Here is a 144,179-nt window from a genome sequence, read left to right on the forward strand (position 1 = left end):
CGTGGTCAATACCAAGGGAACGTTGAAGACCATCGAGAAAGTCGGGTCCAACGAAGATCAAGGAGAATCCCAAGATTCTCGGAATTTTAGTTATTATCGTTGTGTATTTTTCTCTCGACACTTGAGCACAAATACTTTCTCTCTAAGACCAACAATTACTTGTAACTATTTTTTGTAACGATGAAATTTTCAAAACAAAATTTTGATTTTTCAACAACCAAATGTTTCATATATAAAACATTCTCAAAAGTATTCCACAATAGTTATCAAATCAAAACAATTCCCAAGATCACAAATCAAATCTTCTCTCTGTGTGTACGAGTCACGCTGGCGCCTTACCACGGTCCTCCCTAGTACCTGAAACACATAACACAACAACTATAAGCATAAATGCTTAGTGAGTCCCCCAAATACCACTTACACACATATGCCTTTCCAGGCCATACTCTACACGACCTTCCGGTTCATGTGTCTCAGGGGACTTCCGTCCCAGTCCCGGTAGACCTTCCGGTCCTACTCATACCGACCTTCCGTGTAACAGCCCGGAATCCAGGTAAGCTTTATGATCCTTCTATTTTGGAGAATTGTCAGTTTTGGCCCTTTAAGTTGTATCCGAGATTGGTGAGTACGTTGGGCGTACTGAGATGTACGTCGTGCGTACTCGCGCGCTTAATTTGAACGTGGACTCGCCCAGGTACGCTGGGCGTAGTGAGCCCAGATGCAAACCCTAAATTTCGGGCTTGTGCACTATAAAAGGAACATGTAGTCCTTTGTCCTAGCCATCATACCCCCTTGAGTGAGTCCTTAGAGAGCTAAGATCCGTGCTTTAGCTTGTGAGTGTGTTTTTGAGCTTGAAGTTACCTTTTCAAGGTAAAGAAGGAGAAGAAGGAGCCATTGGAGCTAGAAGTTGAAGAACAAGTGTAGATCCGAGTTCTACAGTGGTTGGAGATCACTTCTGAGGTAAAAAGCTCAAAGCTTTCCTTGTTCTTCATGAGTTTTGATTTTTGGACCATTTTTAGGGTTTTTGGTTCAAAGCTGGAGACTTTATGTGCAAAGAATCTCCATGAGTTCAGATCTGACCTTTTCTAGTATATATTGTGTTAAGGATTCATAAAAATCCAGTCTTGGACGTAGATCTTGTGTCATGCATGAGTTATAGTCTCATTATGGAAAGATGAAAGGTGTTTTGAGGTCAAAGTGACCTCTACAGCCATGCAAAGGCTTAAAGGATTCAACTTTATGGATTAAGTCATGTTAGAAGGGTCAGATCTGAAATTTGGATGAAAGTCTTAACCGTTTAAGACCTAAATGAGTTGGATGAGGAAGCTGGGTATTACGTTGGGCGTAATCCCAGTACGCACGGCGTAAGGGGCCGCGTACCCCGATTCTATGAAGGCTCCGGGTATGCCCAGCGTACACGTTTGGTACGCGCAACGTAACCCGGAGGCTTGACTTTTGTTGACTTTTAGGGTTTGGTCAACTTTAGTGTATTTGAGCTAAGTAAGGGGTAAAATGGTCTTTTACCTCTCCTGAGAGTGATTAGAGGAAATGGTCTAGCCTTGGGAATTATGTTGATGACAAGTGATTATTTCATATGATTAGGCGGAGGCTAGATCTTATTTCTCTGAGTTCGAGATTTCCGAGTTACCGAGTTACACGAGGTGAGTCTTCTCACTATATGTTACCTAGAGTGGTATTATATGTTGACCAGAGGGTCTTATGTGTTATGTATGAGATTATGTGCTATGTGTTATATGTATGTTGTATGATGTTATAGACCGGACCGGAAGGTCCAACGATACAGACCGGGTCGGAGGGTCCAACGAGCTATGACTGGACAAGAGGGTCCAACGAGCCACGAGATTGGAGGGTCCCGCTGAGACACATCGACTGGAGGGTAGTATTATAGCCTCGAGTGGCGTGTGAGTTGTATGCGGTATTTTGGGGAACTCACTAAGCATTTATGCTTATAGTTGTTGCGTTATGTGTTTTAGGTACTAGCGAGGACCGTGGAAAGGCCCCGGCGTGACCCATACACACTAGAGAGAGAGGATTTGATTTGGTGATCTTGGGATATACTATGATTTGATAATTATTGTTGGATACTTTTGAGAATATTTTTATATGAATTTGGTTGTTGAAAAATGAAAATTTTGTTTTGAAAATTACGTTGTTACATTCCGGTCCGCGACTCCCTGACCTTCCGGTCCATGTCATAATGCCTTCCGGCCCATATCATACATAGCATACATATCACATACATAACGCATATAGATCATGCAACGCATAGCATACAATACATGCATCTCATAGCATACAAGACCTTCCAGTCACACATAGGTACCTTTCCGGGTACATTATAGTGAGAAGACTCACCTCGGGTAACTCGGTAACTCGGAAATCTTGGACTCTGTGAGATAAGATCTAGCCTCCGCCTAATCATAACAAACACTTCTCATTATTACATTTCCCCAAGGCTAGACTCTTTCCTTTCCTATCATTCTCAGAAGGGGAAAAGACCATTTTACCCCTCTCATGGCTCAAATACCCTAAAGTTGACCAAACCCTAAAAGTCAACAAAAGTCAACCCTCAGGGTTACTGTAACGCCGAAAATTTTAAAATTTATTTTTCACAATTTATAAAAGCATTTCTCATTTAATTTCATAAAAACATTAAGTTTCAAATTCCAATCTGTATCATAAAAATCCCAAGATCACATAAATATATCAAAGTCCCCTGCGTGTGTACAGATCAAGCCGGCGCCTTCCCACGGTCATCGCTAGTACCTGAAACAACAACACTAACACTGTAAGCACGAAGCTTAGTGAGTTCCCCAAAATACCACACATAAAACACGTATTAGCCACTCGAGGCTATGACTCTATGGGTCCGTGCACCCAACTCTGGGAACCCTCAGGTTCTAACTCTAGGAACCTTCCGGTTCCAACTCTGAAATCATGCACAACATAAATCACATAGAAATAATGCGGTACAACACATGGCATACACATAACATACATACACTAACACATAGCTCTGTTTACCTGCTCAAGGTAAAGTATAGTGAGAAGACTCACCTCGCGTGTCTCGGTATCTCACGATCCCTGGAAATCCCTCGTGCTTGATCCTCCGAGCTCTAATCCTCCTATAACATCACAAGACTCTAATTAATACTTTTATCTCTAAGGTTGACTATCCCTAAGAAGTCAACACAGGTCAACGGTCAACGGTCAACGGTCAACTTTGACCGGACTCGGCGAGTGCACACGGCAACTCGGCGAGTCTAGACGTTCTCACCAACTCTCTAGGATTCCCTTTCTACACGTCGAGTACTCCCCCTGACTCGACGAGTTCCACCTGGAAGAATCGCGGGACCACCCCGACTCAACTCGCCGAGTCTCAAGAACGACTCGGCGAGTCCCAGCTCGACTCAGACCACATGACAACCCTCTCTAACTCGCCCTGACTCACTGGGTCAACTCCTGACTCGACTGGGCCACTCACTGGCCGGTCCAAGGCAATCTTCAAGCTACTCGCCGAGTCTGCTCATCGGACTCGGCGAGTCCATTCCATGCAATCACTCAAACTTGCTTCTAAGGTCAGATCTACTCCAACAATTCATAGATCTGCCCCTCCTAGACTGATTCATCACGTAAAGTCCTAGTCTTGATGCATTAACAACCTCTATATGACTAATTATGAAGAATCTTCAACAAATCTCACTACACAAGGTCATGACCTCCATTGTTCTCTATAAAGCTTGAAGAATGAGGCTCTCTGGACCTCTATGGATCCAGATCCGGAGTCTCATCACTAGCATGGGACTATTTGGCCATCAATCAACTCAACAAGGCCACAAGAAACCCTAAAATCGATTATACTTCATAAAACAAGAGATGAGTCGAAATTATACCTTTAGATTGAAGGGTCAAGCTTCAAATCCACCAAATAGCAGTCCCCTTTGCCTCCTCTTGGCTAGAGCCTCCTTCTTCTTTGCTAAACAACACACAATTGTCAAGAAATGCCTCCTTTCACTCTCAAATCGCTAAAGCACTTTTAGGGTTTCTCTCTATGGACTGATGGATGCAAATGACGGCCATAAGGCCATTTAAATAGGTCCCAAACCCGAGAGATTAGGGTTTCATTAAACAGCGTGGACTCGCCGAGTCCATATCCTGGACTCGCCGAGTCCGAACGAATCCCGCGTCCAGAATCGCGACCCTACTCGGCGAGTCTGAGCTCCAACTCGCCGAGTCCCTTCTCAAAACTCAAAATATTAAAACAATAAAATACTTGGAGATCCGGGCTGTTACAATTCTCCTCCACTAGGATTAGACTTCGCCCTCGATGTCTTGCTCTAAAATAGCTCCGGATGCTGAGCCCGCATCTCGCGCTCCGGCTCCCAGGTCATCTCTGATCCCTTCCGGTGTTGCCACTGAACCAACACCAAAGGTACCTCCTTGTTCCTCAGAACCTTGATCTTCCGATCTCTGATGGCTACTGGTCTCTCGGCATAATTCAGGCTCGCATCCACCTGAATATCCTCTAATGGAACTACTGCCGACTCATCGGCAATACATTTCCTCAATTGCGACACATGAAAAGTGTCGTGGATTTGCCCCAACTCTGCTGGCAATTTTAAACGATAGGCTACCCGGCCTACCCTCGCAATCACACGAAATGGCCCAATATACCGGGGCCCCAACTTGCCCCTCTTCCTGAATCGAATCACTCCTTTCCAAGGAGAGACCTTCAGGAGAACGAAGTCGCCGACCTGAAACTCAAGCTCGGACTGGCGTCTGTCTGCATAACTCTTCTGTCGACTCTGGGCGGTCAATAACCTCTGTCTGACCTGCTGAATCTGCTTTGTCGTCTGAAGCACGATCTCGGTACTGCCCATCACTCTCTGCCCAACCTCTCCCCAACAAATGGGGGTCCGACACCTCCTGCCATACAACAGCTCAAAGGGTGGCATACCAATGCTCGAATGATGGCTGTTGTTGTAGGAAAACTCTGCCAAGGGTAGATACGCATCCCAGCTACCCCCGAAATCCAACACACATGCTCGAAGCATGTCCTCAAGCGTCTGAATCGTCCGCTCACTCTGACTGTCTGTCTGGGGATGATATGTTGTACTAAAATGCAATCTAGTACCCAATTCCTCATGAAATTTCTTCCAGAATCTGGAAGTAAAGCGCACATCACGGTCTGAAACAATCGAGATCGGCACCCCATGCCGAGATACCACTTCTCTCACATATAACTCTGCCAACTTCTCTGCTGAAGAACTCTCACTGATGGCAAGGAAGTGAGCGCTTTTCGTCAACCTATCCACAATCACCCAAATTGCATCAACTCCTCGGGCAGTTCTCGGCAATTTGGTGATGAAATCCATAGTGATCTGTTCCCATTTCCATTCGGGAACCTCCAATGGCTGCAACTTGCCATGCGGTCTCTGGTGCTCGGCCTTAACCCTACGGCAGGTCAAGCACCTCTCAACGAACCATGTGACGTCCCTCTTCATACAGGGCCACCAATACTCTCTCCTCAAATCCAAATACATCTTCGTAGCCCCCGGATGGATCGAAAATTTTGACCGATGAGCCTCCTCCATCAAGGAAGTGCGCGTACCACCCACAAACGGTACCCAAATCCGACCCTGAAAAGTCATAAGCCCTCGCCCATCCGTAACGAATTCTGAAACCAAACCAACGACCCGTTCCCTCTTCTACATCTCCGGCTGCACAGCCTCGGCCTGTGCCCCACGGATGGCATCCAATACCGGAGCTATCATGGTCAATCTCAAACATACATCTCGCAATGGAGTGCTCTCCGCCCTGCGGCTCAACGCATCGGCCACCACGTTGGCCTTGCTCGGGTGGTACAGGATCTCACAATCATAATCCTTGACCACATCTAACCACCTCCTCTGACGCATGTTTAGATTGGGCTGATCCATCAAGTACTTCAAGCTCTTATGGTCCGTGTATATTGTACATCGAACCCCATATAAGTAGTGGCGCCAAATCTTGAGGGCGAACACTACTGCCCCCAACTTTAGATCATGCGTGGGATATCTCGTCTCATGAGGCTTCAGCTGCCTCGATGCATATGCTATCACATGACCCCTCTGCATCAACACCGCACCCAACCCCAAAATCGATGCATCACAATATACTACAAAATCCTCCATCCCTTCCGGGAGAGCTAATACCGGGGCTTCGCACAACCTCTGGCGAAGGGTCTCAAAGGAGGTCTGCTGCTCGGGACCCCATGAGAATGCAACACCCTTCCGGGTCAACCTGGTGAGCGGCACTGCGATCTTGGAGAAATCCTTGATAAATCTCCGATAATACCCTGCTAATCCAAGGAAGCTCCTGATCTCAGAGGGTGACTTTGGCACCTCCCAACCCATCACCGCCTCAACCTTGGCCGGATCGACCAGAATCCCTTCCTGGTTAACGAGATGCCCTAGGAACTGGACCTCCCGTAACCAGAAATCACACTTGGAGAACTTTGCATAAAGCTTCTCCGATCTCAGTACCCCAAGGACCTCCCTCAAATGCTCCTCATGTTGCTCTCTAGATCTCGAATACACTAGAATATCATCGATAAATACAATCACCGACCGATCCAACATCGGCCTGCATACCCTGTTCATGAGATCCATGAACACCGCCGGGGCATTAGTGAGCCCAAAAGGCATCACCACAAACTCATAATGCCCATATCGCGTCCTGAAAGCTGTCTTCTGGACGTCCTCATCTCGCACTCTCACCTGATGATATCCCGACCTCAAATCGATCTTGGAAAACCAAGATGCTCTCTGCAACTGATCAAATAAATCGTCGATCCTCGGCAACGGGTAACGGTTCTTGATCGTCAGCTTGTTCAACTCCCGATAATCAATACACATCCGGTGTGAACCATCCTTCTTCTTGACGAACAGAATAGGTGCTCCCCACGGCGAGCTGCTCGGCCGAATAAATCCCTTCCCCAGCAACTCCTGAAGCTGCGAGGATAACTCTTGCATCTCTGGAGGTGCAAGACGATAAGGCACCTTAGCTATAGGCGCAGCCCCCGGAACCAAATCGATACCAAACTCCACTTGCCTCACAGGAGGTACTCCCGGCAGCTCCTCGGGAAAGACATCTGGAAACTCACACACCACCGGTACCTCCCCAACTGAACTCGGTCTCTCGGAAGTCGCTCGCGTATCCCTCACATACGCCACAAAACCCTTACAGCCCTGCTGTAGACACTGCCTCGCCCTAGCGGCCGAACAAAAGGCTGATCCCGAACGTGTACCCTCACCGTACACCGAAAGAACTCCCCCACTAGGGTCTCGTATAGTCACCAGCTGACGCTCACAGTCGATAATCGCGCCGAAACGGCTCAACCAGTCCATGCCCACAATGACACAAACATCGCCCATCGCAATAGGAATCAGATCAATCGGAAACTCAATCCCGAAGATCTCTAACACACATCCCCGGAAAACCTTTGCGGCACAAATCACTCTATCATCAGCTATGGAGACTCTTAGAGGCCGACTCAGTGCCTCACGACTAGCACTGATATGCTGGCTAAAGGCCAAAGATACAAAAGACCGACTCGCACCCGAGTCAAATAACACTAACGCAGGTACGGAATTCACAAGAAAGGTACCTACACATAACATAATATAAGCATAACACCATATATCAAAATAAATACACGAAAGGAAACATACCAGCCACAACATCGGGCGCAGCGCGGACCTCCTCCGCAGTCAGCTGGAAGGCTCTCCCTCGAGCTCTCGGCGCCTCGGCCTTCACAGGCCGACTCTCTGTAACTCTGGTGGCGGCAGGAGCAGACCCCTGAGATGCTCCGCGCAACTGCGGACACTCGGCCTTCCGGTGTCTGGTCTGGTTGCAGTGAAAGCACACTGCAAACCCCTTGGGGCAGTCCTTGGCCATGTGCCCCTCCTTGCCACATTTGTAGCAAGACCCTGCTCGGCAGACTCCGTCATGACCCTTGCCGCACTTTCCGCAAGTGTGGCCCTTCTGGCTCCCTGGTCTGGGATCAGCAGGCTTGGCCCGCTTGGCGGCCGGCTGCGACAGCGCCGGTCGCCGATCCCTCCCCTGAGACTCTGCCTCCTCCCTGGCCTGGGTCTCAAGCTCAATCTCCCTCTTCCGGGCATTTGCCTGAAGCTCGACAAATGTCCGGTATGAGGAGTTCGCAGCGAACTCCCGAATATCCCTCCTTAAGATGCTCAAGTAGCGGCTCATACGTGCCTGCTCAGTGGACACGTGCTCAGGGCAGAACATCGCCCTCTCGTGGAACATCCTCGTGATCGCTGTAACAGACTCAGTACCCTGCTTGAGGGTCAGAAACTCCTGTGCTAAACGCTCCCTCTCCACCTGGGGAACGTACTCATCCCGAAACATAGTGGTGAACCTCTCCCAGGTCACCGCAGAAAGCTCAGCAGGCGAATAATGCGCCGTCACAAACTTCCACCAGTCCTTCGCTCCCAAGCGAAGCTGGTTCAGCGCGAACCGTACCTTCAAATGCTCAGGAGACGAGCAAGTGAAGAAACACCCCTCAATATCAGATATCCACCTCATAGCTGCCACCGGATCCTGAGTACCATCAAACTCTGGTGGTTTTGTGTTGCTGAACTCACGGAACAGCAACGCATCCCCACCCTGCGGCCTCGCAGCAGCAATCGCTGCGGTAGCCGCTGCAGCAGCAGCCTCAGAAAGAGCGGCATAACGCTCATCAAACGTCTCAATCAATGTGGTCTTTATAGACCCAAACATCTCTGGTATCTCTGCCCTGATGGCCGCAGCCACCTCCTCCTGAATGATCCGGCGGATCTCCTCCTCACTGGTACCACTGCTCTCGGGCATCAAACGTGTCCTCACCATGATCTACCTCTGAAACACAACATACGATAAATTAGAATCCACACGAGTATGCTCACACTCGTCAACTCTTTCCTCCTTGATTCTTGGCATTCCAAAGATTCTGACTTGGGCTGCACACCACTCCGGTGCTTCCAGTAGTACGGGCCCAATACTACTGTCCGCACCGCACCAGAATACACTCCAAGTCTTTCTCTTTGGATCCCAGGTCTCAAGTACTTTATCATGCATAGGCTACTCTCTAATAGATCTCTCATAAGCCCCTCGCTGCTACCTACTCACTCTCAAGCATCTCCTAGCAGCTCACCTCTCCCTAGGCTAAGGCATCACAAATCAGGCCACTCTAGTCCTAATAGCAATACCTAGCCTACTCTAGCATGCGGATACATCATATCAATATCACATAACATATAAAGGTATTTTGGGAAATCACCGTTCGGGCGCTGACTGATCGTACACACATCTCTTGCTCTGCGTTTTGCAAAAAAAATCTTTTACTCTTTTTGAAAATACATCTCAAATCCTCAGTTTGAGTTCAAATACGCCCGAAGGTGTACTCGAATCCCTCAAACCAAGGCTCTGATACCAACTTGTAACGCCGAAAATTTTAAAATTTATTTTTCACAATTTATAAAAGCATTTCTCATTTAATTTCATAAAAACATTAAGTTTCAAATTCCAATCTGTATCATAAAAATCCCAAGATCACATAAATATATCAAAGTCCCCTGCGTGTGTACAGATCAAGCCGGCGCCTTCCCACGGTCATCGCTAGTACCTGAAACAACAACACTAACACTGTAAGCACGAAGCTTAGTGAGTTCCCCAAAATACCACACATAAAACACGTATTAGCCACTCGAGGCTATGACTCTATGGGTCCGTGCACCCAACTCTGGGAACCCTCAGGTTCTAACTCTAGGAACCTTCCGGTTCCAACTCTGAAATCATGCACAACATAAATCACATAGAAATAATGCGGTACAACACATGGCATACACATAACATACATACACTAACACATAGCTCTGTTTACCTGCTCAAGGTAAAGTATAGTGAGAAGACTCACCTCGCGTGTCTCGGTATCTCACGATCCCTGGAAATCCCTCGTGCTTGATCCTCCGAGCTCTAATCCTCCTATAACATCACAAGACTCTAATTAATACTTTTATCTCTAAGGTTGACTATCCCTAAGAAGTCAACACAGGTCAACGGTCAACGGTCAACGGTCAACGGTCAACGGTCAACTTTGACCGGACTCGGCGAGTGCACACGGCAACTCGGCGAGTCTAGACGTTCTCACCAACTCTCTAGGATTCCCTTTCTACACGTCGAGTACTCCCCCTGACTCGACGAGTTCCACCTGGAAGAATCGCGGGACCACCCCGACTCAACTCGCCGAGTCTCAAGAACGACTCGGCGAGTCCCAGCTCGACTCAGACCACATGACAACCCTCTCTAACTCGCCCTGACTCACTGGGTCAACTCCTGACTCGACTGGGCCACTCACTGGCCGGTCCAAGGCAATCTTCAAGCTACTCGCCGAGTCTGCTCATCGGACTCGGCGAGTCCATTCCATGCAATCACTCAAACTTGCTTCTAAGGTCAGATCTACTCCAACAATTCATAGATCTGCCCCTCCTAGACTGATTCATCACGTAAAGTCCTAGTCTTGATGCATTAACAACCTCTATATGACTAATTATGAAGAATCTTCAACAAATCTCACTACACAAGGTCATGACCTCCATTGTTCTCTATAAAGCTTGAAGAATGAGGCTCTCTGGACCTCTATGGATCCAGATCCGGAGTCTCATCACTAGCATGGGACTATTTGGCCATCAAATCAACTCAACAAGGCCACAAGAAACCCTAAAATCGATTATACTTCATAAAACAAGAGATGAGTCGAAATTATACCTTTAGATTGAAGGGTCAAGCTTCAAATCCACCAAATAGCAGTCCCCTTTGCCTCCTCTTGGCTAGAGCCTCCTTCTTCTTTGCTAAACAACACACAATTGTCAAGAAATGCCTCCTTTCACTCTCAAATCGCTAAAGCACTTTTAGGGTTTCTCTCTATGGACTGATGGATGCAAATGACGGCCATAAGGCCATTTAAATAGGTCCCAAACCCGAGAGATTAGGGTTTCATTAAACAGCGTGGACTCGCCGAGTCCATATCCTGGACTCGCCGAGTCCGAACGAATCCCGCGTCCAGAATCGCGACCCTACTCGGCGAGTCTGAGCTCCAACTCGCCGAGTCCCTTCTCAAAACTCAAAATATTAAAACAATAAAATACCTGGAGATCCGGGCTGTTACAGTTACGCTGCGTGTACCAAACATGTACGCTGGGCGTACCTGGTGCCTTCACAGAATCGGGGTGCACCACCCCTACGCTACGCGTACTGGAATTACGCCCAACGTAAATCCCAGTTCATCCATATTGAGTATTATGGTCTTAAACGGTTAAGACAAGAACTCAAATTACAGATCTGACTTCCCTAAGGGTCCTTACTCCATAAAGCCGAAGCCTTTAAGCCTTGCATGGCTGTAAAGATCATCTATCACTCAAAACACCTTTCCTCTTTCCACATTAAGACCCCAACTCATGCATGACTCAATATCCACGACCAAGATTGGATTTTTATGAATCCTCAACACATATTACACTGGGAAAGGCCATATCTAAGCTCATGGAGACTCTTTGCACACAAAGTCTCCACCTTTGAACCAAAAACCCTAAAAATGGGTCCATAAAGCAAAGCTCATGAAATGCAAGGAAAGCTTTGAGCTTTTTACCTCAAAAAGGAGCTCCAACCTCTATAGAACTCGGATCTACTCTTGCTCTCCAACTTCTAGCTCCAACAATGGTTTCCTCTTCTCCTTCTTCACCTTAAAAAGGCTCCTTCAAGCTTAAGAACACACACAAGCTCAAAACGGGTTTTCTGCTCTCTTAGGGTTCACTCACCGAGGTATGGTGGCTGGGGTAAAGGACTTAACGTCCCTTTTATTGTGCACAAGCCAAAATTTAGGGTTTGCATCTGGGCACATTACGCCCAGCGTAACCCTGGGTACGCGCGGCGTACGCTTCATTACACCCAACGTACTCACAAATCCAACATACAACTTTAAGGACTCATCTTGCCAACTCTCAAAATAGAAGGGCCATAAAGCTTACCTGAATTTCGAGTTGTTACATTTTTATTGATTTAATATAAGCTTGAAGGTATGTGAGTTTATCACCTCTCGAGGTTTTATGTCGAATATCCAGAAAGATTAAGGGATTTCCTCGTATATCGTAGTGTTCTTATCTTGATTTTACTTGTTTATAATTGTTTCACCGATCTTAACACTTTTTGCACACTTATTTGATTATCATTATATTTACACATTGAAATATCATGATATCTTGTGGTATCTTGATATCCTTTTGAGTACTTAATAAACTTTTGACGTATAACTCATTCGAAAATTATCTAAGCATTATTTTCGTCCCAATTACTTGAAATACGCTTGTTTACACTTCAAAACGAATAAATTCTATTCGATGGTTTCCTGAATACCATTTTCTTTCCTAGGATCTTGGACACTACCAAGATCTTTGACTTATTTTTAGACCTTTAGCATTCTAATTTTCAACATCATAAAATTAACATCACCATACTTGTTACTTTAGTTACAAAATTAGGTTGTTAATTTTTGACCAACAAACATATATGAAAGATTGTGAATATTTATTTTTTTAGTAGATTTTAGTTTAATGTGGAAAATATAAGTTGGTTTATCTTATAATCAAGTTAGAAATGACCATAAAACCATGAACACATACACATTAAAATTATATATAAATGATCAATAATAGAAAATGACCATTAATTGAAATTACCAAAAAAAAAAAACAAAACAAAAACATAAGAATATAAAGACATTCCAGACTAAACTCCAGAATGCCTAGTTCCGGACAAGTTGGTAGATTTGCCAAAAATTAAAAAAAAAAAAATGGTTAGTTTTGTCGATATAATTTTTTTTGTATTGATTAGTCTAGTTAATTTCCCTATAATTAATTGTTATATAATAATTTAAACCTGTTAATATTAATATTTATTAAGAAAACACAATAACAGATTTCATACCAAAGTTAAATTCTAAACAATACACTTTTATGTATGAAAATATATAAATGAAACGTCGAAGCTGTCCCTGTTGTCTAGATAAAATATTAGTAAATGGAAAAACCATAAAACATAAAATACACTTAAATCTGAAGAATACAAATATTGGGCACTCACGAGAGCTCGTTCCTCACCTATCCTACTGTTGTGAGCGAACCAATTAAAGTTTATCTCTCTTTCTCTCTGTCTGTCTGTCTGTCTATACCTTCCTTGAGAGTTAAGCCTTAAGCAGTAGCAGCCTGGTCCTTATTATGATCACCAAATATCCGCTGCCTAAAATCCGACACCATCATCGGCAATCCTTTCCGAAGTGCCACTTTTGGCTCCCATCCCAAAAGATCTTTCGCCTTCGTGATGTCTGGCTTCCTCTTGTGTGGGTCGTCCTCCGTGTTTGGCCTGAACTCTATTTTTGCATCAGGGTCAATCGTCTCCTGGACCACCTGTCATCCCATATTTAAAATTTAAACAAAACATATTCATCAACATATCTTACTAAATTCATTTTTGCAAACGGTAATTAATTGTTACCTGAGCAAGTTCAAGCATGGTGAATTCACCGGGATTTCCAAGATTAAACGGGCCTACATGTTCACCTTCCATCAAACGCATTAGACCCTCCACCTAAAAACAATAAATTAATTCGTCAATATGTATAAAGACTAAACAGGGGTGGTGATGGGTGGTCACACAATACCCAGAATTACAGGAAAAGATATCCGACACTAACTGGATCTGCAAGTACAATAATTCATATGTATGACTCCATGGCAATGGCACGAGGCACAAGGCCACCACACCTTCGAAAACAACCCACATGCAGACACTTCAAAGCGTACGTCCAAATTACAAAAGGTGATTTTTTTTTTTTAACTACTTGTCTTTTAATTGATAAGGGGTCTGGTTTTGCCATGACTACCGACAGAAGGGGAAAAGGTAATTTTACAGTAATCTGTCATTAGTGGTGATCAAGCTTTTTATGTAATAGTAATTTCATAAAGAACGAAAAGATACTACTAACCAAATCGGAAACGAATTGAAAACTTCTTGTTTGCTTTCCATCTCCATAAACAGTCATCGGTTCTTTCCTAAGCGCCTGCATCACGTCACTTCACGTGTTATTATTTATATAAATCAAATCAAGTCCGATATATGATTTGTAAATGATAACTCACCTGAGCAACGAAGTTACTCACAACTCGGCCATCGTCAATGCACATTCGAGGACCATATGTGTTGAATATTCTCGCAATCCTAACCTATAATATGTATGTAAATTGATATAGATTGAATTCTGTGACGAAAAGATATGAATCATGAATGATACAGATAAAAAAAAAAAAAAAAACAAACCTCGACGCCAGCACCTCTGTGATAATCCATGGTCAGTGTTTCGGCAGTACGCTTTCCCTCATCATAGCAGCTTCTGACACCTGTTATTGATTGTTACACACATGGTTAGATCTTAGTCCATTTTCGCCTAATAAAGTATATATAATAATCCACTTTCGTCTAGATTTCCCCCTTCAATCTCCATAAAAATTCACAAGACACACGCAACAACTTCAACCAACATTGATGAACAGTCCCGTAAGTAATCCACGAATTCCCCCGGGAAAAAAGAGAGAAAAACTCACCGATTGGATTGACGTTGCCCCAGTAGGTTTCCACTTGAGGGTGTTGCAGAGGATCTCCGTACACCTCACTGGTGCTCGTTAGCAAGAACCGTGCACCAACTCTCTTCGCCAGTCCAAGCATATTCAATGTCCCCACTACATTCGTCTTGTGACAACCAAAATCAAAATCAAGGATTCACAAATACAGAATCTGGATTTGTATACTCAAAATCAATAAGAAAAACAGAGCAAATAAAACTAATTAAGGAAGGATATGATTGTTTTCACGGGGTTGTATTTGTAATGAACAGGGGAAGCAGGGCAAGCAAGGTGATAGATCTGGTCGACTTCCAGTAGTAACGGCTCTACGACGTCGTGTCGGATGAGCTCAAACCTAGGGTTTCCAAAATGATGCATCACGTTCTCTTTATTTCCAGTGAAGAAATTATCAACGACTATGACACTGTCTCCTCGTTCAATCAATCGGTCAACGAGATGACTTCCGACGAATCCTGCACCGCCGGTCACCACAATCCTTAACCCCTTCCGTTTCAAACCCAAAGGGATCTTCCCACCTGAATTAAACCGATAAGCTGGTCTTCCAGGGTTCATTAACTGAGCCGATCCGGAAACTGCGTAGGAGGTGTAGGCGGAGATGGTGGGGGAAGAGAAGGTGGTGGATGAAGGAATAAGGGTAAAGAAGAAGGTAGATATGGCAATGCCGATGAGCACGAAGACGAGACGTTGTTCACGAAGCATGTAACGAATCGGCGGAATCACGGCGGACCATGGTTTATTAGGCTTTGGAGAGTATAGATCTGAAGTGGGATGGGGTTCGTGGCCTCTGTAAATCAGTTCAGATCCCATTTTCCTTCTTGTGTTTGTGAAATTTAGATCGATGAAGGCTGTGGTGGTGGGAGAGAAGTGGTGGAGTATATATAGAACAAAAGTGTCAGACGGTGGTGGCTTAAACTCTCCGGCACGTGGAATTTGTCTCACGCTCCTCTACGGTCTGCGGCGCGTGTTTTTGGAGGAAGTAGAGAGGTGTTTATATACCACACTCCCTTGTCAATTACGAGAATGTCCTTTATAAAGTTAGTCAGGTAAAAAACGGTAAATTTGTCCTATGACAAAATTGCAAAAATGGTCCTGTAAGTATTATTTTGTGGGTTTAGTCTAAACTTTGGTGTTTTGAACCGGTGTTCCTTTTGAATTAGTTTACATGCTGTCTTGATTTCTGTTCAAACTAAAAAGATTATTATATCCTTAATGAATTTAATTTTCATTTTTTTTCATTTTTTAAAATTATTATTATTAAATATAAAGTCGGGCCTACCTACCTACCTCTCTCTCTCTCTCTCTCTCTCACATACACACACACACACAATTCGTCTTCCACTTCTACAGCCAAAAGAAATCTGGCCTTTAATCAGAAATACATTCCTCTCATCCCTCCTCTCGCCGGAAACCCCTACACATAAAAATCTAGCAATATTCAATGCCTCTTCACTCCGCCACCATCACCTTCGTTTATACAACCGGAGATGGAGGGGATTCTGCATCTGATTCAACTTAGTGATGACAAATCCACCAGTGACTTGTGCTTCTCCATCGATGGAGTTGAAGTTTGGTTTGGCTGAATGAGAGTAGATAGAAGATGAATGTAACGACGTAAAAATTTAAAACAATTTTTCTTTCATTTTTCAACCATAACATATCTCATATAAATCATTTCAAAACACAATTGTATCGAATGTAATCACGATAAAACATATCCCAGAATCTCAAATACAAAAATCCTCTGTCAGTGTGTACTAATCATGTCGGTGTCTTCCCGCGATCATCGCTAGTACCTGAAACACATATCACATAACACTATAAGCATAAATGCTTAGTGAGTTCCCCAAAATACTACATACAACACATAAGCCACACGAGGCTATAGCTCTACGAGACCTTCCGATCAATGTGTCACAGAGGCCTTCCGGTCCCACAATCTGAGTAGACCTTCTGGTCCTACTCCGTCGACCTTTCGGTCCATACCATATTGACCTTCCGGTCCATACCCTGTTAACCTTCCGGTCCATACCATACTACTCATAACATACATAACATATACATATCACATGGAAACATATATCACATACTCGTCATAGCACATAAGACCTTCCGGTCACACATAATTACCATTCAAGGTAAGGTATAGTGAGAAGACTCACCTCATATGATGTCTAGTATACTCTCGTTCTCAACATCCCTGATCTAACATCCTCCTATCAAAATGATAATATCTCTAATCAATACTCTCTTTATGTTCTCCTCTCTTAAGAATGGGTAGAAGACCGTTCTACCCTTCCATGACCTCTCTTGAATCAGTTTGACCAAAACCCTAAGGTCAACGAAAGTCAACTCCAGTCAACGGTCCAACTTTGACCAGAATCGTCAAGTGCACTCGGGTGACTCGGCGAGTCCATGCGTGTTCTCTAAATCCTCCTAAGGCCTCACTCGACTCGTCGAGTTAACCTTTTACTCGACAGGTTACCACTGATCACGAATCGCGGGGCAACCCGATCCGACTCGTCGAGTCCTCTCATGAACTCAACGAGTTTCCTCCATGGCAATACTCAATTGACCTTCTGAGGTCAGATATGTTTCTCTAACTTATAGATCTGACCTTCTAGCACCCAAAAGTCACGTAAAGGTTCAATCTTTATGTCCATGCACCACACATCTAGCTCTATTTGATAAAATAACCCTTATAATGGTGTCTTAGGCTCAATACTCTTATGTGAATGCATAAAGCTAGGTTGTTGGGACTCTCTGGACCTCTCAAGGTCCAAATCTAATGTCTATGCCACAAAAGGACTCCACATATTCCATAACTCAACTAAAAAGGAGCAAGGAAACCCTAGATTCATGAGATCCACTATATACACGAAAATAGGCATGGATTCATACCTTAAACAACAACCTTTGATGAAGTGATAGTAGATCTTAGCTCCCCAATTAGCCTAGCTTGAATCCCTTCCTTCCTTCTTGCAAGAATGCACCAAAGGTGATGAAATTAGCTCCTTCCCTCACTCTCTATGCTCTCTGGTTCGTTTAGAGTTTCTCAAGGGTGTGTGACCGCAAATGAAGGCCATAAGGACCCTTAAATAGGGCGTAGGCCCAAAGATTTAGGGTTTCTATCCACAGTGCGGACTCGTCGAGTCGACTTTCCGACTCGTCAAGTCCATTCATTAATCTGAGTCATCATTCGCGATCCTACTCGACGAGTTTAGGCGTCAACTCGTTGAGTCCCTCTTCTTAACTAAAAAATAAATACTTAAATTATGATACCTGGAAATCCGGATGTTACAATGAAGGATGATCGATTGATGTTTCAATCAATGGATGGTTATACTACTTCGATTTTTGTGATGCTTCGTTCGTGATTTGTTTTGATCCAAAAATCACAAGATCCAAAATCACACCTGCCACCAGCACCGTCATCCACCTCTATCTCCATACACACGAAATCAGAAAGCCCGATATAACCCATCTACCACTGAACTCAATGCAACCCATATGAAATTAATGAAAATCTAGGTGAAATTGGACATAGAAATCGACCAAATCGAACATAGAAATCGACAAACTAGAGTCATCTTGACAGAAACCCTTACCCTCTTCAGTTTGTTGGTGGTGGAGGTGAGGATTCAGGTCTTTGAACGTTTGAGAAGAAAGTCTTGGATGCCCTTTCTAGTGGGTTGGAATTTAAATCAACATATGGGATTATTGACGAGGATTGTAGTTGGAAGATTGAACCAGAGTACCATTGCTCACATTCCAATCCATCGCACCCTAAAAGTCCTCCGCCAGCCAAACATCTCTAAAAATCATTCCCGACAGTTTTATTTAAAGGAGATTTTTGTCAGGGAGATCAGGAGTTAAACTCTTAAATTGGGTTTTGATTTTTAGCTTTAAATTTTTCCTTTAAGTTAAGATGCTGAAATTGATTTTGGAGAAGGAGGAGGTTCACCAGCAGAGGGAAGGGAGAGGGACTTCTTGATAGTCACTGAAATGGGTCTTCTTCACCTCGATTTAGTGTGTGTGTGTGTGTTCATAATGAAAGTGGGTGAAGATCTTTAAGTTTTTTTGTAGGTTAATCCAAGTTGTTGGAATCTGATGTTGAAATGGATTATGAATGATGTTTTGATCGTTAGTTGCACAGGAGAGAGAGAGAGAGAGAGAGAGAGAGTGTTTATTAATAATAAAACATTAAATTAAATACAAAAATATAAAAAAATGTATCAGAATGACATTTTAGTTTTTTTAGTTTACTTAGGGACCAAAACCACAATCAAACCAGGCCAAAAGGACCATCAATCCACAAAAGTCGTGGTTTAGACTAAAACCCAAAAAATGCATATGATAGGGACCATTTTTGCAATTTTGTCTTTGCATATTAACGAAAACATAAATACGGTTCTTTGTTTTCTTTGTTTTTTAAAACTTGGAACTTTTGTATTTTGTGGATCATATCTCAATACAAGATTTAAACTAAACGTCTTCAAATTTAAATAAAAGATTTATTTGTTTTTTAAGGTATGCATGCAATGAAATAAATTGAAATAACCATACAATAATTAAAAATAATTTTAAATTAAAATTTATTTAGTTTTAATAATATGGAAATCAAATATAAAAGTCATTGTGATAATATGATTTTTAAAGACGTTTATATAAAATAATTAAAACATAATAACTGCTAAATAACAATAAATAAAATTATTAATTTAACTTTTTTTATGTACAAAGAATAATGTCATTAAAATTATAATGGTTTATACGTAAACAAAATATTATTTTATTGTTAACGTGAAACATAGTTATATATTTTTATAAATATTTTTAATTAGATAACTCTAGCCTAAACGTCATAAATTTTTTTTGACTTCAACATCCTTCATAATATTATTTAAACAATAAAGATGTTGAAAAAATTAAAACAAATTCATGTTGAATCATATAACATAAAGTCTTAATGATGGAAAGTGGTTTGAAGAGAAGAGTCCAAAGTTGCGTTGCTCGGCACACACACAACAGTTTTTAAGTCCGAAGTTTTTTAAATATGCAAAAGGTAAAATGTTACATATGTTCTGCACGACGTATCCAAAAGTGGTTATTTTAAAAATACAAACAACCCATGAGCCTATGAGGTATAAAGTGTAAACATTTCATTATATTATAAATAACTCTATCTTTGTAAAAGATGACGATAACTTCATTACATATTTTTAAATAAATAAAAGAAATAGTATACTATCATGTTGGGGAGATAGTCATAACCTTTTAGCTAAAAGATGGAAATCGGATTCCTTTTTTCAGGGTTCGCATAGCTTCCCAAGCGCCCGACTTCTTTTCCTGGGTTCCGAAAAAAGATTTTAGGTTTGTATTCTGTCTCTGTAACAAATGGTTCATTTATTGATGGGCGAACAACGAGGATTAGACTTGCTATAATTTATTTCTTTAGGCAAGATAAATCAATTGTTTTAATCTTTCTTACAATTCAAAACTCCTCGTATGGAAAGTAAAAGGCCCATAAGAGAAACCCATGAACCAAGAGAACCTAAAAATATCATAAAAACCTAAAGAAAAGTGGTCAAAATATGATCTCATCCCAACACAATAACTTGAAGAACGCAAAGAACAAATACGGAAACCATAACCACAAAGATAAGTGAAGAGGCGAAGCCTTCAAGGAAGGTGCTCGGTGATGATATCTTCATCATATGTAAGGATTCAAATGACTTTCGCTTTATATATATATATATATATATATATATATATATATATATATATATATATATATATATATATATATATATATATATATATTTGGGGGGGAGGGGGGGGGGGGTCTTGAGAGTCAAGCTTATGAGTCTCGGATGAACATAACCAATAATAGTCTTGCCTATAATTTCGCAGGTTTTATTATTTTTGAAGATCTTGTAGTTTCTTTCGATCTACACATGGTAAATAATACATGCAAGCACTAATCTATAAATGATAAATCAGTTTGGTCTTACCTTTTGAGGATTACTTGAATGTATTGATGATGTCAATCCATTTTTAGGAGCATTGTTGAGATTCATCTTGTCTTTCACAATGTGTCGAACCTTGGAGGGGTAGGTATAGTCGGAAGAAGAGGTGGTTTAGCAAATCAACGCAAATTTTATAGAAGTTGCATAAGAGATTTTGATGTGGTTCCTATATACGTATTTTATCATGCACTTTGAGATGGTCTTTAAGGGTCACCCATAAAATGAACGCACGACGGAGGAATATTTTGAAAGAACCACACAAGATTATGTCAAATCAACAATTGATTCTTTGGGATAAATACTTAGCCGGGCCATCCTAACTGAGAAAGGAAAGGAAACACCGACCTTATTCCTCCAGTATAGTTTATTGTAGCATATAGAATCAAAAAACAATGAGATTGTAAGCACTAAGAGAAACGTATGTGTCACACCTAAGGGCCTATTTGTTGGATTAGTGTCTAAGTCCATAACTGTTTTGGTATGTACTTGACCCGATTATGAGCATGGTCCTTTTGGGTTGCCTTCACCATAACAATATGTAGGATGATTTAAGGAGAGAAAGGTTTAAATATGATTTATTAATATATTATGAGAATAATATATTAAAGGAGAAATCATATTGTTTAATTAATATTAGTCAAGAATTAATTGTTAATTAATTTTGTGGCTAAAAGAGATTAATTAAACTTAGGGGACTGAAGTTGTAATTATAAGATAATTATAATTGGGCTATGGATCACCTAATAATATATAGGTTGGACGAATTCTATGGGAAGCCCATTAGAAATCGTCCAAGGGATATGTTTAAGGAGTCCATGGGCTGCTTAGGGCCTAAGCAGTCAAATTAGGGTTTCCTAGTTGTAAACCCTAATAGCCTACATGTATATAAAGGGCCCCTATGCCCCAAAAACGTGAACAAGTCTTCCATTAGGGTTTCCAGCCGTTTTTGGTGCCTCCCTTTCTTCTCCTCTTCATCCAAGTTGCATATGGTGTTTGTGACTCCATTAGAGGTACTACACTTGTGGTACTTGCTTTCAAGAGCTAAGGAAATTCAAGGAACTAGTTGTTATTGCTATATAACAACAAAAGGTATGTATTCTAGCTTTATATATGAATTTCGAAAATTATAGTAGCATGCCAGGTTTCTTTTTGTGTTCATAAAGCTGTATATCTAATAGTGAAAACATAGATCCAATACTAGGGTTGCATGCACACATAGGATTGTTTGTATTAAACCCATCAGTGGTATCAGAGCCATTGGTTTTTGTTTTCAATTAGCTTTTATTCAAATTTATGAACTTGACATATTAGGGTTTATGGCTAATGAACCCTAAAGGCTAGGTATTTTTCGCAATTAGGGTTGCTAAACCTTAGATGGCGATTTTTGCTAGGGTTTCCCAAATCCTTTCCTTAGCCTCCAAGATTTTGAAATCTAGGGTTTTCCAACCCTTGGATTTCGAAATTACCTCCTTCCCCAAGGTTAGATCCTAAATTTTAGGGATTTGGATAATCCCATATCTTGTAATTATCTTTTAATTGTTAAATATGGTAATTAAAGATCTTGAATTATCCCATCCCTTATTTTCGAGATTTAGAGAGGGATTCAAGGGATTTGGATATCTTAGATGTATAATTGGTAATTATCCTCATGATCTAGATAATCCCTTGTGATTTAATAATTTAAATTAATTGTTTAATTTATGGTAATTATTAAATCAACAGTTTTAATATTTAAAATTTTAATTTAAATGTCTCAAATTCAAAATTTTAAGTGAGATTAAAACCTAATTGTTTTGAAGAGTTTCAAAACTTGCCCTCAAGTTTTGGAATTTAAATTGTTGATTAAAAGTTAATTTTGAAAGTCTAAAATCCAAAACCCTAATTTTGAAAAGTTCAAATTAAACCCTTATGGTTTTATTAAGTTAATTAAGTGTATAATTAAAAGAGATTTAATAAATCCATAATGATTTTGGTTAATTAAAAGTATAATTTAAACCACCTAGTATTTTAAAAGTGTAAAATACACCCTTATACTATATATAACATTAAAAGTTTAATATTATATATATATATATAAAAAAAAAAATTCAGTCTTACCGTTAGTAGGCCTCATTCACGAAGCTAGTCTATAAGGGGTGTTTAAGGAAATTGCCTATAAAATGGCGATTGAATGGGTATCCACTCTTACCCACCGCACTCTTGACTAGTGGAGGGTCGTTAGCCGAACGGGTAGGATAGGACAGAAACCTTCCATTATAAGTATAATGAAGTACAAAGTAACTAAATGTTTTTTTTTTTCAAATTCCCAAATCATAGTTACTTTAGGCAAAAGGTGAAATTGTATGCTAACCCATGGAATTACACTTCGTACCCTTGTCAAACGTTAGTGGAGCGTGTGTGGTTAACCGGCACACTAATTTGGGGATGACATTGGTAGCGAAGGGTGACTCGATGTTTGTCATAGATCAATGGAGCGTGTGTGGCTAACCGGCACATTGATTAGGTGATAGTAACATTGGGTGCACCACGTGATTCACATGGTTATTCACACCTTGTTTGTGATCCTCGGCATCCCAGTCACAAATAGTAGGGCATAATCGAGATTAAACATGCCATTGAAGAGTTCAATGAGTCTCAAAAGATCTAGGAGTTTCAATTCATTTAAAACTTAAACTTCTTTTTCGTTTTTCATGGTGGAAATTGGTAAATCGTCATTTACCTACCTTCAAATATTCTGCAACTAGATTACGGCATCCCTCTTCTAGGTTGTAGAGTATTGTGTTGGATCCTAGCTTGATGTTTCTTTTGGGTGTTGCATCAAGAATTCTAATCAACTTAACTTGAATTTTCTCCCGTTTTGTAGATGTCTGAATCTTACAATAGTCTTCCCAAATCCTTTGGAACAAGCTTTCCAAATGAAGATGACGTTCCGAGATACGATCAAGGAAATGAGAGTCATGCTTCACTTCCTCCACCTCCTCCAATTATTCTCCCTGACCCACAAGTTCAAAGGCTTGAAAAGTTCAAGCTTACTCAAGCCCTTTTGGCAAGTAAACACGAAGATGGGAAACCTGTGTGTGCGCACGTCTTAGAGATGAAGTCATACATTGATAGGTTAAACATGTTGGGTGTCGAGATTTCAAGTGGGTTGGATATTGACTGGGTTCTTCAGTCACTTCCTGAATCATATAGTGAGTTCGTTAGAGAGTACTATATGATTGACCACGACGTGACCCTAATTGATCTCACCTACTTGCTTATAGCTGCTGAATCAACAATGATTTGGCGTGCTGGTCAAGCAAATTTGTCTAGTGAATCAAACTCCCAAACTTCAATGGATACTGGCAACATTGGAAGTCCAGAAAGAACTAAGTCTGTGATTGTCCGATGTGTTGTGCCAAAGGAATCTATTTGCTTTTATTGCCAAGAGAAGGGGCATTGGAAACGAAGCTGCCCTAATTATCTGAGAGATCTAAGAGATGGGAGAGTCAAGACGTATGACTCTGCTTCAGGTAAAATCCATTAACTAACTCTTTTAAGTTCCTATTCTAGATTCTTAATACATGATGTGATAAGATTACATTTTGATGTTTTGTAGGATCGAAGAAAAGAGAGGAAGCTTGAAAAAAGAAGTGAGCTGAATCTGATCATGAAGAAATGGATTTCGATCGCATTACTTGAAGAATGGATTCTTGAGCTACTACTTGGAGTTAGAATAAATTGTTAAGAAATATGTAATAACATAGTTTTTCAATTGAGTTGAATTGTAAGGACAAAAATTTTTCCGCAATAAAATGAATTTTGACTTTATCTTATTTATTTATCCTTGCAATGGCATGTATGAAAGAATTGATGTTTGAATGTTTCTATTATTAGCAATAATGGATTTGATTCTTAATTGTGTTATTTGTGGAAATGTCAAAATTTTACCAAATAGGGAGAGTTTCTCATCACCCAAGTTTCAATTGGAAAGAAACTTGGAATCATGCAATGTGCATTGTATGATGAATGAAAAACTTTCACATTTGGGAACCTTAGACTAATTCTTTGGCAAAGTGTCAATTGAAGGACTAGGAGATCGAGTACACTAGGTCGTACGTTGATCAAGTCTACCACAAGAGTGACAAAGATATTCGTCATGATTTACTAAAGTTTAGTAAATATGGTTATACTTATAAGATTAAGTATAATTCTAAGTTGATTGAAAGAGTTTTAATGAATAGTAGAACGAATAAAGAAGAATCAAGTAGGCAGAAAGATAAAAGTTTCTCTATTCTAAGAAGAAGGGAGAGTACCTTTTATTGTGTTTTATGATAAGTCTTTATGATTAAGAACCATGTCTCAATTGATCCTCTAAGTGAGTCTTAGTGCGATTGCATGTCTAAGAAGAGGAATTGAGAATTGTAGAAATGGTTAAATCAAAGAGTCAATCATACTTCGTTCCAATATCAAGTCTTAGAGTCAAGATTGTGACATTGAGTGAAAAGTCTTAAGTAGGTTTATAACACTCATCAAATGTGGAATTTGGAAAAGTTTTCTTATTCTTGCACATTTGAAATTGGTAAGTTGTGCTGTCTTGGATAAGACAAAGACCAACTAGGACCAATTATGTGAAGTGTTTTGTCTTGATAAATGCTTCACTAACTATTGAATATTTGTTTGTCAAGAAATGTTTCTTGACAAGAGAATCTTATATGTCAAGAAGTCAGTGGGAGTCTTAATGGTCTTGAAAAGGTTTCAAGAACAAATCAAGAATAAACCTTATCGATCATCACTAGCACACGACTTGAGGTTTACAACCTATCGTGCTGACATTGTTTTGTTTCTGTGCCATTCCAATTGAGTTAATTGTGTATATGAGTTCTATGAGCTCTCATTTGAATACACACTAAAGCCTTAGTCGATGGAAAGTAAATTGATATGTAAGGACAAGTTACTAAACTACTTGGAAGGCATGGTGGGCACTCGTGTTACCATAGGGCAAGAAATCAAGATTAAGAAAGTTCAGTCCATATGAGTTTGGATTTGTCGCAAACCTTGTTTTTGGAAAATTCACATGGATAGGAACTCATACACCATAAAATCTAAGTGTCATAAGATTCCCTCCTTCATGAAAATGACTGTGAGGAAATGCTTTCACTAAGAGAGATTTTAAGAAGATAGCAATTGTGAAAATTGTATTCTCAAATTCGATTATGGTTACGGCATCCCTTTCCATAGTTCGAATTGTGAGATTTGGCAATTAGTTTCAACATTTGGAACTTAGTAACATAAGTTATGAATTGTTTAAACACACATATGAGCTATCTAAGGCAAAAGTGTATAAGGTTAAGAAGCTTAGATAAAGGCTTATCGAAGCATCTGGTATTAGAAATATGAATTTCAGAGATTCAATAGGCATTGTTTTCTGAAAGTTCATTTGTTTTCTGAATACATGTCAAAGCTAGTGGGAGCATAAATGTTATGCTTATATGATAATCATCATGATAGTGGGAGCATAAGTGTTATGCTTGTATGATTGTTATGGCGAGTATTGCAAGTTAGCAATATTAATTATAGAAAAACAAAGATTCCATTTGCAAAGTTGCATGGGTTGAAAAGTTGTTTTGCTATAATTAAGGGAGAGAATATTATACTTCGTTTCAAAATCTAAAGCTTAGATTAAGAAATTTTAATATCTTCAGTCAAAGGATACATTGTGTGTTCTCAAATTTCGATTATGATTACGGCATCCCTCTTCATAGTTCGAATTGTGAGAACATGACACATAAAATATTATGGCAAAAGATTGGTAAAGTATCATATCTTTATGTAAGACATTATGCATCGTGTCCCATACGCTTCGGGTATAGGATCGATTGTAAATGCTATAGTATTTTACCATTCTAAAATTTTCCAAATGTCTAGCGCATTAAGAGGGAAAAAGGAATAGAATTGGTTTTGACTGAAAGAATTTAACAACTATCAAAGGATGATCCAAAGTTCGCTAAGGATTGATCGCTTGTAAGTAGTTGAAAGTATGGTATTGGATGGACCATATCGACATTATTACGAATAGATAAGATTCTATTAAGAATGAGTTGTCATATGGCAAATGTGGAAATGTTTCCATATTGGGAGTTGGATATTGAGAGTCTATGCCTAGATTAGAAACTTTTATGCAAGAAGGATGTTCAAAGGAATGTACTTTGAATGTGAGACTTCACATCTATGGAATTGTCTTGTAACAATTTCTAAGAAAGCACTTTGTAATTTCATTAGCCAAGTCTTGGTGACTTTTGTGCTATGACTTTACGAAAGGATCGTTGCGTAAAATGTTAGAATCTAGCATATTCTAGTAGTGGCAAGAACCTTGTGTTCCTACACTAATAATTAGGATTAAGGAATTGTGAAATGAGCATCATTGGAAAAGTTTTCAGGTGATCTATTTCACAAAGCATAGACCATAGGAAACAAAGTGTGCATGTTTAGAGCATGGGACAGTTGTTGGTATAATTCAAGTAATTAGTTGATTATCCGAAACATTAAATGATAAATAATGAGTAATCAATATGGTGGATAAATAGAAGGGTTTTATTTACTCTCACAAGTTTGGGGCCATATAGGATTAAGTATTGTTGTCATGTTTAAATTTGCATGTTTTGACTTCCAGAATAACTAGGTTATTCAAACATCCACAGTTGGTCATACGTTGGGAGTAGGTATGAATAAAGACTGTCATGAATCTGTCTGTAGATTGTCTGAAGTGTTTAGACATGGCACAAGTTTGCTGCAGAGTTCGTGAGTGCTTTGATAAGATTAAAGTATTGGATTAAACCCACGCTCACTTGGATCACTTCACGGTTTTATCACGAGTGATTAGTGAGACGATAATATTGTATATTCTTGAAACCGAGACGTGTGAGTTGTTATTTGCTGGTCGGTTGCACATTGATAATAAGTAAACGCACCAGTAACTTGGTGTTATAAAACTTATTGTTGTGTGTGATTCGATCAGTAAATGCAAGCGAGCATTTGAGTCGAAGTTTATCCATTCCTTTTATCCAAAGTGGGATAAAAGCGATATCTGTGGGCCTCTCGATGATTTAGTGATGACATCTAAGCGCTTGGCCAAGCCGGGACTAAGTTGATGTGTTCAATTGTAGTCTGTTATCAGTCGTCATGAATCGGAAGTCGGGAAAAAGTATAGAGAGAATGATTGAAATTCATGTCTTTTGTCTATACGATATCTTGAGAATGGAGGAATATATAATCCCTTATCTAGAGGACACGCTATCTGATAAGATCAGAGTTGACAGCGACTTTTGAAAGCTACGATTGCTGATCAGGTTTTGAAGTCATACGGAAAATAGTTATTAGACTTATCCAAGTGGGAGACTGTTGGATTAGTGTCTAAGTCCATAACTGTTTTGGTATGTACTTGACCCGATTATGAGCATGGTCCTTTTGGGTTGCCTTCACCATAGCAATATGTAGGATGATTTAAGGAGAGAAAGGTTTAAATATGATTTATTAATATATTATGAGAATAATATATTAAAGGAGAAATCATATTGTTTAATTAATATTAGTCAAGAATTAATTGTTAATTAATTTTGTGGCTAAAAGAGATTAATTAAACTTAGGGGACTGAAGTTGTAATTATAAGATAATTATAATTGGGCTATGGATCACCTAATAATATATAGGTTGGACGAATTCTATGGGAAGCCCATTAGAAATCGTCCAAGGGATATGTTTAAGGAGTCCATGGGCTGCTTAGGGCCTAAGCAGTCAAATTAGGGTTTCCTAGTTGTAAACCCTAATAGCCTACATGTATATAAAGGGCCCCTATGCCCCAAAAACGTGAACAAGTCTTCCATTAGGGTTTCCAGCCGTTTTTGGTGCCTCCCTTTCTTCTCCTCTTCATCCAAGTTGCATATGGTGTTTGTGACTCCATTAGAGGTACTACACTTGTGGTACTTGCTTTCAAGAGCTAAGGAAATTCAAGGAACTAGTTGTTATTGCTATATAACAACAAAAGGTATGTATTCTAGCTTTATATATGAATTTCGAAAATTATAGTAGCATGCCAGGTTTCTTTTTGTGTTCATAAAGTTGTATATCTAATAGTGAAAACATAGATCCAATACTAGGGTTGCATGCACACATAGGATTGTTTGTATTAAACCCATCACTATTTTCATCTCATCAGAGCACCAGAGGAACCTCTTATGTGAAACGTCCCAAAATACGAAGGTAAAAATTTCATTTTTAAAATAACCAAAACATCCATTTATCATTTACTCAACACTTAAAAGTTTTTTATAATAAAAACAGTTATCAGAGTACAATCCCAAAATCACATAATTGCGGAAAAACGTGGGTGTATGCGTTGCGATCAAGCCGGACCCTTCCCTTTCGAACTGGAAATACCTGAAACCATAAACAACAACTGTAAGCACAAAGCTTAGTGAGTTCCCCAAATATCACATACCATACATAACATACGAGCCAATATAACATACATATCCAACATTCAATAGGATGTGCTATATGCTAACCATAGTCTTGTCATTATGCCACGAGCCGTATCATGGTCTTTCCTTGCCAAGCCGGGGACCAAAACCCTAGGTCTTACAGACAAATGCCAGGAGCCACCTCATAGTCTTCCATGCAAGCATCACAAAGACAACTAGCATATAATCTACAACTACTTATCTACTTAACTGTCAGAGTCCAAACTCTGATCTTGCATTTAGATCTGTCAGGAGCCACCTCCTGGTCCTTCATACAACTGCCAAGGGCCACCCCCTGGTCTTCTTATAATACATAAACCAAATGGGTCGACAGTGAGGAGACTCACCTTGACTGTTGAACCCATAAATAAAGCTTTGACTACAGATCCGCTAGAATCCCCGCTCTAGTAAACATGAATAGCATTTCATTAACATTGGGGTTCCAATTCAAATCCAATAATCCATATATGGGGGGTAAAAATACCATTTTACCCTTCACCTAGTTTGGTCCAAGACTATGGCCCAAACCCCCAATCAAAAGGCCTACAAACCAAAAAAATATCCAAAGCCCACTTATGGCCCAATTTTCCAAATTCGGCCAAAACCCTTACATGGGCCTTACACTAAAGCCCATTAACATTTCCCTAATCTAACACACTTGTTCTCAGATGGCCCAACAACACCCCCAAGCAACCAAGCCCAAAAGATAGCCCAACCCCGAAATGACACCACAAGGCCCATTAAGGCCCACATATCGCAATTGGACCCAAACCCATTATGGGCCTAACCCGAGAAAGCCCAATATCATAAAAGGCTCAAAATAACCAATTGTCAACCCTGGTCAAACTACTGGTCAACGATCCATGGACAACAAGTCAACAAAACAAGAAAAGTCCAACAGGCTGAGTATGCCCGTGTACTCAGCTGGTACGCCCAACGTACACCCTTTGGGGCCAGTACGCGCAGCGTACCAAATGGGTACGCCCAACGTACTCCCCTGAATTCCATTCTTCTCCATTAAGCACTTAAGTCCTTGTTCTAAATTCTCAAATCTGATTCCCATGGATGAGTTATCACGTAAAGTTGGCAACATTACTTGCATGCATGGCTTAATGGGGCTCTAGAGCTCAAAATATCCTAATGAGGGGTCTTAACACATGCATGAGTTCAAATAAACCATAAAGATCACATTTTTATGCATTTGGGACACCTAAAACATCCAGATCTACAAGATCAGGCCTCTGAAACAACCTTAACTCACAAGGACCACCAAAAGAGGCTAAAATGACCATAAACAACCCCAAAAAAGATATATGAAATGAGTAGACAAGATTAAAGCTTTTTACCTTCAATAGATTGCAAAAGATGAGAAACTTTTGGATCTACAAGCTCCTTTCCAAGTGATGATTTTTCAACAAGCTCCAAACTCTCCAAAGTGCACAAGAATACTCCAAGATTCTTCACAATGGCTTAAAAGCTCCAAGACAAAGGCTAAGGGTCAACTATTAGGGTTTAAGTGCCTTAGAGGCTGATAAAAGACAAGGTTCATGAAGGAAATAAGGTTTAAATAGGGTCAAGGACCAAAAATCAGGGTTTCATGGCTGAAGGGAGTACGCCCGCGTACCCCTTAGTACGCTCGGCATACTCAAAGACCACCTGCGACCATCTTACTCAGTACGCCCCACGTACTAAATGGCCCTTCAAAACTCTAAAACTTCATTCGGCCTTGACTCCTTCGACCTAAGTTTGTTACCAACGAACTTTATATCCACAAAAAGGTGACGAGAAGCCCTACGCTTCTATCAAATCGTCATTGCCTTAAAACTTCCCGAACAAGAACCCAAAATTCGTAAAGGTACGGACTAACAAATTACGTTTATACCCTTGGGCTCCGTAGCACCATCGAACACTCAGATCACTTAAATTATAACACCCACATCCAAAAAGGGCCAAATCCCATCTTCCCCAAGGCCAAAAGCCTTAAGATAACTGATGATTGGGCCATAGCCCCGAATAATGAAGCAATCTGAACCCGAGTGTTATGTTATGTAGTAAACATATCAACATAATCCCAAACAATGTAATTGTCGTGTCATAGATATAGGGTGTAATTGAGTTGAGTCGAGTACAATCAAGCTCAAAACTTCGTTCAACTAAAAAGTTGTAACTTGAAACTAGGCTTTAGCTCAATTTAAGCCTTAATTGTCACGCTCGAGCTTGATCTTGATAAATTAATCAAGACTTTCTTGCTTAGCTTGCAAGGGCAGACGTAGGAATACATAGTAGGCGTTGCCGAGGTTGAAATAACGTGTTGTCGATATAGGAAAAATAGATAAAAAAATCGAAAAATCAAAATTTTTTCCACTGTGGACAGAAAAAGTAAATGTTGTCGGTGCCACACCGATACACCTACTAAAACCACCCCTATTAGCTTGACTCGACTCAAATAGCTATTAAAAAATAAAATCACATTTAGTTGCAATAAAAATACGATTAAGCTTGTGATCTTGACTCAACTCAACTCTATAATATGTAAATATGAACAAAAAAAGAGTAAAAATGTAACTATAACTATGTTTGATTAAACTCGCGGGTTTCACAAGACGGATATTCTAATACTCGGGCTCAGCTTGATAATATATACCTGAATAGCTTGAACTCAAACTCAACTCGACTTGAATCGAGTCAATTTCGTTGGCTCAACTCAGTTGTCATAGCTTTGATGCTTAATAAAATCAGAAATAAATAAATAACCCTACATGTTTTGAGTTATATTCACTTTTGACCATTTGTATCGCCCATCCCTTTCCTAAAAAAGAGAACCAACAGATCTATAAGCAAAAAGGAAATTTTGAACACTCACTTTCACTTTATTGACATTTCCTGCCTAATCCATCACTTTCTAGTTTCTATAGTCTAACAATAGCATGATTTAGCTCATTTTACAAAGCAATCGACCACCAGATCATCTTTCCACATGCCTAAAAAAATTATTCATTATTCCATGAGAAAACATTATCAAGACACTTTTGAACTTACACCCATGACATCTGTTGGTTATTGTCGTATTTACCTTTTTTTTTTCTTTAAAAAAAAAAAAAAAATCTTGGTTGACGTTATGACTTACGCCTGTTATGATTCATGGTGGCTGTATCATACAAATATGTTATTTTATATGAAAATATATACACCAAAAGACACAAAATACTGATACCACGATATATATATAAAAGGAACAAAGGTGAAGTCATTTACACAAGTGTTTCATTCATGTTACCATGAGTTTGAAATCTTCTCCATATATTTCAATCATGGGAACCAACAATTTATTTGCTTATGCTAAAGATGGTAAATATAAAAAGAAGGGTAAGTTTGCCTAAAGGGCATAATGGTGAAATGGGTGTTGTCGTAATTCCTATGGCCCAGTGGAAGCAAGTTTAGCAACAAGAGCAAGAGCATTACTAGTAAAATAACTCACTCTTTTAACTCTACTTTCCAACAACTTGATTTGTTTCCCTTTTTGCCCTTCAAACCCATCTAAACAAGTTTCTTCATCAGTAAGTGCACTGCTAACCCAAGTAGTGACATCCTCCATCTGTGTCTCAAATGTTACAGCACTTATTTGTCTAAGCACCCCTAACGATTTGTGAAGGTTATCCAATGTGTCTTGAAACACATCCACACAATCATAAACCGCAACCCGATTTCTTCCCTTGAATCGATTCTTCTTCTTTAGTCCTAATAAATACCGAGTCGCATTCTTCGTTTCACCTATGGTGACCGAGACACCCGCCCGGGCCCACTTACTCGGGTCCCGTTTTGCAATGTTTGAATAGGAAGCAAGAGAGTGGATACAAAGATCTTGATATGTTGTAACACTACAAGCATCTACAACATAACCACTATCTCCAGATGCCCATGAGTACCATGGGGCTAGTAGTAGCAACATGGATGTTACTAAAATAGCCATTGAAGAGGTTGAAAAAACTTGGAATTATTTAAAGACTTTGAAGGGTATTCCTATTCTTAGTTCAAAAGATGGAACAACGGAAACATATTATATATAAAAGAGAAAAAGGGTTTTTGGTGAGGTGGAAAGTAGTGTTGAGAAACTCCTTTTTTGTGTTTGTTAGCTATAAAAACAAGAAGAGGATGAGGGCAATAAAGAGTGGTAAGTTGAAAGAGATGGGGTTTAGAGAATCATGTGAAATGAGGTGGGGCATGTCATGAATTTTGAAAGAAGTTAGAGAGGATTCTTCTATCATATTCCTTTCCCCTGTGATCATTAGCACACCATCAAAATCACTACAGTAGATCTTTTCACAAGAAAGCAGATACAAAGCATTAAATAATGATCGAGTCCAAGGAAAAGTAGAAAGAAGGTAAGAGTTTATATGAAGACAAAATCTCATAATTATGATGAATTACATAATCAAAAATATATATATGAGCTCTCAGTATAATTAGGGAAAATAGATCAACAATTAATTGCTAGCTTTTGTAGTTATTCATCAGACAGAATTTTTAAGAATTTCTTCAGAAGGGACTTCGAGTGTTGCTCCTGCATGATCCTTGCTTGGCTTCACTTCTGCAGTTATAAATAAATAAGGAAATTATTTATCAAGTCAAAGTGGATTAGTTAATACCCATAACTATAATAATCTCATACCAAGTACAAAAGGGTTCCCCTAAAGCAATATTTAAAAAAAAAATCAGCTAATTTAAAAAGAAGCTGCAGTTGTAAATCTTGAATAAGTTTTCAAGTCACATTTACAGGGTGAAATAATTTTCAAGTATAGCAACTTTTATATGCAACTTTTATAATCATCACACTTGACACATGGCTTCATAACCATCGTGCTTGCAAAACTCATAAAAAGAACATTTCTTCAACAATAAAATTATCTACTTTTCCCTTTTTTTTTTCGATATTGATATTTCAAATCAACTGTAATGAATCAAGCAAAGAAATAACAATGGTTCCCATGTAGAAAAGGGCTGCCTCCAAAACAAAAATTAAAAGGGGATGACACTGATCTACTTATTGCAGCAGAGTCGGTATGACTCGAATCTTGAAACCCTAATTCAACTAAACCTGGATACCTAGTTTTGAATAGTGGCTTATGAACATGCACTAAGATGCTTATAATTCTATAGCTTCCTTCCGAAAGAGAAATGTCTATTTCAAATAATTGTTTTTAAAGGCGTGGGCAGGGTAACACTGGACTCACCACAGCAATAGCACCTGAAGAATCCATTTCAAAGAAAATGAGATTCTTTGCGGATATGACTGGTTAAACCTAGCAAACCAGAATTTTTCAATTGCAATTGGATCATGAACTGATTGCTTAATTAAATCATTCGAATCCATTTCACATATCTAATTCTATAATGAACTATTTAGGGCAAATATCATAATGTAGCAAGCACCGAAATAATCAGGAAAACCTATCATAAAGAGCTCTTAACAATGCAATCTAAGATCGTAATCATAGCACGTCTAAATCAATCATCGAGCTTCTAGTAAAGCGAACACATGAATAGCGACCAAAAGCATAAACTAGATAGCGTGCAAAACGGTAATTCATTGTATACTCACACGGGAAAAAAAAAGTGAGGAAAAAATAGTGTAATGGTACCGTAGCCGCCGCGGGAATTGAGTTTGGCCTGAACAATCATGTTAGATATGAAATCAGAGGCTTCGCGTGCCTCGTCGAGGAGTTTCCGAATCTCCGGTTCAGAGGTCACGTGACGGTTCTCCTCAAATTTCTTCCTCACCTCGGCCGCAGACCCCTCGAGCATCACGGTATCTCCGGCGAATGATTTCCGAGTCGCTCTCAGCAGCCCTCTGTAAGCTGTCAGGGCTTCCGCTGCTAATCCTCTTGCTGCCATTTTTGCTCTCTATTGAGTTGTTATTCTGCTGTAGATCACGACGCCGACCAGCGGACTCGAAGAATACATGAAGCGACGACGCCGATTAGCTTTTGGCAATTATCTTACAAACCCTACCCTCGTATTCAATCATATTTACAATTCAGACCATTCAGGTTCTCATAATTGAAACTATCTCCTTAAAATAGTAAGATAAATAAAAACAAAACAATGACTTCTATACTTTGTTTTACTTTGCATAGTTGTTGCACAATATTTACAAAGTACATAATTATCTTTTTATCAGTGACATCATATATCATTATTCTGGTTCAATGTAAATTTCAAGGTTCTAAAAAGTTCATCATGATTTCACCATGACTCCAAGGTTTGTACTTGTTGCCAAACTTTGACAAAATGTTGCCTAAGTCATATATATATATATATATATATATATATATATATATATATATATATATATATATATAGAGAGAGAGAGAGAGAGAGAGAGTTAGGTTCAAATGTTTTCACTATCTATTGTGTGCTTGTATGATTGATTATGGACCAATCATTTTAGTTATTTTAAGAAAGTAATTAATGCTTATTAAATGTTGAAAATGTAATTAATACCTATTATATCTTCAACATGTAATATGCATTAATTACTTTCTTAAAATAACTAAAATGATTGGTCCAGAATCAGTCATACAGGCACACAATAGATAGTGAAAACAAAATAACCTAACCCTATATATATATATATATATATATATATATATATATATATATATATATATATAATTGTCACCTTAAGTCACGCTTTACAAATGACTTGGCTCGCTACAATTTGAAAAAACTTGAAGTTTAACATTGTCACCAAGTCACGCCATAACCTTGATAAATTTACTATTATAGTCAAGTTAAAAAGACTTTGAAAAAGAAAATGATTATGCAAGATATTTTCCACTTTGCAAAATAGTTTGCATGATAGTGATGATGAGATTAACAAAACAAAATAGTTATGTTTAAAATATGAAAAGGTGCATCTACATCTATCTGCTCACAGGTTATAAAAATTAAAATCTCAAGGTAGAAAACCACAGTAAATTAGACTTTGAAGTTTTTAAGAACCAAATTTTGCAGTGGCACCAAGGCATAAAGCCATAAAGCAAAAACTATACGGTATTATATACTTCATAGTTTATAGTGGCTTAAGAAAAAAAAACACAGTAATCAAGTGTAGGACTTACAATTGCAGAAAACCAAAAAAAAAAAAAAAAAAAAAAAAAAAAAAAAAAAAACAAAACAAAACAAAACAAAACGATTTCAAGATTAATGAACAAAAAGGTGCGAGGCGACGTGGAGCCTCGAATGATCTGCAATGTTTGATTCCAAACTGAATGGACTAATTTTTAAAGCTAGATTTCAAGCCAAATGAAGAAACATTTTAGGCTCTACGTTGGACTTTTGATCTGATATAAGGTTGATTTTCTAATCTTACGATTCTACACAGGATACTATATAATACATAATATTTGTTTTAATTCACTTTATAGATATCTTTACTTTATTTCTCACTAGATTATAACCCGTTGACACCACGGGTGATAAATTGACAAAATCTTAAACAAATTATTGAAATGGTCTCTATGATTTGCAAAATATTCATGTTTGATCCCTAACATTTCTTATGCACTCGGAACATTCTTACTGTTTGATTTCGTTGTGTTTTTGGTCCTTCTTAAACATAAAAAGACTATAATACCCTTTGTATTTTCTTTTTCATTTTTGTGAGTAATATGATAATTATATAATTATTGGTTGAAATTGCAAAAAGATAATGGTTTGAATATCTAAGTGACATTTTGTTTGTATAGATATGTTAAAAAAATATAATTTTGTAGAATGCAATATAAATTAAAATAAAACATATATTGAAATTTATATAAATAATAAAATTATACAAAGTTTTAATAAATTTCTAAAATCTTCTTTATACACAACAGTAGATGTTTTATTTGTTAATCTATCATCCTTATCCAAAATCAACAATTTTGATCATTATCTATTTTGAACTCTGGAAATAACAACATACACTTGGTCATGTTATGCATATATAACTGTTTTTTTCTTCCCTCTCTAGCGTCCATAGCATACATGTTCTTGTTTGATATATAATAAAAATAATAAAGTAAAGTTAAAAAGAAAATTAATAATTTGATAATAATTGCTACAGACGATTGGTAACTTATGTAATCCGTATAAACCTCAATTAAGGAATTGAAGAATAATAAAATAGCAAACAAATAATAATTTTATCATAATGAGTAATCAATTATTTTTGAAACAATTATTAAATCATATATATATATATATATGTATATATATATATATATATAGCGAAAAATGAATATGTGGCTGTCATGTATATAATATTAGGTATAGAACCATCTATATTGACTTCATTTTGATTAAAAAAACATAATTTTCTTTCACACTTAGCCTCTTCCTATTGCTTTTGAACTCATATGATTGTTTATTTTGTAATTCATCTCCAACATCTATGTATTTCGAATATGTTTTTTATTAAACCTCTAGTAGAAACTTAATAACTTCCTTCGACACCGAGCTTGTGTATACTTGCATTGTTTGTTTGTTTTTTTTTTTTTTGATGGATTATACGAAGCGATTTATCGAGTTTCTAATGAACAATTACAATCTTTAATTATAGTTTTCTGTAATAAATTTCAATATACTTAACTACATGTAGTTGATAAAATATTCTTATATACGGTTTGTGGTGCAAAAATTAAACTTATAAAACTCCATGAAAAATATATACAAAGCCAATTATAAGGTCTAATAGAGGATACAAGAAATATGATAAAGATATTTGATTGAATTTTGTTAAAATTATGTAGTTTTTGATGGTTCTATACCTAATATTAGGTGCATAACAGTCATGTATTCCCTAAGCCCATATATATATATATATATATATATATATATATATATATATATATATATATATATATATATATATATATATATATATATATATATATATATATATATATATATATATATATATATATATGATTTGTCTCTAATTTTATAAAATGTGATTTTAATTAATATTTAAAATGTTTTATTGATATTTAAGACCTTGTATAAATTAATATGTATAAATTAATAAAAATAGTTAATATTGTATAATGCTATATAAATGAAAAAAATTAATAAATACAACATATAATTTTTTATTTATAGGTTATTAGTTAATTTATATTTCTTTTAATATTTATTGGGGAAATATAATAATGAAAATTATGTAAATATATTTATTAGAAAAAATGAGAAACAAATAAAAAACATCATATTAATCATTTTAATGCTTATTCCGAATTTTTTATTTATCAAAAAACCCACTCAACATCTATCGGTAATCCCAAAACTTCCCCTTTCTCCTTTTGTTTGTAATACAAATGCTGTAACACAAACCCAGACTTAGAATTACAATTACATACATATTTTTGCACCCACTGATAATATCCATCCCGTATCGATTTCTGAAAGGGTGTTAATGTTTCTCCATCTCTATCGATGAAGGAAGATAGAAATGTGAAGTGAAGAGAAACTTACATTGATTAATAGCCGATTTCGAACTCAGAGACTAAATAAACGCAACTTTGGGGGTTGAAAGAAGCAAGATTGAAGGTAAGAGTCTAAGAGATGATCAAGTTATTTTTAATCTTAGTTTTTTTTTAACATAAAATACATTATGTTAAAAAAAATTTACCTGATTTTTTTTTTTTGCTGAAATATTGTATCTGAAGATATTAGCGAAAACTGAAGTTCAAAAGATTACCCTGAAATTCTTTAAGAGTGGAATTTGGTTCGAATTTTGAAATTCGAGTACTTGTTTAAATATTTGAATTTCGAATTTGCTAAAATCTAGACATAATTCCGTGCAAAATTATTCACTGAATAATATGAATAAATAAAATATTTAGTTTGGTAATCTGTGTTTGATGTAGTTGGTGTTTTCACTTTTGCTACCGTGTTTGATATTCTTTCAACTTGAACAAGCCATGACCTTTGAAAATATTCACGAATGCTAAATTTATCATTTATAATTTGTTTAATTATATGTCAAACAAATATAAGATTATCACAATTGTAAATTTATGTTTTACAGGTGATTTATTCCTTTTAATGTGATTTTGGCTACCATATCTGGTTCACTTATCAGGTTAATTGTTGCATGCATTGTTTGTATGCCATATCCATACTTAATAATTACCCTTATTCACTTTGGCATAGGTAAAAACTTACAACTTTCTCTCTTTCTCTTTAATTACTAATTACACCAATAATAAAACATTATCGTAATATTAGTATTGGAAAACAGGAAATATTGGTAATGTGCAACTTGTTCTAACTGCAGCTTTATGTCACGATAAATCAAACCCTTTTGGAGATTCTGTTATATGCACTTGTGATGGAAATGCCTACATCTCCTTTGGACAATAGGTGTGTCCCATTTTTTCTGAAAAGAACGAAAATAAGTGTGATCTTGGTGATAAACTGTTTAAAAACGGACATTGGAACAATTACATTCACCAAAAAGTAGAATGTTGTTAGATGCATAAACAAAAATTGAAAATACATACATTTATGATAACAGAGGGCAAAGTACTCTTTAAATTAAATAAATAATTATCATTAGTGAAATGAATTATTTAATTCTGAAACAAATCATTCCAACAAACAATGATCGTCAACAAATGTTTCAACCTTACAAACCACAATGTCAAACTACCAGCATGAAAAATATAAATCCGAAATTGTTTACAAACCACAAAGGGCATAATTGGAATTGTAATTTATGACATTCGGATAAACAAAAAACAGACCACTTAATAATCCAAAACAAAATCACAATTCTATTTCATGAAAGTAGAATGTCATTTCATGAAAACAACCCCCATATGACAGTATATACATGAAATAGAAGAATACAAAAGAAACATAATGGAAAATAAAAAAAACATAAACAACATAAACAAAAGAAAATGAAAATAGTCAACAAATAAAGTATGAATTAGTTTGCATTTGTTTTTCTATTATATGTTTAGCATAATATATGAAATATATCATTACAATATAGTACGTTTTCATAAAATTAGTTAGATTTTTACAGTATATACATGAAATAGAATAACACAAAAGAAATATAATGCAAAAGAAATATAATGCAAAAGAAACAAATGCAAGCGTAACATAACTGAAAAAGAAAACGTATAATAATCAACAAATAAAGGATGAATTTTAAGATGCTTATACACTAACCTGATGTTTTGATATTCTATGACTGAAAGGCTGTGAATAAGGAGGTGCTCTATAGAAAGCAGGAATCAACAGATAAAGACGAATCAATAGACAAAGACGCAACAGGTATTTGCAATGCAAACGTAAAAAATAGGTACTTTGGAAAAGGCTTTTATAACTGCAAATTAGGAATAAACAGGAATAAGGAAATAAAGAAATCAATGATTTGAAACGTATGATCTTTAGCCTATAATTCCGAAATTTCAAATTTATTCAAAATTTAAATTGAAATGTCAAACAGCAAAGGATAATTGTATCGAGCTATTTTTGCCAGTTATATGCGTTTGATATAAGATTATTATATGATAATATTAATATTAATTTTTGTAGATTATCAGTCCTTTTTTATAGGGATTCGAATTGAATATAGGTAAATAAGGATATTAGATGCTTTCTAATATTATATAATAATGATAATGAAATGATATTAATGTTAATGATTTCTGAATAATAAGTCTCTAACTGAAATGCTAAAATGTAGGAATTGATTTGTCGATGGAAGAAGGAAATCACTCAGCGGGAAAATGAGAGAGCATAATGATTGAGAGATGACACGTGGCAGAAGGCAGTGGTTAAAAGTTGACACGTGACTGATCTAGTACTCTTTTATTAAGAATAGATTATAAATATAAATTAACCAATCATTTATTTGTTCCGAGACAGTATAAGTAACATCCACATCCCACAGAAAGAAAATGTTAAATTCTATAAATGATGGGGGCTATAGTCTTTTACTCATAAAAACAAGAAAATCATGAAATTAATTAGCTGAATATACAAGTAAATAGAAACAGAGTCATATAAAGTCCCTCCTTTACAAAATCACCAGGCTTATGTTTTCAACCAATCAGTCTCAATCTTCTATTGTCATCAATAAGGTTACATTACATTAACATACATACACAAAAAATGGACGAATGTGAATGAGTACTTGGAAGATATCAGTAAATCCTTCACAGCTCACGCTTCCCATCATAATAAGAGTTAAATTAGGCATCAATAATACTAATAATCACCTGTTCCTGTTTTGTGGTGATTTATACTAATCCTTTTAATATAAAAGCTTGTGTCTTTAAGCAGCATCAACCATTCTAAGCTCATGTTTCTTGCGTCGACACCTGTGATGAGCTTTTTGCAATGTATTCTCACCAATTATCTCCATACTTTGTGCATCTGATGCAAAAAAAAAAAAGGATAGACATTACAAGACCATCAGAAAGAAACTAGTGTGAAAAATAATTCTGCATTTGCAGCATAAAATAAAAAGGAGCAAATTTAAGATTGATGATAGCGTTGAGAATATTTGTGATGTTAAAAAATCAGCTTATGAGTCATTATATTTAAGCAAATGAGCCACCAAAAAAACGTAGCTAGCCTAATATGTTAAACATTATGGACTAAGCATGTAGTTTTTTGACATTGAATAAGCCCCTGTTGATTTTCAAATGATATACATGGAATGAGTTACCATATGCTATTGCTAATGTCCTAAATCCGTTCAAGAATGGTGAATGGTCATTCATGTGGATAAAGTTCATATCTTGATAGTTAAATCTGTAGATGAAATAGAGATAGCCCTTTAAATAATTGGTATTGGATAACCACGGCTGGCTGATGAGATGACTCTATTCTTCTGTTTCTCATCATAATGACATGTTTTTGGTCTCAATAGGTTCACGCTGAATATTGAAACAAAGGTCACGGACTCAAATTTGTATATAAGTAAACAAAGGTCCTTAACATCACATGCATCCTGAACACTGATTGTGCTAACAACAACTGTAAAGATAGGAAACGAACAATGTACCTCCAAATCTATTGCCCCAGAACAACAACCTTGTATCATCCTCTTCTTCGTCCAACTCATCACCATATCCGAACTCAGCATCCCCTCTATAACCAGGTTCACTTCCGTACCCTGATTCATTACCCTGATTATCCAAATTCCCATGATGATGATGTAATCCCATATAACTGTTTGATATCTCTCTATCTCCACCACCAGTACTCTCTCTGCGCAAATTCCTAGCAGTTGCCTCACTTGCATCCGAAGTCCAATTAACATCCCCTCCGCCTCCACCATTCACAAACAACTCCCCACTGGAATCCGTCCCGGCATTATTCGCCATCATAAAATCTGAACAGGTACCATACGCATTCGAAGCACCAACTGAACAACACCTCCGCCGTGTCCCACTCCTATCACTACTCCTACCAGAAACAGACCTTGATCCACGTCTTCGCCTCTTCTTAGCCATCCAATGGATCCTCTCGCGCTTCGATTTCACAGACGATCGGGAACCATCGTCGTCAAATAATGACAGCTTAGACATATCGAGGTTTTCAATAGCGAACGAGGTTGCCCGATCGGAGAGGCAAGGCCGTTTGTGAGGTTTAGCAGAAGATGTCGGGTTATTATTGTTGATGTTATCGGATTTTTCTAGGGTTTTGTTGAGTGTGGTGGGGAGATGAAAAGGTCTCCAGCTATGAAGCTGGAACGTGCAGGTATCTATGGCATGACGCGAACTTCCTATGGTTCTTGGTGACATTGACGTAGACGACGATAGTTGGAGATCAAAATTAGGGTTTGGGAATTGGGGGAATTCAACGGTGAAATGGTGAGAGGAACACAAGTAGGATTTCTCTCACCTTCTGGATAAAATGAGCACTTTAGGCGGAGAAAGTCTCTCCAACCAGACGCACACATAATAACGAAAGGGCGTGTTAGTTAAGGAAAAGTTACGAGAACTTCTAGCTTTTAGTATTTGATAAAACGTTCATCAGAAAGTCTCATTTGATATTACAAGCTTCTAGCGTTTAGTTTAATCAAAACGTTCCAAATCCAAATGTTATTTCATGTAGCTTTTAACAAAACGTTACCCGCTACCAGCTAGTTTTGCCGAACATGCCCTAAGTTGATAAACGCCCCTCAACTTTGAAACAATGTGTTGAAATGCTCCAAAAGTTTACAACAATGAGCTAAAAAGCTTTTATTTGCAAGAATAAAAGGGTTGTTTAGGTAACCTTGAATGAGTGTCTTTAAATGAAAACATCGTGTTTATGAATGGTTGTTATAACCTTGAATGAGTATGTTTTTAAATAAAAAACATGTTGTTTGATCGGGTCTATAAATGATTGTGATATCAGATAATAATAACTATTTGGAATTCTAAACTATTTTATAATGAATGAAATGATCATATTTGTTACGATATCTTAACAAACTTGTGTGTAAAAATTACAAATAATCATATAAATTTTAAATTAAACATAAATTCTTTAAAATCCATGGAAATGTCTACTGAATTTTTGCAAAGAAAACATAGAGATAATAGTAGTAGTCGAGATAATCTTATCATCACAACAAAAATATCTTTCCTAGTATCCTGGGATATTAGCTAGTGAAGATATTGTACTATCCTATACCGAAAATAGTGTATCGCACCTTGTACATATACTTGTATTATCAATGAAATACACACGTATTCAACATAATTGTTAGCATGGTATCAAAGCCCATAATCCTTTGAAAACCTTTCTCAGCCGTCGATCTTCTCATCTCTCTTTCTTTTATCGGATCTTCTTCTTCAATGGATCCCAAAAATCATCCTGTAATCATTGTTACGAACATCAGAAACTTCATCCCATTCACTCTGGAAACGGAAAACGGCCAATACACTTCATGGGCTGAGTTATTCAAAATTCATTGACATGCCTTCCAAGTTGGAAATTACATCGACCCCCAAGTCAAACCACCGCCATCTGCCCCCTCTTCCTCAACAGCTATCGAAGAAGAGAAGGCCAAAGTAACTTATGAATATGAAATCTGGTCTCGTCTAGATGTCATTGTTCTTCAATGGATCTATAATACAATCTCCAATGATCTTCTTCACATTTTCCTAAAACCTAACACTACCGCCTCACATGCTTGGCAAGCTCTCTAAAACATCTTTCAAGATAATCAAAGTTCAAGGGTTGTCTATCTTGACAGCAAGTTCGTCTCTACCCATCTTGATCATCATCCCAACATATACTCCTGCTGCCAAGCTAAAAAGATGTTGGTGGATCAACTTTCCAACGTGGGAATGGGAAAGTCGACATCAAATCAAAGACTTGTTTTACAATTGATTGATGGTCTCAATGAAAGTTACGAAGGCATCACCATGCCCATACAACAAACCACTCCACTTCTTTATTTATATGATGTCCGATCAAAATTAATCATGAAAGAATCTCGTAAAGCTCATAAAGTTTCTGCGACCGCAACATCACCTAACATTGGTGCCAATGTCATCGGTTTAACAACCTCCACGACACCTATGATGTAACAATGTAAATTTTCAAAACAAATTTTCATTTTTAAATCATATTTTCAATCATCAAAACAATATCAAACAAACTGTATCCAATGTCATCATAACAAACAAATCCCATAATCTCAAAAGATCTCAAATACATAAATCCTCTCAGTGTGTACGGATCATGCCGGCGCCTTCCCACGGTCCTCACTAGTACCTGAAACACACAACACAACAACTTTAAGCATAAATGCTTAGTGAGTTCCCCAAAATACCACACACAACACATACGTCTTTCCAGGCCATAACTATGTGGGGCCTTCCGGTCCAAATGTGTCTCAAGGGACTTCTGTCCCGAATCCCGGTAGACCTTCCGGTCCTACCCGTATTGACCTTCCGGTCTGTAACCTCCTGACCTTCTGGTCCATATCATCTTGACCTTCCGGTCCTTATCATACATAACATGCATAACGCATACATATCACATATCAGCACATAACACATACATCTCATAGCATATAAGACCTTCCGGTCACACATAGGCACCCTTCCAGGTACAGTATAGTGAGAAGACTCACCTCGGGTATCTCGGATAATCTCTCACACGAGAACACTGATCTAGCCCCCGCCTAATCACATAAACAATATTAATAAATAATGGCTCTCAAAGGTTAGCTTAAATCCATTCCTACAATCCCACATAAGGGTAAAAGACCTTTTTACCCCTCCCTGACCCAAAAGTCCAAATGTTGACCAAAACCCTAAAAGTCAACGAAAGTCAACCCTCCGGATTACACAGCGCATACCAAATCAGTACGTTGGGCGTACCCGGCGACTTCAAAGAATCGGGGAACGCGACCCCTTACGTTGCGCGTACTGGGATTACGCCCCGCGTAACTCCCAGTTTCAGATTCCTTTTGATTTTGGGTCTTAAACGGTAAAGACACATGTCAAACTTTCATATCTGACTGTCCCTAAGCCTCTTAATCCATAAAGTCGGTGACTTTAAGCCTTTGCATGGCTGTAAAAGTCACCAACACCCATGTCATTCCATTTCCAACACTTAAAAGCCCATAACTCAAGTATGACTCCATAATAACGACCAAGTTGGGATTTTTATGGATCTACAACACATATATCACTAAAATGGGACATATCTAGGTCCATGGAGTCCCTTATGTTCATAAAGTCTCCACCTTTGGGGCTTTAACCCTAAAAATGGACCATGCAACACCAAACCAAAATAAAGAGGAAAGTTCTGAGCTTTTTACCTCTAAGTGAAGCCCCTCCCTCTGAAGAACTCAGATCCAAGCTTGAACTTCAATCCCTAGCCTCCACAAGCACCTCCCCTTCTTCTTCACTAACACACAAAGGCACTTGTAGCTAAAAACACTCACACACAAGCTTTAGGACGAAGGAAATGCTCTCTTAGGGTTTCACTCTCTGATATGGTGGCTGAGGATAAGGCCTTAGCATTGCTTATATAGTGCACAAGCCACAAATTAGGGTTTGCATCTGGGCCCGCTACACCCAGCGTAACCCTGGGTACGCCCAACGTACCTAGACGAGTCTGCGTCCAACTTAAGCGCATGAGTACGCGCAGCGTACTCATTTGCAACATTTTCCACTTAAGGGCTAAATTTGACAAGTTGACAAAAGAGAAGAGTTAAATAGTTATACTTGAATTTCGGGATGTTACAATACTCCCCCACTAAAAACAGACTTCGCCCTCGAAGTCTCATGCTGAAAACAACTCTGGATGCTGCTCCCACATCTCTAACTCCGGCTCCCAAGTCAGCTCGGACCCTCTCCGATGTTGCAACTAGACCTGAACCAGGGGCACCTCCTTGTTCCTCAGAACCTTGATCTTCCGATCCAAGATCGTGATCGGTTTCTCAACATATTTCAGGCTCGTATCCACCTGAATATCCTCCAACGGCACCAACGCCAACTCGTCGGCAATACACTTCCTCAGCTGAGACACGTGGAAGGTATCATATATCTGACTCAACTCCGCAGGTAGCTCCAACCGACATGCTACCCTGCCCACCCTCGCGGTCACCCTAAATAGCCCAATATATTGGGGCCCCAGCTTGCCCCTATTCCCGAATCGAATCACTCCTTTCCAAGGAGACACTTTCGGGAGTACAAAGTCTCCCACCTGGAACTCAAGCTCGGATTGTCGCATATCCGCATAACTCTTCTAGCGACTATAAGCCGTCAACAACCTCTGTCTAACCTGATGTATCTGCTCTGTCGTCTGAAGCACTATCTCAGTGCTACCCATCACTCGCTGCCCTACCTCTCCCCAACAGATGGGATTCCGACACCTCCTCCCATACAACAATTCGAAGGGAGGCATACCAATGCTTGAATGGTGACTGTTGTTATAGGAAAACTCATCTAACGGCAAATACGTGTCCCAACTCCCTCTGAAGTCCAACACACATACCCGAAGCATGTCCTCGAGCGTCTGAATCGTCCGCTCACTCTGTCCATCCGTCTGTAGGTAGTAAGCGGTACTGAAATGCAGCCTCGTGCCCAACTCCTCGTGGAACTTCTTCCAGAACCTGGAAGTGAAACGTACATCCTGATCTGACACAATCGAGATCGGCACTCCATGTCGCGATACCACCTCCCTCACATACATCTCTGCCAGCCTCTCTACAGAAGAGCTCTCACTGATAGCAAGAAAGTGAGCACTCTTTGTCAGCCGGTCGACGATCACCCAAATTGCATCGACACCCCTCGCGGTCCTCGACAATTTGGTGATGAAATCCATAGAAATCTGTTCTCACTTCCATTGGGGAACCTCAAGTGGCTGCAACTTGCCATGCAGACACTGGTGCTCGGCCTTAACCCTGCGATAGGTCAAGCACCTCTCAACAAACCATGCTACATCCCTCTTCATACAGGGCTACCAATAATCTTTCTTTAGATCCAAATACATCTTAGTGCCCCCGGGATGGATCAAGAACCTCGATCGATGCGCCTCCTCCATCAAAGTGGTGTGTGCCCCGCCTGCATACGACACCCAAATCTGACCCTGAAAGGTCATAATCCCGCGACTATCGGTAACGAACTCAGGTACCTGACCAATCACCCGCTCTCTCTTACGGTTCTCCGGTCTCACGGCCTCTGCCTGGGCTTCCCGAATGGTGTCCAACACCGGAGTCATCACTGTCAGTCACTTACAAATGTCTCGAATCGGGGCAATCTCTGCCCTACAGCTGAGGGCATCAACTACAACATTAGCTTTTCCTGGGTGGTACAGGATCTCACAATCGTAATCCTTAACCACGTCTAACCATCTCATCTGGCGCATATTCAGATTGGGCTGATCCATCAAATACTTCAAGCACTTGTGGTCTGTCTATATGGTACACCAAACCCCATACAAATAGTGACGTCAGATCTTGAGGGCGAACACCATTGCCCTCAACTCCAAATTATGGGTGGGATACCTCGTCTCATGAGGCTTCAGCTACCTCAATGCATACGCTATCACATTCCCCTCTACATAGGTACTACACCCAACCCCGATATCGATGCGTCACAATACACCACAAAATCCTCCATCCCTTCCGGGAGGGCTAACACCGGGGCTTCGTATAATCTCTGGCGAAGTGTCTCTAACGAGGTCTGCTGCTCCGGACCCCATGAAAAAGCAACACCCTTCCGGGTCAACTTGGTGAGAGGCACGACGATCTTGGAGAAATCCCTGATAAATCTCCGATAATAGTCGACCAATCCTAGAAAACTCCTGATCTCGGGGGGTGATCTCGGCACCTCCCACCTCATAACCACCTCAATCTTGGCCGGATCGACCAATAACCCTTCCAAACAACACAATTCCTGAAATCCAACTAGCACATCTTGTGTCCCAAACAATGCCAATGACTCTAGCTGTTCACACTGATACCACACTCAGATCTCGGAGTCCAAAGGTCAGATGCTCCCACAATACTTCAGTGACCACTTATCTTTCCCTCCCTCGGCAACTCCGAGAGGCTTTCCTAGTTACTGAACCCAATCAAAATCCCCTCGTACGAACCCTTGAACCAACCCCGACCATATTCATAATGACACTCGAATGCTGGAAAAAAAATCTGTGATATATGAGGAGATGACCCCGTACTACTCCACCCAAATTCACGGTTTGCAGATGGCATATAACTCTTCTTGAAGATGCATGTAACTCAACCACCACCTGAGATAACAACCAACGATATACCTTCCCATGCTGATGAAAATATCCGCTACTAAATACAAGCAACGCTGGTGGGGAGGCAAAAGGGTACATACCTTGTACCCTTTCCTGCAGGAGTTCCGATCCCCCTTGTCTGACCCTGCAAAGTGGTGCCCCTCCCTGCTGGGCTCCAACTCTACTCTCTCGTCCAATGGTGATCCTCAAACTAGCCGGAGCGGATGCACTCATCGCTCCTCTCCTATTCTCAAACGGTCGACCTCATTGTCACCCTTCTGATCGCAACAAATATAATGGCCTTTCCCCCTGTGGGCATTCTCTGGAAATGTGACCAACCCTGATACACCATAGCAACCTAGATCACTGAACAAATCCCGACAACGACTCGGAGCAATTTCGGTATATGTAGATTCCGCTCCGCGAGGTACATCCGTCTGAAGACCTCTTAAAGATTCCTCGACATGCTGAATGACATCTGACAACCCTTGATAACCTATACATTAGCATAATACCGACCCGAGATCCAACTTATCAAGATACCCAAGCGATACAATTACCCAATATCTACCAGACATGGCCAAAGTTAGCATATCCACAAACATCTGAAGGATTACTGACCACCTCCTCTTGTGATACCTCGACCACCCTGAGACCATGATGTAACACCTCATTCCGATCCCAATGACAGTCCAAACCCTTGGAACGAAACTCCATCGCCCAGTTTCTGCAAACGTTGCACTGGATCCGACCCTGCTGGCCTCTCAAGTGCTGATCCAAACTCTTGGGTCTCCGCCCGAGACCCTCCAATGAATTCACCTGACCTGAACCTCTCTTATTGAGGTACCCCTAATCAATCTTCCATCCTCAGCTGTGTGATCCATATCATTCAAGGTCTCACACCCTGATCTACTTACTAGTTCAATCGTTGCGGATACACAGCAACAACTGAAGCAATCTATGCTCTAAACCGGGCTACAAACTATCCCTGAGACTTGGTCTCCAATCCCGAATGTGCAATAGATCGCACAATCCTTTCCGCCTGATCCATGATGAATTCAAATTTCTAGCAGTCCTTCCACTAACTGGATCACCACCGGAGTCGGGACCAAACCCTGGTCCTACCCATGTGCGCTCATCCTCATTCTGCGAAGCAACTATCCCCTATATCCAATCATAACCAAGAATCCTCCTCCCCATGATTCTTAGATTCTCCAAGACTTTTCCCGATTCGAGTATGGACCTTGTGCTTTCAGTAGTACGGGCCCAATACTACCTTCCACACCTATCCATACTTTCCTCCGGAATCATCCTGAATACTCTAAGTCACCTATTCCCATGATGTACTGAATGTCTGCTAAACAACAATACAACATCCACCGAAGCACCTCCTAGGCTCCCCCTAGGTTTCCAACCTACCCAGTCCCCAGCTGCTGAAAGATTCCCAATATTGTCAACCAGCTACCTTATGAATATAGCCACATGCAACAGAGATCAGATAATCCTTTGAGTAACAGGAGTAATCCTAGAACGGTTAGACTCGGATGAGAGTTGCGCAATAGGGCCAAATCCATCACTCTGAGATTATCCGGCCTGTGCCACATGTGACCTAACATATTCACTTATTAGCTAGCTCACATTGCTAGAAGTCCTACAAAGCACAAAGAAAGTAACATTCGGACAACGTAAAAAATAATCAACATGTTCCAATCAAATAATTCTATCTATACATACAATTCACAATCAGGTGAATCCTGTTACTAATCTCATCCTAGGCTCACCCTGGGGTAATCTCCGAACCACAAACTATCATAGAACATTTGGCCCACATACCACAACCCATGTTTTCCACATCTACCCTCGCTATCGGCTGTCTTATGCATGCAAATTATACACAGAACAAGACCTAATAGACTGTCGAATAATAGACTCTACCCTAGGACCACAACTAGACGAGGAACATGAAATAAGGCCAAGTCAATTATTCAAAGGCTATAAGATCCTAACCATATACAATTTTGAAAGCATACACATAATAATTACAAATACTAATTATCATTCTCATTCCAGCATGGCATCCAATATTCTCACGCCTACAAGCACCATATATCATGCCAACCTATTGATGATTACTCAGCACTAGCATGCAAGTCTACCAGCTCATACAACATATACAAACATCTCCCCTAGCCCTAACTAGCATGCGATTCATAGGTTCCTAATCGAATCATAGCAGATAACAAGTGTAGGTATTTTGGGGAAACATACTTGAGCTCGACTGATTGCATGCACCACACCCTTTATTGTCTTAGAAATTCTTTACATAAAACATTTTCTTTTGAAAGCTTTTGAAAACTTTACAGATCTTCAGTTTGAGTTCAGACACAACTGAAGGTATCTCCGAATCCCTCAAACCAAGGCTCTGATACCAACTTGTAATGACCCAAAAACCAAGGGTAAAAAATTCATTTGTAATATAACTAAAACATAGATGCCATTTATTTCAAACATTCTAGATCATCGTTAAGTAAATCATTTATTAGAGTTTATCCCAAAATCATTCATTGCGGAAATCATAGGTGTGTGCACCGCAATCAATCCAAGCTCTTCTTTTCCAAATTGATGATACCTGAAACCAAAGATATATACCATAAGCACAAAGCTTAGTGAGTCCCGCAGAGCATACCCACACACAATCCACATAACACAAAACATATTAGCTATAAAAGCTATCTCTACCGCATACCACATAACAATTAGCTATAAATGCTACCTCTACCTCATATCACATATCAATTAGCTATCAAGCTATCTCTACCATTAGCCACAAGGGCTATCTCTACCGTTAGCCGCAAGGCTATCTCTACCATTAGCCAGAAGGCTACCTCTACCATTAGCCACACAGGCTATCTCTACCGCATATCATGCATACATACATATCACACACCTCTACATAACAAGCATACCAATTATCATAAAATGGGCGGGCCTTAGTGCCTTAGACCCATTGGTATGGTGAGAAGACTCACCTCTTGACTGTTGAACTGATAAGCTAAAATCAGATATATCCCATACGTTGCTCCTTCCCAACTACCCATAATCATCAGGTAAGTAACTTGACACAAACCCATAAATACCCTCAGGTCAACCCTGGTCAAAGTCTATGTTTGTAGTCAAGGTCAACAGTCCATATTGACCTTTACTCGTCAAGTACAATTAGCCACTCGTCGGGTTCCTTGCTTGACTCGTCAACTCGCCGATTCACCCGAGAGACTCGTCGAGTTCTTTGATGTTCACAGCCGTAAACTTCCAACCGAACATCCTTGACCGTGAACCCTTGGCTGTGAACGAGAAAACCCTTCCGACTCGCCGAGTCACAAGAGCGACTCGACGAGTTCCCACATATTCGGCCCTTTCCAGTGGGAATTAAGGTACCAAACTTCAGATCTATATTCTCATAGTGATAATACCATGTAAAGTTGCCAACTTTACGTTCATACTAAGTATCATAATGCCAAAACCACATCAACAAGCTTCGTACAAGTCCCTAATGCATGAATAAGAATTAGGGTGCACAAAGGAGACAACTTTATGACATTTGGGACCTAAGAAGGTCCATATCTGGAACCATATCCTTGTGATAGGTCCAGATCCAAACTTGGTTCCATTTCCTCAAGGATGGCCATAATTTTCCAAAAGAAATCTAAGAGCTTAAAGCTTTAAGGTAATTAATAGATTAATACCTCAATAAGGTGCCCAACACGAAATAGATACTCGATTTAGTGCTCTTCCCTTGATACTTCCTCTTCAAGCTTGAAATCCTCCCCAAAATCCCAAAGACAAGCTCCCAAATGCTCTCTCTCTTCACACGCAAAAGGTTTGCGGCTGAGAACAACTTATAGGGTGTAAAATGGAAGGCTATAAGGCAGCTAATGATGTTTATATAAGGGGCAAACCATAAAATTAGGGTTTTCTCCCTACAACACTGACTCGCCGAGTCGATCCCGATCCGTGACCACGATTAAATGCCTCCACTCGACGATTTGGACTGCCAACTCGCTGAGTCCATGCACCGTAACCCTAAAAATTTAACCAAACCGAATAATACCTGGATCAGATGTTACATATTGAATGCTTCCATTGCCTTAATCTAGTATATAGTTGCATAAAAAACCCAACAATATCTACATTAAAGCATATACAGTCTGGAACAATATACTGCATAGATTCTTCGATACATTACTATTTCCTTCCACTAGAAACTTCACTTGAAAAAATATGTGTACATACTCATTTTTTTAGATAACGATAACCATCAAAGAACACTACTTGTGGACGAATTGGGGAACAAAGACACAAAAATGCTGCATGTAGCTTGTGGATGAACAAAGAACACAAATACCCTATTTTAACCACTCCGGAATGGTTGTACATTCAGAAATACACTTTTCAGTCTGGAAAATACAGACGTCAGATTCCAGTTCCGAATCCTACTAACCATCACCAACTCTGTAATGAACATAAATACTCTGGAGTATCGTATTCTGGAAAACATAATCCGAAATCCATTTTGTTAGTCCGGAACGTATGATTATCAGATTCCGGACCTGATACCTACCAACCACCCTAACTCCGGAATGAATGTAACTATTATGGAATGCGATATTCCGGAGGAAGTAGTCATTTAAAAGAAAAATTATAAGGTGGTTATTACTATTAAAATACTCGTTTGTATGGGTTAAATGAGTTAATTCCCCTTTTTATGGTACACATTAAGTTAGTTATGTTTTTTACTTTGTACACGTATGACCATTAAATGTAATAGTCATATCTTTACAAAATAAAAAATATAAATAACTAAATATATAAAAAATAAACATAAATGACTAAGGTGTTGTTTGTTTTTCTTAAAAAACCTCTTCAAAACTCTTATTGCTGCGCGACGCAGTACACGCGCAACACTTTTTGTCCCGCAACAGTTTGTTTTTCGGAAGTATTCGGGGCTTAAAACCTCTGACCATGTGCTTCTTGGGGAAGCACTTGTTGTGCCTCTTCCCACCCCTTCAAACCTAAACATAAAAAATCCAATCCAAAAAAACAACCCCCCCCCCCCCCCCCCCCCCCTTTTTTTTTTTTCCAAAAATCTAACAACATTGTTGTGTTGTTTTTAAATAAGTGTCCATGAAGTATATTTAATATTACGTTTATGGTCCTTTACTTATATACTATATTTTATTTTCATCCCTTTAACATTTAATACATTAAATTTATATCTCTTTAACTGTTTTCTCCCATTTGATTTACATAAGTTAATTCATTTTAATATTTTTTTTAATTAGTTTATTTTAAACTTTTAATGTCTGTAGCAGTCTGCAAATATTAATAAAATCAAACATGCTTCTTATTACAGTCTGCAACAGTTTGATCCATCTCTTCTACTAAAGAGGTTTGCAGAGGTGGTCCGCAGAGTTTTTGAATTTTTGCTTCGAAAAAACAAACAACACCTAAATATATACACGATCTAAATTATATTACCCATCTATACTCTTTGGTTTCAGTATATTTAAAGTGTAACTTTTATCAATATTTATATGAAGGTATTTGGGAGTGCTTTTTAATCTCAAAAGTGTTTTTGGGAAAAGTCCTTATTGATTTATAGAATTTTGGAAAATGAGTTTTTAAAAATACTTGGATTAACTTTTATGGTGGAAAAAACTAAAAAATTAATAAGTTGATTTTAAAAAATAAAAGTGTTTGACTTAGGTCAAATGAACAAAAAAACCACTAAGTCACCAAAAAACCCAAAATTTACCACCTTTTGAAACTATCATTTTTTGTCTAGTCAAAAAATCATTTCAAACAAGCGAAACATTTTTTAGCTTATTGTTTTTTTTAAAAAACCAATAAACTAACAAGTAAGCACTCCCAAACACCCTATAAAAGACATACAAAGGATAAAACAAAATATCAAGAAAAATTTCATTATTTTGGAAAAATTTATTAAAAAATCCAAAAAACTTTTATTTTTCTAATAGATTAGCCCAAAAAAGGATAATCAAACCCACGACACCCACGACCTCCCTCTCTGAAAACACACCGATTACCAATTAGGCCACAACAAATCTCTATACTAATAAAAGAGTAGCTCTTTTGCCATGTGTCACCATATTAGACATTTTAATTAATGTGTTGCCACTTGTCAATCTATTAGTTTTTCATTTTAAATTTATTAGACCTCCTCATTAATGTGATTCTATTTTAAATTTTAAATTATTGTTTTCATTAATTCACAAATAAAAAATATCTAATATATATTAAAAATTAATTTTATATATTTATTTGAATCAATGATTATAATTTCACATAACTAATAAAAAATATCTCTTAAATTAATGATTTATTTAAAATAATTTATTAATAATTTTGAGTTTTTATTATAAAAGTTTGATTAATTTTATAACCGTGATTTCCACGGGTTATAAACTAGTTAATGATACAATACGTTAACTATTGAATATAGTCAAACGTTAGAAAAAGTTTTCTTTGCAAGTCCATTTTTCTAACCCTAGTGGAAGCTGATGTGACATGCCCACATCAACATGGACATATTACCTGTTTAGATTATCAAAAAGGGACCAAAGTAAAAAAGTTTCCCGTTTTCTTAGCTTTTTCTAATAAAAAAAATATTGAGACGTTTTTGTATTTAAAAAAAAATGAGATTTTTTTAAAGATTTTCCAAAAAAAAAAAAATACAAACAATATTTCCTTTCCTAATCTGAACGAATAATTTTAAGGAAAATACAAAAAGGTCTTTCTCCCTTCCCTCCCTTTCTAGAACACTGTTTGACTGATCGTCCTTGTATGTGCGAGAATAGTCGATTCATAGCAGAAGCCATGTCGATTTCTGTCCATCTTATTGTTCTTTCTCTTCTTCTGGTGATCGGAAGCTATGATGATGATGTACAGTTCTTCGTATACGGCGTGGTTGATGAATATCGAAGAGATGATTTTCCGGCTGAATTCGTTTTTGGTTCCGGCACTTCCGCTTATCAGGTATGTGCTCTTAATTTCTTCGTTGAAGTGTCTGTAGAGCCGAATTGGAGCTAACTATGTGTGATAAGGTTGAAGGAGCAGTGCTGGAAGATGGTAGGAGTTTCAGCATTTGGGACACCTTCGCTCATTCAGGTAATATAAGAAGGAATTTAGCTCGGATAACGCATGATTTTCGATCGATACCAAAATTGAGTTGAATGGTTTTGTGTTTTCCTCCATCTTATTCTGTGAACCGACTGAATTTTGGGGTTGTTTGGATGTCACTTTTCAAAATGGTTACTGTACATAAAAACTAGAATACGATAATCATCTTATCGAAGCAGTCTCGCAACTTAGGGATTTTCTTTAAATCTGATTATATTGTCCCCCCAAACCATATAAAATCAGGACCAGTCCAAACAGTCCCTTATATGTGCTTTGTGTTTGACAAAGAATTTGTCCGCTCAATACTGCTGCTCTCGAGTTACACTATGTAATTTCTTATGTAATATCATAAAGGGTTCCCCTGGTTATTCATTTATATAATATCAAATGCCTTGCTTACTTGCAAAAATGAATGCATGATTCAGTCTAAAGCATTTAATGAATTAGCTAGTTTCTATGACAAGAGACATCGATTTTGTTTGATCTGCCTTGATATTTATAATCCTGATAGTTGGTTTTGATGGAAGTGACATCAACAATGGCTGGTTTGGGAAATTCAAGGCTTTACCATCTTGGATATGTTTCTGAACCAAGTGTCCTGTATTTAGGTTGTCTCACATTAAAATCTTTATGTTGAGTGCACTTAGGATGCCATTGCTGGTGTGCAGTTTTACCCAAATGCAAGATAATATGTTGTTAGGGAGTTGAAGGTTTCTTGAAAATTCATTTCAGAGCGTACGCTTTCCATGTGATAATTCAATGTTTGCTAAGGAGGGTGTTATTTTTATATTTTATTTGACTCCAAAATCTCAGGCTACTACAATGGAGCAAATGGAGACGTAGCATGTGATGGGTACCATAAATACAAGGTAACCATACATGATACATACCACAATCCACGACTCGTCTTTTTAATTAGCATAAGGCTTCAATTAAGAAGCGTTTATTACAACATGTTCAAGCAGATGCTGTCTTCATACATAATGTTTTACATTAGTAGCAAGAATAGTTTAATACTATGAATTTGAGTTCGATTAGGTAGTCATCCTGCATGTGGATGTTGCAGGAAGACATTCAACTTATGGTAGACACAGGTTTGGAAGCATATAGATTTTCCATCTCTTGGTCCAGACTCATCCCAAGTATGTATATATGTTGTCTACTCAATAGTATAATGATAAACACTTGAGTGCTTGTAGCCTTGCTTATAATGCATAGTCTTATTTTAAGCAGATGGAAGAGGATCCGTGAATGCAAAGGGCTTACAGTTCTACAACGATTTCATCAACAGGCTCATCGCCCATGGTTAAATATAACTGAGTTATTTGGTCACCTGTTGTTTGTGTTTATTAAAATGTCAGTGCTTTGGCATCAAGAAATACAAGTTGAATCATATCTAACTAACTAAACAATGCCTAAAAAGGTTGATTTACTCGTTCTTCACCCAATAAGATGTGACCTCTGATTTTTGGTAATGCTGATTATATTATGCAGGAATACAGCCACATGTCACATTACATCATACGGATCTACCACAGATACTTGAAGACGAATATGGAGGATGGCTTAGTAGAAAATCAGTGTAGGTTAATTTCTAACAAAAACTAAAACTAAAACTAGTGCTGCATGTGTTGCTAAGGTTCATGATATTTGTAAATGCATGCAGGAAAGACTTTGTGGCATATGCTGATGTTTGCTTCAGAGAATTTGGTGATAGGGTTTTGCACTGGACTAGTTTTAATGAAGCCAATGTGTTTGCTTTAGGTGGTTATGATATGGGGTTTTCACCTCCTGGACGTTGTTCTTCCCCATTTGGGTTTTTCATTAATTGCAGCAGAGGTGACTCCACCTCTGAGCCATACCTTGCAGCTCACCATTTGCTTCTTGCACATGCATCAGCTGTCAGACTATACCGGGAAAAATACAAGGTAATTAAAACTCTGATTTTTCCGATTGAAGCTTTCTGCTCATCTTCAATGGAACTTGATTGAAGATCCTAACATTAACTTTCTAATATATATATGTATGTATGTATGGGTGATGATGATGATGCAGGCCATACAGCATGGTTTTGTTGGAATAAATGTGTTGTCGTATTGGTTTGAACCTTATACAAACACAACGGAAGATGTGGAAGCTACACAAAGAGCTAATGACTTCTATTTGGGCTGGTGAGTGATGAGAAAATCCCTACTAGTATTTGAATCGAAGTAATTTCCGTTTGATTTTTGTTTTCAGGTTTTTGAATCCTTTGGTGAATGGGGACTACCCAGAAATAGTGAAGAAGAATGCAGGCAACCGAATTCCAACTTTTACCAAACTTGAATCAGAGAGAATCAAGGGTTCGTTTGATTTCTTTGGCATAAACCATTATAACAATTTCTATGTGAAGGACAACCCTAGCAGTCTTGAAACCAACATCAGGGATGTTAACGGAGACATGGCAGCAACCCTTATATGTACGTATATATTCACTTACCCCCCGATAAATATGAACATAAAATAGATAATACTGACATGAATATGAATATGAATATGATGATGTGGTTTTTTTTTTTTAAATTTTATTTTCAGTTTCAGACGGTGTAAGTGAACCCCTGCCAACTCAGGTTTGAATGCTTAAACCATCTGTTTTGCTTATTATCCATCCTCCTCTAGTGGTGATTTTTTTTTTTAAATCTCAGTTCCCGGTGACTCCATCAGGTCTCCAGAACCTCCTTAACTATCTCAAGGAAGAATATGGAAATCCTCCAATCTACATCCATGAAAATGGTATAATAATGTATATGTATATCCAGAAATCAAACAATATGACTGTATGATATCAACATATTAATCATGTTTTGTGACAGGCCAAGTACAAGCACGTAATGGGACATTGATGGACACTGCAAGGGTAGAATACTTGCATGCATATATTGGTGCTTTGTTGGATGCAGTAAGGTAGGTTAGGGCTAGCCACACAATCTTCTTTTAAGATACATATACATAATGATGAATTCCCATTTGTTATGAGTGATTCTTTTTCTCGTGTATGATATGACATGGCACATGGGAACAGGAATGGATCAAACACAAGGGGATATTTTGCTTGGTCCTTGTTGGATCTGTTTGAGTTGTTGGGTGGGTATGACATTGGATATGGTCTGTATTATGTTGACCTTGATGACAAGGAGTTGACACGATATCCCAAGCTCTCTGCACATTGGTACGCCAATTTCTTGAAAGGAAACAACATAATCCCAAACTTGAACCTAATAAAACACTCTTTTGTTTCTTCACATTAGCTTTTTCAGTCTGTTATGTGTGTACTGTCCACTCTTCATCTTCACAAACAATTACTTATAAATTAGTATAACTTCTAAGTAACGTTTTATCTTTGATACAACATTTTTCAAAAGATGCATTGCTACCTACATCATGTCTAGTGCTTGAGTCCTTCTTCCTAAAATTAGCTAGTACAAGGAAGCGGATATATGCTTAGTTGTTTCAATCTTGAAACTGATCTTATACGTCTGTGATTCAAAATCTTGGATATGTTACCTAATCTCTCTATTATATATTTTGCCACTAGCTTTCCATTCTTTATTTAATTTGCTAGTTTCTTGGTTGTCATGTTCACCAATTACCAATCGTTTATTTTTTGTTCAACAAATCTTGACCTTTTTGAGGTTTGTATGCCTCATTGCGGAGGTTTATCTTTTGAAACAATTATGGAATGTTTATATATATATATATATATATATATATATATATATATATATATATATATATATATATATATATATATATATATATATATATATATTGATGGCCTATTTGATGTTTTTTATTTTGTTTGAAAAATTGGTTGTCTTCTCTTTTCAAACAAAAGTTCTCTTGTTGGTATTGTTGGTGTTATTTTTTTTTTCTGAATGTAGGATTTGGAATTCTTTATTCAATAGTAAATTTTAATGGCCTTTTCTGAATGTTATTTTTTTTTTTATTTTTTTATTTTTTTTCGATTGTAGGATTTTTCTATCATCTTGTTTGTAAAATTTCATCATACTCCATTCAGTAGTTGGTTTGTTTGTTGTAGAATATTATGATTTTATTCAGTATACAAGTTTTGGTTCAGGTTATGTATTATTGTTATATATTTCATGTTTGCTAATAAAGTTAAGATAATTGTTTGATTTTTGGTCGTTTTGCTTATATTTCATATAATTGGGCTTTTGTAATATGTATTAAAAGAAAAATAGGTTGGAGATGTCTCCTAGAGTTATAAAATCTGGGTTTTTAACAAATTGTAAGTCTGTTTATAGATTTGGCCTTTGTGGTTTGTTTTTTATATGAGTGTTCACAGTGGGTTTGCATTTTCAAAGCTTATAAATACTATGGTTTAAAGGATTTCATGACTTCAAGTCATGGTTATCCAAAAATAGTCCGAAAAAAAAATCCATTACAAAAGAAGCTATATTAACCAGTTCAAGATTACAAGATCAAAACATAAGCTTTACATTTTCCATCTATCTACTTCCAAAAAGCACTTCAGACATAAGTCTTTATAGCTTTTTTTTTTTAACAAAATAATAATATCTTCATTTCATAATTAAATAGTTTTGTAAATTTTATTACGTTTAGTAACGTTGTTTATTTGTTATTTTTTCTATTTATTTAAGATTTTATTGTATGACATACCTTTAATGGTAAGGAAAATAAAGAATTTCTTTTATTAATGATTATAATTATAATTAGACAAAAAAGGAATTTTTTTTTGCTTATAATCTGACAAAATAGGAAAAAAAAAGATACTATACCTAATTGTTTGGTGTAGTGGGTGATCCTGTGTGAGTGGTGAGTGTGTGCTTTGATTTTTCATATGAGACCCATTTTTTTTTTCTTTTTCATCTCCTAGACTCCTACCATACCATAGTACAATGTATCTCCAAAATAAATCTCGATCGCAGTGTTAGCTAAGATTATCGATTCATCACTTGCGGTGGTAGAAACCATGTCGAATCATGTCTATCTTCATGTTGTTTCTATTCTTTTGGTGGTGGTCGGAAACTATAATTATGTCAGAGTTTTCGTCTATGGTGTGGTTGATGAATACGGAAGAGATGATTTTCCCGCTGAATTCGTTTTTGGTTCCGGAACTTCTGCTTATCAGGTATTTGCTTGCTCGTAATTCATATCTTCGTCTGAAGTCTGGAAAGTTGATTTGGAGGTAACTTTAACTGTGTCTGTGTGTGATAAGGTTGAAGGAGCAGTGCTGGAAGATGGAAGAAGTTTCAGCATTTGGGACACCTTCGCCCACTCAGGTACGTAATACAAGTAGAAATTTCAGTGGCCATTCACCTGACTCGTTGGATTTTGGGGTCAGTGTCAAAACTGAAAATTTTGGGTGTTTCGATGTAAGTTTTCATTGTGAATTTTCAAACTAGAATAAGATAATGATCCGATTAAAGTTAGGTCGTTAGCTCCTGTTACAACTCAGCACCTGATATGGATCAGTTTTTCAAGCTCCAAAATTCTTTAAACCAGAATTTGATTCTTCCTTTGGAGGTGAGTTCCAAACACAATATATATATATATATATATATATATATATATATATATATATATATATATATATATATATATATATATATATATATATATATATATATATATATTTTTTTATCGACGCTCTAGTTTATTCGAGAGTTATTGGTAAATTTTGCTATAAAAGTATTGAGTTTGTTACCATTCGGTATTAAAAGTTTAAATTTGATTATTAAAATGCAATAATAATTTGATTATTAAAATTCATCTTTCAAACTGTGCAAGGCTTTCAAAGCCTTAAGTGGGTCCACATGTATACACACAATTATTATTGCATTATAATAATCAAATTACAAAATCATTGAAAAGGTTAAATGCCTACTATTTCTTGATTGTTCTATATTATAATATTTACTTCTATGTTAAATTAAACGTAGTCTTCCACGGATAGTATTGCAGTGATATGGATAGTTATTGCAAAAGCTTATGTGACAAATTTGAAAGACAAATAGTCTTCCACGGATTAGGATGACCTTAGCCATTGAAACAAACCATAGCATGTTATGGGTCTACGTGGCATGCTCAATAGGCTAATTTTAACTACACCCGTTCATGTGGTGCTGATAAGGAATTCACATAATTTTTTCTAAAAAAAACGTTTTATTATTATTATTATTATTAATAATTTGAATTGAGAAATGAACAATGGACTTCTGGGTTTAAGATTTTGGCAACAACATTTTTATATAGGTTTTGTCCTTATAGTTTTTGGGTTTCATATTTTGACCACATAACAATTTTGTATATTTGCAGATTTTGTCCCTAAAATTTTTAAGTTTAAAACATTGGCCACGAGGCATTTGTATGTTGGCAGATTTAGTCCCTATGTAAAAAATAAATTACAAAAATTATCCCCGTAATTTATAGAAAATGTCCATTTGCAGTTTTTTTTTCATTAACGGTCCATATGTTTAAAATTTTTGTATGTTGGCAGGTTTGGCCCTGTGTAGAAAATAAATTACAAAAACTGTCCCTGTAATTTACAAAAAATGTCCCTATGTTGTTTTTTTTACAGAAACGCTACATGTGCTTAAAAAATTACAAAATTGGTCCCTATCTGGTAACTAGTAACTGAATGTGGACATTTTGTCAGAAATCAAAATCACAAAAGTCCTTGGACTATAACTGTAATGTATCCGAAAAAAAAGAATACACCATGACTAGGGTTTGGTTTATTAAGATAGTTTAGGAGATGGCATGCAGCATGAAAATGAGGAATTCTTGGCTTAGACATAAATTGGGACAACCTTTGAACAACAAAAGAAATGTCTAGCCTAGTAATCTTTAAGTATAGCATTCGTCCAACAAGTCTTTGATACTGATATGTATCACTAAACTCTTCTCCATTATATGTACTTAATGAAGAATATGGATCCATAGGAGTGGCTGTTGACTTTGCAGCTAGAAGACCAACATCTTCGATTAGTTGTAAGTCATAAGTCCCTTCCATAGGAGTCCCAAGTTCAAATCCTAGGAGCTACTGATCAGGGGTTAGCATATATAAATTTATCACTCACCTTTAGATATTTAGGGTCTTACCGCTTTACGCTCCTATATATTGATTAGCGAGAAGGATATCGATTCATGGGAAATTATCACAATAACAATGATCTATTTCACATATCTTGTACCTATTACTCTAAATAAAATCTCTTGAACTTCAAGTACCATTGCCATGGTACTAGCTTTAATCCATACAGACTTTTATCTAAAATACCATAAAGGCCGAGCCCAAAAGTCATTATAGTGACGATCATGTCCATTTAGCAATCATCAAACTCCACAACTCAAATTTTAGGTTGGGTATCACATTGTTGATGTTGTTAGGGAGTTGAAGATCAGAAATCTATTTCAAAGTGTACACTTTATATGGGGTTATGAAGGACTAATTTTGGATATGATTCTTGCTCCAAAATTTCAGGTTTCTATAGCGGTGCAAATGGAGACATAGCATGTGATGGGTATCATAAATACAAGGTACACACCCTAGCTAGGATTTCAATCAAGAACAGTTGAATACAACATGTTTAAGTGCAACTTTAATAGTTTCCTAGAGTCTGACTGCATGTGGATGTTGCAGGAAGACATTCAACTTATGGCAGACACAGGTTTGGAAGCATATAGATTTTCCATCTCTTGGTCCAGACTCGTCCCAAGTATGTATATATGTTGTCTACTCAATAGTATAATGATAAAAACTTCAGTGTAACTCCACTTGTAGTCTTTATTATTCATGGTCTTAATTTTTGTAGATGGAAGAGGATCTGTCAATGTAAAGGGCTTACAATTCTACAACGATTTCATCAATAGGCTTATCACCCATGGTTAGATACATATATTACTACCGCATATATAATACAAGTTAAATAGCTAACTAACCAAACAATGTGTAAAAATTAAGGTTGATAATTAATTTGTTCTTCGCCCAACAAAATGTAATCTCTAATTTTCGACAATTCTGATTATGCAGGAATACAGCCACATGTTACATTACATCATGATGATCTACCACAGATACTTGAAGATGAATATGGAGGATGGATTAGTAGAAAATCAGTGTACATTTCTTTCTAGCTAAAACTGTGGTTCCATAACCCCCTATGAATATGATGTTTATGGAACTAGTTCTCCTTGTAGGATATGATTTAACATGCTTTACCATTTGTAAATGCAGGAAAGACTACGTTGCGTATGCTGATGTTTGCTTCAGAGAATTTGGTGATAGGGTTTTGCATTGGACTACCATTAATGAAGCCAATGTGTATGCTTTAGGTGGTTATGATGTGGGTTTCTTACCTCCTGGACGTTGTTCTTCCCCATTTGGTTACATTAACTGTAGCAGAGGCGACTCTACTACTGAGCCATACCTTGCAGCTCACCATATGCTTCTGGCACATGCATCAACTGTGAAATTGTACCGTGAAAAATACAAGGTTATTTAAAATTCTGGTCTTTCCATGATTTGATGCATTCAATATACCATCCATCCATCCATATGTTCTTACCTTTGTCTTCAAGAAACATTCACGACAATGACACTATCTTTCTTGATGGAAGATCCTAACATCAACTTTCTTTGTTGAAGAACTCTCTCTCTCTATTATATATCTTCCTTTGTCGAAAAAAGAAAGAAAGAAACATTCACTAATATGGGTGATGATGATGCAGGCCATGCAACATGGTTTTGTTGGATTAAATGTCTTTGCGTATTGGTTTGAACCTTATACAAACACAACGGAAGATGTCAAAGCTACACAAAGAGCCCATGACTTCTATTTGGGCTGGTGAGTTATTATAAAATCCCTACTAGTATTGGAATCGAAGTAATTTCAATTTGATTTTTGTGTTCAGGTTTTTGAATCCTTTGGTGAATGGGGACTACCCAGAAATAGTGAAGAAGAATGCAGGCAACCGAATTCCAACTTTTACCGAACTTGAATCAGAGAGAATTAAGGGTTCATTTGATTTCATTGGCATAAATCACTACAGCACGCTATATGTAAAGGACAACCCAAGTAGTCTTGAAACGGATACCAGGGATGTTCTTGGAGACATGGCAGCAACCCTTATATGTATGTATGTCCACCAAGTAAACAACCTATACCTTTGATGCTATATATATATATATATATATATATATATATATATATATATATATATATATATATAGTTAGTTAGTTAGTTAGTTAGTTAGTTGGATCTACTTCTCTTAAGCCGAAAATTCATTTAACTTTTATGTTTTTCTCCCGTTTGGTGTATATTACCATGCATCTAGCCCAACGTTATCCAGTGTTGCCCTCCTTCCTTGAGGTTGATGGTTCAAGTCCTGTTGTGGACATAAATGTATTTAAGGAGTAGTTTGAAAATAGGTTAGGTTTGTCGTTTAAAAAAAATGAATTTCGTCTTAGAAGCAATAAAATCGGCACTTAAACAAGCAATCACTACTCAATCGTTAGACAAAACTAACACCGACATGATGTGTGCATTTCTTGACTTTGGATTGTAGATGGCGGAGATGATGGAAATGGATCCCTTCCAACTCAGGTTTGAATATATGTCGTTTGTTGTTACACTTTTCGTATTTTTGCTTTCATTTATCCTACTTTAGTACTTAATTTCTTAATTTCTTTTTATATTTTTAATCTCAGTTCCTGGTGAATCCAATGGGTCTCGAAAAGCTTCTTAACTATTTAAAGGAAGAATATGAGAATCCTCCTATCTATATCCATGAAAATGGTATATAAATCAAACCAATTACTTATAAAATTTTCGTATTATCTATTGAAATAAGCAAAAGAACTTGATGCACATGTATATACTAGTACCTTTTTTGTAGTGTAGAAAAACCATAAAGATTTGTTTTTCTAGTGCATCACCCATATGTTTTTGTTACTTATCCATTGTTGAGGTGGCCTTAAGTCTTTGCAGCTTTGAAAGGGTTCAAATGAGACTTACTATTCTTGTGAAACATGGGGATGCATTTCTGTCCATACATTTTGGGAAAAAATGTCAAAATATTTCAAAAACAATAAATGACATTAATTTCCGTCATTTTTAACATCTAAACAACATATAAAAAATATATAACAAAAAATCATCATTCTAGTGAAATATTCTAGCAGAATATTATTCATAAAAATATAATGTGTAATATTCTATCAAAATATTACAAATGTGCAAAATTTTAAAATCTTAATAATATTTTTATAGAATATTTCACTAGAACGGTAATAGTTTTGTTTATTATATATTTTTTAATGTTAAAAGTAACAAAATTAATACTATATATATATATATATATATATATATATATATATATATATATATATATATATATATATATATATATATATATATATATCTTTTTGCCACCATGCAACATCCTAAATATGGTTGTATGATATTGACAAATAATTTTTCGGCAGGCCAAGAACAACCACGTAATGGAACATTGACGGACACCCCAAGGGTAGAGTACTTGCATGCGTATATTGGTGCTTTATTGGATGCAGTAAGGTATGCCTCTACTCGGCTCTATGAAGAGAAAGTTGGACCTGTCCATCTTTTCAGAGCTTAACATATGGTTATTTTTGTCCATGACATGGTAACAGGAATGGATCAAACATGATGGGATATTTTGTTTGGTCCTTCTTCGATCTCTTTGAGCTGTTGGATGGCTATAATTCTGGTTTTGGTCTATATTATGTTGATTTGGATGACAAAGAATTGACTCGGTATCCTAAGCTTTCTGCTCATTGGTATGCCAAATTTTTGAAAGGAAAGAACATGAGTGACATAATTCTAAACTTGAAGGTAAAGGACTCTTTCTCTGCTTCACATTAATTATCTTTTGCCTTTGGGGATGTTGTAACATGATCATTATTAGCCATGTACTTATAATCGTTACCAAGTTGACGATACTTGGTTACATTTTTGCAATTTAAATAACATGCATTGTGTTTTGCGTATATGAACAAATTTTGGTTTATTTCCTAGTGTAAAATTTCTAGTATTGTCAGCTTCGATATATAGGAGAAGGAAAGTGTAACATCCCTCGCTAGAGACTATTTGAAAACACAGTTAAGGAAAGCGTAACACCCCTTGCGAAGTTGTTAACAATAAAATATCACAACATGGTTCAAGCTCACCACACATTCTATGGTCTTGTTAAAATCCAAGCTGATCCTTAACCCTAATTCAGGGTCTTCAATCTAAACATGTACCAAAATACGTTAGGGAATTGATTTGTCTAGTGAGTCACCTGAAGTTGATTCATTTAGAGTAGAGGATGACGATCCAAGAAAGGAAAGAAACCCTAATTTTTAGGGGCGACTCGGCGAGTCCAAGGAGGAACTCGGCGAGTCCGAGCGGGATCCGGGTCGAGGAGTAAGTGACCGACTCGGCGAGTCGGCCAAGATGACTCGGCGAGTCTGATCTGTCCGTGGAAATCCCTAAATTCGAGACTTGGAGCCTATATAAACGTCTTAATCTTCTTCCTAGGGTTCCTTACTGCCTCTTTAGCCCTGGATACCAAACCCTAGCCGTCATATCCTTTGATTGAGCCATTAGTTGCCTTGGAAGGTGCATTAAAGCTTGGAGAAGGAAGAAGGAACTTGGAGGAGCAAGAAGGGACTACAGATCTGGGATTGTGAGTTCATTCTGAGCATTTGGAGGTAATAAACTAGTTCCTGGACCCTTTTTGCACCTAGATCTATATGTGGTTGTTGGGGCTTTTTAGCCATAATGTTATTATTTTGAGTTAGAAGCCAGATCTGAGGTTGCTACTTCAGATCTAAGCATATTATGGTCTTGAGAAGCCTAAAGTAGCAGCCCTTGAGTTGATTATGGAGCCTCCTTGCCTTAAACCCTAGTTTATGGTGTATTTTGCTTAGATCTCCTTCTCTACACGTAAAGTTTGCAACTTTACGTGAGGAATAGGCTTGGGAAGGGTAGATCTACAGATTTGAGTCCCTGCATGACTCAAAAGTCCTCTGCATGTATGAAGGACCGGATGGACTCGGCGAGTCCTTTGAGTGAACTCGACGAGTAGCTTGAAGATGAGGAGGAACTCGACGAGTGGGATGAACAGCTCGTCGAGTCGGATGAAGTTGGGCATGAACTCGGCGAGTTGGATGAAGATTGCCTTGTACTCGGCGAGTCTGTTCTTGGACTCGGCGAGTCAGGTCGCGAAACCCCAAAACCTTCGAGTTTAGACTCGAATCAGTGAGTCGATTAGAGACTTGGTGAGTTGGACAGGTCAGGACTCGGAAATCGGTAGACTCGGCGAGTCATGGATTGACTCGACGAGTAGAGTCGCGAGTGGAAGGACTCTGGACTTATGAACTCGGCGAGTCAGTAGGGTGACTCGACGAGTAGGGTTGACCTGGAAGGTTGACTTTGACCAGGACTTTGACTTTGACCTGAGTTGACTTGGTTGCCTTTCGGGGGTCAGTTAGACTCAGTGTTGCCTTGACATTGGTAGCTCAGGGAGCGAGTGGAGCAGGGGTTCAGAGAGTTGTCGGTCAACAGCCAGAGGATTATCAGCAGAGTTCAGCAGTGCGAGGTGAGTCTCCTCACTGTTTGTATGGGTCTAAGGCACCAATGCCGGCCCATTTAGAATATGCATGAAAGACCAGGGGGTGGCTCCTGGAACACTGTATGTTATTATGGATGATAGGAAGACCCGGGGGTTAGCCCTAGGCAATATGCATGAAAGGCCAGGGGGCGGCTCCTGGCACACTGTATGTTATTATGGATGATAGGAAGACCCAGGGGTTAGCCTTAGGCAATATGCATGAAAGACCAGGGGGCGGCTCCTGGCACACTGTATGTTATTATGGATGATAGGAAGACCCGGGGGTTAGCCCTAGGCAATATGAATGAAAGACCAGGGGGCGGCTCCTGGCACACAGTATGTTATTATGGATGATAGGAAGACCCGGGGGTTAGCCCTAGGCAATATGCATGAAAGACCAGGGGGTGGCTCCTGGCACACAGTATGTTATTATGGATGACAGGAAGACCCGGGGATTAGCCCTAGGCAATATGTATGAAAGACCAGGAGGTGGCTCCAGGCGCATTGTATGCTATTATATATATGAAAGACCAGGAGGTGGCTTCTGGCACACTGTATGCTGTTTAGCTAAGTAGATTAGTATGTACGGTTGTCTTTGTGATACTTGCATAAAAGACCAGGAGGTGGCCCTTGGTTTGAGGGATTCGGACATGCTCTCGGGTGTGTCTGAACTCAAACTGAGGAATTGGTATGGAAGTTTTCAAAATGAAACGGCAGTTTTGTAAAAAGAGAGTTTTGGGAAAGAAAACAGTTTTAGAAAGGCAAAAATAATTCAGAAAGGAAAGAACTTTGAAAAGAGAAAAAGGGTGTGGTGCATGCAATCAACCGAGCTCAAGTAAGTACCGCAAAATACCCATACAAGTTTATGTTATGATTATCAGTTGATAGAACAGTATGCTAGATTAGGACTAAGGATCTAGGAATGATGCCTTATGTGTCTATTATATGTGTTTTGAGCTGCATGATAGTGCTGATTAGACAGTAGTAGGATAGCTTGTTTAGGTTATGTCTGAGTTTATGAGTTTGTGTTGCATGCTAGTTTAGATTCTTGCTATTTGGATATGATTGCTTGAGTATGTTGTGGTTAGATTTTCCCCTTGTCCGAATGCTGACTGCTTTGTGCATTGTGGAATTTTGATGGGAGTTAGCCATTAGGTGGATACGTCACGTCACATGTGATCAGGGTTGAATAATCTCAGAGTGATGGATTTGGCCCTATTGCGCAGCTCTTGTTTGAGTCCAACCGTTGTAGGGATGAGTCTTTTACTTGAAGGATTATCTGAGACTCGTCATATGTGATGGTATCCAGGTAATGGCTAATTGGCATCACAAGGAGACCTTCAGCAGCTGAGGACTGGTTTGAGTTGAGTTAGAGGTTTCCCTAGGGTAAGCCTAGGATGAGATAATGCTGGGAGAAGTGGTAATGGATAAGGGACCTGGTGGAGTCGAAGCAATTCCTGAGGAAAGTACGGATAGATGTGGAAGGTAGTATGGGCCCGTACTACTAAAAGCAGAGGATCCGTACTCGATTCGGGAAGGGTCGAGACAAGACCGGGAACCTGGTAGTGCGTGTGTTTGATCTTGCAGTAGTGACCCGTATTCTGATAGTGGTTGCGTTATATTTTCAGCATGGTGACGTTGCGAGAGAGACCAGTGGGCGGGTCAGGATCCGGTTCGGGCGCGAGATCCGAACCAGTTGATGATGGGTTGCGCGAGTTCATCGCATCTGAGATTACGAGAGGCATCCTTGAGGCGACCCCGGTCATTTTCGGGTCGATCAAGGAGGGGATCATTGAGCTGATGGAGGATCGCCTCCGAGCTTTCAGGAGTGATTTGGCGTCTGGCCAGGCAAGTACGCGCACGCTGTCCTTCAAGGACTTCAGAGGGTGTGGTGCGCCGGATTTTCACGGGGTGAAAAACCCCATTGCTGCCAGGAGATGGATCACAGACATTGAGTCTGCACAGTTGACGAGCTTCTGCCCGGATGGGTCGAAGGTCCGCTTTGCGGAGGCATGTTTGAGAGACAGAGCTAGAGATTGGTGGGAGTCAATTGGAGACTCATTGGGAGCCTCGGTCGTCGAGGATATGACCTGGTCAGACTTCGTGACCAGGTTTAGGGCGGAGTTTGCGCCGGAAGTGGAGCTTCAGCAGCTGGCCAGAGAATTCCTAGAAATGAGACAGACGATAGAGTCGGTGACGGAGATTACCGCCAAGTTTCGGGAGAGGGCCCTATTAGTTCCTCAGTATGCAAGGGATGATGAGATGTAGAGGACCCGCTATCATGAAATGTTGAGAGCGGAGATTCGGGAGCATGTCGGAGATTCGGGAGCATGTCAGCTTCTCGGCATGCCCGACCTTGGACTTTATGATTGCCAGAGCTAGGGAGAGGGAGATCGATCTGGAGCACATTGCGAAGAGGAAGTCAGATCAGACATTCACATTGGAGGGTCCTGGGAAGAGACCCAAGACTTCAGATCAACGATTAGTGGGTCGGCAGGACCAAAGTCAGTGCAGCACGTGCGGGAAACCGCACGAGGGAGTGTGTCGTTCCAGGGGTTCCGGCTGCTACAAGTGTGGCAGTGATGGTCACGTCAGCAGGGACTGCCCACGGGGGGCAAGCCCATTATATTTTCATTGCAATCAGGTGGGCCACAAGAGGACCGACTGACCGACGATGAGGGGAGGAGCAGGGAGTGCGCCTGCCCCAACGACTATGAGGTTTACGCATGGGCGAGAGGGTAGTGCCTTGCAGTGACAGATGCGGAAGATCTGGATTACAGCAAGGAATGTTGCAGTTACATATCTATGACTATTTTCATTCCTATGAGAATTAGGGAAGTTTTTACCCTGGACTCAGGCGATTTTATGTATGATTTGTCTCTCTGCTTGTATTTGGATTGTATTTTGGAATTGTCATATGCCAATTGCATACCAGGAGATATTAGTAGCTAGTGTAGGTCATCTTTCACTTCGGGTTCGAAGTGTCCAATATCATCTCGGTTACGGTTGAAAATGGTTCGGGAGTGGTCAGCCACCATCATCAGGGTTTGATGGTTCTAATTTGGACGTTCGGGATGGCTTTCAGAAGCATCAAGGAAAGTGGCTTATCACCAAGGAGTCTGTGCCCAGTTATTCGGACTATAAGGACAGTAGTCAGAGCTTAGGGGATTTTTTTTAGCATCAGGGATGCGGGAGGTGTTCTTCTAGTATTTAGTAATCATACGGTAGTTGGAGTGGGCTAGAGACGGATCGCTAGCAGGGATAGGGCGATGGTGGTTATCATGCCTATCGTGTAAGGAAGGAAGGAATGGAAATCTTCGGGTTTTCGCAGGCAGTAAAGACTTAGCTGAGGCTAAGTGGGGAAGAAACAATCAGGTTATGGGAGTAGAAGGGGTTTTGAAACTAGGTTAAGTTTCGCTCTCCTGTTAGGAAGAAAGACGGCTCAGGTGACTGTATGATTGGAGGATAGTGTAAATTGGAAGTTGGGAAGAACTTGCCAATTGTGAGACCTCATTCTCGAAATTTCTGGTCGCGAATTACATAGGAATCGGTTGGGAGTTCCATTTGGGACATGAGTACCACTTGGGAGTACTCGATTGTGCTGTATGATCAACTATGGGTTAGTCGTAGCATCCACTAGCAGCTAGTCGGTGTGGAAAGGTGTTGTCAGACTACCGGATGGCCGTAGCATTCACCAGTGGCTAAATAGTAAGAGAAGTATATTAAGACTGCAGTGTGGTCCGTAGCAATCGTATGTGAGGTGTAACAGCCCGAATTTCCAGGTATCTTTTATTCATATATTTTTGGTGTTTTGTGAAGGGACTCGGCGAGTTGGAGCTCAAACTCGCCGAGTAGGATCGCGGTTCTGGACGCGGGTTCGCGCCTGGACTCGGCGAGTCCAAGGAATGGACTCGACGAGTCCGCGCTGTTTAATGAAACCCTCATTTCCCGGTCCTAAGCCCTATTTAAAGGACCTTATGGCCCTTCATTGTGGCTACCTTGACCTTGAGAGCACCTAAACAGCTGAGGGTTCTTGTGAGTAAGATAAGAGACCATTATTCACCAATTTTGTGTGTATTTGCAAGAAAGGAAGGGGAAAATCAAGCTAGGAGAGTTGGGGAGCTTGGATCTACTTCCATTTCGTCAGAGGAAGCTTCTTGAGGTATCATTCAGAGCTTATTCTCGTATTTTTGTTGATATGGTCAAATCTAGGGTTTCTTCATGCCTTGTTTGCCTTGTATTTGGAGTGTGAGAGGTCCCATGGGGATATGGTACCTAGATCTGGACCTTAGCAGGTCCAGAGAGTCCCAAATGCCATGCTTTATGTCTTTCCTTTTGGTTTGGAGACTTAGGTTGCCATCTTAGAGGTCATTTCTTCAAAAGGAGCCTTGTAGGTGTTGCATGGTAGCCAAGACTGTGACTTTACGTGATGAATGAGCTTGGGAGGGCCAGATCTATGAGTTAATGGAGCGGATCTGACCTCATAAGCGGGATTGAGTTGATGCATGGCATGGACTCGCCGAGTCTGAAGAACAGACTCGGCGAGTAGCATAAAGATTGTCCTTAACCACTCAGCGAGTGGTCTTGCCGAGTTAAGGGTTGACTCAGTGAGTCAGGGAGAGTTAGAGAGGGTTGACAGGTGGACTGAGTCGAGCTGGAACTCGCCGAGTTGTTCTTGAGACTCGGCGAGTTGAGTCGTGGTGGCCCCGCGATTCATGCCAGGTGGGACTCGTCGAGTTGGGGGTGTACTCGACGTGTCAGGAGAGGATTCTAGGGAGTCAGTGAACACGTATAGACTCGCCGAGTCGCCCTAGTGCACTCGCCGAGTCCGGTCAAAGTTAACCGTTGACTGTTGACTAGAGTTGACCAGTGTTGACTTGATAGGGGTAGTCAACCTTAGTGGTAAAAGTGTTAATTAGAGATATATGATGTTATAGGAGGATTGTAGCTCGGAGGATCAAGCACGAGTGATTTCCAGGATTCGCGAGTTATCGAGATATACGAGGTGAGTCTTCTCACTATACTTTACCTTGAGTAGGTAATCAGAGTATGTGACAGAGTATTTGTATGCTATATGTATGTTATGTGTTGTACTGCATTATTTCTATGTGATTTATGCTGTGCATGTTTATAGAGTTGGAACCGGAAGGTTCCCAGAGTTAGAACCAGTAGGTTCACAGAGTAGGGTCTATGGACCCACAGAGTTATAGCCTCGAGTGGATAATATGTGTTATGTGTGGTATATTGGGGAACTCACTAAGCTTTGTGCTTACAGTGTTAGTGTTGTTTGTTTCAGGTACTAGTGATGACCGTGGGAAGGTGCCGACTTGATCTGTACACACGCATGAGATTTTTATGATATGTGATCTTGGGATTTTGTATGATATGGATTGGAGTTTTAAACTTGATGTTTTATGAAAATTAAATGAAAATGTTTTTATATTATGCGAAAAATTATTTTGAAATTTATGGTGTTACAATTTGGTATCAGAGCCTTGGTTTGAGGGATTCGAGTACACCTTCGGGCGTATTTGAACTCAAACCGAGGATTTGAGAAGTATTTTCAAAAAGTGTAAAAGATTTTGGAAAAAAACGCAGAGCAGAGTGTGTGTACGATCGGTCCGCGCCCGAACGGTGATTTCCTAAAATACCCTCATGTTATGTGATATTGATATTGATATGATGTATTCGCATGCTAGAGTAGGCTAGGTATTCCTATTAGGACTAGAGTGGCCTGATTTGTGATGCCTTAGCCTAGGAAGAGGTGAGCTGCTATGAGATGCTTGAGAGTGAGTAGGTATCAACGAAGGGCTTATGAGAGATCTTTTATAGAGTGGCCTATGCATGATAGAGTACTTGGAATTTGGGAACCGAAGAGGAGGACTTGGGGTGTATTCTGATACGGTGCGGATAGTAGTATTGGGCCCGTACTACTGAAAGCACCGGAGCGGTGTACAACCCAAGTAAGAATCTTTGGAATACCAAAGATCAAGGAGGGATGAGTTGTCGAGTGTGAGTGATGTGTGCAAACTCACTTAGTTTTAAACCTACTTTTAATTATCAAATAACACACAAAAGGCAGTGAACCTATCAATTGTGGTATAGCTAAATAAGCAGGGTATCGATCACAGGGAACGGCAAATTAAAACTAAAAACTAATTTTATCTAAGTTAATTAATAAGTAGGGGTTTTCTCTAGTTTTACAAGACTAGAAACTTACTAACTATTACTTAATTTAAGAACTAGAAAATAAAGACTTAACTAGATTCAATAATTGGAAAGGAACTTCTGTTTAGTTCAACTTGGTTGACTCTATGGTTGATTTCAAGGTAATGGTGCAATGGATTAATTCTTTCGTTGGTTACCGATTCAAGTGATTAGATTCGTATTCACTACCCTAGTCCTTAGCAAATAAACTAACTTAAACAGTGGCCAATTGTCTAATTTAATTCAATTCACTAGATTAATTATTCGGGTTAAGTTAGACTTGCAATAGTTAACTAAATTATTCTTTTAATCAACTTCTTGTTTGATGGTCATCTTACAAGCTTGCACATGGATTTACTTAATTTTTTTTATTAATTCTAGTTTCATATTCATTAATCCTAGACATATATAGCATAGTGATCACATAGCATATGAGGTTAATAATTAATAGATGTTCATGCTAATCAATTATCTTCCTATTAACAGAAAATTAATTATTATTCACACACAAGGTTCTTTAGTAAGCTAAAATAACAAAATTCACCAACTTGGAATTAATCCTACCAATCAATCAAACCATATTGTCAACTTTGTATCCCCAAACAAAAGTCTACAAGTTTTAGCTCATAATTGAAGTAAATAACAGCAAACAAACAAAGTCAAATTTCTTAACCATAATGATAAAACAAAAGAATAAGTGGAATGATGAAATTTTGCCTCAATTACTCTCCGGAATTGAATTCTAACTTCTTTCGTCATCTTCTAGGGTTTCTCTGGCTTCTCAATCGTAGCAAAGCACTTCTGAATCGTTCCAGAACTCCTCCCCACCGATCTGTGGAGTTATCTATAAATATCCGAATCGACTCGTCGAGTCAGGTGGTGACTCGTCGAGTCCCTCTCACATTCCCCGTATTGTGATAACTCTCTGGGATCCCGAGTCATTATCTTCTCGATTCTTCGATTGGACTCGCCGAGTAGCCGATCAGACTCGCCGAGTCAGTGCCATTTTTAGTGTTTTTCTTCTTTATTTCATTCTCGATCTTCTAACTGTTTCTCCCGCTTCCTTTCGCTTCCGAGCTTCATCTTTGGACTGAAAATATAATTTAAACACTTTCAAGTATCTTTTGTCCATAATATGCAATAATTTGGCTAATAAATGAATAATAATGTATACTTAATATGAACCAATTATGCACATATCAAAATACCCCACACTTGACTTTTGCTTGCCCCCAAGCAAAACTGAAGTTTAAACATATTAGAATCACATATTACAACTCCAATCTAACCCAGCCATTATGCCAAGACCGCAACGCATGCATTTGTGTCTAAAGTTTTTCCTAAAGACCTCCCATACTCCAAATACTCACAATCCTCATAAACACTTGCCCACTCATCCCGAACTATGCTCATTTTATGCAACCCTCCCAATCTAACCCAGCCACTATGGAGCTCTTTTGGAATTCTTCACTTCCTTTAATAATTTGATCTTTGATCTCTTTGAATTCACCACCTTTATTGTTTGATTTTCGGTATCTTCAACTTCTTGGATTTTCGGAATTTTGATCTTTTGATCTTCACTTTGATTGCTCCAAAATTCTTACACTTCTCTTGTAATTCTCTCTCTCTCTCTCTCTCTCTCTCTCTCTCTCTCTCTTTTAACATGTACCTCTCTTTTTTCACTCAAATCCCTACATGCTTAAGCAGGGGCGCTCAATTTCAACCTTTATTGGCTAAAGATAACAATCTTCCTGGATACATTTCAGGTTTAGGCTGCTAAACATATTGCATCCCTCGGGCTGAGCAGGGTCGTGTTTTTGTCTCATGATTTCACTGGAATAAGGAAGCCACAAATGCACTAGAACGTATATAGGCTCAACTAAACATTTGGGTCTTCATGCAATTATCAACACAATTCTATCATGGAATCCTAATTACTTTTACCAAAATTTTCTAAATTAAATCCTAAGTAATACTTTTGGTATGCAAATTTTTTAAAATTAGCCTAAATTAAGATTCTAACTTTTCTATTTTATGTGACCAACCCCCTACCCCACACTTATTTTATGCAATGCCCTCATTGCATATTATGCATGATAAAAACATAAAAAGAAAATAAAGAGGGAATTGGAACAAACTCCCATGGGATAGCAGTCGATAGATTGATCACTTCCTTTTCAGCTCCAATTCAATTGACTTTAGACATGGGAACAGCTCATCCATGCCTTGGGTGTCAATTCTCGTGTGGGTAGCTCCAAATACGCGGAAAATAGTATAAGATCTTCAAAAAAATTAATATGGAAAGAATAGATAGTCAAGTGGTACTCTAATCAGCATCAAATTCGCAGCCCCTTCGACATGAAACCAAACGACTCGTCGAGTATATACAAGACTCATCGAGTTACTTCGGGAAATCTTCGGATTTTTGAGAATTAAGGATGACTCGTCGAGTCAGTTTAATGCACTCGACGAGTTGGTCACTGAATGAAAATATTAGCATTCTGCATCTGATCCAGCTTCCAATAAACTCTCTATACTTTCTATTCACTTCTAGACTCCCTTGCCAACATCTCTAAGGACCGGACTCAATACTTTAACTCTAACGCTCCTTCTTTGTTGACTCTCTTTCTCACTTTGATTCTATGATTCTAAACCCTTTTGAAGTTAGCACTCCGAATTCAATTCTGAAAAATTGTCAAAGCATTCAAACATCAAATAAACATCAAAAGCAAGTTCTAAAAAACATTAAACAAACCAAATAAAAACAAACACAAAAATAAAAAAATTGAAAATTGTTCAATAAAAATGCCAAGAACTCAATCCTCCTCCTCATCATCATCATCATCTAGCCCTGCTCCACTTCCTCCCGCACCACTTCTTCTTGCACTTATCACCTCTTCCCATGATGGAATGTATGGAAAGTTACCACCATCAATGTGCGGAATGTTAAAGTGGTCGAAAAGTCGTATATGTGATTGGTTGCTAAAATTCAAGCTCCGCGCCATCTGATCTTGTAGCCGCCTCATCTCTACATTGTACCAATCCATTGGTACTTCTTCGTTGTCAACCGGAATCACCGGCGGCTCTTCCTCCACATCCCGCTCTCTTCTCGAACGAACCCTCCTCCCCGGTGCTTCGGGACCAACAACCGGATCATCATTCGGGATGACATAATGGCCACCACCATAGTCTTCAATAATCCTCGCTCTCCGGAAAAGAATTGGATTGAATGGAGGTGTAGGGATCATCGTCATGAAGTTCCATGCACCGCGGTTCATCAACCCGAATGAGTTGGCTAACCGGGTGACAAACATCCCACCGTTGATTCGAGAAGTTTTGCGATCCTTGACCGCACCCTCCGAGAGATATGAAGCTAGACACCAAGGAATATTGCAAAAAACGCCGGGTGTAATAATGCTCCACAAATAGAAGACAGCAAGGTTAGACACCTTGTCATCATCTTTCCTTTGGTTGATGGTGGATGAAATGAGACGATGGATGAGGCGGTGTGTTGGGGATCGAATGCTCCCTTCCTGTGCCGACTTCGGAATATAGACCTTGTTACCAATTGTATTCCACCAGCCCACGCTCGTAACTCCTTCGGGAAACACCATATGGGTTTGTGCTAAAAAGGCCCGAAAGATGGGTGTTGAGACCAAGGGCTGATCATAAACCCCTAGTCGACAGGCAAGATCCACCACAGAGCATTGATGAAATTCTCCCCCAAGGCAGAAACTAAAGCTTGACGGGTGATAAGCATCCACTCCCCCGGTGAAAGATACCGTGGAGAAGAACTCCAAACACAGCTCCAAATAAACCGGCTCTTGAATACGGAAGACCCGACTCCACCCGTCACAAATCATTGTTTCGCCTTCATGACGAAACTCCTTTACAAGATAAGGAGCTAACTCCCCCTCATAGCGTACACTCTGCAACCAATCCCAATCTATCCGGTTGGGCACATAGATCTCTTTCTTCTTGATGTCAACCAACTTCTTCTTCCACTTCCGCAATGTTGAAGCGGACTCGATTTGTGGGAAATTTAACCAAGGAAAGTCCCCTTGGTGGCCACTGGAACTTTGCCCCCTTCTGAACATGATTTCTGCAAAACAAAGACACAAAACCCAGAAACACAGAATATAATTAAAAAAACGTCTCACATATGTTTCCCGACTCGACTCGTCGAGTCCACGTATGACTCGGCGAGTCACACGAACTGCACGAGTCAGTCGGCGGGTCGATGGAAATTGGACCATGAAACCTGGAAATTTCGTCAAGGGTTTTGTCTAGGCACATATTATTAAGGTATTAAGGCCAGAATAAGCAGTCAAAACAACATAATTCATGAAAAATCAAAACCCTAGAAATTTACTACTTTTCAAAAACGGGTTTTCTCATGCAATTTCTAGCATAGATGGCCTTATAATCATGTTCTTAATAGAAAACAAGAAGAAATTCATTACCTTTTGAGATGGTACTTGAAAGATTTGAAGAAAAATTGAAGAACAAAGATGAATGCTTGAGAGAGAGATGAGAGAGAGGTGCACGGCGAGTGTATGTGTGAAAAGAAAACTGATTCATTAGGGTTAAAACCCTAGTTACCGGTTGTAAAAGTAATTTCAAAATTATTTTTTTCTGTAAATAATACCGACTCGTCGAGTCGGGGTCAGACTCGGCGAGTCTGGTCGCGATGTCAAACTTTTCTGAAATCCATATACACTCGTCGAGTCGTGGTAAGACTCGGCGAGTCTTTTGCAAAAATTCATAAAAAATTTTCATTTATCTAAAAAAAATCATTTCACCCCACACTTAGCCCATGCATACTCTCAAGCAGACATGTCCGACAAATTGGAGAATTAACAATCTAAAAACGAAGGAAAAATTTCAAACAAAACTAAAAAGTAGAAGAAAGCAAACTCTAAATAACGGGTTGCCTCCCGCCAAGCGCTTCTTTTTAAGGAGTCGTTAGCTGGACTCCTTCCCGTCTACGTCTCGTCATCTTCCAGCATCGGGAATGCACGCCTAGTCTTTTGTGGTTTGTACTTTGTTTTGTAACCGTGAATCTTCTTCTTGTAAGCCCTTTTCAATGCATCTCTTTTCTTTTTCACAGCATCATCCTCAGCTGCTTGGGCTTCCCTTTTCCTCTTTTTCTTCTTTCCCCCATTCTTTTTCACCTTCTCTTGCACCTCCTTCTCTTTAAATTTAATTACTTCATATTTCGTGATGGTTCGTGCTTTAGGTTTAGTAGTGAATGGTTGATCAGCTTCCACCCTCCTTTCCTTTGTCTCTTCATCCTTTCCTGTGCTCAACCCATCTTCAAACGGAATCGTATCGAGACATGCTACATCGGCGTATTGAACTTTCATCCCCATTCCTCCTTCTGCTGTTTGTTCTTCTAAAGAATCATGAATAATATCTAAATCCAAGGTGTGTGAAGAACTAGTAACAAACAGATCTAAGTCGGCCAAGTCTTTGTCAATTTCGACTGGACTCGTCGAGTCCATTAAAATGACTCGGCGAATCTGATCGGGTTCCATTAATTCTCGGGTGTTTTCTGAGTTGGCTCCTTCCAGTAGCTTTTCTAACTCCTCTAAGTCCTTGTTAACATCTCCATCTTTTTCAGAGTGTATCAAAAACTTGGTTGGATCTTCTTTTAGCAAAAGTTCAAGCTCTTTTTGTAATATCTCATCATCCAATTGGATAAATGAGATGTCTTCATTCTTTTCCTCTTCTTGCTTGGCCTCTGGAATAACTTTAAACATTACAGACTCATCACCCAGCCTTAATGTCAATGTAGACTCACATATATCAATTAAAGCACACGCGGTGTTCAAGAATGATCTCCCCAAAATAATTGGAATTTTGGGGTCTTCTTCCATATCAACAACCACGAAGTCTACTGGGAAAATAAACTTGTCAACTTTTATAAGGAGATCCTCACAAACTCCTTGTGGATGAATTATCGTCTTGTCCGCCAAATGGATTTTCATATTCACCGGCCTTGGTTCTGGTAAATTCAACTTCTTAAAGAATGAAAGAGGCATCAGATTGATGCTTGCTCCCGAATCAGCTAATGCTCGGGTGAAAACTTCATTACCAAATTGGCACGGAATCACAATATTTCCTGGATCACCCTTCTTTTCAGGTAGCTCATTCATCAATATTTCCGCGACTTCAGCTAAATCTTTCCTAGCAGCAAAAAGGCCCTTAAGCAAGTTGAAGTACTTAGGTGTTTGGAGCATTGTTTCCACAAATGGCACATTAACTTGTAAAGCATTAACATGCTTCATGAAGGTTCTATATGCTTCTACTTTTTCTGCAGGCATGGCTTTGGTTGGGTATGACAGAGGAGGATTATAAGGCTTCAAAGAACTGACCGTTTTCTTATTTACGCATGGACTCGTCGAGTCCAATAAAGTGACTCGGCGAGTCGGATTGGGTTTTGCTGGGTCCGATTCTTCTACCTTTTCTGCCTTCTTCTTGGAGATTCTCAGTGCTTCTGTAAATGTTTCTTCACTGCTGGAGGTTATTACATTTACATTCTCCATTCTTGGATTGGGTTCGGTGTTACTTGGAAGTTGACCCGGTCTTCTATCATTCACTTGATGCGCAAGCTGCCCCAGCTGTTTCTCAATGTTGAGAATTGATGCTTGCTGATTCCTTAGCATGTTTCTGGTCTCGTGTATGGCAGCATCGTGATCATTGTGTCTTTTTTCGGACGCGGCTATGAATCTAGTGAATAACTCTTCTAAATCGGCTTTTTTTTCTACCGGTTCTTCCTTTTGGTATAGTCCCCTCTCCTTCTGCTTGTATTTCTCCTCCTTTGCCTTCTTATACTCTTTGTATGGTAGCCATTCTATCTTAGGTTTCCGCCAATTTTCATCATATCGATCGCCACTTGAATAGAAGACATGAGCTCTCTTATTTCCATTCTCATCCAAATCACAATCCTTTGTGAGATGGGGCCCTCTACAATTTTCGCATCCTACCCTAATAGCATGGATTGTTTGATCCATTTTTGTCATTCTTCGATCTAGACTATCAAGCTTAGCTATCACTGCCGCCATGCTATCATTTGCTGCGTTCACTACCCCCCGACTTATTTCGTTTCTCGGATTGTGGTATTCTCTAGAGTGCTTAGAGAATTCTTCAATTAATTCTTTAATTACCGGGGGCGCCTTCTTTGTGAGCGGGCCTTGAGAATCAAGCAATTGCCTTGTGGTGACATTGACTCCATCATAGAAGATGGAGACCTCTTGTTGGCTATTAAGGTCATGGTGTGGGCAATTTCTAAGTAGGCTCTTGTACCTTTCCCAAGCTTCATAAAGAGATTCTCCGGGTTGTTGCTCGAAGTTTGCAATGGTTTTCTTTAGCTTGGCTATCTTGGAGGGCGGGCAGAAGTGGTCTATGAACTCTTCTTTCATCTTGGCCCATGTGGTGACCGATCCGGGAGGAAGTGACTTTAACCAATCTTTTGCAGCTCCTTTAAATGTGACAGGAAGCATGCGAAGAAGCTGGGTCTCGCGTGGAACATTCGGTACGTTGAAGTAATCGGCCACATCATTCACCTCGTCCAAGTGCTTATAAGCGTCTTCGTGATCCTTCCCGTAAAAAGGAATCTCCTTGAGTTGGGCGAGAATATGGCCTTTTAGTTCGAAAGTAGCGGTCGCGGGAATTGCGGGTTGCACAAGTCCCGGCCCGGTGTCATCACGCATCCTTTTCTTCCATTCCCCCATGGGGACTTCATCAATGTTAGCCATTGTGATAGCTAACTCTTCTTCGGAATCGGTTTCGTGCTCGTAAGTATGCTCTTCTTCTTCCTCGGTCTCGTACTCGATATCTTCTTGAATTGGTTCTTCAATTGTCAATGAGGCACTGGATGCTCCGGATTTGTTGCTCTTTTTCTTGCTGAAAATGGACTTTAAGTTTTTGAGTGGTGAGTTCTTTGAAGATGCGGATTCTCCAACGGCTTTGCCCTTGCTCTTCCTTAGCGCGGATTCCGGGTCTTCAAGAGGGGGGACCAGAGGTGTATCAGATCCTCGGGTCATGAAACAACTGTAAACAAAGAAAAGAAACAAAATGCGTAAAAAGAACAAAAACGAAATAAAAAAATTAAAACTGAAACAACGATGTACTCGCCGAGTCTTCTCGAATGCACTCGGCAAGTTCAAGGCAAAAAATTTCTAGTTATCCTAAAAACAGAATTTTATTGAAACTAATTCTACTTACTGAATTACTTTGTAAATAACTTTGTGTAAGATAAATCCCACACAAAGGATCGATTAAACTAGAATTTAATATTAATTTTAGAACCGTTCCCCGGCAACGGCGCCAAAAACTTGATGTGTGCAAACTCACTTAGTTTTAAACCTACTTTTAATTATCAAATAACACACAAAAGGCAGTGAACCTATCAATTGTGGTATAGCTAAATAAGCAGGGTATCGATCACAGGGAACGACAAATTAAAACTAAAAACTAATTTTATCTAAGTTAATTAATAAGTAGGGGTTTTCTCTAGTTTTACAAGACTAGAAACTTACTAACTATTACTTAATTTAAGAACTAGAAAATAAAGACTTAACTAGATTCAATAATTGGAAAGGAACTTCTGTTTAGTTCAACTTGGTTGACTCTATGGTTGATTTCAAGGTAATGGTGCAATGGATTAATTCTTTCGTTGGTTACCGATTCAAGTGATTAGATTCGTATTCACTACCCTAGTCCTTAGCAAATAAACTAACTTAAACAGTGGCCAATTGTCTAATTTAATTCAATTCACTAGATTAATTATTCGGGTTAAGTTAGACTTGCAATAGTTAACTAAATTATTCTTTTAATCAACTTCTTGTTTGATGGTCATCTTACAAGCTTGCACATGGATTTACTTAATTTTCTTATTAATTCTAGTTTCATATTCATTAATCCTAGACATATATAGCATAGTGATCACATAGCATATGAGGTTAATAATTAATAGATGTTCATGCTAATCAATTATCTTCCTATTAACAGAAAATTAATTATTATTCACACACAAGGTTCTTTAGTAAGCTAAAATAACAAAATTCACCAACTTGGAATTAATCCTACCAATCAATCAAACCATATTGTCAACTTTGTATCCCCAAACAAAAGTCTACAAGTTTTAGCTCATAATTGAAGTAAATAACAGCAAACAAACAAAGTCAAATTTCTTAACCATAATGATAAAACAAAAGAATAAGTGGAATGATGAAATTTTGCCTCAATTACTCTCCGGAATTGAATTCTAACTTCTTTCGTCATCTTCTAGGGTTTCTCTGGCTTCTCAATCGTAGCAAAGCACTTCTGAATCGTTCCAGAACTCCTCCCCACCGATCTGTGGAGTTATCTATAAATATCCGAATCGACTCGTCGAGTCAGGTGGTGACTCGTCGAGTCCCTCTCACATTCCCCGTATTGTGATAACTCTCTGGGATCCCGAGTCATTATCTTCTCGATTCTTCGATTGGACTCGCCGAGTAGCCGATCAGACTCGCCGAGTCAGTGCCATTTTTAGTGTTTTTCTTCTTTATTTCATTCTCGATCTTCTAACTGTTTCTCCCGCTTCCTTTCGCTTCCGAGCGTCATCTTTGGACTGAAAATATAATTTAAACACTTTTAAGTATCTTTTGTCCATAATATGCAATAATTTGGCTAATAAATGAATAATAATGTATACTTAATATGAACCAATTATGCACATATCAGTGAGTATGCTCGAATGGAATCTAATTTATCGTATGTTGTATTTCAGAGGTAGATCATGGTGAGGACACGTTTGATGCCCGAGAGCAGTGATACCAGTGATGAGGAGATCCGCCGGATCATCCACGAGGAGGTGGCTGCGGCCATCAGGGCAGAGATACCAGAGATGTTCGGGTCTTTGAAGACCACGCTGATTGAGACTTTTGACGAGCGTTATGCCGCTCTTTCTGAGGCTGCTGTTGCAGCGGCCACCGCAGCTATTGCTGCCGCGAGGCCGCAAGGTGGTGATGCGTTGCTGTTCCGGGAGTTCAGCAACACAAAACCACCAGAGTTCGATGGGACCCAGGACCCGGTGGCAGCTATGAGGTGGATTTCTGACATAGAGGGGTGTTTCTTCACTTGCTCATCTCCTGAGCATTTGAAGGTTCGGTTCGCGCTGAACCAGCTTCGCTTGGGAGCGAAGGACTGGTGGAAGTTTGTGACGGCGCACTTTACGCCTGCTGAGCTTGCGGCAGTGACCTGGGAGAGGTTCACTGCCATGTTTCAAGATGAGTACGTTCCACAGGTGGAGAGGGAGCGTTTGGCCCAGGAGTTTTTGACCCTCAAGCAGGGTACCAAGTCGGTTACAGCGATTACTAGGATGTTCCATGAGAGGGCGATGTTCTGCCCTGAGCACGTGTCCACCGAGCAGGCACGTATGAGCCGATATCTGAGTATCTTGAGGCGAGACATTCGGGAGTTCGCGGCGAACTCCTCGTACCGGACATTTGCTGAGCTTCAGGCAAATGCCCGGAAGAGGGAGATTGAGCTAGAGACGCATGCCAGGGAGGAGGCGGAGTCTCAGGGGAGGGATCGGCGACCGACACAGTCTCAGCCGGCAGCCAAGCGGGCTAAGCCCGCTGATCCCAAACCAGGGAGCCAGAAGGGCCGCACTTATGGGAAGTGTGGCAAGGGTCATGATGGAGTCTGTAGAGCGGGATCTTGCTACAAGTGTGGCAAGGAGGGGCACATGGCCAAGGACTGCCCCAAGGGGTTTGCGGTGTGTTTTCACTGCAATCAGACCGGACACCGGAAGGCAGAGTGTCCGCAGTTGCGAGGATCATCTGAGGGAGCACCTCAGGGATCTGCCCCTGCTGCCATCGGAGCTACAGAGAGTTGGCCAGTGAAGGCCGAGGCGCCGAGGGCACGAGGGAGAGCTTTTCAGCTGATCGCGGAGGAGGTCCGCGCAGCACCCGACGTCGTGGATGGTATGTATTCTTTCGTATATTTATTTTGATGTTGAGATATTATGCTTATATTATGTTGTACGTAGGTACTTTTCTTGTGAATTCTGTACCTGCCTTGGTGTTATTCGACTCGGGTGCGAGTCGGTCTTTTTATATCTTTGGCCTGTAGTCAGCATATCAGTGTTAGTCGTGAGGCGTTGAGTCGGCCTCTGAGAGTGTCCATAGCTGATGAGAGGGTGATATATGCCACGGAGGTTCTCCGAGGGTGCGTAGTCGAGATTTTCGGTGTTGAGTTCCCGATTGATCTAGTTCCTATTGCGATGGGTGATGTCTGTGTCATTGTGGGCATGGACTGGTTGAGTCGATTCGGTGCGGTTATCGACTGCGAGCGACAGCTGGTGACCATACGAGACCCTAGTGGGGGAGTTTTTTCGGTGTACGGCGAGGGTACACGTTCAGGATCAGCGTTTTGTTCGGCCGCTAGGGCGAGGCAGTGTCTACAGCAGGGCTGTAAGGGTTTTGTGGCGTATGTGATGGATACGCGGGTGGATTCCGAGAGGCCGAGTTTAGTTGAGGAGGTTCCAGTGGTGCGTGAGTTCCCGGATGTATTTCCCGAGGAGTTATCGGGTGTGCCTCCTGTGAGGCAAGTGGAGTTCAGTATCGATTTGGTTCCGGGGTCCGCACTATCGCTAAGGTGCCTTATCGTCTTGCACCTCCAGAGATGCAAGAGTTATCCTCGCAGCTTCAGGAGCTGCTGGGAAAGAGGTTTATTCGGCCGAGCAGCTCGCCGTGGGGAGCGCCTATCCTGTTTGTCAAAAAGAAGGATGGTTGACACCGGATGTGCATTGATTACCGGGAGTTGAACAAGCTGACGGTCAAGAACCGTTACCCGTTGCCGAGGATCGACGATTTGTTTGATCAGTTGCAGGGAGCATCTTGGTTCTCCAAGATCGACTTGAGGTTTGGATATCATCAGGTGAGGGTGCGAGATGAGGATGTCCAGAAGACAGCGTTCAGGACGCGTTATGGGCATTATGAGTTTATGGTGATGCATTTCGGGCTCACCAATGCCCCGACAGTGTTCATGGATCTCATGAACCGAGTGTGTAGGCCGATGCTGGATCGGTCGGTGATTGTATTTATCGACGACATTCTGGTATATTCGAGATCTAGAGAGCAGCATGAGGAGCATTTGAGAGAGGTTCTCGGAGTTCTGAGATCGGAGAGGCTTTATGCCAAATTCTCCAAGTGTGATTTTTGGTTGCGAGAGGTCCAGTTCTTAGGACATCTCATTAACCAGGAAGGGATATTGGTCGATCCGGCCAAGGTTGAGGCGGTGATGAGTTGGGAGGTGCCGAGGTCACCCTCCGAGATTAGGAGTTTCCTGGGGTTGGCAGGGTATTATCGGAGGTTTATGAAGGATTTCTCTAAGATCGCAGTGCCACTCACCAGATTGACTCGGAAGGGTGTTGCTTTTTCATGGGGCCCCGAGCAGCAGGCCTCCTTTGAGACACTTCGCCAAAGGTTGTGCGAAGCCCCGGTGTTAGCCCTCCCGGAAGGGATGGAGGACTTTGTGGTGTACTGTGATGCATCGATTTTGGGGTTGGGAGCGGTACTGATGCAGAGAGGGCATGTGATAGCATACGTATCGAGACAGCTGAAGCCTCATGAGACGAGATATCCCACCCATGCATGATCTAGAGTTGGGGGCAGTGGTGTTCGCCCTCAAGATTTGGCGCCACTACTTGTATGGGGTACGGTGTACGATATACACAAACCATAAGAGTTTGAAGTATTTGATGGATCAGCCCAACCTGAATATGCGTCAGAGAAGGTGGTTGGATGTGGTGAAGGATTATGATTGTGAGATCCTGTACCACCCAGTCAAGGCTAATGTGGTAGCCGATGCATTGAGCCGCAGGGCGGAGAGCACCCCGCTACGGGATGTATGTTTGAGATTGACCGTGATAGCTCTAGTGTTGGACGCCATTCGTGGGGCACAGGCCGAGGCTGTGCAACCTGAGATACAGAAGAAGGAACGGGTTGTTGGTTTGCTTTCAGAGTTCGTTACCGATGGTCGGGGGCTTATGACATTCCAGGGGCGTATCTGGGTACCGTTTGTGGGAGGAACGCGTACCATTTTGATGGAGGAGGCGCATCGGTCGAAATTTTCGATCCATCCGGGGGCCACTAAGATGTATTTGGATATGAGAAAGGAGTATTGGTGGCCCTGTATGAAGAGGGATGTCGCGTGGTTTGTTGAGAGGTGCTTGACCTGCCGTAGGGTTAAGGCCGAGCACCAGAGGCCGTATGGTAAGTTGCAGCCATTGGAGGTTCCCGAATGGAAATGGGAACATATCACTATGGATTTCATCACCAAATTGCCAAGGACTGCCAGAGGAGTTGATGCAATTTGGGTGATTGTGGACAGATTGACGAAGAGCGCTCACTTCCTTGCTATCAGCGAGAGTTCTTCGGCATAGAAATTGGCGGAGGTGTATGTGAGGGAAGTGGTATCTCGGCATGGGGTGCCGATCTCGATTGTTTTAGACCGTGATGTGTGCTTCACTTCCAGATTCTGGAAGAAGTTTCATGAGGAGTTGGGTACTAGACTGCATTTTAGTACCGCATATCATCCCCAGACAGACGGTCAGAGTGAGCGGACGATTCAGACGCTCGAGGACATTCTCCGAGCATGTGTGTTGGATTTTGGGGGTAGCTGGGATGCATATTTGCCCTTGGCAGAGTTTTCCTATAACAACAGCCATCATTCGAGCATTGGTATGCCACCCTTTGAGCTGTTGTATAGGAGAAGGTGTCGGACCCCCATTTGTTGGGGAGAGGTTGGACAACGGGTAATGGGCAGTACAGAGATCGTGCTTTAGACGTCAGAGCAGATCCAACAGGTCAGACAGAGGTTGTTGACCGCTCAGAGCCGACAGAAGAGTTACGCAGACAGGCGCCGGTCCGAGCTTGAGTTCCAGGTCGGCGACCTTGTACTCCTGAAAGGAGTGATTCGATTCAGGAAGAGGGGCAAGTTGGGGCCCCGGTATATTGGTCCTTTCCGTGTGATCGCGAGGGTAGGCCGGGTAGCCTATCCTTTGGATTTGCCAGCAGAGTTGGGGCAGATTCACGACACTTTTCATGTGTCGCAGCTGAGGAAGTGTATAGCCGACGAGTCGGCAGTGGTTCCATTAGAGGATATTCAGGTGGATGCGAGCCTGAATTATGCCGAGAGACCAGTGCCCATCAAAGATCGGAAAATCAAGGTTCTGAGGAACAAGGATGTACCCCTGGTGTTGGTTCAGTGGCAGCATCGGAAGGGGTCAGAGATGACCTGGGAGCCGGAGCGTGAGATGCGTGAGCAGCATTCGGAGCTATTTGCAGGGCGAGACTTCGAGGGCGAAGTCTAGTTCTAGTGGGGGAGAATTGTAACAGCCCGGATTTCCAGGTATCTTTTATTCATATATTTTTGGTGTTTTGTGAAGGGACTCGGCGAGTTGGAGCTCAAACTCGCCGAGTAGGATCGCGGTTCTGGACGCGGCTTCGCGCCTGGATTCGGCGAGTCCGCGTTGTTTAATGAAACCCTTGAGTAGGTAATCGAGATATACGAGGTGAGTCTGCTCACTATACTTTACCTTGAGTAGGTAATCAAAGTATGTGACAGAGTATTTGTATGCTATATGTATGTTATGTGTTGTATTGCATTATTTTTAAGTGATTTATGTTGTGTATGTTTATAGAGTTGGAACCGGAAGGTTCCCAGAGTTAGAACCAGTAGGTTCACAGAGTAGGGTCTACGGACCCACAGAGTTATAGCCTCGAGTGGCTAATATGTGTTATGTGTGGTATATTGGGGAACTCACTAAGCTTTGTGCTTACAGTGTTAGTGTTGTTTGTTTCAGGTACTAGTGATGACCGTGGGAAGGCGCCGACTTGATCTGTACACACGCATGGGATTTTTATGATATGTGATCTTGGGATTTTGTATGATATGGATTGGAGTTTTAAACTTCATGTTTTATGAAAATTAAATAAAAATGTTTTTATATTATGCGAAAAATTATTTTGAAATTTATGGTGTTACATGAGGATGATTAGTAAGACTGCGGTGTGGCCCGTAGCATTAGATTAGTAAGACTGCGGTGTGGCCCGTAGCATTAGATTAGTAAGACTGCGGTGTGGCCCGTAACATTAGATTAGCAAGACTGCGGTGCGGCCCGCAGCAATCGTATGAGAGTATGGTTAGGCTACGGTGTGGCCCGTAGCACTGGTTTAGTAAGACTGCGGTGTGGCCCGTAGCATTAGATTAGTAAGACTGCGGTGTGGCCCGTAGCATTAGATTAGCAAGACTGCGGTGCGGCCCGCAGCAATCGTATGAGAGTAGGGTCAGGCTACGGTGTGGCCCGTAGCACTGGTTTAGCAAGACTGCAGGGCGACCCGTAACTTTGGTTGGCTGGCAGCGTAGAAGTGTTGTAAGACTACGGGGTGGCCCGTAGCATTCATCGGTCCCTATTCGTTATAACGAATGTATCAAGTGTATGATTTAGTGGCAGAGTGGATTGAGCGGCTATCGGTGAAATTCAGATAGTTGGTCCTGGGGTGCTCGACACCAATTATAGTAGAAAGAATGCCCAGTGGATACTGGCGATAATGACCCGTACTGGAAGTAGCGGAAGTAATGGATTAGTGAAGATAGGATCTTCACAGTGGCAGGGGAGATAGTTGTTTTGGGGCATCGCCTTGGGAAGGCAAGGGAATGACGTGAGGAAAGAAGGGGTGAATCCCTATGGGTTCAGTTGCGGTACTCGGAGAGTACCAGAAGGTTGTCGGCTGAGTAAGTTGTGTTTCCTGAATGATCAGGGTCGGAGTTGACCCGAAATGATTATCCGCAAGGATTTGTGTTAGTCAGAATGACCAGGTGGAAGACCAGTGAATGTAGGCAGCTGGTGTTGGGATAATTGGCGGGTTTTGGAAGCAGATCGCAGGCAGTGGACCATGACAAACTTCGAGGACGAAGTTTAGTTTAAGTGGGGGAGAGTTGTAACACCCACAGTTTTGGAGGCCAAGAAAGGAAAGAAAACCCTAATTTTTAGGGGCGACTCGGCGACTCGAAGGAGGAACTCGGCGAGTTCGAGCGGGATCCGGGTCGAGGAGTAAGTGACCGACTCGGCGAGTCGGCCAAGGTGACTCGGCGAGTCTGTTCTGTGCGTGGAAAACCCTAAATTCGGGACTTGGAGCCTATATAAACGTCTTAATCTTCTTCCTAGGGTTCCTTACCGCCTCTTTAGCCCTGGATACCAAACCCTAGCCGTCATATCCTTTGATTGAGCCATTTGTTGCCTTGGAAGGTGCATTAAAGCTTGGAGAAGGAAGAAGGAACTTGGAGGAGCAAGAAGGGACTATAGATCTGGGATTGTGAGTTCATTATGAGCATTTGGAGGTAATAAACTAGTTCCTGGACCCTTTTTGCACCTAGATCTATGTGTGGTTGTTGGAGCTTTTTAGCCATAATGTTATTATTTTGAGTTAGAAGCCAGATCTGAAGTTGCTACTTCAGATCTAAGCATATTATGGTCTTGAGGCATAAAGTAGCAGCCCTTGAGTTGATTATGGAGCCTCGTTGCCTTAAACCCTAGTTTATGGTGTATTTTGCTTAGATCTCCTTCTCTACACGTAAAGTTTGCAACTTTACGCGAGGAATAGGCTTGGGAAGGGTAGATCTACAGATTTGAGTCCCTGCATGACTCAAAAGTCCTCTGCATGTATGAAGGACCGGATGGACTCGGCGAGTCCTTTGAGTGGAGTCGGTGAGTAGCTTGAAGATGAGGAGGAACTCGACGAGTGGGATGAACAACTCGTCGAGTCGGATGAAGTTGGGCATGAACTCGGCGAGTTGGAAAAACAACTCGGCGAGTCAGGTCGCGAAACCCCAAACCCTTCGAGTTTAGACTCGAATCAGTGAGTCGATTAGAGACTCGGTGAGTTGGACAGGTCAGGACTCGGAAATCGGTAGACTCGGCGAGTCATGGACTGACTCGGCGAGTAGAGTCGCGAGTGGAAGGACTCTGGACTTATGAACTCGGCGAGTCAGTAGGGTGACTCGACGAGTAGGGTTGACCTGGAAGGTTGACTTTGACCAGGACTTTGACTTTGACCTGAGTTGACTTGGTTGCCTTTCGGGGGTCAGTTAGACTCAGTGTTGCCTTGACATTGGTAGCTCAGGGAGCGAGTGGAGCAGGGGTTCAGAGAGTTGTCGGTCAACAGCCAGAGGATTATCAGCAGAGTTCAGCAGTGCGAGGTGAGTCTCCTCACTGTTTGTATGGGTCTAAGGCACCAATGCCGACCCATTTAGAATATGCATGAAAGACCAGAGGGTGGCTCCTGGCACAATGTATGTTATTATGGATGATAGGAAGACCCGGGGGTTAGCCCTAGGCAATATGCATGAAAGACCAGGGGGCGGCTCCTGGCACACTGTATGTTATTATGGATGATAGGAAGACCCGGGGGTTAGCCCTAGGCAATATGCATGAAAGACCAGGGGGCGGCTCCTGGCACACTGTATGTTATTATGGATGATAGGAAGACCCGGGGGTTAGCCCTAGGCAATATGCATGAAAGACCAGGGGCCGGCTCCTGGCACACAGTATGTTATTATAGATGATAGGAAGACCCGGGGGTTAGCCCTAGGCAATATGCATGAAAGACCAGGGGGTGGCTCCTGGCACACAGTATGTTATTATGGATGACAGGAAGACCCGGGGGTTAGCCCTAGGCAATATGTATGAAAGACCAGGAGGTGGCTCCTGGCGCATTGTATGCTATTATATATATGAAAGACCAGGAGGTGGCTTCTGACACACTGTATGCTGTTTAGCTAAGTAGAGTAGTATGTACGGTTGTCTTTGTGATACTTGCATAAAAGACCAGGGGGTGGCCCTTGGCACATGTCTGTAAGACCAGGGGGTGGCCCTTGGGACTTGTCATTAAGACCCAGGGAGCGACCCAGGCTTGACCAGGAAGACCACGCGCGGCCCGTGGCATAATGGCAAGACTATGTTTGGCACATAGCCCCTTACTTGATTATGGATCAGTCGGTTATGTATGGTTCTTGGCTATGAATGGTTTGTATGGTATGTGGTATCTGGGGAACTCACTAAGCTTCGTGCTTACGGTTTTCAGTTTTGGTTTCAGGTACTTCCGGTAGCGGATAATGGAGCTCGGGATGATCGCATGGCACACACCATAGATTAGTCAGCCTGGGAATGTTTTACTCTGATAATGAACATGTGTTTTGAAAACTAATACTCTGTTTATGTTTTGAAATGATGATTTTACTTTAAGTAATATTTTATTAAAAGAAATTTTTAGTCTTGAATTTTGGAACGTTACAGGTAGGCCCAAAAATGCAAGGATTAAGCAACCTTTTTTTCCCTTAACGTCAGGATTTAGGGTTTGGATTCATGGGTTGGATTATTGGCCTAATTTCTAATTAGGGTTTTATACTTGTGATTTAGTGAGAGGATTTCGCGAGTTAGCAACTCGAGTGTGATTTGATACCTTCGGTATGAGGTGAGTTTCCTTCACTGTATCCGTGTGTAACGACCCAAAAATCACAACTAAAAATTTCCTTAAAAACATTACTAAAATCATATTTATAAGAACTGTATCATAAGTCATAACATAATTTCTCGAGTATTAAATCAAAACATAACATCATTATCAGAGTCAAACGTTCCCAGGCTAACTGACTATGGTGTGTGCACTGCAATCTTCCCGAGCTCCTCTTTTGAAAACCGAGTACCTGAAACCAAAATTGAAAACCGTAAGCACGAAGCTTAGTGAGCTCCCCCAATCTACCACATACCACACAATAACATACAAAGCACATACTGGGCCTTGCCCACTGCATCGGACCGAAGTCCGGGCTAACTGGGGCCTTGCCCCCTACATCGGAACGAAGTCCGAAGCTGACTGGGACCTTGTCCCCTACATCGGACCGAAGTCCGAAGCTGGCTGGGACCTTGTCCCCTACATCGTACCGAAGTCCGAAGCTGACTGGGACCTTGTCCCCTACATCGGACCGAAGTCCGAAGCTGACTGGAACCTTGTCCCCTACATCGGACCGAAGTCCGAAGCTGACTGGAACCTTGTCCCCTACATCGGACCGAAGTCCAAAGATGACTGGGACCTTGTCCCCTACATCGGACCGAAGTCCGAAGCTGACTGAACATAGCATGAACATATCCACTAGCATGAACACACATATACTACATCGGGCCGTAGCCCGACTCACATATCACATAAATCCTGCCTGAGACACGAAGGCATCAAACATGCTAACTACTGCATCAGACCGGAGTCCAGAAACTACGGCTAACTGAACGGGCCGGCATTGTGGCTTTAGACCCGTTCCTACTGGAAGGAAACTCACTTGAGATTGCTGAACTGATGCTGCTAATCCTTTGACTGCTACTTGACCTTCGACTCCAAACAGCTGCTCCACTAGCTCCTCGAGCTACCAATGCCAAGATAACACTTAGTCCAACTGACCTCCAAAAAGGTCAACTAGGCCAACTCTAGTCAAGGTCAAAATCCTGGTCAAATTCAACCTTCCAGGTCAACCCTACTCGCCGAGTCCACCTAATAACTCGCCGAGTTCATATGCTCAGGGTCCTTCTATTCGCGACTCGACTCGCCGAGTCAGACCATGACTCGCCGAGTCAACTATTTCCGAGTCCTGACCTGTCCAACTCACTGAGTCTCCACCCGACTCGTTGATTCGAGTTTCAACTCGAAGGGGTTTGGGGTTTTCGCGACCTGACTCGCCGAGTCCAAGAATAGACTCGCCGAGCCCAAGGAAATCTTCATCCAACCCGTCGAGTTGTTCATCCAACTCGCCGAGTTCATGCCTAACTTCATCCGACTCGACGAGCTGTTCATCCCACTCGTCGAGTTCCTCTCATCTTCAAGCTACTCGCCGAGTCCACTCGAAGGACTCGCCGAGTCTATCCAGTCCTTAATCCATGTAGTGGCTTTTCGAGCCAAACAGGGCTTCCAACTCATAGATCCATACTTCTGAGGCCTATCCCCTACGTAAAGTGGCAAACTTTACGTGTAGATCAAGAGATCTAGGCTCAAAACACATTCAACTAAGTTTTTGGCAAACATACTTCTTCAACATACCAAGGGCTGATACTTTAGGGGATTCTAGACCAAAACAAGCATGGATCTGAGGTAGCAACCTCAGATCTGGACCTCTAACTCGAAATGGTTACTTATCATGCCAAAAAATGTCCAAAACCCACACATAAGAATAGATCTAGGTGCAAAGGGAGTCCAAGCAACAACTTATTACCTCCAATTGGTCTGAAATGTCTTCTCAATCCCGAATCTACAGTCCCTTCTTGCACCTCCAAGGCCTTTCTTCCTTCTCCAAGCTTTAGTGCACTCTTCAAGGCAAGATCTAGCTCAAAAACGGATATGGTGGCTAGGGTTTGGTGTTCTGGGGTGGAGAGGCAGTAAAGGAACCCTAGGGAGGAGAATGAGACGCTTAAATAGGGTACCAAGTCCCGAAATTAGGGTTTCTAAACCCATACCTGACTCGCTGAGTCCACTCGCCGACTCGCCGAGTCGGTCACTTGCTTTACACCCGGATCCCGCTCCGACTCGCCGAGTTCCTTCCTGGACTCGACGAGTCAACCCTCTTCAACTTAGGGTTTTTCCTTTCCTTTCTTGACCTTTCTGATTTCGGGTGTTACAACTCTCCCCCACTTAAACTAAACTTCGTCCTCGAAGCTTGCTATGGCCAACTGTCCTGCGAACTGCCTCCAACTCTCTGTCTGGGAAACTAACACCCTTTCGTCCATCACTCCTGCCACTCACAGTGCCGGTCACTACTGTAGGTACATACTGAATCCTTCTCTTTTCCATAATTTCCTCAACGTTACTTCCTCCGACTGAAAATCCTGTTGCCCCTCATCCGCCTACCGGATGCACTGAGACTACCCAGGTCTAACTAATCTGCCGATAACTGAGTTACCGGACTCCCACTGGTCACTACACTCCATCGCAATATCCTAGTCGCTCCCAGCGACTCCGCAAGATTCCTTGACTATTTATAACTATTCTGACCACTCTGCTACTCATACTGAAACGATGCTGCTGGAACCAGCTTGCTTATCTCCCACCTGATTACTCGACTCCTACTAACTCGAGCCTTCCATCCTTAAGGAAAAACTGCCTGCCTAGCTATCCTTACAGATCACTTATACTTGGAAGAAGGCTCCACTGATCCTGCTGAGAGGGACTTGCCATTACCAAATCAACCAACTATACTAACACTGTCCCTCACACTGCAACTATCCGCAACACGGAACTGCCTGAAACACTGAACTGACTGAAACACTGAGCTGCCTGAAACACTGAACTGACCGAAACACTGAACTGACTGAAACTCTGAGCTGCCTGAAACACTGAACTGCCTGAAACACTGAGTTCCAACTCAGCTGTGGAGTCAAAGGACTCCCCACTTAGTCGCTCCCACGACTTCTGAACGAAATCTTTCTCTGGAACTAGTTTCCACTAGTTATCCTGTCACTGTGGCTCTAACATCCTTCCGATCCAACCGATCGGGTCCATACGTCACATCCTGACATCGTCAATTCCGCGACTAACAACACGATGGCTCCCAGACTGAAGGTAGCTCTTAACATGCCCGAACCCCATCGGTCCACTACTAGTCTGATCTCATAACTGAAATACTTGGGAATCTGAAATCTAACCCATGGATTCCCATATCCTCACTGCTGCACCCGAACGGGTGGGAACTACTGCTTTCCCGCGCCCAACAACGTGCTCATGCTGCCTACCAATCTGATAAAGGCCACGGCTACACCCACGGACTTACAACTCTCTAATTCTATCTGGCTGCTAATGAATGCTACGGCTACCCCCGCAGACTTACAACACCACTACTACTACCTGACTGCTAGTGAATGCTACGGCTACCCCCGTAGACTTACAACACTACTACTACTATCTAACTGCTAGTGAATGCTACGGCTACCCCCGCAGACTTACAACACTACTACTACTATCTGACTGCTAGTGAATGCTACGGCTACTCCCGCAGACTTACAACACTACTACTACTATCTGACTGCTAGTGAATGCTACGGCTACCCCCGCAGACTTACAACACTACTACTACTATCTGACTGCTAGTGAATGCTACGGCTACCCCCGCAGACTTACAACACTACTACTATCCCGAGGACATCCTGACTGTCCCTAGTCCCGCTAGTGATTCCTCATCTTGATTTCTCAAAAACAGCCCTCAATCTTTGAATACTGCATCATCCTCGACATCTTATATCCTTGATATACTTAGCTCTTCGTCGAGGAACTCTTTGGCTTGGTTCCCACACCAACCGTCTACTAATCCGGATACAAGAAGCTATTGTTGGGAAGTTTCCAAACTCCCGACTCCTGAATTTACACAATCCTGCATGCTAACTCTGCCACTGGCTACTAATACGAAGGCATCTCTTGCTAACTGTTCTCAGGATCCTCATTCCGACTCACTTGAGCCTCTACAGGTGGTCCTCCAATCCTGGATTCTCCACCAGCTTCTAACCATCTTGATTACATGAACTAACTGCTGGGTGTAACACCATGATTTCCAAAAACAAAATTTTCATTTAATTAATCAATTTAATATTAAAAACACTTGTTTAAAGTCTTAATCACATTTGAATTACAAAACATAGTTTCATTTTCATTATAATAGAAGACCAGAATCCTCCAAAACACGACTCTTTCTTCGGTGTGTACAATCGAACCGTTGCCATCCCGCGTTACTGTAAGAACTTGAAACAACATAACATAAACAACGTAAGCACGAAGCTTAGTGAGTTCCCCAATATACCTTACGCACATACGCCTTTCCAGGCCCGACCTTCCGGTCCATGTGTCTCAGGGGACTTCCGTCCCTGCTGGGTAAACCTTCCGGCCTTACCCACGCCGACCTTCCGGTCCATCACACATCCTCCGGTCCATGTGTCTCAGGGGACTTCCGTCCCTGCTGGGTAAACCTTCCGGCCTTACCCACGCCGACCTTCCGGTCCATCACACATCATATCGCCTTCCGGCCCATAATACATAGCACATATAACATATAACATACCACATATAGCATACATATCACATATCATATCCGACCTTCCGGTCACACAGTCAAACCCTTCCGGTTACAGTATAGTGAGAAGACTCACCTCGCGGACACTAGAAGATAGCAACTCCTAAAGTCCCTTGCACTTGATCCTCCGAGCTACAAGCTCCCTGTAACATCATATATCCCTTATTAATACTTCTATCTTCCACGTTAACTGACCCTACGAAATCACACCAGTCAACTCTGGTCAACAGCCCATTGCCAGCTCGACTGGACTCGGCGAGTTCCCTGGCGACTCGGCGAGTCTGGTCGTCCTACAATCATCTAAGATTCCCCTTCTACTCGTCGAGTATCCTCTTTGACTCGACGAGTCACTCCTGGAAGAATCGCGGGGCCACCCCGACTCCACTCGCCGAGTCTGAAGAACAACTCGGCGAGTCCCAGTGAATCTTCAAGCTACTCGCCGAGTCTGATCATCCGACTCGGCGAGTCCACGCCATGCAGTCGACCAAACTGCTTCCTGAGATACATATTTCCCCGAATATACAAACATAGGACCTTCTGGACCTCTAAGGGGTACTAATACAGGGTTATAAACGTTGGATAACAACACAACAACCCATTTAATCTCCAAATGGGTTTCACAAACCCTAATCCCATAACACATCAACATAGCAGAGGATAATCCGAGTTCTTACCTGAATATTGTATCCTCTGTGTCCCCAATCCTCAGAATGTGACTCCCTTGCTGCTCCTTTAGCCAATCCCTTCTCTTCCTTGCACAACAATTCTTCCAAGATCAACAATGGCCCTAAGACTTTGCTCCAGATGCACCCACTCGATTTAGGGTTCTTCCCAGAAGGCTAAACTGAACAATGACGGCCAATGAGTGCCTCTTATACGTCCCAACCTGAACGGTTAGGGTTTTTCGCTGACAGCGTAGACTCGCCGAGTCCATATCGGACTCGTCGAGTCCAGTCGCGAACCCACGACCCGGTCTGCGATCCTACTCGGCGAGTCAAGGCTCCAACTCGCCGAGTCCCTTCTTAAAACACCCCCAAATCATAATTATATCAATATTTGAAATTTCGGGCTGTTACACTGGGAAGGTCCTCGAACTTCCAGTTCTGAACCTCTCGATCCATCGATCACTGTGCTACTATCATTTCTTCTTAGAGGACGCGCACTCATTTGAGTCTACGTGGCTCTTATCCTTGTATACTCGGAGGGTTCTCCCCCACTTGGATTCGACTAGATCCTTACTGCTCACTGGTCGAAAGGATTTCCAACCTTCCTTCCATTAAAAGGGCGATATGCTGTCCGCCGACGTTACCCTTGCCAGCGCTCCAACTAACTCTTACCAGATCCGCACCCTTCCTGCTAATTGACTGAGCACCCTTCGATCCTTAAATGTATTTGCTTTAGGGACTACATCCCGAGAGTCTGCGTTTGGGGTGCACATCCCCAACCCACTTCCTTACTGAACGCTAGCTACTCCATTAAAAACTCTGGGTTATCACTACTGAAAATATAATTGGTCATTGCCCGACTAACGCCTTCCGCAAGTAGTAAGGCACTACTGCATCTTACACATACATGCTACAGTTACTGCATCCGAAGTAACCTGATCTGGAGGGAACGACCTCCAATTCACCATTCTAATTCCAAGGTATGCAGATGGCATAAAACTCGACCACAAGCAGGTAATATAATACCTCAACACTCAAGCTTACTGATAACAATGTAGCAACATAACAATAATATCACAATAATAGATGACAAAAAAGCAATAGATACATACCTCCATCACTCAGTGCTGCTCGAATCCCTACTGAAACCTACCGAAAACTCGGCTCCGAGCCGTAGGCGCCCTTGCCCGGCCCTGATGTCCACTGGCGGCTCTCGAAGTCCCAGGGGCAGGAGCTGGCACCTGCCCTGCTGAATACAAACTCAGACAGTGGGCCTTCTTGTGGCCCCTCTGACCGCAATGGAAACATAACGGATCAAGTCTATGGGCGATGGTAACAACACAGTCTCTACTAAAATGACCAATCTGGCCGCACTTGAAACATCCAACATCGCCACGAATTCTACGCCTGCACACACCCATATGCGTCCTTCTGCACTTCCCGCATCGACTGCGGTTCTGATAGTTCCTCGTCCTCAAATCCGAACCCTTGAGCCTTTTACCCGAACCTGTGGCTACCTGAGTCTCATCCATTTTGCTCTTCCTTTCCGACTCCCTGCCCGATGGCTGAACAACATCTATCTGATCCTGGAGCCTCTCGATCAATCTATCAGTGATCCTCACGACCATGTCGGGCAGATCCTCGCGAATGACTCGCGTAACCTTCTCAACTATCCAATCATGCAAAGGTCTCTCTTGGAGACAGGGTGCCCCACTCACTCCTGTCCCCTGATGGAAAAAACTAGAAATGGGGTCTCCATCCCTGATGGATCCCCGACCTCCATAAGAATCGGGATCTAGACGAGCCCCAACCTGTTCTGAAACTATCCCGGCCTTAAAGGCCTCAAGATGGCTGTCCATGAGCTCCACAATGGCCTCTCTAACCGAACCGAAAATCACTGGAGTCTGATCAATGATGTTGCGCATGATCTCTGCGGAAATGAAATCCCTCATCTGATCATCATGCTGCCCGACTCTAAAGCCCGAGCCAGATCCCTCCTCGACGCCTGAACTGCTAACTGGTAGCTCTCGCAATGCCACCATGCTGAAAATATAACAATTCCTGATCAATTAACACACTACTGCTGAGGGATTTCTCACTCCACCAACCCTGGTTTTGTCTTGGCCCCTCTTGAATCGAGTACGGATCCTCTGCTTTCAGTAGTATGGGCCCCTACTACCTTCCACATCTATCTATACTTTCCTCAAGAGTTACCTCAACTCCACCAAATCACTTCTACTAATACTGATCTCTGCTACTCTCATCCTAGGCTTGCCCTAGGGAACTTCTGACTCCACCTAAAACCAGTCCTCAGCTGCTGAAGGTCTCCTTGGGATGCCAATTATCCACCACCTGAACACCATCACATGTAATGAGGCTCGGATAATCCTTCGAGTAAAAGTCTCGTCCCTACAACGGTTGGACTCAGACAAGAGTTGCGTCGTAGGGCCAAATCCAACACTCTGAGATTATTCAACCCTGATCACATGTGATGTGATGTATTCACCTGATGGCTAACTCCCGTCACTCAGAGTCCCACAAAGCACAAAGCAAGCAACATTCGGATAAAGGAAACATACTCAGGCAAAACTATTCTCATAACAAGAAACTGCACTAGCATACAATGTTAAGCTCACACTATCAGGCATAACCTACGCAGGCTATCCTACTACTGTCTACTCAATACTAGCATGCAATTCTCATCAAGCTGGAACACATAAAGCAGGCACATAAGGCATCATCCTAGATCCTTAGTCCTATTCTAGCATGCTGTTCTACTGAAGCTGAAACTGAAACTGAAACTGATACTGATAATCATAACATAACTTGTATGGGTGAATTGGGAGTACTTACTTGAGCTCGGCTGATTGCATGCACCACACCTTTATCTTGTTTAAGAATTCTTTTCTTTCTAAGTGCTTTTTAAAATTCCATTTGAAAACGTTTTTCCTTTTTGAAAATCTTTTTATCTTTCCCTTAGTTTGAGTCCAGATACACCCGGAGGTGCATCCGAATCCCTCAAACCAAGACTCTGATACCAACTTGTAACGACCCAAAAATCACAACTAAAAATTTCCTTAAAAACATTACTAAAATCATATTTATAAGAACTGTATCATAAGTCATAACATAATTTCTCGAGTATTAAATCAAAACATAACATCATTATCAGAGTCAAACGTTCCCAGGCTAACTGACTATGGTGTGTGCACTGCAATCTTCCCGAGCTCCTCTTTTGAAAACCGTGTACCTGAAACCAAAACTGAAAACCGTAAGCACGAAGCTTAGTGAGCTCCCCCAATCTACCACATACCACACAATAACATACAAAGCACATACTGGGCCTTGCCCACTGCATCGGACCGAAGTCCGGGCTAACTGGGGCCTTGCCCCCTACATCGGACCGAAGTCCGAAGCTGACTGGGACCTTGTCCCCTACATCGGACCGAAGTCCGAAGCTGGCTGGGACCTTGTCCCCTACATCGTACCGAAGTCCGAAGCTGACTGGGACCTTGTCCCCTACATCGGACCGAAGTCCGAAGCTGACTGGAACCTTGTCCCCTACATCGGACCGAAGTCCGAAGCTGACTGGAACCTTGTCCCCTACATCGGACCGAAGTCCAAAGCTGACTGGGACCTTGTCCCCTACATCGGACCGAAGTCCGAAGCTGACTGAACATAGCATGAACATATCCACTAGCATGAACACACATATACTACATCGGGCCGTAGCCCGACTCACATATCACATAAATCCTGCCTGAGCCACGAAGGCATCAAACATGCTAACTACTGCATCAGACCGGAGTCCAGAAACTACGGCTAACTGAACGGGCCGGCATTGTGGCTTTAGACCCGTTCCTACTGGAAGGAAACTCACTTGAGATTGCTGAACTGATGCTGCTAATCCTTTGACTGCTACTTGACCTTCGACTCCAAACAGCTGCTCCACTAGCTCCTCGAGCTACCAATGCCAAGATAACACTTAGTCCAACTGACCTCCAAAAAGGTCAACTAGGCCAACTCTAGTCAAGGTCAAAATCCTGGTCAAAGTCAACCTTCCAGGTCAACCCTACTCGCCGAGTCCACCTAATAACTCGCCGAGTTCATATGCTCAGGGTCCTTCTATTCGCGACTCGACTCGCCGAGTCAGACCATGACTCGCCGAGTCAACTATTTCCGAGTCCTGACCTGTCCAACTCACTGAGTCTCCACCCGACTCGTTGATTCGAGTTTCAACTCGAAGGGGTTTGGGGTTTTCGCGACCTGACTCGCCGAGTCCAAGAATAGACTCGCCGAGCCCAAGGAAATCTTCATCCAACCCGTCGAGTTGTTCATCCAACTCGCCGAGTTCATGCCTAACTTCATCCGACTCGACGAGCTGTTCATCCCACTCGTCGAGTTCCTCTCATCTTCAAGCTACTCGCCGAGTCCACTCGAAGGACTCGCCGAGTCTATCCAGTCCTTAATCCATGTAGTGGCTTTTCGAGCCAAACAGGGCTTCCAACTCATAGATCCATACTTCTGAGGCCTATCCCCTACGTAAAGTGGCAAACTTTACGTGTAGATCAAGAGATCTAGGCTCAAAACACATTCAACTAGGGTTTATGGCAAACATACTTCTTCAACATACCAAGGGCTGATACTTTAGGGGATTCTAGACCAAAACAAGCATGGATCTGAGGTAGCAACCTCAGATCTGGACCTCTAACTCGAAATGGTTACTTATCATGCCAAAAAATGTCCAAAACCCACACATAAGAATAGATCTAGGTGCAAAGGGAGTCCAAGCAACAGCTTATTACCTCCAATTGGTCTGAAATGTCTTCTCAATCCCGAATCTACAGTCCCTTCTTGCACCTCCAAGGCCTTTCTTCCTTCTCCAAGCTTTAGTGCACTCTTCAAGGCAAGATCTAGCTCAAAAACGGATATGGTGGCTAGGGTTTGGTGTTCTGGGGTGGAGAGGCAGTAAAGGAACCCTAGGGAGGAGAATGAGACGCTTAAATAGGGTACCAAGTCCCGAAATTAGGGTTTCCAAACCCAGACCTGACTCGCCGAGTCCACTCGCCGACTCGCCGAGTCGGTCACTTGCTTTACACCCGGATCCCGCTCCGACTCGCCGAGTTCCTTTCTGGACTCGACGAGTCAACCCTCTTCAACTTAGGGTTTTTCCTTTCCTTTCTTGACCTTTCTGATTTCGGGTGTTACACCGTGGGTCGAAGGCACTAATGCCAACCCACTAGATTATGTTTGTAGTATGATGATTATCTTCGTGACAATTACATGTTATGCATGTATCTTCTTGATGTCTATATGACTCTTACTTTTATGATTATATGTGTTAGTGGTAGGGGTGAAATAGACCTGATACCAGTTGAAAGATATCAAAGGGGGTGAAATAGACCTAGTATTGGTTGAAAAATACCGAAAGGGTGAAATAGACCCAATACCGAAGGGAGTGAAATAGACCCAATACTGGTTGAAAGATATCGAATGGGGTGAAATAGACCAAATATGTTTTTTAGTGTTATATATGTATGGTATGAGGTATTTTGGGGGGAACTCACTATATTTTGTGCTTGCGATTTTCAGTTTATGTTTCAGGTACTTCGAGCTTGAAAGGGAAGGACCCGACCTGATCACACTGCATCCACCTATGTTTTCCGTATCATGTGATTTTGAGATTTTGTACTCTGATAATATTTTACTATGATATACTTTCAACTGTTTGATGTGATTATCGTACGATTTGAATGAATTTAAAAATAAAAATTTTATCTGAATTTTTGGAATGTTACAATTTATAATATTACTCAACACCATTTCGCATATATATATATATATATATATATATATATATATATATATATATATATATATATATATATATATATATATATATATATATATATAGGAGGGTTCAATTGAGAAAAAAAAGGTTGAGAATGGGGGAATCATTCTCAGTCACTCATTTATTTTTGCCGCAAAAGCCTCCGTCGTACCAGCAGAAATGAGAAAGGAATAGACATGTGTTTTCCAACAAAACATGTTTTCTTGAACTATGCTAATCATTACCTTAATATATACAAAAACATAGTTTTTTCGTTTTTTTTTTTTAATTTTTAAGAAGCTATTTTTATCGAAAAATGATTTTAAATATACCAAAATTCATGATTTTTTATTCTCTACAAATAGACATCCATATTGATATAGTTTTAAGATACAATAAATTTTTTTTTTTTTTATATTTTCAGCTATCGTTATTCATAAGTGAATAAAAATGAATAAGGTTTTTACTACAGTACATTCGTTATTCAGTTATGAATAAAAACTATGATTATTTTTTTTATTTTTTTTTATTTTATTTATTTATTTATTATTATTTTTTACAATTGAAGTATCATTCATATATGAATATAGCATATAATAAACATAGTATATTCATATTTAAGTATTAGACAATGCATTCACTTATGAATATTACATAGTATATTCACTTGTGAATATTAGATGGTATATTCACTTATGAATATTAGATAATATTTTCATATCTAAATATTACATAGTATTACATGACATATCACATGTGAATATTACATAGTATATTCATTTGTGAATATTAGATGATATATTCACTTATGAATATTACACAGTATATTCACATATGAATATTACATAGTATTTTCACAAATATATATAATTTTTATATGTTATTCACATATGAATAACATACAGACTTGCATATTTGTTTTTTTTGTTTTAATAATCATATACTGAGAAAACATATTCATATATGAATATAACGTGGTAATTTAGTTCATGCATTTCATCAAACAGTTGGAGTGCATACAATTTAACTTTTTTTAAAAATGTTAAAAACATGATATTTTGACTATTTAAATCTTACAAAAGAGTAGATTGATAGAGAATTATATGAAATTTTTCAAAAAAAAAAAAAAAAAACGATTTGATATTTTTCTAACCTCAATTTTCAAGTTTTATTTGATAATCGATGTTGAATGAATGATATGAAGTAAATTTTTGTTGATTATCGATGATGTTGATCTAATAACGCTGGGAGTATAATTAATCATAGATGTTGAAGATCTGATCGTATTCAAGCACAATTGAAGGTTGAATTAAAAAAACCAAAAACGAATTTTTGTTGTTAACTGTTGAATCGTGTTGATTATTGACGAAGATCGATAATTGATTAGCACTGGATGATGTTGATGATGATTTAATTGAAGAAATCTGGATGATTGTTGAAAGTTGGAGAAGAAATTTGGATGATGAACGATGAATGAGTTTGAACTACAGATACCCATTTGAGATTGAAGGCTGTTCTCATATTTACAAATTTGCCACCGTGTCTTTTTATGCTTGAATAAAATGAGTGGCTGAGAATGATTCCCCCCATTCTCAACCTTTTTTATTTTCTCAATTGAACCCACCTATATATATATATATATATATATATATATATATATATATATATATATATATATATATATATATATATATATATATATATATATATATATATAAACAGCTTAAGAGTATCTCCTATAAGTTTTTATATAGTTTTTTTAGTTGACTATTTCTCACTATTTAATTAAAAACATCTTCAATACACAAGTTTTTATAAAAATGTATTGTAGTAGATTTTCCAATAACAAATTGATAACAAAAATTTTAAAAATATTTTAATTATAAATTTGTAGAAAGTTTTTTTTATCTGCTAAGCTTTTGCTTAAAAGCACATGATTTTTTTTAAATGATCTATATTCTTTAAAAAAAAAAAAAAAAAAAAATTGCATTGAAGATGCTGGAAGGCCAATATATTGACCAAATCTTGGTTGCCACGAGTTTAGCTGCCATTGGTTGCGGCGTGTTTGTCCTTGTCCATCTTGATTAAGAAGTTCCCCGAAGAACCTCTCTATATAAAATATAAACAAAACACATGTCCTGAAAATTCTCTTCACCGTCATATCCCATCTCGTCTTTCCCTTTCAAGTTTTAACCATATCAGAAACAGAAATTACTTTTTATCTCTCCTTGTAACACAGAAAGAAGAAGAAGAAGAAGAAGGAATCATAAAAATAAGATAAGACGGTAGTAACCAAAACATGACAATCAATGTCGCCAGAACGAGATCTCAAAAGAAACCGTCGACGGCAAGTCGCGGCGTCCGGTCACTAGGCATAGCTATTGCGATCCCGGTGGCTCTAACCGTATCCAATATCATGATGTTCGGAGAGACCGACACCTTCCACTACCAGGACCTCGACAGGCCATTCTGGATCCCACCCTTGTGGGCGCTACACCTAACCTGTGTTTCCTCGGCTTTCGTCATGGGGTTATCGGCTTGGCTGGTGTGGGCCGACAGTGGATTTCATCGCACACCAATGGCTATTTTTATGTACTTGGCTCAGCTTGGACTCGGCTTGGCCTGGGACTCCATCTTTTTCAAGGTGGGTCCGACTCAAATGGGGCTGGGTGTGAGCTTCGGCCATATGCTTACCATTTTCTCTTGTTCTCGGATGTTTGCCCGGATAAACCCAATCGCCGGTGATCTGGTGAAGCTTTGTTTGCTGTGGACCTTGTTCTTGACGTTTGTAAATCTACATTTTGTACTTGAGGAATAAATAATAAGGATCGATGCCTCTCGTCTCCTCTGGTTCCAAGAATTAATGGAACGCAATCATGAAAAAAGGAATTCAAATCATTCTAGCTAATTCTAATTAAGAGCAGACAAAATAGGAATTAAAAGGATAGGAAAACAAAAGGGTTCTGTTGGTTTGTTCCTTCGCTAGTCGGTTCTTTTTATAAAAGTTGCCGTTTCCAAAAAAAAAAAAAAAAAAAAAGAAAACAAAAGGGAAAAGGGAAAGGCCTCTATCCATACTTAATGGTTGGCATAAAATCAAACCATGCAAATACAATTCAATTCTTTTGTAATTTGATGTTTGATTTGTTGATGCATATGTTTGAAAAAATAGAATGTATATATCAATAATCCTCTCATTGCTTTTGGAACTAATCATTAAAATTCCACTTACATCACAAAATTATTACTTTTCACCATGGATACTCTGTGATTCTACTGTCCACGACTTGATGTATCCTGAAATTTTTATATTTGATCATAAAAAGTTCACAAAACATATTGTTGCGGTGCTTTTTCCTTCAAAAAATCGTGAATACAAAAATTGCGGTTTTGCTACATTAATTCTCTTTCAACTATGTTTGGCTTTAGGAGAAGTCGATAGGTTTCAAGTTAAAGTTAGTTTGTTTTTATTTACAAAATTTAAGAAACATATGTAAACGCATACTGTAGTTTTTAAAGGGACTTGCACCATATATGCTCTTGAGAAACCAAAATTGTAACTAATTTTATTATGCCTCATTTTGCTTAAATTTTAAGAAAATATTCATGCCATACAATTTTCACGACATGATATCATAGTAGATTTTTAGCAGAAAAAATATGTCATTTTAATGAAAAGATTATTATTCGTGATATATATTTTTTTTGAGATGGCAAATTTATTCTATTTTAAAATTGTTTTTAATTTCATTTATGTCCGAAAGACAAGACTTAAACATAAAACACTGACTTCAAGGAGGAAAGTAACATTGATACCTATCATAATAAACGAAACATAAAAATGTCACATGTTCTTTTTCTAGTATGTCTTTTTGACACGTGAGTATGTGACACTTTTCTATGATTTCTATAATTTTTTGGTAACAAATCAACTTCAATTCAAAATTTGAAAATAAAAATTCATATCCTAATAACAATTTCGAAATATTTTAAAAATCCTATAAAATCTCCCAAATTTTAATCTATCCCAATAAAACTTTCAATGTTTTAAACAAAAATTTTCAAAACCTATGTTTTTCGACATTTTCTTTTGTCTATATATATAATAATTTAAACATACCGAACGTGATTTTCACGCGTTATAACCTTGTTCATGATATATGAAGTCGGAAAAAGTGATTACAAGGAACTAGCATGCTTTTTTGCCAAAATAAATAGTTTTTATGATAAGTTTTAAAACTAAGGTCATTTGTTGATACAAAATATTTAATATTATTGTTTGCGAAAATATTTAATATTATGTGGGTTTTTTCTATAATTTAAATTAAGATATGTAGGATTTTAGATAATTCATCATTAACATATTTTTTTAGCGCGAGACTCATCCCAAAACAAATAACATCACATTCTTCTTTTTGATCTCCATCTTTCAGCACCGTTAAATATGAATTGCAGGCTGAAACCTTCCCATGTAGCCTCAAAAACAAACAAATTTAAACGAACTTCAGTCATCATATGTACTTCACATTTAAATAAATAGGCATGTTTAAAGTTATGGCACTTACAATAACAACTATATCTTTTAATAGTGCTATTGGGTAATTAATTGTGGGAATCTAGTGCCAACAATCATCCAGATAACTTATGAAACCGAGAGAATTCATGGAGCAATGTTGCCTATGGTATGTGGCATTGGTTTTTGGTGCTAACAACCACAAACACAAGATACACATTATGGTTTTCATTTTTCTAGTTTAACAAAAAAAAAGTACAAAAAAATGAAAAAAATGAAAAAAATACAAAATACAATATACAAAAATATCACATTTAACAATTTGTTTCTGAAAAAAAAAAAGATGTCACCTTTACAAAGATGAAAACAAAAAGTTGTCATTGTTGTCAAAATAGATAAAGTTGTTGGCATGGGTGTGGGGCAACATGTTATTATATGTTATTACACTCAAAAGGTGTCACATCATCATCCTAGTCATAAATGAGTGTTATAATACCAAAGGTAGAAATGAACAACACCAAATAACACCAAATAACATGTAATAACACTATTTTTTTTTATTTTTTTTTTATGTTTGTAATTCCCATTTTTCTATTTTGTTTTATTTTTTTAATTTATGTCATAATAATTTTTAAAAAACATATAAATTAAATGACACATAATTAAATTAAATACTAATTAAAAACTACATTACAACGAAAAAACATAAAATGACATTCCAACGAAAAAAAAAATATACCGAAAAAAATAGCAAAAAGAAACATTACAACGAAAAGAAACACTAATATTCGTCTAAATATTTCTACTCAATCTTCACCTTCATTTTTCAGAGTGTCTCCAACCGTCTCGGTGACAAATTATCCTCGCTAGTTTGAAGAATTGTTTAATCTTTCGCAATACGATCGTCCTCGGCTTCACGACGCAAGAACTCAAAATATTTCCGTTGCAAATCATATCTTTTACGCGAGATTTCGTTGTGCTCGTCAATTTTTTTTCATTTCGGCTTGCTCTCGTCGTCTACTTTTGGTTTCATCCGCATGCCGTTAAGCACGTCTCGCTTTGTCGCGGCCTATTGGTCGCCGAGGAGGGGAGATCTCTTCAATGTCGTTCAAGTTGTCCGGTATCTCATCCGTGTCCGCATTGAGGTCGATGTTCGTGCGTGCGTCCGAAACATCGACCGAACCCGAGCCACGCAACCTCTTCGATTGTTGTTCCGTTAATATGTCGGTTTTATTCCACTTTGGTTCTTCCTTCACAATCTTCCAAATTTTTTCGTGCTAAAAAACATGACCGATCTCCACATGATATTGCTCCTTCGCTGCTTTATAAACGTCAAAATCGGTCGCACCACTTTGCTTGTTCGAGGAAAGCTTGTTGTAGGTGGAATTGAACTTGGTGCACTTCTTGCTTATTTGAGTCCATTTGCTACTGAACATGTCGTGATTGCGGTAATTTTCATCTTTATTCAAAAGGCTACGAAATTTCCCGATCACGGCTTCCCAAAAGGCAACTCTTCGCATGTCGTTTCCTTGCGTTGGATTTTTTGATGTTCTGCACCAAGCCACCGCCAATGCGTACTTATCGTCCGCGGTCCACCATGTTGGAGGTTCGTCTTCCGATTGCTCCACCGCAACCGCTTTCCCTTTCCTTCGCGATCTCCCTTTTTGGGCCGCTTTTTATTTTCTGCTCCCCCCGCTTACTTCTCGGGTACAGTTTATTGGGTGGGTTGTGGTTGTGTGGTATTTTTTTGAATTGTATCAAATGGGTTGAAAATGTTTTGTGGAAGGTTTGTAGTGACTTGTGGTGGTGGTGAGACGAGATTAAAAAAGTTGTCTTGTGTGTTGAGAATGTTCGCGTACATCTCGTATTGTGCAAAACCAACAAGCGGAGGTGTATTTCTATTTGGAGGAGGAGTGTTGGGGTTTTGATCCATAGTATGGAAAAGAGATTTTTTTTGAAGATTTGAAAGTAAAAAGGTTTGTATAAAAGATAAAGGTTGATGTATATGTATATATGTAGTTGTAAAAAGACTAAAATCTATTATTATTATTATTTTTTTTTTTTTACTTCTTTGACCGTTTTACAACGGTTGAAAAATCAAAAATATATCCGTTGGAGTTAATTTGCATAGAAATCCTCCCGTTGTCACGTGTTACCATCGTAACGCCTTATATCATAACGGCTAAAAACGCAAGCCGGGCGCGGTGTTCGGCAGGTTATACCGCCGTTATTAGATTGCCACGTCGGAATAACGCGTACTCGTGTTGCCCATACCTACCCGTCTTAGTGAAAAAGACTGTCACCTCGTCACGGTAACCTGCTATACTATAAAGTCACGCTGGTCGAGGTGGAAATTTTGTTTCAAAATAGAATGGATTTAATAATAGAACAAAATACGTAGTAAAATATATTAAATCACAAAAAAAAGAAAAAAGACAAAATAAAGTAGGTTTTCAGAAATATATATATATATATATATATATATATATATATATATATATATATATATATATATATATATATATATATATATATATATATATATATATATATTAACTGGAAAATATTGAAACTATCAACTAATCATAGGGTGTCCATGTGGTTCCCTCTAAACAAATTACATGTTATTCATATTGTAGAAATGTAGTGAAGTATGGTCCAACTCCAACATCGTAGCACCACTTATACATACGTGGTTATGATGATGAAAAATGAGCGTCACAACAATATTAGTACTTAAGCCAAAAGCTAATCATGTTAATTAGAAAAAGAGTCTTTTAGCTTCACCTTTGGAATTATGACATTGATGTTGTTTCCTTTCAAAAAATTGGCATACCAGTGTGCAGAAAGCTTAGGATATCGTGTCAACTCCTTGTCATCAAGGTCAACATAGTACAGACCATAACCATAATTATAGCCACCCACCATCTCAAGGAGATCAAAGAAGGACCAGACAAAATAACCCTTCGTGTTTGATCCATTCCTGTTACCATGTCATAGACCAAAAGAACCAGAACAGATGAGCATTAATCATCTGCATGTATATATAAAGCTCTTTAAAGGTGAAACTTTTTAATAAGGATTATTGAGTAGAAATTAAGTAGCATCATCCATGCATGTGTACGTGCCCTTTCCTTCATAGGTTAATTCAAGCAGAGGCATACCTTAGTGCACTCAACACAGCACCAATATACGCATGCAAGTACTCTACCCTTGGGGTGTCCATCAATGTTCCATTACGTGCTTGTACTTGCCCTATCAGAAGTTAGAACAAGATATACATGTCCATATACCATACACTCATATTTATATTTGAAGTACTAATTAATATGTTCGATGTATACCATTTTCATGGATGTAGATAGGAGGATTCCTATATTCTTCCTTGAGATGGTTAAGGAGCTTTTCCAGACCAATTGGAATCACGGGGAACTAAGATTTAAAAACAAAAATAAAAATAAGAGATTTAGTACTGTTGGCATAATTCAGGAAATAAACCTTCAGGGGCATTTTTGGAAACTTTCCTTTTAGGCAGTATTTGTGTGTTAGTTTAGAATGCTATTTTTATTAGTATAAATAAGGGCAATGTTTTAGTTATTTTTCATTAAGTTTTCCAGCAATAAAAATCTTGTTTAGTAAGTAATCTCTTTTCCTCTCGTTTTGTTCTATTCCCTTGTTTCTTTCCTTGTTGTTCTGATTTCTTCCTTAGGCACCAAGGTATCCTCAAGTTGATACCTTACACTTGGTATCACAGTAAAAGTCGATCGATCACATTCTCACCCATGGAAGGACTGAAGATGCAATATCATGTCTTGACTGGAACCAACTACAACTACGTTGCAGAGACGATTAAGATGAAAGTCTTCATGCAAGCACAGGAAGTTTGGGATACGATTGAGCCAAAAAAGTCCCCCAGAACCCGGTTGGTGTCAAGAAGGATAAGATGGCCATGACAACTATTTATCAAGCTATCCCAGAGTAAAGCCTATTGTATAATGAAGTCATGGGCAAAATCAAACTCAGGTCATGGAAGAGGTGGAAATCTTCCATGACTCGGTTGGGAAACACTCAAGACTATGTATATGATTTTTCAATCACTAAAGGCTGAATTCGAGATTCTTAGCATGAAAGAATCTGGGACGGTTGATGATTTTTCAGCAAAAATCAACAATATCGTGAGCAACATCCAAACATTAGGTGACACCATCAATGAAGCATACGTAGTCAAGAAGATTCTATGAGTCGTGCCCTCTAAGTTTGTTCAAATTGCATCAACCATTGATCAATTTGTTGATCTTGATACAATGACTATTGAAAACGTGGTTGGTAGACTCAAAGCACATGAAGTGCGCATTTAAGTACATCAAGAAGCAGACGAAAAGAAATAGCTCTTAACCCGTGAAGAATGGTCAGAAATAAACAAGAAGCAAAAAAACGGGCAAGAGTCAAGAAACAAGCAACGGGGTAATTCGAGTAATCGCGGGGGACAAGGAAAAGGTCGTGGAAGAGGAAGTTGCAACAACTCAGGTCATGGAAGAGGTGGAAATCACCAGAACAAAGGAAGTCATGGGCAAAATCGAACTCAAAACCACGACAAAAGTAAGATACAATGCTATAACTGCTAAGAATACAAGCATTATGTTTCCGAATGGAAGAACCCACGAAAAGAAAGGAATCAAGAAGCAAATCTAAACCGGGGTGCCAGTGATGCCAAACCAGCCTTGTTACTTGTAGCATTGCATAATGAAGATGTTAAAGATGAAGACATGCTAAAAGGATAAAAATTAAGTAAATTCGACCTTAAGACAGAGGGAAGAAGTATCTAACCAATCAAAAGTATGGTGCCTTGACAAATGGGCTAGCAACCACATGACGGGTGAAAGAAAATTTTGAAAACTTGATAGCTCAGCTAAAGTTTTTGTCAAATTTGGAGATGAGACTAGAGTTTGAATCGAAGGAAGGGGTTCTATCATTTTTAAATACAAGAAGGGTGAACATTGAGAACTCAAGGAAGTATATTTTATATCAAGAGTATGCAACAACATTATTAGCTTAGGACAGTTGGTTCAAAATGGTGATAGAATCGTTATGTATGGTTCTTACATGTGGGTTCTCGATGAAAACTGTAGGTTGTTAATGAAAGTCTTGCAATCTAAATATCGCCAGTACAAAAACTTGTTTGATGAAGAAGAATCTATGTGTCTACTTGGCTAAACAATAGACCCAACATGGTTATGGCATAATCGCTTGGGCCATGTAAGTTTCTCGTCCCTTAAACACATGTGTAACGCAAATATTGGGGAGGGATTACCTAAGATCAATAACCCCACCAGCCGTGTGAAGGATGTCTGGCTGGAAAACAAACACGAAAAATATATCCCACGCAAACAACCTTTAGAGAGCAAAAAGAAGACTTGAACTCGTGCATGGGGATCTTTGTGGTCCCATCTCGCCACCCACACCAGCAGGAGCAGGGAACAAGTACTTCATGTTGCTAGTTGATGTCATATTTAATGAAAAGTAAGGATAAAGCCTTGCAAGTATTTAAATAATTTAAAGCAATAGTCAAAGTGGAAACCAGTGAGAAGATTTTAACACTTCGTACAGATCGAGAAGGTGAGTTTCTTCCAAACCGTTTTATTGCAAGGAAAGTGGCATAACATGCACTATACAACACCCTACTCTCCACAACAGAATGGGTCCTGCAAAGACGAAATCGCGTGATTGTAGAGATGGCCAAAAGTAGTTTGAAAAGCTTGAAAGTGCCTGATGTGTTATGGGGTGAGGCGGTGACTCGTACCATCTACATTCTCAATCGTGTAACCAACCATTAAAGCTCTCAAATATAGTACACCATATGAAGCATGGACCGGAAGAAAACCACGAATTGATCATGTAAGAGTTTTTGGTTGCATTGCACACATGCGAGTAACCGGAAGGCATTTGAGTCAATTAGAAGTTTATAGCAAAAAGCTAGTTCACTAGGGGTTAGAAAAAGGTATGAAACGTTATAGTAAGTAGAGATGTGATTTTCGAAGAAAATAAACCATGGGAATAGGGGCAAGCAACAAAGTTCAAAACAACATCAAATGAAATCTTCACCTTCGATATATTACATCTCGATGAACACAAACACCCCTGGTGATAGCGAGTAGCATGGAGAGAACTCAAATGAAGACAATACAAATTAGGATAATGGTGTACTTGAAAACCCTCATAATATTTCATTAAGTCCTGAATCTTCCCATACAACAAGTGCAATTAGCTCGACCTCGTCTACAATTAAACCATGCTCCACTCAAATTCGCACCTTGGTTGATATATATGAAGATTATAGTGAATTTTTGTTCCTAAATGATGACAAGGAACCAACATCTTACTCAACGGAAAAAGGAATTGTTGAATGGGAAGAATCAATGAAGAGTGAGCTAAGTGTAATTGAGAAAAACAAAACTTGAAAGTTGCTAGAGTTGCCAAAAGGGAGAAAACTCATTGGCCTCAAGTGGGACTTCAAGATAAAAAGAGATCCAAATGGAAATATCTTGAAGCACAAGGCAAGGTTAGTTGCAAAGGGTTTTGTGCAAAAACATGGGGTTGATTTCAATGAAGTTTTTGCACCTGTGGCTAGAATAGACACTATGCGTATTCTACTTGCTTTGGCAGCTAAGAACAGTTGGAGTGTACATCATATTGATGTATAATCAGCCTTTCTTAATGAAGAATTAGAGGAAGGGGTTTATGTAACTCAACGAGAGGGTTTTATGAAGAAATACAAGCCAAAGTTGGTGTACAAATTATCAAAGGCGTTGTACGGATTGTGACAAGCTCCTAGAGCTTGGAACTCACGGCTAGACAAATTTCTAAAAGATTTAGGTTTTGTAAGATGTCTACAAGAGTATGTCGTTTACACAAGGAAGAAAAACCGAAATCCACTAATAGTTAGAATATATGTGGATGATCTAATTGTCACTAGAAATCATGGTGATGATGTAAAGTTTTTCAAACAACAAATGAGCAACGAATTTGATATAAGTGACCTTGGGTTGTTATCGTTCCACCTTGGGATTGAGGTGAGTCAACATAAGGCGTTGTATGGATTATGACAAGCTCCTAGAGCTTGGAACTCACGACTAGACAAATTTCTAAAAGATTTAGGTTTTGTAAGATGTCTACAAGAGTATGTCGTTTACACAAGGAAGAAAAACCGAAATCCACTAATAGTTAGAATATATGTAGATGATCTAATTGTCACTAGAAATCATGGTGATGATGTAAAGTTGTTCAAACAACAAATGAGCAACGAGTCTGATATAAGTGACCTTGGGTTGTTATCGTACCACCTTGGGATTGAGGTAAGTCAACATAAGGAGGGAATCATCTTAAAACAAACAACTTATGTAAAATCCGTACTTGAAAAATCAAGTATAATTAGGTGTAGTCCATGCAAGTACCCAATGGAGCCAAGACTAAAGTTAAGTAAAGATTAATAAGGAGAAATTGTTGATCCCACTTTATAAAGAAGTATTATTAGGGGATTGTATTACTGGGGGATTAAGATATCTGACACATACCCAAAAAAACATCGAGTTTTCGGTTGGAATTGTGAGTTGCTTTAAGGAAATGCCAACTTCATAGCACTTACTAGTCATGAAACATATTTGGTACATAAAGGGAACAACCACGTATGGTTTGGAGTATGTAAGAAGTTGTGAAGAAGACACTGTCATCGACTATACAAATAACGATTTAGCTAGAGTTGTGATTGAAGGGAGAAGCACATCAAGTATATCATTTTATCTTAATGAAAACCTTGTTACATGGGCCTCACAGAAGTAACAAAGCGTGGTACTTTGATCATGTGAAGAAAAATTTATGGCAGCTACGAGTGTCACATGTCAAGGAGTTTAGATACAAAGAATGTTAAGAGAGTTAAATAGAAGAATAATCAGCCATATAGTGTTGTATGTTAACAGCAAATCAGCTTTGGAACTGTATGACAAACCTGGTGTTCCATGGAAGAAGAAAGCATATAGACATGAGATACCACTTCATACATGAACCGGTTGAGAACGATAACATCGTGCAACATGTGGGAACTGCTGAACAATGGGCTGATATACTCACAAAATCTATGGCTATAGTGAAGTTTGAAGAGACGAGAAGTCTATTAAGAGTAAAGAACATCTCTGTTCTTGAATTAGGAGGGAAAATGTTGGTGTAATTCAAGAAATAAGCCTTCAGGAGCATTTTTGGAAACTTTCATTCTAGGCCATATTTGTGTTAGTTTAGGATGTTAGTTTAAGCAATGTTATGTTTCCTAGATCTATGGATGTAGTCTTCAAAAGAATTGACTTTATCATAAAAAAAAGGTTTAGTGCCCCACCTTGTTGCCCGTTTACCTTCTCACTCATTGTGTTGTGGTCACTAAATGGTATTAAAAGATCTTAACTAATATTATAAAATATAGTTTAACTCATTAAGTTTTCCAGTGATAAAAAGTCTTGTTTAGTAAGTAGTCTCTTTTCCTTTTGTTTTGTTCTATATCCCTGTTTCTTTCCTTGTTATTCTAATTTCTTCCTTAGGCACCAAGGTATCATCAAGTTGATACCTTACAAGTACTAGAGGAGGATATAGGGAAATAATAATAAGAAAAGAATAACAACACATGATCAAACATTAAATTTGACGTACCTCGGTTATTGGGAATTCAATTCCACTGTCTGCAATCCAAAGCAGAGAAATGCACACATGATGTTAGTATTAGTTTTATCTACAGACTATAGAGTACTTGTTGAAAATTTAAGTGCCAATTTTGGTTGCTTCCAAGAGGAAGACATGTGCAATTATCGGGGTGATCTAATTTAATTACTTTCATATATCAAACGAGACAACAATGCAATAGTTAAACGAATGTATTAATCACAAAAATGACCACAAAGGTAAGATCATAACACCATATGGCCAATTTTTCAAAATTTAATTATTACCAAATAGCCACCTATTTTGTGAAAGAGTTTGCTAATTCGTGAAATAGCATTTTTTGACATCATATTTCACGAACTTTACCTTTTCATGAAATAATAGAAGTTTCACGAAATTTGATAATATAAGTATTTCTTATAAACAATATTAGGTCTAGCAAAATTATTAAGGTATTTGATAGCCAAACACCTTCACCATTTTGTTGCACCTACTTTTGTTTACATTTCAAATAAATACTTCTTTAATTTGTGAAAATAAAATTTATTTTTCTATAAAAAAATTACATTGTAGTTCACATAATGACGTCATCTTGCGAAATAAAAGAAATTAAGGAAGTTGAATAAGAGATATATTTCTTTGTATCTACACAAAACTGGTTAAGAAGTTTGGCTTTCAAGCCATGAGGTTCCATATTCGAGTCCTTTTAAAGACGACCTTTTTCCACATATTTTCAAGTTCCTTGAACATTGCACCTCATGAGAATCGAATGCTTGAAAGACAAACAAAACTGTTTCACTAAACCTATTTTTGTTTACATTATAAATAAATACCTATGTTACCCAATTTTGAGAATTTTTTTGCAAAATGAAAATTATGTATTTTTTGCGAAAACAAAATAAAGTTCACAAAATATGATGTCAGAAAAAAACTACTTCACGAATTTTCGCAAAATAGGTGATCACTTCATGATAGATATTGAAAAGGTGGTCATTTTGTGTTATGCATTAATATTACCTTTTTGGGTCATTTTTGTGATTTTCTATGATGAAGTAGCTAGATACATACATATAAGCGCCATGTCTGCATAAACGTCCCTGGTATCGGTTTCAAGATCATTGGGGTTGTCCTTGATGTATAATGTGGTATAGTGGTTTATGCCTAAGAAGTCAAATGAACCCTTGATTTTCTGTGATTCGAGTTTGGTAAAAGTTGGAATTCGGTTCCCTGCACTCTTCTTCACTGTTTCTGGGTAGTCTCCCTTCACCAAGGGATTCAAAAACCTGAAGTAGGATTCATGAAACAAATTTCAAAGCAGAAGTTCCATTCAAAGACCAACACAATTTATCTACAAATTGCGAATTTCTAATAATAGCTTTTGGTATAAGTGGTAATTTCGACCCATTTGCCAAAAATTAATGGGCCAATATGGGATATATTTAGTCTTAAATGACTTAACAAAACAATGAAATGTGTTTAAGTCGCCTAATGTGTAATCATATATATATTGCCCATTTTAGCAAGCGTATAGCAGCTTTTGGTTAAACTTTATGTAGTACGTAGGAACTCACCAACCCAAATAGAAGTCATTGGCTCTTTGGGTAGCTTTGACATCTTGTATTGTATTTGTATAAGGTTCAAACCAAAAGGCTAAGAGATTTATTCCAACAGAACCATACTGCATGGCCTGCATCGATCATCACTGATATTTAGCCAACAAGTAGCCAGTAAATGTTTCTTTCTTTATATATGTATTTAGCCAAACAAGTAGTGGATGCATGTTTCTTTATTAGTATTATTTTTGGCAAAAGATGATATTGATATAGATCATGTTAGGATGATCAATTCCATCAAGTGTCAATTGTGGTAAATAATTTTTCATATATAGCTAGCCAGCATCACTACTAGAAAAAGGTTAATAGAGTACAGTTGAAATTGTGAATATAATACGTACATAGAGGGCGTATTAGTAGAGGGGTGTATTAGATTACATGCATAATAGAGTACGGAATTTCATGCATGAACCTGATGAAATTAAAGCTTCAAACAAATTAAATGCAAATCATGGAATGGAAGGGCCATGCAGAGGTGAATTTACCTTGTATTTTTCACGGTAGAGTCTGACAGTTGATGCATGTGCGAGAAGAAAATGGTGAGCTACAAGGTATGGCTCATGAGTAGAGTCACCTCTGCTACAGTTAATATACCCAAATGGGGAAGAACAACGTCCAGGAGGTGAACTACCCGTATCATACCCACCTAAAGCATATAAATTGGCTTCATTAAAGGTAGTCCAATGCAAAACCCGATCACCAAATTCCCTGAAGCATACATCAGCAAATGCAACAAAATCTTTCCTGCATTAATAATTTTAATTACATGTTCAATATTATCATGCGCCTTAATTAATTAATTATAACACAAGGTGGTCGGCGTCGGTCATATATATATGGAACCACAGTTTTAGTTACAAATATTTAACGTAGGTACACTGATTTTCTACTAAGCCATCCTCCATATTCATCTTCAAGTATCAGCGGTAGATCTATATGATTTAATGTAACATGTGGTTGTATTCCTGCATAATTATATATATATATATATATATATATATATATATATATATATATATATATATATATATATATATATATATATATATATAATCAGCATTTGCATTTTGTTGGGTCATAAACGAATAACTCAGCCTTGTTTAGCTTGGCATTGTTTGTTTGGTTACACAATTTAACTTGCATTGACATATTTATTTGAAAAAAACAATTCTAAATAAATGAGTTAATTACTTATGTCATCAGTCTAACCATGGGCGATGAGCCTGTTGATGAAATCGTTGTAAAATTGTAAGCCCTTTTCATTGACGGATCCTCTTCCGTCTGCATAAAATAAGACTATGCATAATAAGAAAGAGTCACCCAAGTTTTGTGATTATATATTGATCTTCGATGCATAAATTAATAAGTGAAACATACTCGGGATGAGTCTGGACCAAGAAATGGAAAATCTAAATGCTTCCAAACCTGTGTCTACCATAAGTTTAATGTCTTCCTGCAACATCCGCGTGCTGCAGTCAAATTCAACTAAAGGAAACTATTAAAGTTACATTCACAAGCACCGACGTCAATTTCTAGCATTAATTCTACTATTTTGACTTGTAATGTAAAACATTAATTAAACCTTGTACGTATGAATTAGTCAGCATCTGCTTAAACATGTTGTATTAGGCTGTTCTGGACTGAGGTCTTACATATGCCATCATAAATTAAGATGAGATGTGGTGTGTACCTTGTATTTATGGTACCCATCACATGCTATGTCTCCATTTGCTCCATCGCAGAAGCCTGGATCCATGATATATATATATATATATATATATATATATATATATATATATATATATATATATATATATATATATATATATATATATATATATAATCATCTTAGGAAAATCCTCAAGCTAGCTATATCATTCAAATTAGATTAGATACGTTCTGAACAGATAGAGTCAATTACAAGCATATATCCAGTCAATTAATGTTTATCCCTTGGCTATAAAAAGTGTAGGAATTTTCAAGAAACCCTAGCTAAACTCCACAACTTCATATTGCCCTCCATCAATAAAGCTGCACTAAAGATTTTAATATGGATCATCCAAGATACAGGACACTTGGTTTGGAGCTAGATGTACAGACTTAATTTCTATATTGAAGATGGAAAGGAATTTAGATGCCCAAATGAAGTGCGTGGATGTAACCAGAAATTATTAAATTAGGTGTAAATGGCATTAATATTTATAAATTTTCTTTGGAATGCGTCCATATACTAGGATACGACTCTTGACTCTTGAGTCTTAACTTTAACTCAAATCAAATGGTTATCTTATGCTTGTATTTAATATATACTGAACACGTACAACCGAACGCCCCTAATTAAATTCAGTACAGATGGAGGAAACCATCGATCCAACCCAATTTTGAGATTGACCGGAAAATCCAACGGAAGAGTAGTCGACACATGAGTATTAATTTTTATTACCTGAATGAGCGTAGGCGTCCCAAATGCTGAAACTCCTTCCATCTTCCAGCGCTGCTCCTTCAACCTTATAACATATATATATAGACATACACAGTTACCTACCTCCAAATTGATTAATATTCATTTACACACACTTCAAACTTCAATCGATCGAAGTTATGAATTAATTAAGAGCAGATGCCTGATAAGCGGAAGTTCCGGAACCAAAAACGAATTCAGCGGGAAAATCATCTCTTCCATATTCATCAGCCACACCGAATGCCAAGAATCCTACATTTCCAATCACCAGAACAAGAGCAAGAGCAAGAAGACGGAAAAAATATTTCGGCATATCGCAAGTGATGAATCGACTATCTTAGCAGGCAAATGACGCTGTCTGTGTTCTGGATAAATTTTGAAGAGATATCATAACCACATATTATGATTGGACGATAAATGGAGATGCCACGTCGGTCTTAGAGCATCCTAACAATGGAACTGAGAATGATACAACTCTACAGTCATTAGATGACACATTGGCATCTAATAGATATTGCCATGGGAAAAAGAAGAAAAGTCTTTTAATCTTTAAATAAATATCATAAATTAGTTTTTATAGAATTTTATTAATCTATATGTATTGAATATATACGTAATATATGATTTTATAACTCCAAAAGTCTTAGAAAAAAGAAATGGGTCTATGCGTAAAAGTAAACAAAATCAGATAATGAATCACATTAAGAAAGTGGGCTATTACATGATTTTTTTTTTTATTTAAAAACCTACGAGCATACAATAAAAAACAATCATATGAAATTATATATATATATATATATATATATATATATATATATATATATATATATATATATATATATATATATATATATATATATATATATATATATTAATGTTTCCAATTTACCTCATTCTAGAGATATAATACTACTCTATTATGTGAGTCACACTTGATGAAATTAAATATTAATTTTGATCGTTGTCTCGTAAAAAACATTTCCAAATATCTTCCATTAAATCATGTCGTAGTGCGTGATGCACTTCACTATCACATAGTTCAACATTTCTTAAAATTTGATATTGAATTTCATGGGATAGTCATCGATGTACACGTATCAGAGGATCAACATCATCCGACCAATTACTAATCGTGCTTCCTTCGTCCTCTACTAATCGCGTTTCCTACTTTCCTTATTGCTGATTCATCATCTTTTGTTCGTTAACTAAAGGGCAATTTCATCATTTCACTACCATAAGAACTATTTATGAAATAAAAAAGAAAAGAAAATATAATATAATATAATAATTTAATCTAAAAGGGTCTCGCCCTCTCTCTCTTACTCTCTCTCTCACACACACACATCATAGTCATACCCCCACACTACCCTACTCCGTGTCTACCATTACCACCACCATTACCACAACTGTCCACCATCACCACTACCATCACTAGACCAAAATTACCACCCTTATTTCTCCATTACAACCACTACAAAACACCATCACCATCGTTAACTTCCACCTGCCGAACCACCACATACCCTTCACCACCGCCATTTTCTTTATTGATATCATATTCTTCATATACTTCATTAAGGCATGTGGAAGATATGGTGGATAACCTATTGACCCATGTTCAAATCCTGGCACTACTAAGCCCTTGTGGCCATGGAGGTTCGCCTGCAGTGACTCCAGGGCATGAGGCAAAGCCTCATGTTTGCAGCGGGGGATTAGTCGGTGCGCGAAAGCTGGCCCGGAAACCCTCGTTAGGGAAGTTCCCTTTCCAAAAAAAAAACAATCATAAGTCCATCAGTTACTGTGACATCCCCAATTTCTCGGCCAGAAAAGACCGATTTGTTTATGCTTTGTTTTTAAAATAAGAGTAATCTTTTAAAGAAAACAGTTGCAGAATTTGTTCCCAAAACAAAATATGATAAAAATTATCAAAGTATTTATTTAAACAAATGTATTTTCATTATATAACAAAATCTCGGGATGTCATGTTCCGATACAGACACATAAGCATAAACGGAACTTACATTATTTACACTAAAGATTTTACATCTCCTTTAATCTCTCTGTGAAATATATCTTCGTATCGATACATGTGATACAAAGAAAACTGAGTGGGTCAGGCTTGGGAGTCTGATGAGCATATAGGGTTTTCAACCCATAATAATATAATTATTATATTCAACCATCAAACAATCAACCCAATTACCCATCCCCATTATCTTCTTTATTTCTTAGGATTTTACCCTAAGAATTCAACTACCCGTCATTCATTCATTCCTAGGATTGACCTAAGGAATTAGCACAAAATCTATTGCTACATAAGGCGCATCTACCAACATCATCCTTTAAGCGCCTTTGCCAGGATTACGTCATACACTATGAGGCGCGACTGTCAGGTTTATGACATTCTCTTTTAGGCGCATCTGCCGACATTATCCTATAAGCGCATCTGCCAGAATTATCCTATAAGCGCATCTGCTAGTATTATGACATTCTCTATTTGGCGCATCTGCCGACATTATCCTATAAGCGCATCTGTCAGGATTATCCTATAAGCGCATCTGCTAGTATTATGACATTCTCTATTTGGCGCATCTGCCGACATTATCCTATAAGCGCATCTGCTAGGATTACGACATTCACTACTTGGTGCATCTACCGATATTATTCTTAAGTGCATCTTTCATACCTCATCATTTATCACATTCCAACTATCTCATCTACCCATGTTCTACCCAACATATTTGTAGATATAAAATACATATACAGTTTAACTCATTTAAAAACTATATAAAACATTCATTCCACACTCATCTCAAATAAACAACAATATATAAACACATAGCACGTATTTTATAACAAATATTTCATATTTATGTGTTAGAAGATAGTAACCACACGTTCACCCAAACATATACTTAATACATTCAAACAATACTTGTATTATACTCGTGTTTATGAAAGAGACTATACACCCACACATATAAACAACTTTATATTATACACATAGCACGCATTTTATAGCAAATACTTAATATTTATGTGTTAGAAGAAAGTAATTACACACTCACTTGATCAGAAGATGATCGGACAGCACTACGACTTGTAGAAATAGTATTCTTCGGTAGATCTAGAAGTTCTTCACAAAAACCGGACTCCTCGCGGGCAGAGCTTCGGCTCAGGAATTTCACTTCTCAGGATCTTCGGGGCCTCGGGACTTGCTTCGGGGCTCGGGAATGATACCGGGGTTTCGGGATAATTCTTGCACGAAAAACGATGCAAAAACGCGAGATAAAGGGAAGAAATGAGCAAAGAAGTCGGTTGCCCTCAACACCCTTTTATAGGGGCTGGAACTTCAAATTACGTTGGGCGTAATGAAGATAAGGTCGCTGACTCCCCCCATGGATAATATCGGTTAATATATATTTAAATTAAATATCAAAAATATTTAATAAACTTCAAAAATTCATATCTTCCTCATACGAACTTCGTTTTCGACGTTCTTTATATCCCCGCGTAGGTGAGACTACGCTCTACAACTTTCGTTTAGACTCCGTCGGCTAATTTTGACTTTATTTTTATTATTTATTTTTAGTAGGCCGGGACAGGAAAAATTACGTTATAAAATCATAACTTCTTTATCCGACGTCCGTTTTCGCCTATTTTTTCATCGTTTCACTACAATTAACGAGATCTTCGATTCTCGTTCAGATTGTTTCGGCTAAAAACCGCTCGATCTCAAATCGAGTATTCGAGCTGCATACCGCTAAGTCGAAACTTAGAAAAATCATAACTTCCTCATACGAAGTCAGATTTGGACGTTCTTTTTATGCACGCTCATGGTTTAACGAACTCTACGACTTCCGTTTAGATTTCTAAGGCTAAATATCACTCTAACGTAAATTCACTATTTACGCTTCCCGGTGCCGTGCCGGTTCCGACGCGAAACTTCGACGGGTCATAACTTCTTCGTTATAACTCGGATTTCGGCGTTCTTTATATGTACGGAAACCTTGTGACATATTCTACAACTTGGTTAAGATTATTTATTCTAAATAATCTTTTGTCAAAAAGTCGTTTTCGACCCCTATTGCCTCTAAATTGACTAGCCCGGATCTACGGGCGTTACAGTTACACTAGAACTTAAACCTCCAAAATTATAGATGCAAAAAATATAAGAAATCGAAGATCATTGCTTCAACAAGTCAAAAACCAAAATTAGGCAAAACCCCATGTGAATGAAATCGATTAAACCTATGTGGCAGCCGCCGAAGCAGTTTCCTTGAAATCAAATGTCAGGTTTCTGACATATGTACAGATCGAACAGCCATAAACCCTCCACCACTGATATCACTAGCCATCGGATTCACAACGCCACAAGACAGAACAACCATTACTGCAACATTGGGATCTTGGCAGATTTTTCAGAGGGGATGAAGAGAGTTTAAGTGGTTTCCAGATTGAAATTTAGTGGGGTGAAGAAAGGCTTCCGACTTGAAATCTGATGAAGATGAAGAGAGATTTTCGGTGACGCTCTGATATCCGACGAGCAATAACGGGGAAATGGTGAAGCTTTTAGATGGGTCCATCTGACATCGAAGGCAATGAAGCTATCGGAGGAGGTGGGAACCGGAAATGCCAATGGTTGGAGGTTTGGTTCACCAACAGTTAATCGATGGATGATTAGATGGGGATAATTTAGGGTTATCGTTCCCTTTTCCAATGGATAGGCGACTTCGGGCGACAAAGGAGATCGGCGATGAGGCGAAGATAAATCAGAGAAGAAAATGGATGTATGGGTTGAAGCAAGGAGCGATGAAGGTGAATGGTTGGGCTGGGGAAGAATAGGGGTAGGGATCTAGTGTGTGTGTGTGTGTTTGCCTAGAGAGAGAGAGGGAGGGAGGGAGGGAGGGAGAGAGAGAGGGGTGGGACCCTTTATATTAAATTTTTTTTTTAAATAAGACAAAACTTCATAAATGGTCCCTGTGGTGATGAATTGACGAAATTTTCCTTAGTTAACGGACAAAAGATGACGGAGTCAAAAATAAGGATCAAACATCAAAAGTTTTGAAACCATAAGGACCATCTGTGAGGTTTTTTTTAACTTAGGGACTAAACTTCAGATTTCGGGATACCATAGGGACCATTTATGAAGTTTTGTCTTTTGAATCACTATACATTTAAAATTACTTTTATGTCCTTGCAATTAGTTTTTTTTTTTCCATTTTTCTGAACTTAAAAGAAATAAAAATAAATAAATAAATAACCTCAAACCCATCTTCATCAGGAAGAAAGAATCCCTTAATCACAAACTCCACCCTCCATCACCGACACAACCCTCTGGAACAACCGCGACAACCGTAAATCTTGTCGAAAATCACTGTCAACGCCACCATCTGATCTACCATTCTCTTCTATCTTTCATCTGGTTCGCCGCCATCACCTCTATTATATATTTGGTCAGCCACAACCGTCATTCTTGCCATAAATCGTTGGCGACTGCAAATCTCGCCTGAAACCACCACCACATATCACTGGCCCCTTCCTTCATCTTTCAACGACGTTTCGACGAGGGTTTCATATTGATGATGTTCTAGTGAAAAGGGTCATGGTGTCTTTCATCTCTCCATGTCATCTTTATCTTCCTTGTCATCTTTCAGATTTAGAAGTCATCGCCGGACGGAGCTAGGGTTTGCAAACCCTAAACCACATAATCGTTGGTCAAATTAGAGTTCCCTCGGACCATCATTGCCGCCACTGAACTTGACTTCTAGTCCACCATTATCGAGTACGCATTCAACCCACCCCTAGGTTTCGGTTTAGGGGAAATCGATTTACCCTTAATTACCAATTGCGTCGGTATCAAATGGAGATGATGAAGCGTGAAGCTGGTGAGGATGGTGGGTTAGAAAGTTGTTGCGTGAAAGTGGGAAGATGATACACATTTGTGTTGTTGTTGGATCTCAACTAGTGAGATGGTGGCGCAAGGTTGATGGTGGTGGTGTAATGGTAGGTTTTAGGGTTAAGGTGAGGTGGGGAAGATAATGACTCAAGAAGGGAACCGAGGATTGGATTTTTTTTTTTTTAATTAAAAAATATGAAATGAAATATAATGAAATTAAAAATAACTATTTTAGGGGTATATTCATCATTTCAAATTGGATATAAACCAAAACCACACAAAAATATCAACTATAAGGACCAAAACCACATAAGATATCTAAAATTACACTATTGATACACTACAAAACTTATTTGGATCAAAATATACTTTTTACAAACACAAAGACTAATTTTGCTATATTATTCTATAACTAGAGATGTATCCCCCGCGTTGCGGGGGTTAGTGATGTTCAAAAAGAAAACAATTTATTTATTTATGCATGGATGAGGGGTTCATTACGTATACGGTATATCAAAACATCAACATGCTTTATTCAAAGATAAGTTATACGGTATATCAAAACATCAACATGCTTTATTCAAAGATAAGTGCTACATTCAGCGTTTACTCATCAACATGCTTATACGAACCTTTTTGTGGATATTGTCCCAAATAAGTCAAATAACTCCTATAAATCAAGTATTAGCTCGACCAAGATTGTCGTTAAAAAAACGGTTGTTGAATTTTAGGTGTTTCCAACTCTGGAGCCTTGTAAACCCGCAATTGTATGGATAAAAAACTGAAACTGAAAATTGAAATGAACAAAGCTTGAAAATGGAAAATTCTAGGGCTGAAACGTACCTGAACCAGGTTCTTGACGCATGGACTTCGAATGGTAGATTACTCATGAATATTATAATACTTCGGATGGTAGAATACTCTTCCATATTATATTTTAGATGTTAAATTTCAGCGTAGACTGATATGCGGATCCGGGGCGGATAAAATCAATTGAAACCGACGGTGGTATAGAGGTGGAACCCTTTTAGGGAAGACACAAAATGGACGAATCGAATAACAGTCTCGAATCGATTCCTTCATACCCAGCTGGAGTTTCTTGGGTTGGAGTGATTTCAAGGTTTTTAGGAATGATATCTAAGATGGGTTTCGGTGGATGAAAGCAAGCACATATTTTGGTGAATCAATTTCTAGATACAATGCGTCGAATAGAAGATAGAGAAGGAGTCGACGATGGATAAGAGTAGGTTAAGATGAGAGGAAGGCGGTGGGAAACACAACACCATGTGGAAGAAATTGAATGGAGGGTAATGGTGGTGTTGAGAAGCAAAAGATAAATGTGAGACACAATATTAGTTACTAAAACCGTCAACAATTGAAAATAAGGTGGCAAATGTGAAGAAATAAAAATAAGGTAGCCAAAGTCTAAAGGCATAAAACGTTGGTGGCTAATAAAATCTGAAGGGGACAAAATATATTATTGTTGAGGTAGGGGTGTGCATGGGTCGGTTTTGGACTCAAACCCAACCCAACCCATAAATGGTCGGTTTCTGGTTTTTAAAACCCAATAGGATCGGTTTCTGGTCGGTTCGGTTTCTTTGGTTCTGAGGTCGGTTTTGGCGGTTTTTCGGTTTCTTGGGTTAAACCCATAGACTCACGGGTTCTGGGTTTAAACCCATGGGTTTAAGGTTTTAACCCATTTTCCATAAATGAAGCAACAAGTTAGATACTTCAAAAAATAACAAATTGAAGTTAAGTACTTCAAAAAACATGAGTCTTACAACAAATAGTCAATTACAACTTACAACTAAAGCCCGAAATAGTCTATTACAACTAAAACACAATCAAGTATGGGTGGTTTCTCGGGTTGGATGGGTCGGTTTCTTGGGCGGTTTGTCGGTTTTAAGTATGGGTCGGTTTCTTGGGTTGGATGGGTCGGTTTCTGGTTAGAAACCGAACCCGAACCCGATTTTTCGGTTTCTAAAAATATCAAACCCAAACCCTCGGTTTTGCTTCGGTTTCGGTTTTTTCGGTTTCGGTTTTGTCGGTTTTAGTCGGTTTCTCGGTTTTTTGGTTTGTGTTTGCTCATCCCTATGTTGAGGTACCTTGCAATTAATATTATATATTATATATAATAAGAATAAGAGTAAAATATATGTTTGGTAACGAAAGTTTACCAAATATGAAACCTTTGGTCCAAAGTTATTTTATAGCAAAGATGGTCCCTAATTGAAACTAAAATAGCATGTTTCATCACAAACCTAACTAAATGTACTCGGTAATTGAACTCCAACTACAATTGGTTTAGTCTACTCTAAAGGGGTGTTTGACTTGTCTTTTTGAGAGACAAAAGTTCTTTTTGGAAAAGTTATAAAAAGTCAGGTTTTCCTAACTTTTCCAAAAGATCAGTTTTCTTTCTATCTAAAATTCAAAAGTAGCTTTTAAAATGTTCCTATCAAACATCTTTTATCTTTTATCTTTTTCAAAAAGGACTTTTGTCTCTCAAAAAGACAAGTCAAACACCCCCGAAGTGTATGACTTTTGACATATGTTTCCATGGATAAAGATAGAGCAGTAAAACTTCAAAACAGCACCTGCAGCAATGTAATTCAACCAAAAGTTGATCTCTTCGGCCGACAACTTTGATTAAAGGTACGATATATATATATATATATATATATATATATATATATATATATATATATATATATATATATATCAGGGATATCAGGGATATCACCCAAACATCATATGTTAAGTTGCCAACCACCTGAGAATAAGTTAACAGATAACCAACAACAACAACACCCAAATATTTATCAGATCACTGTTTCTTCGTATGCTTCTTCTTTATTCATGACAAGATTTTATTTTATTTTATTTTTTCCTCTTGTTCTCTTGCTGATAGGATCTAAAGAAACTTGGATTGGACCGTTGCCCTTGTCAACCTTTCTGGGGGCTACTGAGATTTTTCTTATAAAATCAAAGATACCATCACATCAAACTCCACTTCCCCAATCACTCTCATCACAACAACATTTTCAAAAGGTTGAAAATAAATTATGGGAAGAAGCCTGAGACGCTCATGATATTCTATTGCACTACTCAATAAAAAGAAGAAGAAATAAGAGCCCAAATGAAATTTCCTATATGCGAAATATAAATTTTTGTGTGTCAAGTCTATATTAACATTATTTCATATCCTTTGAAGAGACAAGAGAGTATACAGTTAAGTACTAGTGTCACTCTTGCAAAGCTTTCTCAATGTAATGGAGGTTCTTTTTTTCTGATGAATTTCTAGGCCATCCCATATCTGGAAACCAGGTTTGCGGTTGATTTCATGTTTCCATTCGTATCGGGCTTCACCTGATATCAACAGTAAAGAGCCAGGTGTCAAGTATACAGGGATCTTGTTTTCATTTGCAGATTCATGTACACGGCTGAAATGCATCACACAGGATGATTCTAGGGAAACTAGGGCTATCCCATCTTCAAACCGCATCAGGTCCACATGTGCACAAATTCCCTGAAAATGATCACTATGATTTATGAATTATGAGCGGCTCAAACCTCTTTCTTTTCTCTCATCTCTATCTCTATACTATAGATATGATGAACAAAAGTATGAAAAAGATCATGGCGCACCTCACCTGGCTGGTATGAGTTAACAATGAGTTGATTAAAGAGAGGCTCCCTCTTCAGTAGCTCTGATGGAAATATGAATTCTTGTTTATCCATTTCCATGGATTCAGGATCATAATCACCATACTGGACAACTTCATGTATACCTGTTGAAAGCTCCTTCGCCCATGGTGGAAGATCACCAAACCTCATAGCCTGCAATGGGGGGGAGTAACACGAATTATGATTTATGCTTCTCATCTCAGGTTAACAACAATGAGATCTGACCATGTGAGTCAAAGCTTAAGTTGTTATGTCGACTGTCAATTGTCAAACCTGATTGTGAGAAGCCTCACTGAACCATCCTTCTGCATCAATAAGTCATGGTAGAACAAATAAAGTTCCATCAGTGACACTTTCCAAACTCAAAAAAATAGAATACATTGACGAAGACATGCATACGACCTACTAGGCTTTCAAGAAATACGTCAAAGCTGCTTACTTTTCAATACCAGATATGGAGTTGTTCTTATACCTTTTGAGAGATCCTTAATTTATAGAAACTATTGCATTTGGCCCTAATTTGCTACAAAATTCGTAACTACATCGAAACTTACAAATTGTACCATCATCGACACAAATGCTGTCGTATATAGTGCAATACAATTCACAAAATTTACTTCTGAAAATAATTAATATGTTTGACATTAAGAATCGAAACGTAAACTTCTTCTGGAACCAAGTAATTTTCCAATTTAAAGCTAAGGATGACGATTTATTATTCGTTAAATTAAAACGAAATTACTGAGATATATAGTAGATGGAAATAAGAAGAAAACCTTGTAGGATTGATGCTAGCAAAGTTGATTGTTGATCAGAAGTTAAAAAATCTCTACATAAGCTTAGCCCCTTGATGTCACTTATTCGCTCCCATTTAGGGTTCTCCCCAAATATAAATTGAGCTTCAACCGCAATGTTCGAGCCTTCCAGCTGTTGTCGATGATCCTCGTCGTCGCTATCTTCCGACGACTCTCCAAATGCTTCTTGAATAAGCCTCCTGTATTCATCCATTTCGAAGGAGCTTCGTCTCCAGGGTTTGCCGTGAGTTGGGGAGTGTTTGTTTTAGGGCTTATTTTTGATTAAGCTCATTTTTTTTAGCTTATATTTCATGTTATTTTATTTTCTTAATGTAAATCATAATAAGTTTATAAGTTGGAAAATAAGCTAGAAAATAAACTTATAAAAAAATAAGTTCCAAAACTAAATTAAAACAAACATCCCTTGGTTCTCTTAAAGCATCTTCAACCCACCCTCAAATACTATTTTTTTCTCTCAATTTTCTCTCTTATTCTTCTTCAACCCTACCACATTTCTTCCCTCATAATTGGAGATATAAATAGTATTACCCAATTCCGGTTTAGTTCCTAATTTTATATATTTATATATTTGTAGTTTATTTTATCTATTAGATTTAATTTAAATATAATGTTTAATATTTATAATATTATGAAATATAATAAATTATATTAATTAATCAAAAATATAAAATTTATTTTTATTTGTTAAAACTAAATTAGTAGAGGGGTGTGTTTGACAATCTATCTAAGTTGACATAATAAAATATACTTGGAATATACTTTTTGGGGTTAAAAATAAAATAAGGTTGGAGATGAAACATTATTTATCCCATTTTTTTACTCCATTTTTAAGAAAAAAAAATAGGATTGGATTGGAGATGGTCTTAGTTGACTCTGTTTAATTGCTTATTTGATTTTCCTAGAAAAAATGTTACCCAGAAGAAAATAGGAACCCGTTTAGGGAGTTTGGAACATTGCTTTTTAAATGAATTTTTGATTTTTGGCTTTTTTAAAAAAATTAAAAATTCAAAAAGATATTTGACAATTAAAAAAATCTTTTTAAAATTAACTTTTTGTCAAGAAAAAAATTGGTTCGTTTTTCAAAAATCAATAAATTCTTTTTTTGTTACTTTTAACCACTTAAAATATAAATTATATTTAAAAGTCAAAAAATGTTAAAACAAACACTTTTTAAAAACAACTTTAGGTTTTTGTCCTCTTAAAAGCTAAAATAAAAAAGAACTTTTACAAAAAAGATTTTTGAGGTTAAAAAGTAATCCTTTAGCGTTTGTTTGTTGTTGTTTTTTTTTTTTTTTTTTTTTTTAACATGGCTTATCTTTGTGCTTTCCAAATATACACACATGGTCCCTTAAACTAACTCAATCAATTGTTATCAGTTAAATAAATATAAAATGACTATTATGTTGGAAATAGTGTCTATTATCATTGATTTTTGGGTAATATTTTTTAGATAAAATTGTAAAAATAGTCCTTATGGTATGCATTTTTTCTGAGGTTTGGTCCAAACCTTGACTTTTATGGATTAGTGGTTCTTTTGAGCTACTTTGTATGTGGAAAAGGTCCCTTGCCAAATTGAAATGACTAATATGCCCTCCTAGTATTTTTTTTAATCTTTTTTCTATTTAATTTATTATTTTATTAAATTCAAATATAAGCTCTCTCTCTCTCTAAAAACCCATATGCAAGAACGAAATCTATACATAAATAAATACATAAATCGATTTTTGGGGATGAACATACAAGAATTGATTTCTAGAACAAAAGTTTCTTGAATTCCCTCTCTTTGAATACCTTGTGCCCCTATTCCTAATCCAGTTGTTTTGGTGCTGAAACACTTCATGGAGCTTGAACTGCTACCTCTAGTTGATGGAGAAACGTCTGAATTAGAGTTAGATTGACCAAAAAATCTTCATCTTCACGTATGGAATGCATTTACAGGTTTTCCATACTGGTCGTTGAGCCCCAGTTTACAAAATAGAGGAGGAAAGATCATGTTGTCAACAATGAAGGGCATTGGTGTAAGACTAGGAATTGTTCTTCGGATCATATATCCATCCCAAGAGGATATGTGTACCTCTAGATGATTTTTGAAGTTGAGGTACTCTATATACCCATTTTCTTCGCCAAAATTACATCAAATCAGAATGGGGAAGGGACACCGACATCAGAGATTTGGGGTTGTGTTACCTGGTGAACTCGATGAACATTGAATCAACAAGTCTTGAACTCGATGAACCCTAAATCTGAAAGAATCGGACTTGATGAAAGAATCTAGAACTGGAGGTACCGATTGACACATATACAATCTGGGTTTTCGTTCTTGGAGAGGTCTTTTGATGTTTAAAACAATAGATATGTCTTTTTCAAGAAGATGATCGTTTGCATATCGTTTTAGGATCGTCGGAGGATCTTGTGCAAGAAGATAATCAAGTTTTTTTTCTACATGTGTTTAGGGATGGATCGAAGAAGCATGTTTTGACAAATTTCGAATATATGGTTGTAATGGAGACGATAATGTTTAGAAGAGGGTGTCAATGGTAGGAGAGAGAGAGAGAGAGAGAGAGAGAGAGAGAGAGAAAGAGAAAGAGAAAGAGAAAGAGAAAGAAAGAGAGAAGGTGGGCCCCTTCTTAATTTATTAATTATTAAAATAAATATATTAATATTAGATTTAAAAAGAAATGAAAGAAAAATGAAAAATAAATAACCCAAGGGTATTACAGTCATTTCACTATTCAGAGGGACCAAAAACGCAATGAAACTAGCTCAAAAGGACCATGAAGCCAAAAAAAATTGGGGTTTGGACTAAAACCCTCAAAAAATGCATACCACAGGGACCATTTTTGCTATTTTGTCTATTTTTAATAATAACATAGTTCTTTTGGGTTGACCTCAATTAGTTATAAGGAAATCGAGAAAAACAATGTATTAATTTATTAATAATTTAATAAACTAATTGGAAATTATTTTGAAAATAATTAAATAATTTTAATTAATTAAAGAACTTAATATTAATTAATTCCTAGAGATTAACTGGAATATTCTAAAAACTCATGGAGAGTTGTATGGGACGGTTTTTGCTTATCCCTAGATAGAGATAAAACAGGTTTTTGAATAAAGGTAATGATTATCCTAAGAGTTTGAAACCTTTATGGATTTATATGCTATCAATAAATAGATTGATAAGAATCAAACCATGGCGGTTGATAAACTTCTCAAAATCGTCCATACTCTCTCCATTTATCCTATGTGTAGGGTTATTGAATTTTCAAAAAACTCTAATCTAAGGTTAATCCTTATTAGTTTTTGTTGTTGTGGGTCTAACTACATTAGAGAGATTCTACTTTGGGTTCTTCATCATTTGCAAGAGTAGGTAGTTACAAGATTGCAATTAAAGCAACAAAAGGTTAGTATTTCATATATTGTTTGTAATGTCTGCGAATTCGGGCTAAACATTTAAAATATAAAAAAATATATAATAATTATTTATATTTTTTTGAACGACGAATTTATTAGAAAACATTAGCAAAGAGCTAACAAGACAAACAAAAAATCAAAATCCAGAAAGCACAAAAACAACAATCAAAAGACAAACATAGATTTGGAGAGCCAACCTACATAACTAATTTTCTTTCTTCTCATTCTACTCGAAACCCCATAAAAACGATTGAGTAAGAACTTTGTCCCAAATATCCCGCTTCTTAAACCACCCTGAATCAAAGACAATAGAATTTCTAAGCAACCAAATAAACCACCAAGTAATGAAATACACCCTCTCCAGAGATGACTTGCAAGACGATTGCAAATTCAAATAACCAAACCAAGACCACCAATCTTCAAAAGAATTAAGCTCCGGAATAATTATATCCCACCACTTCGAAATCTTGTCAACCAAAGAAGCAGCCACATGACAACCAAAGAATAAGTGATTAACATTTTCCAAAAAATACCACAAATCGGACATAACATGGAATCAATCTCTACACCTCTATTAACCAAAATATTTCTCACTGGAAGACAATTTAAATAAAGCCTCCAAACCATGATATTGACTTTGATAGGAACCAACTTGTTCCATGGAGAAGACCGGTCCGAGACAGACAAAGACAATTTGTCAATCAAAAATCTAGCAGAAGCAACATAAAAATCACCAGGGGTATTTAAGGACCACCACCACCGATCCTTTAAAGTAGGCAAAGAAGTCGAGGCTACCAAAGAGGATAAATCAGCCCATTGGCAAGACTCAACCCCCCCCCCCCCCCCCCCCCCCTCCCACTTGGATCCCTGCGAAGAAAATACCGCGAGTCATAATCTCCTAATTTAGTTAGAACCGTAGCTTCTTTGTCTATTAAATCTAATCTTCAATGGGACATCCATAATCCACATGTCATCCTAAAAAGAAGTTTAAGAACCATCTCCAACCTTTTTAACATAAAAAGTCATCAAGTCAATAGCTTGATCCTTTAAGTGATTTACTGCCTTTAAAATAGATATCCAGGTGGAATTAGGAGTAGACCTAAGTTGGGAACCAATTAAACCATTATAACCATGAATAGCTTAAATCAACCGAACCCACAAAGAATTAGGCGAATTATGGAAACGCCACACCCATTTAAACAAAAGGGTCCGATTAAAAGCAAAGAAACTATTAACTCCCAAACCACAAAATTTCTTATCTACCGAAACTTTTTCCAGCTAATTCAAGTCATTCTTTTTTCTTCAAAATCAGCCCCTATAAAAAAAGTTATTTCTCATAGACTCCAAACGAGAAAGAACTTTGATGGGAACTTTAAACAAAGACAAAAAGTAGGTAAGAAGAGACCCAAGGACAAATTTAACAAGAGTTAACCTACCCCCAGCTGAAAGAGTTTTCGCCTTCCAGGAAGATAATTTAGCCATCACCTTTTTCTCAACCTCCTTCCAAGAATCAATATGCACCATATTCCCACCAACAGTAAGGCCAAGGTATTAAAAGGGCATTTTAGAAGCTGCACAACCCACCAAAACTGCCAACACCAATCAACTTACTTTTATGTAAGTTAATTCTAAGCCTCGAAGCTATAAGAAAACACTGAAGAACACGAACAATGTTATAAACATTATTCTTTGACCATTGACCCACAAAAATGGTATCATCTGCATAAAATAAATGTGAAATATTAACATCCCCGACATCCATACCAGTAAATAGACCACACCGTAAAGCGTTCATGAAAGTCACATGCAAGCTTTACAATAAGAACGGAGATAGAGGATCTCCCTGTCGTAAACCTCTATAGAACTGGAATTCATTCGTAAGAGACCCATTTACCAACACCGAACCTCTGGCAGAGCACAAGCACGATTGAATCCAACTTCTCCATTTGAAACCAAAACCCATTCTATCAAAGATATCATCCAAAAAGTCCCGTCTAACAAAATCATAAGCTTTTTCAAAGTCCACCTTAAAGATCAAGGCTTTCTTATGACGAGCTTCACACCAAGCAACAAGTTCATTAATGATCAAGGGGTCATCCAAAATTTGACGGCCTTTAATAAAAGTCAATTGTTCCATGCTAACAATGCCATCCAGTAGCAAAGCCAACCGATTAGCTAAAATTTTACCAACAGTTTTATATTGGCACCCAATTAGACTAATATGTCTAAATTCATGAACAAATTTCGGATCATGAACCTTTGGGATAAGGGCTATAAATGAAGAATTACAACCTCTGGGAAAATCACAAGATGTAAAAAACTTTAACACAACATTCACCACATCCTATTCAACAATATGCCAATACTTTTTAAAGAAGGCAAAAGTAAAACCATCTGGTCCTAGCGACTTATCAGAGCTACAATCCCACACCGCACGCTTAATTTCCTCCCGCGTGATCTCTTCTTCGATACTACATCCTTGCTCGACAGATAGACGGTTTAGAAAGTCATCAATAAGACAAAATCGAGAGGTACTTGGTTTGGAGAACTGAGAAGCAAAATGGGAAAAAAAAAACTCCCCCTTGACTCGATCCAGTCTAACGACCCAATCTCCATTTATAAAAACCCCTTTAATACCTTGTTGCCTCCTTCTTTTATTAATTATACCGTGAAAATATATTGAATTTTCATCTCCTTCAATCGCCCATCTCACGTCAACTTTTTAAGCCAAATCCATCGCCTACATACGATCAATATCCGCAATAGCTTTTATCACGGAATTACAGGAAGCAACTGTAACCGAAAACCCACCATCACGATCAATTTAGCCTTCTAAATCAATCAAAGTTTTCTGCAAATCTTCCTTTGAAGTTACCCATTCCTTTCTTTTGCTAAAATTCCATTCCCAAATGCAGCTTTTCAAATTTTGAAGTTTCTTTTTTAACTTTATCATAGCATTCGTGTCAATAATACCATCTTCACACCAAGATTTTTCCACAATACTCCAAAGTCGTCATTAAGATATCAAGAATGGAAAACTCTAAACGGATAAGGGCCATAATCATTGACGGAATCATGAAGCAAAATAGGACAATGGTCAAATAAATGTCGATCCAACACCAAACTGGACAAATTAGGATACAACTCCAATATACCATATGAAATAAGAAATCTATCCAATTAAAGAGAATGAGATTTTGAACTGGTGATTTCATTCACAGCAAAGTGTTGTTTAAATACAAGTATCAGAGTTGTTGAGAGTGAGAGATATACTCCTGATTCTATGCTACGACTATTGACTCTTTGACTTCATCAATACACACGTTTATAATAATTTGAATACATATTATATACATATTTGATATTACCAATTTACTCATCTTTTCAGCATATTTATCAGTCCACGTAAAAGAATAACCACCAAGAGCAACATCAATAATAAGATTCGAATCTAAAATGAACTGATTAAAACAATCACCCGCCTGACTGTGAAAAATTGAGACAAATCTCTCACTATCAAACTTGACCTCATTAAAATCACCCATAACGATAACCTCACCCGACCAACTAGAAACCGCCAATAAAATCTTACTCCAAAGCACCTTTTTAGGCAAAAGATCTTAAGGGAAATACACAGAAATAACACGAAGAGGAGTATTAGAATCAACCCACGTACCTTCCACCATATTGTACCCGGAATCACAAATAATTTTGTTTTTAACAAATAACACCTTATCCCAAATGCATATAATTCCTCCAGATAAACCTCAAGCAGAGGAAGTCGCAAAATCAAACACAAAATTACCCCAAACACTTCTAACTGTGAACAACTCCATACGTGTCATCTTCTTTTCTTGTAACGAAAGAAAATTGACACAATTTTTATTACAAATCTCTCCCACTCATTTTTTCTTGGAATTTCTTCCAAGACCTTGAACATTTAAAGAAAGAAAATTCTTGGAATTTTTTCCAAGACCTTGAATAGGATAATTAATCATCGTATGTTTTTCGAGCAACAAATAACATTTTAAATTAGAAGATTATCTAGAATCATGGTTGCAGAAATCGGAATTAATCGGCAATTAATCGTGGATTAATCGTTTGGCGTTCTTCAACCGTCGAGGATTAGAGCATTAATCAGAAATTTAGGATTAATCGGGTTTGGCGGGATTAATCGGCCTTGGCGGGATTAATCGGTCAACAAAAGTCAATAAAAGTCAAAAAAAAGGTCAAAAAAATTTGAAAAAATTCAAAAAACCAACTTTCTTTTTTTACTCCAAAATTTTCAAATTTTCAACATTTCAAATATTATATCAAAATGTTCATATTTTCGTATTTTCAAATTTCCAAATTACAATTTTTATTATTTTCTAATTTTGAAGTATTTGTTTTTCTTAAGATATATTACTATTTAATTAATTTTAATATTTTATTAATAATCTATGGTCCCCGATTAATCCTCGATTAATCTCCGCCAAGACCGATTAATCCCTGAACACGAGTCGACCATTGAGCTACCGCCAAACGATTTTTACAACCTTGTCTAGAATAAATAGTCTTAATTAAAGTATGGTAATTATAATGACGATCTTGGGGATATAATGAACGCTTAAATATGATATTTATCGAAGTTACGCCTTTAGCCGCATAGAGGAGAGTGTATCGTAAAAAGGTGAATCAGAGATAGGTTGCTTATCAGCCTAAGTAATCTACACAGATCGTAAAAGTGAGATCGTACATGTAAAGAAAGATTAAATCGGACTTCGTATGAGAAAGTTATGATTTTTCGAAGTTTCGGTACAACAGTGCGCAACACTGAAATTGAAATTAAGATCGGTTGACGGTTAGCCCAAAAATTGTAAAGGAGAGTTGAAGATCTCATGAATACAAACCCGTCGATATAAAGACAGTCGAGAACGGAATTCGTATGAAAGAGTTATGATTTTTATACGGATTTCAACAGTCTAAGCCTATAAAAACATAAAGTTTAAAAGAAAATGAGAATTAACCAACAAAGTCTAAATGAAAGTTATAGTACTCATCGATAGCTACGTGTGGATTTAAAGAACGTCAAAAACAGAGTTCTTATGAGAAAGATACGATTTTTAGAAAAAATGAAATTCGTACCCGCAGTGCGCAAGGCGCGACCGCACAACTTCTAGACGGACGACGCAGACCAGCACAATAGCGATACGTGGCACAATTTGGCAAGATCTGTGTAGCCAAAAGACGCAGTGCACCTATGTATAGGGTGTGACCCCTTGTAATCTCTATATATAATAGCGGAAGTTAGTTCACTTTCCTCACATCTCAACCCAAAAACTCTCTAGAGATCTCCCACTCCTGAGTCCAAATTTTATTAGCCTTTGTAGTATTTTATCGGGGCTCTAGAGTATCTAGGAGCCCAAGTAAATGAGATTTCGGATCGGGGTTCTGCACGCGTAATTCCTGATTTTTCGCTAGAAACTTTGGAAGTTAAGCTACACTTATTATGCTTTAAGTGTAACTTATGTTTAAGTTCATTATCGTTATTATGAACCAATAAACAAGATTTATCAGTGATTCCATGTCATAATATTGATTGATCTAGTTACGGGAGTAATGTCTAGGCTAGATCTAGTGAGGTGTTTAAAGTGGGATTTTCAAACAGTATACTTTGTATACCAAACAGACCCTACCTCTTATATGATCATACATTGTTGTTCCATATTTGATAAATATTGATGTAGACATTGGGATTAATGATGAATCAAGACTATCGTTATTATAGTCGCGAGAGATATAAAACTAAGACTTAGTGATATTCATATCTAGGTCTTTTGAAAGGAAAAACTAAGGTGTTAGGGGAAACATTGCCCTAATCGCAAGTCATCCATTTCTAATAAGTGAGTGAATAGTTACTTTTATCTTACGCGTAAATATAAAGTATTTAGATAATTACATGCTATATATGCTTATTATCCGTGTTCATGATATTTGTGTTAGATGAAATAGTATGATTTTTACTTGATTTAATCGTATGTGTGTATGTGTGTGTGTGTATATATATATATATATATATATATATATATATATATATATATATATATACTTGAAGTATATTGGGTAGAAAAGAGTTGAGAAAGAGATAAATTAATGGTGAGAGACCATGCCCAACATTTTACTATTATACTACTGAGACCAGTCATCTAGTAGAGTATTGATGACGACCACAGACTATTCTAGACAGTCAAGTGGATCATTAGCAGACTCGCAATCTGTAGGTGTTAATGAATCATACTATCCGTAGTATGGATTGTGTGTTCCTTTGAGTACTCTGTCTCCCTCATGGTTTCCTTAATGACATATATTGCTATGGAATCCCTGAAGTAGTATAGTCTCCTCGTTACTTCCAACGATCATTTAGGATAAGACCCTTAGGATCATCAATTTAGGATCAAAGAGTGCGAATAAGGAGAATGGGTAATCGGGCTATTTGTTTGGTGTAAAACATATATATTTAAGAGAATTTGATTATATTATTGTGGGTTGAAAACCCTATGTGCTCACCAAGCTCCCAAGCCTGACCCACTCAGTTTATTTGTAACACATTACACATGTAGCGGTACGAAGATACATGGGTAGTGATGTTTGAATATGTCGAGAGATTTAAGGAGTTTTAGGCCATTAAATAAATTGTTGTAAGTCATGTAACGACTAGATTATGCTTATGTTTATGTATTAGTTATGACATCTCAAGCTTTTATATGTTAATGAAAAATGTTTCTTTAGAAATGCCTTAATATTGATATCACTTCACATTAATAACATTTTAGGACAAATTCTGCACTAATAAAAGAATACCTTGTTTTAAATAAGCATAAAGAAAAATTTTTAATTTTCCATAAAATTGGAGATGTCACATTGTTCGATATCAAAGTATGTTGTTATAACTAGTAAAACCTAGATCATATGGTGCATGTACATATTGGTTTTTGTTTTGTTTTTGTTGCCTTGGTCGTGTGTATTGATGCCATGAAAACCCAACATACACCATCATTTTATTTTCCCAATTTTATTGATATTCTTGCTAGTGTATCGACCATTTTTATAAAATCTGACAAAAATCCCTAAAAAGCCATCAACCATTCATCCCCACCGAAACACTTTTCCCTCAAATGCTTTTGACATTTCCAACGTCGCCATCTTTGGCATCAACAAGCATAACCTCCAAGCCCATCACCTCATGTCCACCCCTACACCTCAACACCACCACCATCCAACCTTTGTCACATCTTTGCCTCTTATAATCACCAAAAACAACCATGAGTCCAATAAATAGTCAAGTAAAACCCCATTGCCTAGTTCATAACCTGTGAATTTGATCCAACCCCAAGAACTCAATTCAGTCAATGATCTAGATTGAGAAATGAAGAGATGGATTTCATGAATTTCATCATACCATATGATTGGATGGTAATGATGGAAGAAAACAAGGTCAGTTTGAAGTCATAGGAAATGGCAAACTTGATTTGGGACATTGAAAATAAAGGTAGTAGTTTAAGAATAATCATTTGCATCAGAGGGAAAGAATGTGTCCTGCACCACAACGTTGCCACCATCCACATAAAGGGGCATATATCTATAAATGTTTATAGCTGGAAAAACATGAAAGCTTAAAATTAGATTTCAAATGTATATTGAAGTTTGTATTTTTTTTATGTTTGAATTTGAAAACAACCTATAATTTCAAGGTAGCCTAGACTGTTGTTTCTTACATGTTACTATCACTTTGATGTTAGTATTACTGAACATACTTGTAACGTCCCAAAAATACCAGTAAAAAAATTCATTTTCAAACCATTAACTCCATACTAACATTAGTTCAAAAACCAATCATAGTAAAATGTATCTATCAAACATCAGAGTAAAATAGTAGTAATGAATGCAGAAAAAACCTTCGGGGGATGTAGTGCAATCAAGTTGGGCCCTTCCTTTTGAAATTGGAAGTACCGGAAAACATTTAAAACGTAAATCGTAAGCACAACGCTTAGTGATTTTCCTAAAATACCACATACCATACATATCAATGGGCCCAGTCATAGATGTGTATTTCAACCCTACGTGAACGATATGATCCAACCATAATCTTACAATCACTTCCAGATCACAGCTAAGCCATAACCTTTCTGACATGATCCAACCATGGTCTTCCATGCAAGTCACAAAGACAAACAAGTGTTGTGATCCAACCATGGTCTTTCATACAAGTGTTGTGATCTAACCACCGTTTTGTGACAACCGACATGTCTTTGTCATTGATCATCATTAAGAAAGAGTAGGAAA

General features: G+C 38.8%; 8 protein-coding genes and 1 non-coding gene across 17 annotated transcripts; 3 read left to right on the top strand and 6 right to left on the bottom strand.

The window, feature by feature from the left end:
- Positions 1-13,046: 13,046 nt before the first annotated feature.
- LOC111920518 (UDP-glucuronic acid decarboxylase 2) lies at positions 13,047-15,560 on the bottom strand. The gene is made up of 7 exons (XM_052767199.1): positions 14,969-15,560; positions 14,715-14,861; positions 14,431-14,510; positions 14,253-14,336; positions 14,099-14,173; positions 13,609-13,701; positions 13,047-13,520 (listed from the first exon to the last, which is right to left on the bottom strand). Exons 1-7 carry the CDS (start codon positions 15,558-15,560, stop codon positions 13,305-13,307), a joined length of 1,287 nt encoding a protein of 428 aa, XP_052623159.1. The 3' UTR covers positions 13,047-13,304.
- Positions 15,561-32,473: 16,913 nt separating this feature from the next.
- LOC111920519 (pectinesterase inhibitor 6) lies at positions 32,474-33,316 on the bottom strand. Its single transcript, XM_023916096.3, has one exon. It carries the CDS (start codon positions 33,245-33,247, stop codon positions 32,693-32,695), a length of 555 nt encoding a protein of 184 aa, XP_023771864.1. The 5' UTR covers positions 33,248-33,316; the 3' UTR covers positions 32,474-32,692.
- A 333-nt stretch (positions 33,317-33,649) lies between these two features.
- LOC111920520 (mitochondrial zinc maintenance protein 1, mitochondrial) lies at positions 33,650-35,251 on the bottom strand. Its single transcript, XM_023916097.3, has 2 exons — positions 34,917-35,251; positions 33,650-33,865 (listed from the first exon to the last, which is right to left on the bottom strand). Exons 1-2 carry the CDS (start codon positions 35,167-35,169, stop codon positions 33,789-33,791), a joined length of 330 nt encoding a protein of 109 aa, XP_023771865.1. The 5' UTR covers positions 35,170-35,251; the 3' UTR covers positions 33,650-33,788.
- Positions 35,252-41,268: 6,017 nt separating this feature from the next.
- On the bottom strand, positions 41,269-43,253 carry LOC111920521 (uncharacterized). The gene is made up of 2 exons (XM_023916099.3): positions 42,347-43,253; positions 41,269-41,712 (listed from the first exon to the last, which is right to left on the bottom strand). The coding sequence occupies exons 1-2, from the start codon at positions 43,086-43,088 to the stop codon at positions 41,612-41,614; spliced, it is 843 nt and encodes a 280-aa protein (XP_023771867.1). The 5' UTR covers positions 43,089-43,253; the 3' UTR covers positions 41,269-41,611.
- A 12,577-nt stretch (positions 43,254-55,830) lies between these two features.
- LOC111920522 (beta-glucosidase 11) lies at positions 55,831-60,798 on the top strand. 3 transcript variants are annotated; one of them, XM_023916103.3, is made up of 14 exons: positions 55,831-56,094; positions 56,163-56,226; positions 57,052-57,107; positions 57,305-57,380; positions 57,469-57,543; positions 57,733-57,820; positions 57,905-58,166; positions 58,294-58,409; positions 58,477-58,697; positions 58,813-58,847; positions 58,923-59,010; positions 59,091-59,181; positions 59,300-59,446; positions 60,249-60,798. In XM_023916103.3, the coding sequence occupies exons 1-14, from the start codon at positions 55,903-55,905 to the stop codon at positions 60,271-60,273; spliced, it is 1,536 nt and encodes a 511-aa protein (XP_023771871.1). In that variant the 5' UTR covers positions 55,831-55,902; the 3' UTR covers positions 60,274-60,798. The 3 variants fall into 3 exon arrangements, with proteins under 3 accessions (XP_023771871.1, XP_023771869.1, XP_023771873.1); XM_023916101.3 differs by lacking the exon at positions 60,249-60,798 and having other exon boundaries at positions 55,832-56,094; positions 59,300-59,638; XM_023916105.3 differs by lacking the exon at positions 60,249-60,798 and having other exon boundaries at positions 55,832-56,094; positions 57,472-57,543; positions 59,300-59,638.
- Positions 60,799-60,931: 133 nt separating this feature from the next.
- On the top strand, positions 60,932-93,442 carry LOC128125847 (beta-glucosidase 11-like). 5 transcript variants are annotated; one of them, XM_052767522.1, is made up of 15 exons: positions 61,316-61,390; positions 61,478-61,541; positions 61,693-61,785; positions 63,746-63,801; positions 63,905-63,980; positions 64,077-64,148; positions 64,295-64,382; positions 64,499-64,757; positions 64,993-65,108; positions 65,176-65,396; positions 65,831-65,868; positions 65,973-66,060; positions 66,750-66,840; positions 66,936-67,137; positions 74,196-74,339. In XM_052767522.1, the coding sequence occupies exons 5-15, from the start codon at positions 63,920-63,922 to the stop codon at positions 74,256-74,258; spliced, it is 1,299 nt and encodes a 432-aa protein (XP_052623482.1). In that variant the 5' UTR covers positions 61,316-61,390; positions 61,478-61,541; positions 61,693-61,785; positions 63,746-63,801; positions 63,905-63,919; the 3' UTR covers positions 74,259-74,339. The 5 variants fall into 5 exon arrangements, with proteins under 5 accessions (XP_052623479.1, XP_052623481.1, XP_052623480.1 ...); XM_052767519.1 differs by lacking the exons at positions 61,693-61,785; positions 74,196-74,339 and adding an exon at positions 93,259-93,442 and having other exon boundaries at positions 60,932-61,390; XM_052767521.1 differs by lacking the exons at positions 61,693-61,785; positions 74,196-74,339 and adding an exon at positions 84,885-86,082 and having other exon boundaries at positions 60,932-61,390.
- Positions 82,376-82,482, top strand: LOC128129406 (small nucleolar RNA R71). Its single transcript, XR_008227315.1, has one exon. It is a non-coding gene; the product is annotated as a small nucleolar RNA R71 (small nucleolar RNA).
- Positions 93,443-111,870: 18,428 nt separating the features above from the next.
- LOC111920523 (beta-glucosidase 11) lies at positions 111,871-122,519 on the bottom strand. 3 transcript variants are annotated; one of them, XM_052767540.1, is made up of 13 exons: positions 122,206-122,519; positions 122,025-122,088; positions 121,272-121,327; positions 120,959-121,034; positions 120,791-120,862; positions 120,459-120,546; positions 120,067-120,325; positions 119,540-119,655; positions 119,037-119,251; positions 117,960-117,988; positions 112,613-112,700; positions 112,433-112,523; positions 111,871-112,251 (listed from the first exon to the last, which is right to left on the bottom strand). In XM_052767540.1, the coding sequence occupies exons 1-13, from the start codon at positions 122,353-122,355 to the stop codon at positions 112,026-112,028; spliced, it is 1,530 nt and encodes a 509-aa protein (XP_052623500.1). In that variant the 5' UTR covers positions 122,356-122,519; the 3' UTR covers positions 111,871-112,025. The 3 variants fall into 3 exon arrangements, with proteins under 3 accessions (XP_052623500.1, XP_052623501.1, XP_052623502.1); XM_052767541.1 differs by lacking the exon at positions 120,459-120,546 and having other exon boundaries at positions 120,067-120,227; positions 122,206-122,518; XM_052767542.1 differs by lacking the exon at positions 122,206-122,519 and having other exon boundaries at positions 120,959-121,066; positions 122,025-122,103.
- Positions 122,520-131,066: 8,547 nt separating this feature from the next.
- Positions 131,067-132,706, bottom strand: LOC111920525 (alkylated DNA repair protein ALKBH8 homolog). The gene is made up of 4 exons (XM_023916111.3): positions 132,402-132,706; positions 131,899-131,930; positions 131,587-131,778; positions 131,067-131,467 (listed from the first exon to the last, which is right to left on the bottom strand). Exons 1-4 carry the CDS (start codon positions 132,631-132,633, stop codon positions 131,171-131,173), a joined length of 753 nt encoding a protein of 250 aa, XP_023771879.1. The 5' UTR covers positions 132,634-132,706; the 3' UTR covers positions 131,067-131,170.
- Positions 132,707-144,179: the final 11,473 nt, after the last annotated feature.

Source organism: Lactuca sativa, chromosome 9 (genome assembly GCF_002870075.4).
Source record: "Lactuca sativa cultivar Salinas chromosome 9, Lsat_Salinas_v11, whole genome shotgun sequence".
NCBI lineage: Eukaryota > Viridiplantae > Streptophyta > Magnoliopsida > Asterales > Asteraceae > Lactuca > Lactuca sativa.

Bases quoted from the DNA above. Each gene is read 5' to 3' on its own strand.
- LOC111920518 (XM_052767199.1), bottom strand. From the start codon at position 15,560: ATGGGATCTGAACTGATTTACAGAGGCCACGAACCCCATCCCACTTCA. The intron at 14,174-14,252 runs GTGAGTTATCAT...GACGTGATGCAG, and splicing joins TGAGTAACTTCGTTGCTCAG to GCGCTTAGGAAAGAACCGAT. The intron at 13,702-14,098 runs GTTAGTAGTATC...TATTGTTTTTAG, and splicing joins TTCAATTCGTTTCCGATTTG to GTGGAGGGTCTAATGCGTTT.
- LOC111920519 (XM_023916096.3), bottom strand. From the start codon at position 33,247: ATGGCTATTTTAGTAACATCCATGTTGCTACTACTAGCCCCATGGTAC.
- LOC111920520 (XM_023916097.3), bottom strand. From the start codon at position 35,169: ATGGCAGCAAGAGGATTAGCAGCGGAAGCCCTGACAGCTTACAGAGGG. The intron at 33,866-34,916 runs GTACCATTACAC...TTATAACTGCAG, and splicing joins CAATTCCCGCGGCGGCTACG to AAGTGAAGCCAAGCAAGGAT.
- LOC111920521 (XM_023916099.3), bottom strand. From the start codon at position 43,088: ATGTCACCAAGAACCATAGGAAGTTCGCGTCATGCCATAGATACCTGC. The intron at 41,713-42,346 runs GTACATTGTTCG...TTTTTGCATCAG, and splicing joins CTGGGGCAATAGATTTGGAG to ATGCACAAAGTATGGAGATA.
- LOC111920522 (XM_023916101.3), top strand. From the start codon at position 55,903: ATGTGCGAGAATAGTCGATTCATAGCAGAAGCCATGTCGATTTCTGTC. The intron at 58,410-58,476 runs GTGAGTGATGAG...TTTTGTTTTCAG, and splicing joins AATGACTTCTATTTGGGCTG to GTTTTTGAATCCTTTGGTGA. The intron at 59,011-59,090 runs GTATAATAATGT...GTTTTGTGACAG, and splicing joins AATCTACATCCATGAAAATG to GCCAAGTACAAGCACGTAAT.
- LOC128125847 (XM_052767518.1), top strand. From the start codon at position 61,232: ATGTCGAATCATGTCTATCTTCATGTTGTTTCTATTCTTTTGGTGGTG. The intron at 63,802-63,904 runs GTACACACCCTA...TGGATGTTGCAG, and splicing joins ATGGGTATCATAAATACAAG to GAAGACATTCAACTTATGGC. The intron at 64,758-64,992 runs GTTATTTAAAAT...ATGATGATGCAG, and splicing joins TGTACCGTGAAAAATACAAG to GCCATGCAACATGGTTTTGT.
- LOC111920523 (XM_052767540.1), bottom strand. From the start codon at position 122,355: ATGCCGAAATATTTTTTCCGTCTTCTTGCTCTTGCTCTTGTTCTGGTG. The intron at 122,089-122,205 runs GCATCTGCTCTT...ATATGTTATAAG, and splicing joins CCGGAACTTCCGCTTATCAG to GTTGAAGGAGCAGCGCTGGA. The intron at 112,524-112,612 runs GTATACATCGAA...AACTTCTGATAG, and splicing joins TATCTACATCCATGAAAATG to GGCAAGTACAAGCACGTAAT.
- LOC111920525 (XM_023916111.3), bottom strand. From the start codon at position 132,633: ATGGATGAATACAGGAGGCTTATTCAAGAAGCATTTGGAGAGTCGTCG. The intron at 131,931-132,401 runs GTTTTCTTCTTA...TTATTGATGCAG, and splicing joins GCTAGCATCAATCCTACAAG to AAGGATGGTTCAGTGAGGCT. The intron at 131,779-131,898 runs GTTTGACAATTG...CCCCCATTGCAG, and splicing joins GTGAGGCTTCTCACAATCAG to GCTATGAGGTTTGGTGATCT.